At 34.5% G+C, this 126,208-nt stretch overlaps 5 protein-coding genes, 1 long non-coding RNA gene and 4 pseudogenes across 8 annotated transcripts; 3 read left to right on the top strand and 7 right to left on the bottom strand.

The window, feature by feature from the left end:
* Positions 1-6,299, top strand: part of LOC148584510 (uncharacterized) — an 8,747-nt pseudogene extending 2,448 nt beyond the window's left edge.
* A 10,833-nt stretch (positions 6,300-17,132) lies between these two features.
* Positions 17,133-18,476, top strand: LOC148584511 (uncharacterized). The gene is made up of 4 exons (XM_088518488.1): positions 17,133-17,609; positions 17,658-17,843; positions 18,140-18,226; positions 18,387-18,476. The coding sequence occupies exons 1-4, from the start codon at positions 17,133-17,135 to the stop codon at positions 18,474-18,476; spliced, it is 840 nt and encodes a 279-aa protein (XP_088374614.1).
* Positions 18,477-18,884: 408 nt separating this feature from the next.
* Positions 18,885-20,768, bottom strand: LOC132185899 (uncharacterized). Its single transcript, XR_015912835.1, has 4 exons — positions 20,411-20,768; positions 19,548-19,633; positions 19,313-19,474; positions 18,885-19,224 (listed from the first exon to the last, which is right to left on the bottom strand). It is a non-coding gene; the product is annotated as an uncharacterized LOC132185899 (long non-coding RNA).
* A 1,582-nt stretch (positions 20,769-22,350) lies between these two features.
* Positions 22,351-25,184, bottom strand: LOC132185900 (tropinone reductase homolog At2g29150-like; annotated as a pseudogene). The gene is made up of 4 exons (XR_015912834.1): positions 24,994-25,184; positions 24,207-24,414; positions 22,991-23,211; positions 22,351-22,899 (listed from the first exon to the last, which is right to left on the bottom strand). The product of XR_015912834.1 is annotated as a tropinone reductase homolog At2g29150-like (transcript).
* Positions 25,185-26,675: 1,491 nt separating this feature from the next.
* Positions 26,676-30,531, bottom strand: LOC148584512 (senescence-associated protein 13-like; annotated as a pseudogene).
* Positions 30,532-33,448: 2,917 nt separating this feature from the next.
* On the bottom strand, positions 33,449-36,355 carry LOC132185896 (tropinone reductase homolog At2g29150-like). Its single transcript, XM_059599706.2, has 5 exons — positions 36,005-36,355; positions 35,337-35,544; positions 34,091-34,310; positions 33,893-33,999; positions 33,449-33,811 (listed from the first exon to the last, which is right to left on the bottom strand). The coding sequence occupies exons 1-5, from the start codon at positions 36,085-36,087 to the stop codon at positions 33,629-33,631; spliced, it is 801 nt and encodes a 266-aa protein (XP_059455689.1). The 5' UTR covers positions 36,088-36,355; the 3' UTR covers positions 33,449-33,628.
* A 10,558-nt stretch (positions 36,356-46,913) lies between these two features.
* Positions 46,914-49,236, bottom strand: LOC132185895 (tropinone reductase homolog At2g29330-like). The gene is made up of 5 exons (XM_059599705.2): positions 49,145-49,236; positions 47,866-48,073; positions 47,562-47,778; positions 47,351-47,457; positions 46,914-47,242 (listed from the first exon to the last, which is right to left on the bottom strand). The coding sequence occupies exons 1-5, from the start codon at positions 49,234-49,236 to the stop codon at positions 47,060-47,062; spliced, it is 807 nt and encodes a 268-aa protein (XP_059455688.1). The 3' UTR covers positions 46,914-47,059.
* An 8,572-nt stretch (positions 49,237-57,808) lies between these two features.
* LOC132185898 (tropinone reductase homolog At5g06060) lies at positions 57,809-61,156 on the bottom strand. Of its 2 annotated transcripts, none has more exons than XM_059599707.2 (5): positions 61,008-61,156; positions 60,057-60,264; positions 58,765-58,981; positions 58,524-58,630; positions 57,809-58,177 (listed from the first exon to the last, which is right to left on the bottom strand). In XM_059599707.2, exons 1-5 carry the CDS (start codon positions 61,088-61,090, stop codon positions 57,992-57,994), a joined length of 801 nt encoding a protein of 266 aa, XP_059455690.1. In that variant the 5' UTR covers positions 61,091-61,156; the 3' UTR covers positions 57,809-57,991. The 2 variants fall into 2 exon arrangements, with proteins under 2 accessions (XP_059455690.1, XP_059455691.2); XM_059599708.2 differs by having other exon boundaries at positions 60,057-60,431; positions 61,008-61,096.
* Positions 61,157-88,375: 27,219 nt separating this feature from the next.
* NAC020 (NAC domain containing protein 20) lies at positions 88,376-91,402 on the bottom strand. Its single transcript, XM_059599465.1, has 4 exons — positions 91,230-91,402; positions 90,860-91,143; positions 89,781-90,155; positions 88,376-88,769 (listed from the first exon to the last, which is right to left on the bottom strand). The coding sequence occupies exons 1-4, from the start codon at positions 91,384-91,386 to the stop codon at positions 88,524-88,526; spliced, it is 1,062 nt and encodes a 353-aa protein (XP_059455448.1). The 5' UTR covers positions 91,387-91,402; the 3' UTR covers positions 88,376-88,523.
* A 31,389-nt stretch (positions 91,403-122,791) lies between these two features.
* On the top strand, positions 122,792-123,645 carry LOC148584513 (uncharacterized; annotated as a pseudogene).
* Positions 123,646-126,208: the final 2,563 nt, after the last annotated feature.

Genomic DNA, 126,208 nt, shown 5'->3' on the forward strand with positions numbered 1-126,208 from the left:
TCTTGAACATCTTCTCGAACACCTTCTGGTACTGCGATCGATCGCACACGATTGTGCCATCGATCGCATATTATTTTTTTTAAAAAAATTTTAGGACCATTAGCGTCGACTATGGCTTCCTTTTACATCACTTTTAGGGTCCATAAAGTGGACGCTAAAAGTAATCATTAGGGTCGACCCTAAGTGGACGCTGATAGATAATTTTTTATTTTTTATTTTTAGGACCATTAGGGTCCACTTTGTGGACGCTAATGGTTAACTATTAGCGTCCACTTTAAGTCGACGCTAATAGTTAACCATTAGCGTCGACTATGGCTTCCTTTTACATCACCTTTAGGGTCAAAAAATTGTGACTTTTAGGGTCCATAAAGTGGACGCTAAAAGTAATCATTAGGGTTGACCCTAAGTGGACGCTGATAGATAATTTTTTATTTTTATTTTTTAGGACCATTAGGGTCCACTTTATGGACGCTAATGGTTAACTATTAGCGTCCACTTTTATTTGGACGCTGATAGTTAATTTTTTTTTAAAATTTTTTTAGGACCATTAGGGTCCACTTTGTGGACGCTAATAGTTAACTATTAGCGTCCACCGTAAGTCGACGCTAATGGTTAACCATTAGCGTCGACTATGACTTTCTTTTACATCACTTTTAGGGTCAAAAAATGTGACTTTTAGGGTCGATAAAGTGGACGCTAAAAGTTATTATTAGGGTCGACTTAAAGTGGACGCTGATGATCACACGTATGAGCATTAGGGTCGGACTATTAGCGTCGACACTTTTAGGGTCCAAAAGTCGACGCTGTTGGTAACAACGTCCACTTTAGGACTTTTAGGGTCGACTTAGAGTCGCCCCTAAAGACCTAAATTCTTGTAGTGCATGTACGTTTTACATTTTTTTTTAAAATATGAATGAAGCTGAATGTGAAATAGAAAAATAACATTTCTCCATTTTGAAACTTGAAAACCATTTATTTGCAAGGGCGCCACAAGTTTTAGCTTACAATTATGAAATAAAATACAAAATAAAAAAAAAAAAAACATGCATGGGAGCAAACAAAGGAACTAAAGAAGCGCTGCGATCATCTTTTGTAAGCTGCGATCAGCTTAGAAAAAACAAAGAAGGCAAAAAAAAAAAAATTAGAATCTCCCATTCTCTTTTCCATCTAGATCAAGAATCTTTCATTATAGTATGTTTTCGCATTGAATTAAAAAAAAAAAAAAAAAAAGGCAAAAATCATCTTTGCTTAATATCGATCCTTTTCTCCCACGTGATTGCTGGTTTGTGTTTGATTACTTTTGTCATTTTGTGAAAATATTGACTAGTTTATAGTCTTTAGTGATAGTGTTTCATTGCTTTTTATTATTTTGTGAATCTTTTTCTCTTCTTGATGTTTTATCTCTTTTAATTATATGTTTAAAGTTAACAGTAAATTCTATTGTGTAAAATTTAATATCATGAGAATATATTAGCATTGATTTAATTGATAAAATCAAATTAGATACCTCCAAGTTTAATTTGATTTTATCAACCATATCATTTTATATTATCTCCACATCTTTATAAGTAGGGACCATTTGTATTGAAAAATCATCAAGTGAAATAAGAGCAAACGTAGTCTTATGGCTTTTTTTCTTTTTTTTTTTTTTTTGAGTAAATGATCAACTTTATTCATTCCAAACAAAATCTAGAGTATAAAACTCTAAACAACAAGAGCAGATTGCTCTAAAAAAAGAATGTCATGAATACTACCTATAATGACAAACAATTCTCTTTGCGATAATCTTCTCACTTTGTTGATTTAAAACCAATGTATGTGGTACATTATATACAAGCCACGAGAGTGACTTTTACAAGGAAATTTCTACTGATTGACAATCTAATTTATTACAGAAGTGTCATGTTAATTGCTGGAGCGTTTTGTCTTTTAATGTTTTCCTTATGAAGGTGTATTTGACTCTTGGCATGAATCTCCAGCTGCGTGTTTCCTTGTATAATGTTTAGAAGCTTCTGGCGCAATAACTTGAGCTGGATATTTCCTTCCAGCTGTATGTTTTCTTGTTGAGTCCTCCTTGATAGATGTGATCGTGAGTGTAGGAGCGGATTGTAGCACAATATCTTCTAATGTCTTAATATGCTCCCTCAATTGAAGCGGAATTTCAGTGATGTTGAGATTGCTACGGAGAACATCGAAGCGTGTAGAGACCAAAGGTTTAGTAAAGATATCAGCTTTTTGATCTTTTGTAGAAATAAATCGGACCATCAAGGATTTTGCAGCAACCTTATCACAAACAAAATGAAAATCTATTTCGATATGTTTGGTATGGGCGTGAAACATGGGATTGGTTGTTAGGTAGGTTGCGCCAAGATTGTCACACCATAGGATGGGAGGTGCAGATAGGAATATACCAAGTTCTTTGAAAAGGGACTGGAGCCACTGAATTTCAGCCGTTGTATTGGCAAGTGAGCAGTATTCGGCTTCGGTGCTTGAACGTGAGACAGTGGCTTGTTTACGAGAGCTCCAAGATATAAGATTACTCCCAATAAAAATGCAATAGCCACCAATAGAACGGCGATCATCGGGGCAGCCAGCCCAATTGGCATCAGAGTAAGCATGTAATTGCGAGACTGAGTTTTTGCGAATAAGTAACCCATAGAACAAAGTATGTTTCAAATACCTCAATATTCGCTTTACAGCAGTCCAGTGTGGGATTGTTGGCCGTTGGAGAAATTGTCAAACTTTATTGACTGCAAAAGAGATGTCTGGGCAAGTGAGTGAGAGATATTGTAAGGAACCAACCAGAGACGGAGGAGGGGCGGGACCGGCTGGGGCCATGGTCCCCCCCCCCCCCCCCATTTCCTGAAAAAACAAAAAAAATAAAAAAGGCTGAAGAAAAAAAAAATCTATACGGTTCCCCCCCTCCCCCCCCCCCCCCCCCCCAAAAAAAAACAAAAAAATAGGTGCCCGATCCCCAAAAAAATAGCCAAAAAAAAAGGCAAAAAAATAACCCCCCAAAAAATAGGCGCCCCATCCCTCAACAAAATAGGCACTCGATACCCCCTTCTCTTCCTCAGTTCCTCACTTCGTCCCCTAGTCAAGATACAGAGATTGAGAATTTGAGAGAGAGAGAGAGAGAGTTTCAAATTGAGAAAGAGAGCACTGCTGCGGGAGGTAAAATTCTTATAATTTTCTTTTAAATTTCGTTATATAATCGTGGGATTATAATTACAATCGTGGGATTATAATCGTGGGGAAAACCTTGTGCTTTGCTCTTTATGGAATATACCAGCAGACTTGCTTTTGCTTTCTTAATATTGGTTCTATAGTTACTGGTTGGTCTCCTCTGGTTTAGTTGGTTTTCTGTTCACGATTTCGTTGTTTTGTTCTACTGCTAGTATGTTTTGCAGCTTTGTGATTTGTTTTGTTGGTGTTCAGCCTCTGTGAGGCTTTGTTTTAGACCTTTTGAAGGGCTTGTATTCGGTGATACTTTGTATTTGGTTTGTCTTGCTTTTAATGAAGGTGCTTATTTATCAAAAAAAAAAAAAAAGAGCAAGAAATTGTGAAGAGTTGTGAATTGTGAGACTTTGGGTTGGTTTACTTAAGTCCGAATTTTGGGAATTTCTTTGATTTTTTTTTTTTTTTTGTTATTTTCTTTATGTATGTACGGAAATGTAATAATGTAACACATGCGTATATTATTTGTTTGATAGGGTTAATTATTCCTCGAATGATTTACTTCCCCATCCAATGATTCATTTGTATTTCCTGGTTAGCCAATTTGCGCACATGCTCGGCCAACTAGAGCCATCAATTTCTGATATTATTTATTTATGCTTTCTCCCAATTTTGTTTATAGATGATGGAAAAGTCAAATACAATACTTGACTTTTTCAAACGAAAAAAATGCACAAACTTCAAATGTCAACATTGGTGATACATCATCGCCAACTTCTGATATCCCAATTTCTGAAAATTCTTCTAAAAGACTTCGGAGAGTTGATGGCAATGAATTTGATATTAGTTCATTGGAGTTTGATCCTGGATTGCGTCGTCAGATATGGGAATATGATGTTAATCACTGAGCTGAAATTCGAAGAGCTTACATTAATGCTGGTCCGTATCGACCTCCGATCTTAAATTACCCGAAATCTGGAAAAGAAAGTCATCTTCGTAGCTTTCAACCTTCGTGGTACAATCTATTTCATTCAAGGCTTGAATATTCACATTAGAAAGATGCAGCCTTTTGTCTACCTTGTTTTCTCTTTAATAAGCCATCTGGGCATTTTACACAACGTGTATTCACTATAGATGGATTCAGGAATTGGAAGAAAGTTAGAAATGGAAAAGATTGTGCTTTTCTCAATCATATAGGAAAAGATCCTACTTCATTTCACAGAGTTGCTGAGAAGTCATATGAAGATTTGAAGAACCAATCTCAACATATACAGAATGTGTTTGAAAAGCTCACTTCTGAACAAATTGCAAACAATCGATTGTAGTTGAAAGCCTTAATTGATGTTGTTCGAGTGCTTGCATTTCAAGGTGTTGCTTTTAGAGGTCGGGATGAAAGTGTGAGTTCTACAAATCGTGGAAATTTCCTTGAGATATTGGGTTTAACGATTTCATATAATGAACAGCTTGCTGAAGTGATCGCTAAAGCTCCCAAAAATGCCACTTACACGTCACCAACGGTACAAAAACAAATTTTACATGTTTTTTCAACGAAAGTAAAGGAAATAATTCGTAATGAAATTGGTGATGCAAAGTTTTACGTAATTGTTGATGAAGCTCGTGATGAGTCAATGAAGGAGCAAATGGCTATAGTTTTAAGATTTGTTGGTAAGAATGGCTTTGTCCGAGAATGCTTTTTTGGGCTTGTTCATGTCTCTGATACTGCGGCATTAACCTTAAAAAAAAGGTATATATTCTGTATTGTCTAAACATCAACTAGACATTCAAAATATTCGAGGGCAGGGATATGATGGCGCAAGTAATATGCGAGGGGGGTGGAATGGGTTGCAAGCTTTGGTTTCAAATGATTGTCCATATGCCTACTACATTCATTGTTTCACACATCGTTTGCAATTGGCATTAGTGGCAGCATCAAAAGAAGTCATTTCTGTTAATCAATTTTTTACCAAATTGAATGTTGTTGTCAATTTTGTTTGTGCCTCATGCAATCGGTATGAAGAATTGCAGGTTGCCCAAGCAGCTGAAAATGCTTACATGATTGCAATTGATGAGATTGAGAGTGGAAGGGTACTTAATCAAATTAGTACGCTACAACAACCTGGAGATACACGTTGGAGTTCTCACTTGAGATCAGTTTCTAACTTGATCAAAATTTATAGTCCAGCTTGTGAAGTTATTGTTAAAATCATTGATGTGGGAACTTCTTCTTTCCAATGAGCAGAAGCTGATTCAGTTCATCAGGTAATGACTTCACTTGAATATGTATTCATCTTACATCTCATGAAAGAAACTATGCAGATCACCGATCATCTATGTCAAGCATTGCAATCCAAATCTCAAGACATTTAAGTGCCATGCATCTTGTTTCATCCACTAAAAGGTGTATCCAACAATATAGAGATGATAAATGGGAAGTTTTACTTACCAAAGTGAAGTTGTTTTGCAATAAACGCAACATAGATGTTTCAGATATGAATGCCGGTTATGTTGAGAGAAGAGGTCGAGCTCGCAATCAACAAGCTAACTTTACAATTGAGCATCATTATCGTGTAGATATTTTTTGTGCTGCAATAGATTCTCAATTGCAAGAATGAAATCACCGGTTTAGTGAGCATGCAGTGGAGTTGCTTATTCTAGGCACGGCACTTGATCCTCGAGCTGCGTGTGAGTCTTTTAGAATTGATGATATTTGTCAGTTGGTAAATAAGTTTTATCTGCAAGACTTTACCGATCTTGAAAAAGAACAGTTGGAAATAGAACTTCACCATTATGAGCATAATATAGTTCAAGATTCAAGTTTCCAAGGATTGTTAAATATTTCCGAATTGTGCCAATGGTTGGTTAGAACCGGAAAATCAACTATCTACCAACTTGTTTTTCGAGTTGTTGTGCTTCTGCTTACTCTTCCCGTTTCTACCGCAACTACAAAACGAGCATTTTCAGCCATGAATATTATCAAAACTAGGCTTCGCAACAAAATTGAATATGAGTTTCTGACGGATTCTCTAATGTTGTACATCGAAAAAGAAATTGCTGCGACACTTAGTGCAGATTCAATCATAGATGATTTTCGAGATATGCAAACACAAAGGGTTCCATTTTGATAGGTGTTTGAGCTAAAATTTGAAATGTTTTATGACACAACTATTTATGTATCTTTTTCTTCATATGTTTATTTTTTGTTAAAACTGAATTGAAGCTAATTTTTTTTTTTTTTTTTTTATATGTTACTTTATGTATTTTGAATTTATACCTCGGTCCCCACCTATCAAACTTTCTGAATCCGTCCCTGGAACCAACAATACTCTGATATAACGAGGGATCTTCAAATGCTTCGCCATCAAAGCGGGACAAGGTCTTGGAAGAAGACATAGGGGATGTCACTATCTTAGCAGATAGCATATTAGAATTCTTGAGGAGGTCCAAAATGTACCTTCATTGGGAGAGAAAAAGTCCACGTGCATCAGGGGTTACTTCCACACCTCAGAAGTAATTAAGAGTGCCCAAATCCTTGATTGGGAAATCACCTTGGAGCTTACCAATAAGACGGGCTATGAGTTTTGTATTTGGACCAGTAATGATTATATCATTCACGTAGATGAGGATGAAAATAGTGGTAGCACCGATACCAAAAAGAAATAACGAAGTATCTGCCCCTGAACCCACAAAACCAAGTTCCTGTAGGCAAGAGCTAAGGCGTGAGAACCATGCTCGCGGAGCCTGTTTAAGACCATAGAGGGATTTTTTGAGGTGACAAATGTGATTTGGAAGAGTTGTATGAACAAAGCCTTGTGGTTGAACCATGTATACATCTTTCTGCAAAAATCCATGGAGAAAAGCATTTGTTACATCCAATTGTTTAATATACCAATTGGATGAGACAGCAATAGAAAGGACAGTCTGGATGGTTGTGGGTTTAACCACTGGACTGAAAGTATCATCATAATCAATCCCAGGTTGTTGGTGAAAGCCTTTGGCGACTAGTCGAGCTTTGTAGCGATCGATGGTGCCATCAGATTTTCGCTTGATTTTATAGATCCATTTACACCCAACAAGGTTCATGTGGGGCTCTCGGGGAACAAGTGTCCATGTCCCATTTTGAAGGAAAGCATTAAATTCAGATTTCATGGCTTCCCTCCAGTGTAGGGATTTGTGTGCAACTGTGAATGAGGTAGGTTCCTCATAGGAAGCATCAATCTTGGTGAGAAGTGCCTTTGGTGGGGGATAGGGAATGGTCCCATCTGTGAATGTACATGGCTTATGGATTTGATTCTTGGACCTTGTTTGCATGGAGTGAGTAGCACCTGGCATAGTAGTGAAACTAGGTTCAGTAGTAGGTACATGGGGAACCGGCAGCACATGGGCAGTAGGTAAGGAAGCTTCCATCCAGGAGAGTCTGCTATTCTCCCTTATCTGTTATTTTAATTTGAGTGGGGCTTTCCTTGTATACTACCAGTGTATAATAAACTGCATAATATGTAGTATGTAATAATAAACTGCATAATTACTAGGCCATGTGAAGAGGAGAATCCAAGAGGTACATAAGCAAGGCCAAAACCCTCATGAGATACAATTAGTCAAATGTATTCATCTCAACACAAAATGAGATCCCTATAATCCAAAATAATAAATCTATCCCAAATGGACGACTTGGGTTGATACTTGTGTAATGTCTATACGAAGATCCATACAATGTTTTGACTATAAACATACTCTTTTTTGGTAATGTAATTTTTGTGTAATAGTTCCATTGGACATATTTATGAGTGTATTGTATGCATTTGTTGATCTTTCCACATATAACAATGGGCGAAAAGTGCACTTTGCACATATAACATGCATGTGTAAAAGTATATGTTTATTATTACTATTATGTTTTGTCCTTTTTTCCCAAATGAATGGTTGTCAACTATGTCAACCTAACATCCAAAATCAGCTTAACTTGGGCATCTTGAGTCCAAAACATGCACGTATAATTCTTAGTCTGAATATATATATATATATATATATATATATATATATAACCAAGGGTATGTGTGGATAGTTTTGGTTTCAACTGTGTGTAGACCAAGGGTATGTATGGATAGTTTTGCGTCAAGGAAGGACATGCTTAGGAAGTTTACCTTGTAAGTAAGTACCTAGGATGAGATTCTGTAAGACTTTGCCTAGTGAGTGATTTTGAGTTTAGTTTGTGTGTCAATATGTGGAGATCTAATTCTTCTATTAGCTCTGATTCCAGTTTACCACCTGACGTGGTTAATTTTGAACAATTTTCTGTTGAAAGTGATAATGATTTCAGATTTGATAAAAGGAACATCCCTAAGCTTGATGCTAAGGATGTTTACACTACTTCTTGGTTTAAATCTTCTTTTAAATCTGAATATTCTGTCAAAACTGTTGAACAAACTTTTGCTATATTAGGTAATAATCAAACTATTACCTTGTTTAACAAAAAATTTGTTAATGATTCTCTTGCCAAAGGTTACAAGTTTTTACATATTGGTTCTGTTCAAGTTGCAGTCAAGCCATTGACTCGACTTGGTATTAATGCTTCTGTTTTGTTATGCTTGCGTGATGCAAGATTTGTTGATTTTCGTACTAGTATTCTTGGTATGATTCAGTTTTCTCTGTTTAATGGTCCTGTCCATTTTGATGTTTTCCCTAATATTTCTCTTGCTTTAAATGATATTCATATTCTTAAAGCTTTGACGCTGAATATCCTTACTTCTGGTTATCATATGGAAGAAGGTAGCAGACCCCTTGCTATCATCTATCGTATTTTTTATAAATTGATGAAGACAAATCTAGATCCATAAGCTGTGATCAAGAATCCAGGTGAATCTACTTTGTTAATTCAAAGTTCTACTCAAAATGCTCATATTAAAACTCCAAAAATGATTCGCAGGATGAGATTGACCTCCCCAACGAGTGGCTTTTGGAAGGTGTTGCAAAACCTTCTCAAGTAGTGAATGATGCCTCTAATCTTGATTACATCTAGCAATATATGGATGGATCTGTCAAAATCAATTTTTCTGATTTAGGACTTTCAAGAAGAATTGAAAGGCCTCTGTTGGTTAACAAACAAAGGAATTCTTTTGCTGGTTCCACAACCTCCGAAGGACTCCGACGTCGTGATAAAGATGTGGATGAATCTCTTAACGCTCCTCCTCTTTATCCTGCTGTTAGCCCTAATTTGAAACTCAAAGGAATTTCTACCGATTCCCAAGTTTCTTCTGCTTTTTACTCTACTAGAAATCATCCTCTAACGGATGACGAAGGTGGATCTGTTTCTCCTTCTGCTTCTGATTTTAATGCTCCTCTTCCCACTACTCCTCATCATCAATGTAATGTTCTTACTGCTCCAATTAAAGATTTATTTTCTATCATTGATTGGCCAGCTTTGCACAAAGATTTTAATTCTGTTGAAAATCGTGATTTACGGCATGCTTACCGTGCCAAATATTCTGAAAATGAACGAAATCTCATTAAGGTCAAATGGACCCAGATGATGATTAAGTCCCAAAAACATATTTTATTCTTTGATTATCTTCAAAAAAAATTCCCTGTCGATAATGTTTTGAATGTTGTCAAAAAGAATTTTACCAAAGAAGATAAATCTGTTGTCAAATCTTCTCAGCTTCCTCTTGAAAATACTCTTCTTGATGTTAATAAAATTGTTGTGAAATGTTCTCCTTTTAAAACTCATGGTGATAAGGATCCTATTAATAACGATAGGAAAATTATCGAACAAAACGATTTTTGTGCCCAATCTCTTCATATTTTAGGACAACAATTGGACCTAATCGAAGAGAAAATTTCCTCTCTCTCTTCAGATCCAAAAGTTTCCTCCACTCCTTCTAAAATTGAAAAACCTTTGATTTCTCTCCCTGATTTAACGAAATCTTCTGGTTTGAAAACGACTTCTCAAATGAACCTTGAGAAAGTCAACAAATTGCTTGCTGATTTAACTACTACTTGTGCCAGTTCTTCTGGTCAGAATTTTGGTAGTAAGAAAGTTTCCCCATCTGACTCCGAAACTTCTTCCCATGATTCTACTGATTCTGATATTCGAATCCTTGAAGAAAAATTTTGTAAGATTAATTTGGAGCCAAAACTCCAAAGGAGCTTTGACGGATCCAAACCAACAGTTTCTTCTTCACGCCCTAACACGGCAACCTAGGCTTTTAAACGGGACTTACAGATACCTTGCAAACTGAACTGACGAGGTGGTGGACTACCGTTTCTTACAAGCTGTACTTGCGGGGTGGTGAACTACCGTTCAATAACTAGGAGCTCGACACAAAGAAAGGTTAACAGGGAGTAAATAAAAAGGATAAAAACAAGACGATACTCAGGGGGGTCAAGAGAGAGCAGGGTGAACATCAAGCAGCGAAGAGATCGGAACTATTAGGGCTCTGATACCAAGTCTAGGGGGAAGGGGAAGCGCAGTATGCATATAGACGCAAGGAGTAGGGGAGAGTGATGTACAATGCATAAGATAATTTAAATCAAAGGAGTAAAACCAGCCATGAGGCGGTAATGATAGTTGTATAGTGAAAATAAAGAACTGAAATTAAAGACAGCTGAGAAGTTGGATAAACAAAGCTTGATATAAGCTTGACAATATCTTACAAAAGTAAGTGACAGACCTTACAGAAGTAAGTGATAGAGGAGAGGAGAGGATAAAAGCAGGGGAATGGCTAGAGAGCAAAAGAGATGAAAGTCTCTGGTAAATTGCTTCTTCCTTACAATGAGGGAGGGGAGCCCGTTATATAGGCTAGTTACAATAAATAAAACAAAATACAATCATGATACAAATAGTAAAAGTAGATGCGGCGTTAATGTGGTCAAAAGTAAATAGTAGAAGCACGTTCGGTGCCAATCTGGGATAGTGAAAGTAATCAATCTGGAACAGTAGCTGTCGGCACTATAGTGTCGGCAGACAAAGCATGAACAGTAAGTGTGAACAGTAATCCTACATAGTGTCGTCCGTGACAATGAACAGTAAAAGTGAACAGTAGTTTTGAACAGTATTCTTCAGATAATGGTGGATAGTAAACTGAGATCCAGCCGTTATAAGCTAGTCTGAAATCTGCAAATCAAGAGCCGTTATGAGGCTTATTCTAAATTCTTGGGAAGGTCGTTATGAGCCTTTCTAGAAGCTGAGAAAATTAGCCATTAAGAGACTATTTCTGAATTTTTTAGGAGCAAAGGCCGTTAAAAGCCATCTGAACAGAGCTCGTCAAGAGTCTATCTTTAGTTTTCATCATCAGACATGGAATCAAGAAAAGTTTGAATCCATTGTTTCTTTTTAGAAACAGTTGAGGAAGAGAATTTTGGCACTAGAGGTGGAGGAGGTGCTAAGGTTGGCATAGTAGCTGCAACTCTTTGAACAAATATTTCAACCTTTTTGACAATGGGGTCAATCTTGGAGGATTTTTCCCAAGTTTTGGCTTAAAGCCAATGTCTTTCAATTTTTTCATTATTCCTAGCATAGCTCCATCTAAGAAACCATGGAACTCTGAATTTTTTGGTAAAATGAAGCATTGAGGGGAACATAGGTTATAATCATCACAACAACCGTCACAGGTGATGCGGGATGAAAACAGATGATAAGCATAAACAAGCTGAGCAGGGAGAACATCCAAGGTAAGACCAAATTGGTTCCACCATTGGTTAAACCAAGTGGGGAGAAAACCATTAAAGTCTTTATCAAAGCTGATAAACCAAAAATGTTTAAATTCATGGTTTTGAAAGAGCATAAAATGAAACCAGGCATTCGCATAGTCATAATAAGAGTAGGGAATGAGAGAGTTTGAGGAAGGTTTGAGGGCAGAAGGGTGAGAGCCCCACTCATCAACGGAGATGAAATTGACAAAATAAGCAATGGTACCAACAATCGTTTGAGGATCGTTATGTTTGAATATAGGCCTGAATCGGACAGAATTGGTTTGAATCAAAATATCAGTATAAAATGACAGATCTTTCAAAGGATGTTCAGGGATCCAATGAAATTTAGGGGGAAAGTAAGATTGAGCCAGTTGCTCTGGGGTCTGAGAATGATCTTCGGCAGAGAACAAATACTGAGAAAAGGGGAGAGCAATCCAAGGAATAGAAATATTGTATAAGGGAGGACTAGGTTCCTTAGGAGGAACCATAGATCCAGGCTTAGTAAAATGACTGAAAGCAAAAGTATTTGACGGAGAAACTTGCGAGTGAGTTTGGGGAGGTTCAAAGGGATTATCAGAAGAAAGAGGAATAGTAGGTTTGGGTTTCAAAACAATATTAACCTTTTCCTTCCCCTTTTTGCTGGCCATTGTGGCACTGCAAAAATTCACGAGTAAGAAAATCAGGAATTGAATTGTTAACACCTTTAATATATTCAATATCAAAATCAAAAACACTTAAAATGGCTTGCCATCTGGCAAAAATCTGTTTTGATACAATGTTTTCGACATCTTTTTTCAAAATATATTTAGCAAATTTACAATCAATACGCAAAAGAAATTTTTGATTAAGTAAATCAGACTGAAATTTAGTAGTACACAAAACAACAGAAAGAATTTCTTTCTTAATAGTACTGTAATTAATCTGCGCACTATTCCAGGATCCAGAGTGAAATCGAACAATTTGTTCGGGAGATTCTGAGGAAGATCCTGGGGAAACAACTTGTTTCAGAATACCTCCAAATCCAATTTCAGAGGCGTCAGTATTAACAATCTTGAAAGAATTATCAAAAGGAATGCCTAAGCAAGGGAGGGTTTAACATGAAGCTTAATTTCTTGAACAAGAGAAGTATGAATATCAGACCAAGGGGGAGGGTTGCCTTGTGACCTTTCAAACAAAGGTTTACAATGTTTTCGCAAATCTTTGTAGAAATCAGCAATATAATTCACAGAACCAAGAAATCTTTGAAGTTGGGATTTCTTAGGGATAACATCAGGAAATTTGTCAGCAAATTGGATAGCCCTATCAATAGGGCAAATTTGATCTTTGGAAATGTCAAATCCAAGAAATCTGATTTTATCTTGGAAGAGTTTGATCTTTTTAGCAGAAACAACAAGCCCGTTATGTTTGATGGTTTCAATTTCAAATGTTTCCAGTGTTCATCAATGGACTTTGAGAAAACAAGGACATCATCAATATACACAATGGTGAAATGACTGAAGGGATTGAAAATATCGTTCATGATATTTTGAAATTCACTAGGGGAAATTTTTAAACCAAAAGGCATGACATTCCATTCATAGTGTCCAAAGGGGGTAGCAAAGGCCGTCTTGTACCTATCACTATCCTTAATCTGAACTTGCCAAAATCCTGACTTCATGTCAAACTTAGAAAAAACAACAGCATCGTTAAGACGACTGACCAAATCTTTTCTATTGGGAATAGGGTACCTAATCCATTCTAAGACATCATTGAGGGGGTCGATGTCTGCCAAGATAATGTTTGTTTCCATATTCCTGCTGTCCTTGTCAAAAATATGACTGATAAAGTAATTCTTGATCTTCCTTTTATTGCCATGCTTTATCCTTTAACTATTGATGATACTGGTGTCTCAACTGTTAAAATGGGATTTGAAGTTAAATTTCATTTTGCTTCCAAATTTGATATTAATGATAGTTGTTTAAATCTGCTCTCTGCCAAGCATAAACAACTCAATTTTCTCAAACAAGAGTTAAGATACAAAAAAATTGTTGAACAACTTTCTGACAAGCTTTTGCAATCAAAAATTTCTGCTTTTAATACCTTGATTATTGATTCTGTCTGCTCTGAACTTCCTAATGCTTTTTGGCATAGGAAAAAGCATATTGTTTCTTTGCCTTATGTTAAAGATTTTTCTGAAAATAAAATACCAACCAAAGCTAGGCCTATTCAAATGAATGCCGAAACTTTGGAATTTTGCCAAAAAGAAATTGCTGATTTGCTTACTAAGGGAATTATTCGTAAGAGTAAGTCTCCTTGGTCTTGTGCTACCTTTTATGTTATGAAGAATGCTGAGTTAGAACGAGGTGCTCCTAGGTTGGTTATCAACTACAAGAGAAGGATCCAAACCCTTTAATCTTACAAAGAATTGTCATTCTAAACCTGGCCATGATAGTATTAGTACTTGTTCTATTCTGACTAAATCTGAAGAACAAGATAATACTATAATCTCTCCTAAAAATACTTTGGAAAAAGTTTCAAAACAAAAATCCAAGGCAGTTACAATCTCAGATTTGCAACATGAGGTTAGTAGCATCAGGAAAGATATGGTTGATTTAAAAAAGAATAAACACGTACATATTTCTGATAATGTCAATTTTGTCAATTTGATCAACAAATTTGTTCCTCCCAAATGGTATTCTAAAGTGCATATAATTGTTTCCCCAGATTTTACCCTTGATATTGTTGCATTGATTGATTCTGGTGCTGATTTAAATTGTATCCAAGAAAGACTTGTTCCCAGCAAATATTTTGAAAAATCCACAGAACGGTTGCATTCAGCCAGTGGAAATGAATTGCATATATATATATATTCATTTCATGCAATAGATAAATTTTATTGTTTTTCGTGTTTTCTTGTATGGACAAATATTCTTCTCTTACACTATTTTATATGTTTATAGATATGGCTATCAATATAATCATGCACCACGGTGGGACAATGACCCATACCCCATTAAAATACGTTGGTGGCGACGTCCATGAAGTGAAAGCCTATAATGTTGACTATTTCTGTATGTGGGAAGTCCAAGAGTTGGTTCGTGACTTAGGATACATGAGCGACGTTAGATGTTGGTATAACGTCGGTGACAGTCGACATAATAAAGTGATATCTTTAAATAGTGATGCAAACGTTGTAGATTTTGTAAACATTATGGTTGATTACAAATCAGAAGATGTTCATTTATATGTTGAACATATGGTGGACAATGCTATGATGGTAGAGGAGCATTTATTTCTTGAAGCTGTTGAAGGACAACATGGAGAAGGTGGTGGCGGGGTGGGTGAGATACCTAGGGCTGCCCGTCATGATGAAGATGGAGAAGGTGGTGGCTGGGTGGATGAAATACCTAAGGATGAAGGTAGTATACTTATTTCTTATTTGTTTATTTTTTTTCAAATAATATACCATGAGGGCACTTAGCCTTCCCTCCCCGAATGACTATCAACAAATTTGATTGTTTCTTTTAGGGATGGAGGACATACCTAATGCTGCACGTGAAGATGGAGATGTATAAGGACAAGCTGGAGAATGTGAAAATTCTCAATCAAGACATTTCAAAAGCCCACGAGTTAAAACTAAGGCTGCTCATTCTGTTACGCCATCCAAGAAAGCAAGCAAGCAACCGACCACCAGCCGAGGAGGTACATAGAAATAGAAATTGAGTTGGACTCTTATTAGATTTTTTTTTTTTTTAGAAATAATATTCACCAACAACTAACTTTATGTTGTCACATTTATTATATTGTGTTGTAATATAATCAATCATTTGTGAATTGTTGTGGTTGTTGATCCTTTTGTTTTTGGTTTTTTATTTTATTTTTTGTATATATTTTTTCAGTACGCAGAAGAAGAAGAACACGGGTTGCTCAACTTGTTTTGCAGGATGAGGAAGACAATCTTAATGTTGGTGCGGACACCGTGCCCAAAACTGGAAGAAGAAAGTGGAAGAGGATATTGATGAAGTCATCAAGGAGCTGTTGACTGACTTCAAAGCAACTGATGGAGAGGATGAGGACCGTTTCTATGATGCTGTTGAGGTCAATAAAGAGAAGGATGGGACGTCCAAATAGTGGAAAAAAGTTGACATTAACATAGGTGATAAAGGAGCCGATTTTGGGGATGAGGAATCTGATGATGAAAGTGATGGTCTTGCAAGTTTGCAAGACAGTGATGCTGGCGAGGTTGGAAAAAAAAAGGAAGCGGTATAGACAATTCAATCTGAAACATGACTTAAAGATTCCAGTGACGTTTGAGCTTGGGGATCAATTTGCAGAATCACATTCCTTCAAGATGGCACTGAAGACGCATGCAGAATGGGTTTGATTACAACTACAAGCACAATGACATGAGTAGGGTCAGTGTAGTCTGTAAAATAGAGCATTGCTCATGGAGGATTCATGCCTCTACTGATGCTACCAGGACTTGTTTTCAACTTAAGACTTACTATCCGGTTCATATTTGTGGTAATCAGTACGAAAACTCCATATGCGATGTTGAGTATCTTGTTCGTACTTATAAGAAGGACTTCAAGGATGATCCCACGTGGACACCATATGCATTGAAACAGAGGGTGAAGAGAGACCTTAACATATATGTTCCTATTGATCGTTGCTATAGAGCGAAGAGGGAGGTATTCATCAACTTTTTGGTAGCCACTCTAAGCAATATCGCCTCACACGGAGATACGCACTAGCAATACTCAGCACCAACCTTGGTAGTAGTGCTTTTGTACATTGAGATGGAGCATTCTTTCAAAGGATGTAAATTTGTCTTGATGCGTGCAAGAAGGGATTCAGACATGGTTGTTGGCCCATAATTTGTTTAGATGCTTGTCATCTAAAGGGGGAATATAGGGGGCAATTGTTGTGTGCCATAGGCAAGGATGACAACGACAACATGTTCCCCATTGCAATTGCTGTGGCCGAGGCAGAGACAAGAGATTCATGGCAGTGGTTTATTGCCATTTTATTGGAGGACTGATGCGGGCCAGAAGGCGAACTTGGTTGGACTATAATGTTTGACATATAGAAGGTATTTGGTGTAATATACTATTTTTGTTCTTATTGTGTTATTTTATTTCTTTATGTTATTACATATAATTTAACATAAATTTATGTGTGTAGGGGCTTGGAATTGCAGTTGAGGTTGTGTTGCCACATGTTGAGCATCGCTTTTGTGTTCGGCACCTACATGCGAACCTCAAAGCGATGGCTACATAGGGAAAGCTATGAAGGATGAGTTGTGGGGGGCTGCACGTGCAGCCAATGTTTATGCATTTGACCATCACATGCGGAATATACTGTCAATGGAGAAAGGTGCACACAATTACCTTAGTGGTGTACCTAAGGCATCATGGTCCAGACATGCTTTCAGCTGCCAAACCAAAAGTGATATGTTATTACACAACTTTGCTGAGAGCTTTAACGCGTGGATTAAGGAAGCTAGGATTAAGCCTATACTGACTATGCTTGAAGAAATTCGTCTGCAAATAATGGCACGCTTCCATCAGAAAAGGAATGGAATCCAGACGACACACTACACAGTATGCCCAATGATCCAGAAAAAATTGGAGAGGTCAAAAAGTGATGCAAGGAATTGTATTAGTCGGTGGCAGAATGAGTTGGAGTTTGAGATCGAGCACAAATACGAGCCATGGCGTTCAGTCCGGTTAGATCATCACACATGCACATGTGGAAGATGGCAGGTGAGTGGGATCCCTTGCTCACATGTTTGTGCTGCACTTTACATGCAGAAACAAAAACTGGAGGATTATTTAGATGATTATTACAAGATGGACAAGTACATGCAAGGATATGCAACTCGAGTTTATGGCATGGAAGGTCAACAGACATGGCCAGCTGATGATCCATGCGATGAAATCTTACCACCTATCATTAGAAAGGCTCCTGGTCGACCAAAGATTAGTAGGCGAAAAGCTGTAGATGAGCCGACTAACCCCTATAAGCTAACCCATAGTAGATATATCGTTAAATGTGAAAATTGTGGGGGTTAAGGGCATAATTACAAAGATTGTCATTTACCTTTGAATCCAGACCGGAAAAGGTGGAAACCGAAGAAATATAAGCCAAAAAAAGATGCTGCTCAAGCACAGGTAAAACAAAGACATTTTACAACATAAGGTTCATATTCCAAAATTTGTTAGCTTAATTATTATTTAAGTAATATAATAATTAATGTTGGTATTTGTCTTAATGTTTGGTTAAATTATTGTAGGGATCACAAGCTCAACTGCACTCAGAAGCAGAAGCTCAAGGGTCATCACAGCCAAGTTTATGTACACGTAGGGCTACTCAATCACAGGTAAAATACAAGTTTTTTTTTGTGCTTAAAAAAACTCATGTACTTGTGCTTAAGAAAGTAATATTCACAATGATTTCCGGGGTTTTTTTTTTTTTTTTTTTTAATGCATTTAATTATTATTTTTGTTAACGCATTCTTTGGATCCCAACATGAACCACAGGCGGAAGCAGCAGCAGAATCATCACATCATGGTAGTACACGTAGGGCTACATGTGTACTAAGAAGCCGAGGAAGTGGAGCCACGCAATGATCACATTTCTCACTTACCAGATCTCTTCCTTTTGCCTTTTTCCCGCATACCCATTTTATAATCAAGTTATATGTCGGTTTTTTTTTGTTTTTTGTTTGTAATATAAAAAACAATTGGGGGATTCATTTTGGGACTTTATGTGCTTGTTAACTTGAATGTTGTTCATGAAGCATTAAACGTGCACTGTTAGTTATTGAATTACATTTTGGAATTTGGTCATGGCAATTACCAATTCCGGATCGTATTAGTGGACGAAAAAAATTAATTCTGCCTGCAAATTCTACTGTAGGGATCAATATTTCATACTTAAAAGCAACGTACAAATAATCATAAATTGTCGCATACGAATAAAACTAATGCATGGAAATAGTTGTTCTATAAAAGTAATCAGCCAACCTTCAATGCATGAAAATAGTTGTTACATAGAAGCCATAACCATATATTGTTGTGGACAACATAGCTCAGTAAACAATATCCTTGACAACAACAAAATAGATAGTCTATTCCACTCATAATAATCTATTTGCCTCCTTCCCATGCCTCAATGCCCCATCAACCTTAGACAAATCAACAGTACACAAATCACCAACAAAAAAACCAACATATATGTTTGGATCTTTAGTTTGCCCCTAAGTCACACTTCACCTTTCAGGGAATGAACTTGTTTATACAGCCCAGGTAGGACCTCCCTTCCGCAAGCACAGGTTTCTTCGTCATACCATTGGAAAAAACGACATTGGCCAACTTTCTGTAATTACACAAAAAAAATCTGATAATTACGAACAAGCACGAAGTAATAACTATTTCTTAAAACCAGACTATCCAAATTCAAATACCTTTTTACGGTCATACATAGCACACCCATAGAATCGCCTCCCATAATTTTTTATAGTAGTGGATGTTATAATTGGGCTTGTAAGTCCGCACCTACACTGCACAGGTTCCATATCCTCTTTGACCGATGATATTATAGATACCGACGACATTGACTGTTCATTCTACAGTGAAACCCACAATTGTTAGAAGTAATCACAGTTCCCTGATGGGTTTCACAAAATAAAATTCACAAACCTTTTTCATCTTCCTATCGTAGAATTCGCTTTCATTGTCTCCTTCCCCGAAATCTTTCTTTCTCATGTTCATCTTATAATATGAACCTAACAATATATAACTGACATGTGAGAGAATAATCAAGCTCATAAAATAAAAATAAAATCAAGCTTGCCAAAAAATTATTCTCACTTCTATTTGTAATCTAAACAATACTAGGAAAAAAATGTACCCTAAACCCTAAACAAATGATAATCACATTGCTTAAAATGTGATTCCCCTATAGAAACAGTACTGCTCAATTTGTAATCTAAACAATACTAAGTTGTTAGTGTACTAGCTAGAGATGGTATATGAGCATAGGCGGCTCCCTACAAACATGCAAATATGCAGTGTAATCAAACATGCAATAAGAAGAAATTAGCCGTAACATCCAACCACGTATATAATACTGCTCAATTGTAGAATGATGAAACTGGCGTAAACTATGCACAAACAATTCCTATTTTCATGTCTTCGGCAATCCACCATTTGAGTAGAGAAGCAAAAAAATAAAATAAATAATTATACAGACAAAAATAATTGACCAACTTGCCAGTGCACACAAAAAAACAACTGTCTCATTCCAGGACCACAACCAAGGTGGACCACACCCACTACCAATCAACAATAATATTGGCTCAAAAGTGCAATAAATTGTACACAATATTCCAACACAAGCTCTCAAAGGTGTATATAAAAATCCGACAGATGTTTGACAAAAAAGCTTGGGGATGTGGTTTCGACCAAAAGCTTCCAACACAACAAAAAAATTCAAAAAACAACTATAAAAGGCTTCCATTTCAGTCAATCAACAAAACCCACAAAGAAATTCCCAAAAATACCTTCGTCGAAACAAGATTTTTCGATTCAAAATCTTGTAATTTGACGGAACCCTAGCCGAAAAAGTGACGCCGGAATGAGTGATTTAACCGGTGGGTATTGTCGCCGGTGGCCTCTGTCTCCAGTGGGTTCTGTCGCCGATTGTTCTGTCGCCGACGGGTTCTGCGTCGGTGGGTTCTGCATCAGTGGGTTCAGCTCTTGAGGTGTATCTAGGTTCTTTTTTTTTTTGTGACCATATGCAAGTGATGGGTTTCAAAAAAGATGCCCTCAAGTTTAAGCCAAACTCACCGTGTTGGATGGTCCAAAACGGTGAGTTTTATATCCTACCTGTCCAATGTGAACACGTAGGATACAAAAATTCGACTGAGGTGGACTTAAGTGAAACGGTTCGTTTAACTTAAATAACGGCAGTTAACAAAAATTGACGGTAGGGAGTTTCTAGTAGTTTCGAGTGACCTAGGGACTAAATTTCTGAAGAAAAAAAAAATACCCAGGGAGTTTTTAATAAAACCGCATTGACCTAAGGAGTTTATATATAATTTTCCTATATAAATTACTTAAATTATAATAATAATACATTAATACTTAAATTGTGTTTATAAGTAACACATTGGTCATTGTTTAATCCAATATCAATTACTTAATTTGATATTATACGAATCATATCATCATTGTACATTAATAATATGATTCACTTGAAGTCTTGAATAAAGTATTTGAATTGTCATTGAATCATATGATTAAGTATTGATAGTATACATTTATATTATTCATTTGCATATGTAGACTTATATAGACTTATACGTTTATAACATACATTGGAAATAAGTCTCTAGATATTTAATTGTTGTATTAATATGAATTGGTATACTTATGAGTTATGTCATATTATATATGTATAATTTGTTATTATATAATCAAATGATTTAATGATCAATTGATAATGTGATATAATCATATAAATTATAGTGATAATATATTAATACTCAAATTGTGATTTAATTATTTTTTTAAAAAAAAATGTGATTTAATGATCAAGTGATTATGTTATATGTATAAATATTTTTATAATTATAATTATAAAAATATATTATATAAAAATGCGGTTAAAGGTTAGCGGTTACGGTTAGTAAACCCTGCTAACTGCTAGGCAGTTATAGTGGTTAGGCGGTTAGCGGTTAATATGGTTAAACGGTTAAGTGGTGATAGCGGTTAGCGGGGGGTTTTTAACTACCCGCATTGACACCCCTAATTGAAGCGACTCTATATATAGAAAATAGAACTCTAAAGAAAATAGAAGGATAAATCTCGGAGTAAAACCAAGAGAATGAATGTCAATTCTGTCCTCCAACCTCCTAATATATAATAGACCATTATGCAACTCTTCATCAAAAGTTGAACTGTTTCTCTTCCAACCTCTATAAAAGTGATGCAGATATAGTTTAAAACGGCTTATTTTATCTTATCCTATTTTACATTTCAGTCTTTTGTTTAAACTAGGTTTATTCTATCTTATCTTTCATTCTTTCATTTTGAATTAGGTTCTTAATCTTCTATTTGGTTTAGTCTTCTTTGATAGACTTTTAAACCAACTTTATTTCATTGTTATTTTAGGGATAGGAGTCTTGGGCTATAAATATATGCTTATAGCCTTTAGCAATTCAGTTTCTAATTATTTGATTTGGATTATTATTGAGTTTGTTTAATAAGAATTACTCAGATCCACTAAGTCACGCTGCATCAAAAAGTTATCACCTTTTAGGGAGATGATTGAGTGTGGGAATAACCACACTTGTTATGGTGAGATCATCCATTAAAATACATCATCAATATCGGATTCCCTTGGCCTTCTGCAGTGTAGTACAGGGACCCCAAATGGCTTAGCATGGATTAGGAGTTAATAATATGCTATTTATTTACAGGAAAAAGAAGAAAAGGAGATAAAAAAGATGTGCATATATGAAATTTTATTGTCTAATTAGGTTTTACACGACTTATTGCTTTTCATGTTGAAAATAAAGTGCATGGTTTCTAGACATCCCTCGATACAAATGTTGTACCAATAAGAGCACATTCTAGTTGAGTGGTTGAACATCATTTTTAGCTGTTTCAAAGCACACTTAGGGCACCACGAAGCCATTTACTGTAACTCCACCATCAACACAAATATTCTGACCAGTTATGTAGGAAGCTGCAGGTAGGCATAGGAATGCCACCAAGGAAGAAACTTCCTTTGGCTCTCCAGCACATCCAAGAGGGGTTTGAGAGTCAACAGCCACATAAATTTTTTCATCCCTCAGATAATGCAAAAAGAAGAGAAAATAGATTCTTGTCATGTCTTAATCTCCCTCTATGAAAATCACAGACAAGGAAAAGAATTTTACAATTTCAGCCAAGGGGGTTCTGATAAACCAAGGTGCAACAGAGTTACTCCTTATGTTGTCTTTTGCCCACTCACATGCCAAACTTCTTGCTAGCTGATTCACGGCTCCTAAAGATTAATAATTTTAGACAACAATTGATCGAATCTTATAATGCTTCTCTTAAACTTATATGAGAATCAAATAGTAGAATGAAATTACCTTTAGTTGCACTGTATATACTCGTTCCAACTATTTACTGCTACTACACTGGCAACAGAAGAAATGAAAACAATGCTTCCTGCTCCCGAGGCTCTCAAAAGAGGATAATCAAGTTGGGACATGTGATAAGTAGATTCAAGATTGGTAGACATGAGGAATGAGAAATCTTCAGCTGTGTACTCTACGGTCTTTTTTGGTATGCTAGTTCCAACATTGTTTATCTAGAACCAGACATCAGAGTACAAACAGCACCATTAAGGCTTAGTTATTAATAAATAAAAGCTTTTTGTGTGTGTGTGTGTATAATATATGGAAGTGTTAAATGCAAAAGCACAAAGGAAGTCGCTGCAGTATTGTTGATTATTGCATTGATCAATTTGGTTATTTTATGATGGATCTTGAAAAAATGAGTATTCTTTTTTCGATCAAATGAGGGTCAATGATTTTAAAATAGAAAAGAAAACATTAAAGATTTAAATTCGTAACTAGGATTCCTAGTTAAGGTGTGTTAGGAAATTAATCATATTTCCCATAATCGGTGAGATGTGAAAAAATAAGACGCAAAAAACAAGCAATTACACAACATAAAGATTTACATGGTTCACCACTAAGAGTTGCGTCCAAAGAGTTTCAATGAGGTTTCACTAAATTTTCGATAAAACAATACAGGAAGCATAAATATTCAGGGATATATAAAGTGGCATAATACCCGAAATACTGCAGTGATTAAGAATAAGACCCCCAACTTGCTCAAAACACGAAAAAAAGGCCAAAAATTCTCCCCTCCATGAACTAAGCCTCAAAAAAAAAAAAAAAAAAAAAAAAAATTATATTTAAATAGTAAGGCTTCCAATGTGGAATCGATCGGGTGCGAACCGGGATGGATGCAAAACAAATCTCCACATAGCCTAACAAGGTGGGCACCACCCGCCCATGTTATGAATGGATGGCCCGGTTCGTAACACAAGATGGCAAGCGGCAAGCCCTTCTTGTTATCTACGCATAATGGGTGGATGGCAGTCTTAAAGTAGGCGGAGGCGGAGGCGGAGGCAGTTACTCTCTGCTATGGCCTACCCTCAATTACGACCCATGTACACCCCTACAATTGGGTGCCGGAAGATAGGATGATCCTTTGTGGTTGAGCACATTTTGGGTATGCTGCAAAATGCCATGCAAAATGCGACAATGATAACGAAATAGAGGTCTTACAACTTACAAGGATGTTGAGTTTGCCATTAAATAGTGAGGAGACGGTGCTAATTAGTTCCTCTCGTTGGGCTCGTGACACTGCATCACACACGGAACTAGTGACTCGAAATCCCTTTGCCTTCCATTCATGTAAGCATTCATTGAGTTGGACCTCATTTCGACTGCATGTATGGACGGTCGCCCCTAGGCCTGCCAATTCCTCTACAATAGCATACCTGAAAACAACATATAGTAATTAAATTTTCACAAAACAAAAGTAAAAGCACAAGTTATATTTCCTTACAAAACAACAATTTCCTAGCTGTAGAATGATGATGACAACAAGCAACAGAGTTCCAAAGTGTTTTCCTACACTACACAAAACAATTACCAAGAAAGTATTTTCCTTTTGCTTTCTGATGAGAAAATAAATTAGATTTTTTGGGGTAAAGGTCAAGACAAGCCATGGATTCTTAATTCTCTGCCCCAAATTTTTTTAAAAAGAAAATGAATAAATAAAGGGTTGAATCCCCTAAAATATTTTTTAGCCATATATAAAAACCAAATCCCAAAGAGCAAAAGAGTTCAATGAAACAAACCAACTGATGCTCTAACTAAATATGGCTATACATGTACAATAAACTTCTAAACAGAGTTGCAATAAAAATAAAATGTCGCTTTAGATGGGCATTTTTTTATTTGTTTATTTACTTATCTTTTAGAAATCTGCAGTAATTAGAATGATTTTTGAAGCAGAAAACAGAAACCAGAAAAAGAGTAGTAGGCAGAAGAGAGAAAAAGAGAGAGAAGAGAACCCGATTCCTTTAGTTCCACCAGTAACAAGAGCTGTCATTCCCTGAAGAGACCACCTGCTTTTTCTGCTACCAATTTCAGCCATTTGATCCCTCTTTGACTCTTTTGTTATTTGAACTTGTGCTTCTCCCAATGGATTATATAACGTTGTTGGTTGGCAGAACATAAGATGCTTATGTAAAACTAAAGTGTCATTGTCTGTTTCCCCCAGGCAATATAACTTGGCAAATGCTAACACTTCCTGTCCACACATGGTTTCCTCTATCCATTGGATAAGAATCTGAATATCCGTATTTCAACGTTAAGGCCAAAAGAATCAAACATTCACACCGGGCTTTCTCTAGTTAAGATTTTAGCTAAAAAAGAAATGGTATTTTTATTTTTATTTTTGTTGATACAGTGCCTACACACGTCAAATGTTTGATGTCTTTGTGTTTTGGTTATTTTTTGACTTTTTGGATCCTTAATAGTACTTTCGATTTTTTTTTTATCAAATGAGTACTTTTTTTATTAAACGAATTTTTTTAATATTAAACGCCTTTTTAAACCCGTCAAACACACACCCAAACATCCCTTAAATTTTAGATAAACAAGTCAATAAATAGGCTGATATTATTCTTTATAAAATTGTTACCGTTATGGGCATATGCAAGATGGAGGTTCAAGTGTATCATGTGCATATATATATGCTGCTTGGGGAGAATTGGGCCGAGGCTGGGGCTAAGGCTGCTTTTGGGCAGAAGAGCCCTCAGTTGGGTCCCCTAGGCCTTTTCAACATTTGCGTACTCTCTGTTCTCTTTCTCCTTGGCTTTTAGTTCTCTCTTGTTTAGTTGGCCATGCTTGCGGTGACACTCAGAATGGTGGAGACGAGGGGGATAATAAGCTAGTAGAAGCGGGGATAAAAATTTGTTACAAAATAGTTTGTAGTTAATTCGTACAAATCAATCTAATCAAGTGACGTGTCTCTTATCATGTGAAAAATACTTTTTTTTTTTTAATAACATGTGTTTTTTACATATTTTTTTAATAGATATAGGACACATGTCATTTTATTAGATTAGTTTCTATAAAGATGAAGTATTTGGAGGGTCGGAAAGCGGGTAGAGATTAGAGAGCGAGTTCAGGATTGTACTTTTAGAAATTGATAACTAAAAATTCAAGTTACTTGACTACCTCTCTTCAAGAGAGTTGAGGTATTCAAATCAAATCAGTTCTCTTCCAAGTCAATTTTCAAGAATTATATATTGCTTAATATTGCAATATACAATCAAGTTAAGCAATATATGGCTTAATATTATCACCATGCATAAAACTTTGTTATTGTTTATTATTTATTTTTGTTAGACAGATAATTGGTAAAAATATAGATAAAAATATAATTGTATATGTATGTACGTACGTACACAAAATATATATATCATACGTGTTTGGGAAACTAAAAAAAATATGAACAGAAATTTCCCCCAAACACTTGGTAGATTAGGTTGAAAGAAAATTTTTTTCAAACCAAATTAAAAGAAATTTGTGTCCAAAAGATATATAGTACGTGTAAGTTACCAACTTCGTTTACACATAAAAACCTCATCCGTGCATTGAACGAGTCGATAAAGCTAGTAACATTTATAAGAAATTCATTCAAGGGTACTGGGGAAAATGGCATTTAGAGTAAACAAATTTGTTTACTCTAATTTTGAACCATATATATATATATATATGGGAACAATAAGCCATTCGTCGTCATCCCTCCGTCGACACAGATAGTCTGCCCGGTTATGTAAGCGGCCGCCGGAAGGCATAGGAATGCCACCAAGGACGACACTTCTTTTTGCTCTCCAACACGTTCCCTTGGCGTTGGAGAGATAACAGCCTTCAAGAAGTTTTCATCAGCAAGATACTGCAATATTATTTAAATAAAATAATCAGAAATGATAATTAATTTTTAAGGATGTCATTAATCATTATCAATTAATTTAAAGCAAAATGATGCAAAATGGTTCGGTACGGGTTTAGTAAGGGGGGTCCAAATAAACCATGGTGCAACAGAATTAGTCCTTATATTATCTTTTGCCCACTCGCATGCCAAACTCATTGTTAGCTGATTCATTGCCCCTGCATATATATACATGAAAAATGCACACTTACACAACCTTCATATTAGCAATAATAATAACAATAACAATTAATGATAACAATAATAATACATCCACTACAAAAAAAAGGCAATTTCCTGACGTGTCAAACAGTTCCATTTTTTTGCCACGTCAGTAAATATTGACGTGCCAAAACTGGCACGTCAACAAATTTTTTTTGACGTGCCAAAAGTGGCACGTCAACATTTACTGACGTGTTGAATATAACACGTCAGGATTTACTGACGTGTCACTATCTGACACGTCAGTAAATTTGAATTCAATTTTATTTTAAAAGTTTTTATTTAAATAACATAATAATTTAATATTTACTGACGTGTCAAAATTAGACACGTCAGTAAATATTGACGTGTTACTTTGACACGTCAATAATTTATTGACGTGTTAAAATGACACGTCAATAATTTATTGACGTGTCAAAATGACACGTCAGTAAATATAATGTTTATACATATATAATATAAAATAAACATGATTTATAAAAAAATAAAAATTAAAAATATATATTTATATATATATATATATATATATATGATAAAAGGAATTCCTGACGTGCCATATGTGGCACGTCAGGAATTCCTGACGTGCCAAATCTAGCACGTCAAGAATTCCTGACGTGCCAAATTTGGCACGTCAGGAATTCTTTTATGTTTTTTTTTTTTTTTTTTTTTCTTTTTCTTTATATATATATTCCTGACGTGCCACATATCAGGATGTGCCTTGGAAGGCCAGCAGGCACCCATCGCATTTGCATTCAATTTTTTTTTTTTTTTTTTTATCTGGTTTATATATATATATATATATATATATATATATATATATAATATTATAAATTACTGACATGCTAATTTAGCACGTCAATATTTTTATTTTTACTTTTTTAAAAAAATATCAGGTATATATATATTGTAAATTTCTGACGTGTTGATTTGGCACGTCAGCATTTACTGACGTGTCAAAACTAGCACGTCAGAAATTTCTGACATGCTAAAATTAACACGTCAAAAAATAAAAAAGCGGGACATTCAAATTAATTTTCCCTCTTCTTTCTCTCTTTTATTATTTATTATTTCTCCAGCTACTTTTCTTATTTAATTCCAAATTTTTTTTCTCTCTCTTAATCTCCCTCTTCTCTCTCAGTCTCTCTGAATCTCCCTCTTCTCTCTCACTCTCTCTGCACGGCTGCTAGAAGAAAAGCAGATCAAGAAGAAAAAAAAACAAAGGAGAAGAGAAGATCGAAGAAGAGAAGGAGAAGAAAAAAAAAAAAAGAAGAGAAGATCAGAAGATCGAAGAAGAAAAAAAAAAGAGAGAAGTCAGAAGATCGAAGAAGCAGAAGAAAAAAAAAAAAAAAAAAAAAAAAGGAGAAGAGAAGATTGCAGAAGAGAAGCAAAAAAAAAAAAAAAAAAAAAAAGGAGAAGAGAAGATCGCAGAAGAGAAGCAGCAGAAAGAAGAAAAAAGCAGCAAAAAAAAAAAAAAGGAGAAGAGAAGAGGATCGAAGAAGAGAGATTTTTGATTTGAAGAAGCTTTGATTTGGTTTATTTTGATTTGATTTGAGAGATTTTTTATTTTTTATTTGAAGAGAAGAAGATAGAAGAAGGAAGAAGGATAAAGTTTATATTTTGATTTGGGTTTTTGATTTTTTGAAGATTTTTTGGGTTTGAGTTTTTTAAAATGGAGGAAAGAAGAGAGAGAGAGAGAGTGCAAATGGAGGAAGGAAGAAGGCAGCAGGGAGAGAGCTGGGGGAAGAAGAAACGTACTTCTTCAGACTAAAAAAAATATTTTTAATTGAAAAAAAAAAATCCAGAAAAATTTTAAAAAAAGAAAAATAATTTTAAATTTCCTGACGTGTCAATTTTGGCACGTCAGGAAATTTAAAATTATTAAAAAAATTAATTTTTCTTTTTTTAATTTTTTTTGGATTTTTTTTAATTAAAAAGATTTACTGACGTGTCAAAATTTGACACGTCAAAAAATTTGTTGACATGTCAAAATTTGACACGTCAAAAAATTTTCCTGACGTGTTAAATCCAACACGTCAGTATTTTCTGACGTGTTGGATCTAGCACGTCAGTAATTCCTGACGTGCCAAAAATGACACATCAGGAATTCCCATTTCCTGACACCCACATTCTTCACGACCGAAACACATCAGGAAAGCCCCATCAGGAGGATTTACTGACGTGTCAGACGACCTGACACGTCAGTAAACCTATGTCAATAAAAATTGTGTTTTTTGTAGTGATCTAGAATTACCTTTAGTTGCTGCATATATGGATCCGTAGGTCACTGATACAACACCACAGACTGAAGACACAAATACAATGCTTCCTGCTGATGAAGCTTTCAGAAGAAGATGTGAAAGTTGGCTCCAATGGCAAGTAGATTCAAAATTCGTGGCCATGATAAATGAGAAATCTTCAGCTCTGTACTCGGTGGTCGGTTTCAATATGTTTGTCCCGACATTGTTAATCTAGAGGCAGATATTCAGAACAATAAGAAATAAGAAAAACTCTTCAAAATGTTACCTTGTACATAACGGAAGAGGTGGGGGACTTACAAGGATCTTGAGTTTTCCATTAAAGATGGAGGAGACAGTGGTTATTGGCTTCTCTCATTCAGTTGGAGAAGATGCATTGCACACTGAACCAGTGACTTGGAAGCCCTTCTTTTTCCACTCACTTAAACATTCATTCAGGTCCGCCTCGTTTCAAGAGCATGTATGTACAGTTGCCCCTATGCCTGCAAGTTCCTCCACAATAGCATGCCTGATGATCACAAATTAAGGTTGATCAGTTTTATTAGGAAGATAAGGCAGTTATGATAGGGTTGCATGAACAAACATTCTGAAAGCTAATGTAAATGCTATATGGTTCACTTAGATGATAGGTAACACCGTTTGTTTTTACTATTTGTGTATTTATTGGTATTTATCATGAATTTTTACATGAAACGTGTATTGGCAGTCTTATATATATTATCTATGATCCTTAATAATTCTCAAACATTTTCAGTCAAATAATTTAAAAAAATAAGTTCTAAAATCACATGTACCAAAAACAACAACACATTTATAGAGCCCAATTATTGTATTAATTTTTTTTTTTCTTTTTTCTTTTTTTAAAAAAGAAGTAAATGAAAATCATGGAAATGATGCTATGAATGATTATAAGAGTAATGTTAGAAATTATATTTTTATCTCATAATTATTCTATAATGTTGATGTGATAATTTCAAAGTGACACATCAACATTGTTGAATAATTGTGACACAAAACTATGAATTTTAACATTACTCTCTCTCTCTCTTTATATATATATATATATATATATAATGAAGACAAAATGAAACCAAGCCAAAGAGGTTCCATTATTACGGTCTGAGAATATCCATCACTAGAATTTGGCATGAAAAATTTTGCTTTGATAGAGTATTTCGTTTAAAATCACAGGCCTGTTTTTTCTTTTCTTTTTTTTTTTAAAAAAAAAACTGTCATTTCTACATTTTTTATGCACATTTCTCTTCTATGTCATTGATTTTGCATTAAAATTAAGATCCGTGATTCAGAGCACGCTAGGCAGCAAATTTTTTTTCTTAATATTTTAATAAAAAAATAAAAAAAAAAAAAAAATTTGCCAGCGTGCTAAGATCTTCACCCTAAAACTAATAATGAATAACACCCATGAGAGCTATGCATGCATAGCTCTACTTTAATTAAAATTTTGATCATTATAGCCATAAACAAACCAGAGAACAAAGACTTTATTTACATGCAGACTTTCATTAATCTTTCGCAATAATCATTTTCCTTGTTCTTTTTTGGACTTTTCAATCGTGGAAAAAAAGTTTTGCACGCAATTAACTAGGAACACCTTCCTTTCTCTTTACTTTAGAGCTTTTTATTTGGTCCACGTACTTACGGCATGAAAGGACCATGTCGCAGTAAAATGGAGGCGCCAGACATATGTCCATGCGCCTCACGTTGATCATGATTCAAGAAATAGGTGCTGAATTGCTTGACTCAAGTGTTAAACCACGGCACGTGAATCTTCAATATATATACATATATATATATATAAACAAGTAACACATGTAAAGTTGCAGATTGAGATCTTCTCTTTTAAGATTGGCTTTGTGCCCCTGTGATTGCTAATATTCGCTTGCATCTGCTGCAGTTTGCTAGTTGGACCGCGTCGAAAGTTTCAAGATGTGCTAATTCGAGAGCACACTCGGTTAGTAAATGGTCCGCTTCCCATCATGTGTTTGGAAGCATTCCCGCTTGTTCCCCTTTTCTCTCCTCCTTCTGGATTAAGAGTGGGAGAGACCCGCCTTTGTAGTCATTTCCCCCTACCCTTCTTTGCTTAGAAAAAATTAAAAAAAAAAAAAACAAAAAAAAAAAAAAAAAAAAACATGTAAAGTTGCAATTGAAAAAGAGACAGAAAAGAAAGAAAGAAAAATCAAAATAATGATTAACAAAGTTATCAACTTTAAAGCTAAAAACCACATATATTAATACCAAAATCAAAGCAAACATAAAACAAATCCATACAAAGATTTTGGATACAAACTCTTCAAAAGTAAAACAACTTATGTGGGCAAGTCAACCCTTAAGGCACCCACCATGTAAAATGTGTGTTCATATTCATCTTACTTACGAAATCTTTATAACTTCCAAGACTCAATATGAAATCTTGACAAACGACTCTTTTACCTCCTATCGCAGTGGTTCTAGAACCTCAGATCTTCTTCTATAGGAATCACATTCTTGACCAACTGCAACACAAAACTCTAGCTATAGGCTTTTCTGTGGTTTGAACAATGAAAATCAAGTTGATGGAATAAACTTTTTAAGGTTCAAAGGTGTTGTAGGAACTTCTGCAAGAACAATGAGAAATAGCCTCCAAGTTCCTTGAAAATCATGGCTAATGAGGCATAAACAAGGGGAGAAAACTATATTTTTTAGGGTAAGTCATTAACGTTAAAATAATTTGCCGCAGTCTCATTCGAACGAGATCTAGGGTTTCATAATTTTTGCATATCAGTGATTAAACATGCTCAAACAACACGTCAATCAAAGCATTTTGAGATCCTGTCATTTGAACAAGACTACTATTGACACTTACTGGACGTGCCTTTAATACTCTGATCGAACTTGATTTGATCATGACTGCAATCGAGGTATTATGACACTAAATACACACTCTCGTTTGAACTACAATATATCATCTCAAACGTACTAGACCTTCAATCTCTCAATTCCAACACTAATTTTCACCAACTCAACCCCAAACTTAAAACTTTACAACACAACATGTCCTGACATTGAATTTACCAACTCTAAAACCTAACAACTAGTAATATTTAATTTATTATATTCATTATTCACCTTGCCAGCTTTGGTTAATACGAGGTGATGACGCACTATTATGTTGCACAGATAATGAGAGTATGGCTCGGATGGTTAAGTCTCACAAGCGCCGGTCACTTGAGATCTCATATCGCAAGAAAATAGGAATTGTGAATGCCAACTCCTTGTGATGCTTTGGCAACAGCCAAAAAGGAGGAATATACCTTTGGTTATGGTTAATTCTTTGTAGATCTTCTTGTGATTTTACTCTAAAAGCTCGAAAAAGAAGAAATTTCCTCTGTTTTGGTGAGAGTTTTCTCTAAAGAAAAAATCTCTAATTTTGTCAATGGAGAATAGAGGAAATCTTTCCTATATTTTGTTTGAGTAGATTCCTTCTCCTTAAGTTCTCTACATTCCTAGTATATTTTAGAACACCCATAGTACTAATTGTTAAAGGCTTTTTCTGCAGTTTGCTTATCGATTGATGAAGACTGTAAAAAGCCACTGTTGAAGCCAAATTGAAAACTTGTCAATGATGGTCTTGTTTATCTGTTGTACAACAATCTTAGACTTTGTTCTATTATCTTTGTCTTATTCCAAAGCTTGGCTTTGATACCATTGAAGGAACTCTATAGAGAATAGATTGCAAGTGTTTAGAAGGATAAATCCAGGAGTAAAACAAAGAGAATGAATGTCAATTTCGTCCTCCAACCCCCATAACTCTTCATCCAAAGTTGCACCGTTTCTCTTCCGACCTCTATAAAAGTTATTACCTTCTAAGGAAATGATTGAGTGTGGGGATAACCACACTTGTTATGGTGTGATCATCCATTAAAATATATCATCAATATGGATTCCCTTGACCTTCTGCAGTGTAGTACAGGGACCCCAAATGGCTTGGCATGGATTAGGAGTTAATAATATGCTATTTATTTACGGGAAAAAATAAAAAAGAAAAGGAGATAAAAAAAGATGTGCATGTATGAAATTTTATTGTCTAATTAGGTTTTACACGATTTACTGCTTTTGATCTTGAAAATGAAGTGCATGGATTATACACATCCCTCGATACAAATGTTGTATCAATAAGAGCACATTCTAGTGGAGCAGTTGAACATCATTTTTAGCTGTTTCAAAGCATGCTTAGGGCACTACGAAGCCATTTACTGTAATTCCACCATCAACACAAATATTCTGACCAGTTATGTAAGAAGCCGCAGGTAGGCATAGGAATGCCACTAAGGAAGAAACTTCCTTTGGCTCTCCAGCACGTCCAAGAGGGGTTTGAGAGTCAATAGCCACAGAAAATTTCTCATCCCTCAGATCCTGCAAAAAGAAGAGAAAATAGATTCTTGTCATGTCTTAATCTCCCTCTACAACAATCACAGACAATTAAAAGAATCTTACAGTTTCAGTTAGGGGGGTTCTAATAAACCAAGGTGCAACAGAGTTACTCCTTATGTTGTCTTTTGCCCACTCACATGCCAAACTTCTTGCTAGCTGATTCATGGCTCCTAAAGATTAATAATATTAGACAACAATTGATCGGATCTTATAATGCTTCTCTTAAACTTATATGATAATCAAACAGTAGAATGAAATTACCTTTAGTTGCACTGTATATACTCATTCTACTAGTTACTGCTACTACACTGGCAACAGAAGAAATGAAAACAATGCTTCCTGCTCCCGAGGCTCTCAGAAGAGGATAAGCAAGTTGGGACATGTGATAAGCAGATTCAAGATTGGTAGACATGAGGAATGAGAAATCTTCAGCTGTGTACCCTACGGTCGTTTTTGGTATGTTGGTTCCCACATTGTTTATCTAGAACCAGACATCAAAGTAAAAACAACACTATTAACGCTTGCGGCTTAGTAATTAATAAATAAAAGCTTTTTGTGTGTGTGTATAATTTATGGAAGTGTTAAATGCAAAAGCACAAAGGAAGTCGCTGCACTATTGCTGATTATTGCATTGATCAATTTGGTTGTTTTATGATGGATCTTGAAAAAATGAGTATTCTTTTTTTTCAAATGAGGGTTAAATGCACTATTGCTGCTTATTGAATTGATCAAAATGAGGGTCAATGATTTTAACATAGAATAGAAAACATTAAAGATTTAAATTTGTAACTAGGATAGTAAATGTGTATTAGGAAATTAATCATATTTCCCATAATCGGTGAGATGCGAAAAATAAGACGCAAAAAAAAGCAATCACACAACATAAAGATTTATGTGGTTCACCACTAAGTGTTGCGTTTAAAGAGTTTTAATGAAGTTTCACTATATTTTCGATAAAACAATACAGGAAGCATAAATATTCAGGGATATATAAAGTGGCACAAAACCCGAAATACCATAGCGATTAAAAATAAGACCCCCAACCCAACATGGTCAAAACACAAAAAAGGCCAAAAATTCTACCCTCCATGAACTAAGCCTCAGAAAAAATTATATTTAAACCGTAACACTTCCAATGTCGAATCGATCGGGTGCAAACCGGGTTGGATGCAAAACAAAGCTCCACATCGCCTAACAGAGTGGGCACCACCCACCCGTGTTACGGATGGATGGCCCAGTTCGTAACACAGGCTGGCGAGCGGCAAGCCCTTCTTGTTATCTACCCATAATGGGTGGATGCCAGTCTTAAAGTAGGCAGAGGCGGAGGCAGTTGCTCTCTGCTACGGCCTATCCTCAATAACCGCCCATCTAGAGCAGTGTACACCCCTACAATTGGGTGCCAGAAGATAGGATGATAGTTTACAATTGAGCAAATCAATCTTGAGTATGCTGTAAAATGCCATGCATAATGCGACGATGATAACCAAATAGAGGCCTTACAACTTACAAGGATGTTGAGTTTGCCATTAAATAGTGACGAGACGGTGCTAATTAGTTCCTCTCGTTGGGCTCGAGACACTGCATCGCACACGGAACCAGTGACTCGAAATCCCTTTGCCTTCCATTCATGTAAGCATTCATTGAGTTGGGCCTCGTTTCGACTGCATGTATGGACGGTCGCCCCTAGGCCTGCCAATTCCTCTACAATAGCATACCTGAAAACAACATATAGTAACTAAATTTTCACAAAACAAAAGTAAAAGCACAAGTTATATTTCCTTACAAAACAACAATTTCCTAGCTATAGAATGATGATGGCAACAAGCAAGAGAGTTCCAAAGTGTTTTCCTACATACACAAAACAATTACCAAGAGAGTATTTTCCTTTTGTTTTCTGATGAGAAAATAAATTAGATTTTTTGGGGTAAAGGTCAAGCCAAGCCATGGATTCTTATTTCTCTGCCCCAAATTTTTTAAAAAGAAAATGAATAAATAAAGGGTTGAATCCCAAAACAGATTTTTTAGCCACAAAATCCAAATCCCAAAAGCAAAAGAGTTCAATGAAACAAACCAACCGATGCCCTTTTAGAAATATGCAGTAATTAGAATGATTTTTGAAGCAGAAAACAGAAACCAGAAAAAGATCGTAGTAGAGAGAGAGAGAGAGAAGAGAACCCGATTCCTTTAGTTCCACCAGTAACAAGAGCTGTCATTCCCTGAAGAGACCACCTGCTTTCTCTGCTACCAATTTCAGCCATTTGACCACTCTTTTATGCTTTTGTTACTTTAACAACTCTTCTCCCAATGGATTATATACTACAAAAAACAGATTCTCCCGGCGTTTCCAATTCCAGCATTTTTATAAAACGCCGTCTAAAACATCATATGCCGGCGTTTTGTGCGGCCGCCAGTCTGGTTTGCTAAAAGAGAAAGGAAGGAAGGAAGTCTGGTTTGAAGGAAGGAAGGAAGTCTGGTTTGCTAAAAGAGAGAGGAATTAAGGAAGAGGAAGTCTGGTTTCGAAGGAAGGAAGAGTGAAAATAGGTCTGCAGTTATTCAATCAAGTTGGACACGTGGAGCTAATTGCATAGTGGGTGAAATCAGCTGGCAAGCATTATTGGTCTAATGCTTAACAGCTGCCAAGCATTGTTATTATTTTATTTTTATTTTTGTAATTAAGTAGCTGCAGACTATGAAAGGGCAAGGCTTAAACTACCGCACACTTTGTTTTATAAAAAAAATAACTTTTTACATTAATTATTAAAATAATCAATAATGCTTAAATGAAAATATTAAAAAACTGTGTCTATCTCTCCCATTTCTCTGTCTTTCTCGCCCTCCCTCAATTTCTATCTCGATCATTGAACTCTGACTCTCCCATCTCTCTCTCTTTCTCGCCCTCTCCCTCAACTTCTATCTCAGATCAACCCTCTCCCTGTACTCTCTCTGTGTTTATGAAATCTGCTAATTAAGGAGAGGGGATTAAATAAAGAAAAGAGAAGGAGAAGAAAGTCAAGAAATGAAATAGAAGAGATGAAGAAAATTGGGGAAAGGAGAGAAGGAATTAGACGGTGGGCGGAGGCCCTTGGGGGTGGTTCGGCTACACCAAAACCAAACCTTTTTGTGTTTTTTTTTTTTTTTTTCTTTTAGCCCTTGGGGTGGCTGGACCACCCCCAGGCTTGGCCAAAATGGGGTGGTCCGGCCACCCTATTTTGGCCCAAGGCCACCCTTGATTTTGCTTTTAATTTTTTTTTTTTTTTAATTTTTTTAATAGTTTTAGCTTCTTAATATTTTTATTTTTTAATTATTAATTATTTCAATATTTAATATAAAAAATTATATTTTTATTGACCAAAACGCGATCGTTTTCAAGGGCACCTAAGCCTTGCCCACCATGAAAAGGCTTAAACATGGTCTTTTTATTTATTTATTATATATATATATATATATATATATATATATATACCAATGTTTTGGGAAAATGATGTGAGAAGAATATATTGTACAGTTGCGTTTCAATTTCGTAAATTAATTAAAGGTCGTGATTTTCTCCTTAAATTTCGATCAATTATCATACATGATTTAAATAATTATATGACTATTCTATTATATTTGTAAGTTCCTACAATCCTACAGTTGCATGTGATTAACAATTTAATATAATATTAATTCTCAATTAAGAAAAAAAAAAAGAAGAATTCAAAAAAATAAAAATAAAAGATAATGGGTTCAACTAATATCTATCTATGCAAATCATTGTCCTGAAAATTAAGTTCAACTAAATGATCTAAATATTTGAAAATCTCTACAAATCAACGGTACTCCTAAATCAAATCAATATCTTGCTTTGATCTTCTTTAGTAATATCATATACGATTTAATTAATTATATGACTAACATATTATATTTGTAAATTCCTACTGTTGTCATTAACAATTTAACATAATATTAATTCTCACTAAGAGAAAAGAAAAAAGAATTCAAAAAATAAAATAAAAGAGAGTGGGTTCAACTAATATTTATCTATGAAATTATTATTTATTTTAGATAATGTAATTTTCAAGATAATGTGTTTAATGCAATTCAAGAATATAATTTTATGTTTAGGTTATTTAAATGTTGAGCAATTATTATACACATTTAAGGATAGTTAAGAAATATTTGGTAACAAATCTTCAATTAAAAATTCAAATTTTAATTAGTTGATGATTAAATGAAATCGTTGGATCTTTGTGCTTTGATGGACATGCAGGACATAAGATTATTGCCTTTTGAGTTTGTGCATATCCCATCACGCATCGGCATCAACGACTCACTTTTTAATCAAAACAAAATTGAACGGTTCAGTGTGATTTAAATACAAATCCTTAAATAGCCAATACCAAAACACACCATTTTTAATTTTTAGCATTAATTACTATTGACTTAGTGTTTAATGAAATTCAAATAATATAACTTTATGTTTAGGTTATTTAAACGTTGAGCAATTATTATGCACATTTAAGGATAGTTAAGGAAAATTTGGTATCAATCCTGAATTAAAAATTCAAATTTTATTTGAAAGAAAGAAATTTTTGTTTATTAACTTCTCATATTTACATTAATTTGTCAAGATTCCTTATAATTCTTATAAAATAATATTTAAAATATAAAAAAAAAATACATTAAATTTGAATTTATTTTGGTTAATTCAATATGCATTAATTTTTTTTTTAAGGAAAATCATTCTTATCTCATTAATAGAGGAATCAAGAGCATTAAAACTCTTACAATCACAAAACATAGCGTTTTGAAAGATCTTAACTGAAGCTAAAAGATCACTAAAAGATTACACATCAAAGTCGTAACTATTCAATATGCATGAATAGTTTTATGTCTAGGTCATTAATTAATGCGATATTTTGATATAAATTAACATAAATTTCAAAATTTTAATGCCTCATATTATCATACTATTATTTTTTTTATCAATAAATGAGTATGGTATATTCCTTTTCAAAAAAAAAAAAAATTAACCCCTTACAATCTGAAGTTTTACCTTTAAGGAAATAAATTTTGTTGGTGGTTGTGTTATATGATTTATATAATCATTATATGAGAGTCTAAGATTGTATGAAACTTGACCTTATGATCTTTTAAAATAAATAATTTAGATGATTAGATTAAAATTTAAGTGTACGATCATTTAAACAAAAAAAAGATGATCATATGAAAATCTTATCTTCCAATCTTTAAAAAGAATAGATCAGATATCGAAATCTGATTGTCTCATTAAAAAAATAAAAAAATAAATAAGTCAATCATATATATCAAAATATGATTGTCTCATCTTTTATATATATATATATATATATATGCACAATAATTTTTTTGACATGTCTGCACAAAAAAGAGAAAAATTACTAATATAATTATATTAAAAATTCATCAAACAATATTATGTGACACTCTTAACTAACTTTCTATTTAGCTTTTAGCCAAAGTAATTAATATATACAAATTTGTAGTCTGTTCTTTTTTTTTCGTCTTTTAATTAAGTTTTCTTAGCGTGCTTTTAATTAGTATTATCAGCAAGATATTTTTTTAATAAAATATATATATCCCAGCGTTGTGAGAAAGCACTACGAGAAGAATTGAACAGCTTCATCATTTCAATATATTTTTTTTCTCCTTCAAATTTTTAATGCCTCTTAATATCATATATATATATATATATCATATGACTTATAAGATTATCTATGATAAGTATATATATGATCATTATGACTCATAGTTATCCAAATTCTTAAGTATGATCATATGAATCTCATAAGACCATTGTTATATTATTTATATAATTACTATATGATACGAATATAATCATTACATTTTAGTATTATTATTAGTTACATATGAATCATTAGATCATGTTGTCCAAGATCTAAGATCATATGATCAATATTAGTCATAATGATCATAATTCCTAAATATGATAATATGATCTAATTAACAATTATCATATATATAATAATATGATTAATTCCTAAGTATGATAATATGATCTAACGATTATCATATAATAATATGATAATTTTGAGTCATAATGATCATAATTCCTAAGTGTGGGATGACATGATCTAAGTATTATCATATGATCTCTAACAATTCGTATAGTTTTTCGATTTTATATAACATGATCTAATGATTATATGATTAAACATTAATATTATTCACTTTTATTATTTAATATTCATATTTAATGATTATTGTGATGTTATTAAATTGCACATATTTATTCAATTACCCTTGAAATATAAGGATTTTATTATTTAATTTTTATATTTAATGATTATTGTGATGTTATTAAATTGCACATATTATTCAATTACCCTTGAAATATAAGGATAATTTTATAGTAACAAAGGTTAAAATAGACATTTACCTAAATTTTTGGCGGTAGCTGCCGAAATGGGTGAAAATTGAATTCACTCGCCCTTCTCAAAATTTCCCCAATTTTCGCAAATCCACCCTCACATCTCCTTCATTCACAGCACCGGTTCTCTCCAGACTCCCCACCTGGATCTCTCGCATGGATCACTCCAGACTCCCCAATTTTTGTAAGCAACTCCCCACATGGATCTCTCTTCTTATCTCTCCCTCACTCGAGAAGGAAAATATTGCTAAAGACTTTGTTATTTTCAAGTAGTTTCCTTTTATTTCCCCGATATCTTCTCGGATATTTCCTTAAATTCATATATAGATTCGCCTCCCTTTAAATACCCACTAAGTTGTATTATATACAGATCCAAACCATTTAATTTATTTATTTATCTTTGACCATAAAAGGTATTTTGCCCTTTTTTAAAAAAAAACTCTTTTAATTTTCCCTCTTATATGTTCGGAAATGACTTAACTACTCTTGCAAATATGAGCAGTCAACTGGAAGAGAAACTGTCCTTGAAATGCTTCATGTAATCATTGTCAACTTTCCAAGTAAAAATGTGGATGAGCAATTAGAGACATTATTTGTGCAGTTGGTGGTTTGCTTAGCCAATGATGAAGATAGTAGGGTTTGTTCCATGACTGGTGCAACTATAAAGAAGCTCTTTGGGTGTGTAAGCTCACGTTCACTTGATTACATTCTTGAGGACACATTATCTTGGTATTCGGAAGAGACACAGCCACTGTTGAGTGCTGCTGCAGAGGTAATAATCTCTTAATTGCAATATTGCACCATGAGGTGGATAATTCTGATTTGGGAGGACCTTTCACTTCTTTAGTTGTAATTCCTGTCAAACATATGCTTCTTGCTTTTTCTTTCTCTCGTCAATATGGTAGAATGTAATTCATTTATAGTAGTAGATAAAATAAGACAGATGAAAATATGTAAGTTGACTAATACAATAAATTAAATGCTAGTGAAGATTTATGAAACAAAAGTGTGTTTCTCTTCTATGAAGGAATCAACTGGAAATTTATTTTTGTATCAGGATACTCAATAAATTACTAAATATCTAGAATTGTAGAAATGGACTTACTCGCCATAGACATGTTGGGGAAATGAAAGTGATAGTGTTCTTGTCCTTTCTGTTTTCTGCTATTGATTTTCAAGCTAGCATGTGGATTTTATTTTTTGTTTATTAGTGTGAGACTGTTTCGTCAGTCCAGAATCATTGCGGTGGGCTGTTGTTAATTGTGTGATTTTCTTTTTAATTACGTTCCGCTTTTGCTTTGTTGGGTTTATGAAAATGGATAAGAAAACAAAAAAAAAAAAACATTTGCATTTGTTGCATTTCAGGATGCATTGCTTCAGAAACTTCTTAATGAGAACTACTTATCAGAGGAAGAAAGGTACTAGAGGATTTTATGGTCTCCATAAATTTTTATAATTTTGTCTCTGTGAAACCTTCATCTTGTAAAGATATGAAATGCAATTTTCTTTTGTATGCCTTTGTTCTCTGTGTAGAGGTCTGGAAGCATATAACAATAATCTAACATGGATCTCTACCTCAAGTAATGAGCCTGCCATTCTCAATTTAAATAATCAAACATCTCGGGGTGTTCAAGGCCATTCCATTTGAATGAGAATAGCTGATTGAGGTTGAAAATATGCTTTGGGGATGCAGGGTTAAATAGGTGAGGTAAAGTTTGGTGGATCATTTCACTTGGACATTGCCAATATCAGTTCACCCCAAAGTTTTTGGGAATGTTCAAGGACAAGAATAGGTGAAACATAGAATCTTTGGTAGGTGGGTGGTAGGAAGAAGGGTATTTTTGTTGAGGTCAAGGAATTGATCAAAGGAGGACTTGGGCTCGCCTATGGAAGATGAAAATGAGTGGACAACCTGGGAACTTGGTTTACTAGATAGAATTAGGATGATCATGTTATGTTGAAGTATCTTGTGGCTTATAGGGACATGGATAGTAAATATATCATCAACCGGAAGCTACTACAAGAGTCATTCCCAGTGAGAAGTAGATGGAGTTCTTCTAAAAGGAGGATGATCTTGTGCACATGCATATACCAACACTATAATTTGCTTACATAACCAAGTAGATATTCCTTAACCATTGAGATATTCTAGCTGTAGGAATATATCTTCCTAGTGATACGATCTGTTGAAGTGTACTTTCTGAGAGTATGAAATTTACATAGTCCAGCATGGCCTAGGTGCTAATAAGTGACAAGGCTTTTTAAGCTCAATGGGTTTGCTACAAAGGTTGAGTTCTTGAAAAGCAATTGATACGGATTTTATAGCTTACTCGGAAGTTATAATGGATTTAATACTAGCTTCAAGTGAGTCGTGTGTAATATTCAGATTGCGAATCAAGTCATGATACCTATTTAAAATTCAATGGAAAATATGTTACTAAATACAAAGACTTCATAATTTGTCTATTGGTCATTACTTATCAAAAAAAAAAAATTTATTTGTCTATTGGTGTCTTTTGGGATAATAAAAGTACAAAGTTTGACAGATTAGTTGGAAGAATGTCTTTGAGGGGCTATATATTGGACATGAATGGTGTGTCCAACTCAGATCTCATATCAATAAAACAAAAATAGCAGCACAAGCAGCATATGGTGTGAAAAAAGTTGGGGAGGCTTGCATGAATAGTGAATCCCATCACCAGCAAAATCATATTTGTTCTGCCATAAGAACATTTCTATATGTTCTGCACTATATATAAGTTTTTAAAAGAAGAGATTTGTTTTTAAAATTTGTATGAATTCATTCCTAAAACTATGTAGGCATATTCTTTGTGTCTATAAATTGCTATTGTAACGTTCCACCTTTATGCATCTAACTGCAGAAATGTTCTTCGTTGGGGAAAGAATATCGGTTCAGCTAAAACACGGACAAAAAGACGTGCTGGTGCAGCAGTTTATAATAGAGCATCTTCACTGGAGACATTAGTCTGTTCCTTGTTCCTTTGTGGTCTTCTTTAAATGATATTGATCTCCATTAAAATGCTCATTATTTAAAAACTTGTTGGTTCAGAAAGGAAGTTGACAATTAACCATGTTTTAAGCATTACGACTTATGTCAAATATATCTAAGCATGTTAGATTTGTATGCTTACTCAGAACAACTTTACAAGTGCATCTGATTACATCACTTATTCTCCGTGTAGTGAGAAAAATTCAAATAGGATCATACTTATAAACAAAAATGGCAAGTATGATCATTGTGAGTATGTTTTGAGTTTTTATTATAAACCAATACTAGATGTATAAAGTTTTGTGAGCTAGGCGTAACATTATCTCATTGCTTTGACTTTAGGCTCCCCAGCGTGGTGTTAAATGAGTGAAATTAAGTACGGCTTGTATAAACTTATTTTACTTTATTTTTGTTATTTTTTATAATCTTATTTTAATTTTGTAATGAAAAGGTCTGGAGTTTTTGAAAAGATAGAGGGGAATCATTTTTCTAACGTTATAGATCTAGCTTGAGTCATTATGGTTGTAAGTCTTGATATGTTAAATTTTTTTTATAATTCTAATAGGCCATGACCTAGATCAATATTATTCTCAATAGGTCCATAAGATTGCATGATGAGTGTGTGGGGACATGATAATTGAAGGGTTTTCTCCCATTACTTTAGATTGCATTGGTTTTGATTTCCTCTGTTATGTTTTTTAATTTTGTTTTCTGTTGCATTATTTCAAGGAAATCTGGGAGGCAATCTGTACATTGCTTTTGCATCCACATATGTGGCTACGCCACATATCAACTCACCTCATAGCCTTGCACTTTGCCAGTGTAATAGAAGCTCGGAAAGAAAATGAAGAAAAATTAGAGGTTTTGTTTGTTTAGATGCAGAATAGCTAATTCTCTTATAATATGGGAGGAGGTTTTGCAAATGGGATGTAGTGAATGGGGTAATAAAACCTGTAAAGCAAACAGATGTGCTTTGTCGTTTGGCTTTGGGGTCTGCTGTCTACAACATCTGCTGCAATAGAAATGAACTCAAGCATGCAAGACATCCCAAAACAGAGGAGCAATTGTTGAAGAAAATTCTGTGGAAAAACTTGACTTTGTATGTAATACGTTTCCACTTCCATGGTTTGTGGTTGGGCCGTAGAATCTTAAATATATTTTTATATTTTACTTTTATCAAGTTGGTTGACTTATTTATTTAACTTCTAATGCAGATTCTGCGTATATTTTAATTGTGTGCAAGTTTCTGTGCATTTGGGGAATGTTTGTTATGAGATGCTTATTAGTAAATAATTGCATTCAAATTTCAACGTGATTGTGTTGTGAATTTGCTGCCGAAACTGTTTTAGGAACATTTACGAGGAAGCCTAGTAGTGTCTGCCGAAACTACTTATAATCGCATTTTGAATGGAGAAAGCTGTTAAGATTTTTTTTTTTCTTTTATTAAATTGATTTGGAACAGCTCAGAATGGATGTTATTGGCACGATCTTTGAGTTTCCTGCCTCGGTGCTTATATTGCACATTGCAGGGAATCACAGACAACGCAGGCAGAGGAGGTTTTTGATCCTTCTCCGACGTTTACAGAAGATGCCGGCAGAGGAGGATGTGCCAGCGTCTTCTGCAAACGTTGGAGAAGGATCAAAAGCCGGAGTTTGCGGAAGACGCCGGTGCATCCTCCTCCGCCGGCGTCTTCTGTAAACGCTGGAGAAGGAAGTTGTGCCGGCGTTTGCAAAAGACGCCGGCACAACTTCCTTCTCCGGCGTGTACAGAAAACGCCGGTAGAGGAGGATGAGCCGGCGTCGACAGATCACGCCGGCACATAATCCTTCTCCGGCGTTTTCTGTAAACGCCGGCCTTTATATTCTCTTCATCGGCGGTCGTCCAAAACGCCGGAAAACAACTTTGCCGACGTTGTTTAAGCCGGCGTTAAGACCAAACACCGGGAATACAATTCCCGGTGTTTTTTTCCTCTTTCACGGCGTTTTTTGGGCGCCAGCAGAACCTGGTTTTTTTGTAGTATATAACGTTGTTGGCCGGCAGAACATAAGTGGCTACGTAATGCTTACGTAAAACTAAAGGGGCTGTTTGGCATTAGACTTTGTTTGTTTAGTAGCTTGAAATTATAGTAAGATTTAATTGATGTGAAAACAAAAAAGTAAAAATATTTGATATAAAAAAGTAAAAGATATTTATTTTATAGTAAATTTATATTTAAATAGTAATAAAAAATAATTAATGTCCTGTAAAAAATAAAAATATTGAAATTTGAATTTGAAATGAAAGCAACCCAACAATGTAAAACTTGGCAAATGGCAACCACTTCCTGTCCACGCATATATGTTTTCCTCTATCCATTTGGTAAGAATCTGAATATCCATAATTCAACGTTAATACCAAAAGAATCAAACATTCACACCGGTTTTTCTCTAGTTAGATTTTAGATTAAAAAAAAAAAAATTGGTATTTTTATCTCTGTTGATACAGTGCCAACACACGTCAAATATTTGATGTCGGTGTGTTTTGGTCATTTTTGACCTTTTTGGATCTTTAAAAGCGCTTTCAATTTCTTTTACCAAACGGGTACTTTTTTCATTAAATGAATTTTTTGAATATTAAACGCACTTTTAAACCCTTGAAATGAACACCCAACCATCTCTTAAGTGTTAGATAAACAAGTCAATAAATAGGCTGATATTATTCTTTATCAAATTGTTACCGTTATGGGCATATGCAAGATGGAGGTTCAAGTGTATCATGTGCATATTTATGCTGCTTGGGAAGAATTGGGCCGAGGCTGGGGCTAAGGCTTCTTTCGGGTAGAAGAGCCCTTAGTTGGGTCCCCTAGGCCTTTTCAACATTCGGGTTTTCTCTGTTCTCTTTCTCCTTGGCTCTCAGTTCTCTCTTGTTTGGTTGGCCATGCTTGCGGTGACACTTAGAAGTCAGAATGGTGGAGACGAGGGGGATAATAAGCTGGCAGAAGTGGGGATAAAAATTTGTTACAGTTAATTTGTACAAATTAATCTAATAAAGTGACATGTATCTCTTACCATGTAAAAAATACATATTTTTTTTAATAACATGTGTTTCTCACATATTTTTTTAATAGATATAAGACACATGCCACTTTATTAGATTAATTTCTATAAAGATAAAGTATTTGGCGGGTTGGGAAGAGATGAGAGAACGAGTTCAGGATTGTATTTTTACAAACTGAGAACTAAAAATTCAAGTTACTTGACTACCTCTCTTCAAGAGAGTTGAGGTATTCAAATCAAATCACTTCGTCCAAGTCAATTTCCAAGAATTATATATTGCTTACTATTGCAATATACAAACAATTTAAGCAATATATGGCTTAATATTAATTATCACCGTGCATAAAACTTTGTTATTGTTTATTAATTTGTTTTTCTTAGACAGATAATTGGTAAAAGTATAAATAAAAATATGTAGGTTGTATTGACGTATGTACACAAAATATATATATAGTACGTGCTTGGGAAATAAAAAAAAATAAGAACTGAAATTTTCTCCAAACACTTGATAGATTAGGTTGAAAGAAAATTTTCTTCAAACCAATTTAAAAGAAATTTGTGTCCAAAAGATATATAGTACGTGTAAGTTACTAACTTTGTTTACACATAAAAACCTCGTCCGTGCATTGAACGAGTCTACAAAGCTACTAACATTTATAAGAAATTCATTCAAGGGTACACACAAAGAGATCAAGCAAATGATGCCTTACGCAATACTCAAACTAGAGAAAATGGCATTTGTTTACTCTAATTTTGAACCATATACATGGTATGGTTATGGGAACAATAAGCCATTCACTGTCATCCCTCCGTCGACGCAGATAGTCTGCCCGGTTATGTAAGAGGCCGCCGGAAGGCATAGGAATGCCACCAAGGATGACACTTCTTTTGGCTCTCCAACGCGTCCCATTGGTGTTGGAGAGATAATAGCCTCCAAGAAGTTTTCATCAGCAAGATACTGCAATATTATTTAAATAAAACAATCAGAAATGATAATTAATTTTTATGGATGTCATTAATCATTATCAATTAATTTAAAGCAAAAGGATGCGAAATGGTTCGTTACGGGTTTAGTAAGGGGGGTCCAGATAAACCATGGTGCAACAGAATTAGTCCTTATATTATCTTTTGCCCACTCGCATGCTAAACTTCTTGTTAGCTGATTCATTGCCCCTGTGTATATATACATGAAAAATTCATACTTATACAACCTTCATATTAGCAATAATAATAACAATAACAATTAATGATAACAATAATAATGCATCTAGAATTACCTTTAGTTGCTGCATATATGGATCCGCAAGTCACTGACACAACACCACAGACTGAAGACACAAATACAATGCTTCCTGCTGATGAAGCTTTTAGAAGAGGATATGAAAGTTGGCTCCAATGGTAAGGAGATTCAAAATTTGTGGTCATGATAAACGAGAAATCTTCAGCTGTGTACTCTATGGTCGGTTTCAATATGTTTGTCCCAACATTGTTAATCTAGAGCCAAATATTTAGAACAATAAGAAATAAGAAAAACTCTTCAAAATGTTACCTTATACATAATGGAAGAGGTGGGGGACTTACAAGGATGTTGAGTTTTCCATTAAAGATGGAGGAGACAGTGGTTATTAGCTTCTCTCGTTTAGCTGGAGAAAATGCATCGCACACTGAACCCATGACTTGGAAGCCCTTCTTTCTCCACTCACTTAAACATTTATTCAGGTCCGCCTCGTTTTGAGAGCATGTATGTACAGTCGCCCCTAAGCCTGCAAGTTCCTCCACAATAGCATGCCTGATGATCACAAATTAAGGTGGATAAGTTTTATTAGGAAGATGAAGCAGCTATGATAGGGTTGCATGAACAAACATTCTGAAAGCTAATGTATATGCTATATGGTTCACTTAGATGATAATAAGGTGACGCCAATTGTTTTTACTATTTGTGTATTTATTGGTATTTTTCATGAATTTTTACATGAAACGTGTACATTGGCAGTCTTATATATATTATATGTGATCCTTAATAATTCTCAAACATTTTCAGTCAAATAATTTAAAAAATAAGTTCTAAAATCACATGTACCAAAAACAACAACACATTTATAGAGCCCAATTATTGTATTAATTTTATTTTATTTTTTAAAAAAGAAGTAAATGAAAATCATGGAAATGAAGCTATGAAGGATTATAAGAGTAATGTTAGAAATTATATTTTTATTTCATAATTATTCTATAATGTTGATGTAATAATTTCATAGTGACACATCAACATTGTCCAATAATTGCGACACAAAACTATGAATTTTAACATTTCTCTCTCTCTCTCTCTCTCTCTCTCTCTATATATATATATATATATATATATATATATCATTAATGAAGACAAAATGAAACCAAGCCAAAGGGGTTCCGTTATTACGGTCTGAGAATATCCGTTGCTAGAATTTGGCATGAAAAGTTATACTTTGATAGAGTATTTCGTTGAAAATCACAGGCCTGTTAAAAAAAAAAAAAAAAACTGTCATTTCTACATTTTTTTTTTATACAAATTTCTCTTCTATATCATTGATTTTGCATTAAAATTAATAATGAATAACACCCATGAGAGCTATGCATGCATAGCTCTACTTTAATGAAAAGTTTGATCATTATAGCCATAAACAAACCATAGAACAAAGACTTTAATTACATGCGAGCAGGCACTCATGAAGCTTAGGAACAAAGCCAGCAATCCTAGCTAATACTATACCAATAGATCAGAAACTTTATCGTTCTTATTGCCCATCATGGATATATTGATGATTTTTTAAAGATGTATGACAGATTACTTTGAAGATAGCAAGACAAGGCAAAGAGAGCGAACCCTATTCCTTTTGTTCCGCCGATGACAAGAGCTGTCATTCCTTGAAGACTCCATCTACTTTCTCTGCTACCCATATCTGCTGCCTCAGCCATCTCTCTCTCTTGAAAACTCCTGCAATATTCGTGGTGTGCCAGTTATATATATGTCAAGAGTTATCATGGGTCTCCTAGATGCCGTAATCAAAGAAAATGTCAAAGACCTAAACTGAAACCATTTATTTTTTAATAATGCTACATTTATTCTCACTTTTCTACACTTAAGGTGGCTTTTAAATCATAATTGGATATGAGATGCATTTTTATTGGATTTTAATCCAATTGTGATTTTAAAAGCCACTTACAGAATTATAGAAATAGGTGTAGAGAAGTGAGAGTAAATGTAACATTATTTCTAGCGGTGACATTGCAAAGTGTTTTTTAAAGATGACGACTTGATATTGAGACCTAAACCGAAACCATTTATTTTTGAATAATGCTACATTTATTCTCACTATTCTACACTTAAGGTGGCTTTTAAATCATAATTGGATATGAGATGCATCTTTATTAGATTTTAATCAAATTGTGATTTTAAAAGCCACTTACAAATATATAGAAATGAGTGTAGAGAAGTGAGAGTAAATGTAGCATTATTTCTAGCGGTGACATTGCAAAGTTTTTTTAAAGATGACGACTTGACATTGAGAGTTTTATAGTTTATAGGATAATTGCAAATGCAATGAAAAATCGGAAGATGCCATTTGGTTTGCATAATAGACTACTGGAATGGAATGACTTAAGAATAGCAAGTCATTTGTTTGGTACGTAAAGGCCTATTCGTAAAAGTAGTTATTCCAGTTAGAATATATGATCCCTTACTTAGAGGAATAGTTTGTTGGAAGTGCAAATAAAAATGCAAAGTCAAAGAAAGCATGCAAAAAGGTTGTTCACGTTTCCTTCTAATTAATTCTAACATTTCGGCGCAACTTACTTTTACTTTAATTAGCTTAGTAAATTATGCATGCCTTAGAAGTCAAAAGAATATTTGTTAGGCGACAACCTTATTAGACTTTATGATTTTTAGTTTTAGCTCTTGAGTGCTAGCCCCCTTTGTGGATTTTGTAACCATAGTATTAAGTGCTATAATTGTTAGAGCAAGTTTTATTAACTTTTATTAAGTAAGTTAGACGCATCTATTTTAGGCTTTAATATGTAGCAACTTAATGAGTTGCTTTTATTGACTTTTGTAAGTTAGTAATGTATGTGTTCACATGTAAGAAATCCTTATATAAGGATATTATGTTCTTTAGATTAAGTAAGCAATTATCAAGCAAGAAGCAAGTGGGAGCTTGATATTTCTCTTCAATATTAAAGTATTATTTTCATCTTGTCTTTTGTTCTTTCTATTTTTGTGAGTGTCATTTGGGTATTGGTTTGTAAACTTATTCCCAGCATAGTTATTCCTTCATGAATGAAATATATTTTCTAAAAACACCCATATTATTTTTTATTTTATTTTAAACTTGAAAAAAATAAATAAATAAATAAAGTGGGTGGCCAACCACCCCCACCCACAGAAGAGGCCGGGGGTGGGCGCACCTTGTTTTCTAGGTTTTTTTTTTTTTTTTTTTTTTTTTTTTTAAATATGAGTTGAAAAAAAAATATATATGGGGTTAATTTTTAGTAATTTTGATTTTATTCTAGTTAGAGCATGTGTGATGCTACCAAACTAAGGAATATGAATAATTATTTCATTCTACTCTCCTTTATTCACAATAATAACTATTTATTTTTCTAACGAAATACACATTTCGCGAACCAAACGAGAGCCCTCTCTTATTTTTAGGAAAAGTACACTTCACTAAACTACCACTACAAATTTTTTTTGTTCTCCTTAGATCTCATAACAATTTATTAATTATTATGAAAAAAATTAATAACTCATGTCCGGAGATATTGTTCCACGTTCCAACAACGCTTTGAATAACTCCTACTACTACAGCGCTTTCGAAATTATTTTTTGCATATATAGTCAACTCATATGATCATATCTAAGCAGATAAGAAAGAAACTTAATAATTGATGATTGCTAGCACTAGGGCTTTGAATTATTTGGATGCTTCATGCTAATCTTAATAAAAAAGTCTGTGCTTTGTCAATTAAGTTGGTCTAATATTCTAACTTTAAATGATGAGAGGATGTTACTCGGTAAGGAAAAATGATTCAAATCTCATTTGATTTTTTAAAATATAAGATTTTCAGATTTTAAAATTTGAATCCTGATTTGTTACATTTAACTGTCTAAAAAAAGGTAAAATTTTGTGTGTTACAGAGCCAAGTTGATGTAGATTGGCAAGCCTCGTCTGCAACCCGTCCGGACAGGCCTAAACCCGAGACCCTCATATGAAGTACTCATCCGGATACCATCCGAACACCTATGTTATTTTCGTGTTTTTATGTTTTATATCTATGGCTGTCCGAATGGGCTTAAGTTTCGTCCGGACGGGCGCCGTAGGGTTTCAATTCGATTTAATTTCTTACTTTTATTAGGTTTAGGGTTTGAGAGCTTATAAATACATACTTTATAGACCCTAACTAGAAGACAGTTGTTGATGATTGAGTTTTGTTCAATAAGATTACTCAGAGTTGAGTTTCTTCATGATTTTCCTTCAAAACCTAGAGAGTATCTAACGTTTTAGAGAAGATTTCTCAAATTTTTGATAGAATCAAGATCTAGAAATACCTATCCGTTCTTTATTGTCATTATTTGATGCAGCCCACTAAGTCACGCTGAATCAGTTGGGATCAGAGCCCAAGTTACTTTCCATGAATGGAAGAAGGGCAACCGTTGTGCAAATATGAACGAAGTGCCCGTGCGCATGGAAGTGGCATGTAAGGAGCAACCGGCGATTCGTTTGCGGCACATGGAGGAGAGGTTTGGTGGTATAGTCGTTCAGAAGAGGGAGCGGGTGCGCACCCAACATAGAGTCTCTACCGATCACTTGGCCGACATGCATGGATGGTCCGAACGCTTGTCGTTGTCAACTAAGACCGCGGTATGCGGGGGCGAAAGACAAATTTATCGTTGAGAGTAAACGTGTTAATCATTTTGCAGGGTGTGGAGTGCGGAAGGAATTTCCTATGGCACAAGCTTATGCTATTACATGGGACGCATGTGTCAAGTTCAACACCCCGGACTTCCATGGTTGCTTGCAACCCAAAAAGTTCTATATTAAAGAAAATATAGAAAAATACGACAAAAAGAAGGTGCCTAGAGGTGCGGTAGAGAGGAGGAGTTAATCGGCAATTCTTTGGCATCAGAGACCAAGTTACTTTCCATGAATGGGAGAGGGGCAACCGTTGTGCAGATATGAACGAAGTGCCCGTGCGCATGGAGGTGGCATGTAAGGAGCAACTGGTGATTCGTTTGTGGCACATGGAGGAGTGGTTTGGTGGTATAGTCGGTCAGAAGAGGGAGCGGGTGCAAACCCAACAAAGAGTCCCTACCAATCACTTGGCCGAGATGCATGGATGGTCCGAACGCTCGTCGTCGTCAACCAAGACCGTGGTACACGGGGGCGAAAGACAAATTTATCGTTGAGAGTGAACCTGTTGATCATTTTGTAGGGCGCGAAGTGTGGAAGAAATTTCCTATGGTACAAGCTTATGCTATTACATGGGACGCATGTGTCAAGTTCAACACCCCAAACTTCTAAGGTTGTTTGCAACCCAAAAAATCCCATATTAAAGAAAATGTAGAAAAATACGACAAAAAGAAGGTTCCTAGAAAGGCGGTAGAGAGGAGGAGTTAATCGGCAATTTGTTGGCATCAACGCCTGGAGGAGATGATGGAGATCCTTAGGGGACAAATAGAGATCCTCACTAACCAAGTGAATAATATGGGTGGTCCTAACGTTTGTCGCCGACAACCAACTCCACATTTTGTGGATAGGGACAACGTGGTTATCCTTAATAGGGCACGATCTCAATGGCAAAAGGCATGGATTGAGACAGAGATTCTGCGACATGCCCACTTGACCGTTATACGCGATTCCCAATTCCATCTACCAAATCCATATGATGTGAAAGAGAAAGGTGAATCTGTTGATGATAAGTTCCAGGAATTCGAGTTCATTATTGAGAAGTCCAATCATGATGACGAAGATCCTTCACAAGGATTCAGGGATTGGGATTCTCCACAAACCTATGATGACTATCTCAGATGAAGATCCTAAGGAAAAGCCCTTGCCATTCGACTGGTTTCCTCCAACGTTTGGCGCCTCTACCTAGAAGAAGATGACCCCTTGGAAGAGGAAGGACCTACAGATGGCATCGTAGATTATAATGAGGTTGATGAAGACCTTTCAGGTGGAGTGCCTAATTTTAATGATGAAAAAGTAGGTTATATTGATATCCTTGTTGTAGATGATATTTTTTCGGATTCTCTTAAGAATTTGTGATGGGTTTTATGCGGTTAAAGAGAATTACATGTTCACAAGGGAGACAACAACTAACCCATTCTTGAGTATTTTCGTGGCATGTGGAAGGGAAAAGATGCGAGGAAAGTGCGGCAAGCTTGATGTATTGCAAGGCGGCGTGTGGAGCCTTCAAAATAATCATTATAGTCTGCTGTTGATTAAGAGCATCATGTTTCTTGTGGGGTGTTGCCTTGTCTTGACCTTGAGAATGGGAGAATGAAACAAATTGACAGGGCACCCAAAGGACTGTGGAAAGATCCGTCCGAATTCGAGGACGAATTCTCTTCAACCTGGGGAGAATGATGTAGATCAGCAAGCCTCGTCTACAAGCTCGTCTGTAGCCCGTCCTGTAACATCCCCAGCCCGTTAAGGTTGAGTTTGCCACTTTTCTTCTTTTACAACAAAAGTTCTTGCAAAGATCTATAAGGTCTATCAGAGTACTTGATTTTAAAGGATACGATAAATGTATAAAACATTATTCAAGAGATTTTATTACAAGCGAAATTAGAAAACATTAAATTTTAGTTGCGGAATATCATATTATTACAATCACTGATATGAAAAGACTTTGAAAATTAATACTTATTCCCATCCACATTCCGGCCTCCTATTCCAGCGTCCTTTCTACCTGAAAACAAGAAATAAAACTGAATGAGCCCAAAAGGGGCGGAGCAAGTAAAATCCACAACCATAAATAGTTTTACTCATTGTTCTCAGTTTTTGAAAATCGTTTTCACAAATAAATATACATCCAGCCATAATAATACATGCATGTACGGTTGCATCTTCCGTAACATATACATACTATTACATTTAGTAATAGATCATCGTCATAAATCATCGTTATAAATCATCATAGTATATCATCATTGTAAATCATATTATCATTTTCTCATATTAGGGCCCATGTACACTATTACCCCTGTGTACGAGGGTTGCGGGTCCTTGTGACCATGGCACTGAACTGTGGCCTCAGCCATGCCCGACCGTCAATTAACTCTTTTCTTGGTGCACTCAACGGTCATGTTGATGGAATACCACCTTCTGGCATAGCCTTCTTCAGTGGTTTCGCCTCCATCCGAGTATCGGTACCGAACTCCTCTCATCTTTACTTATCTTGGGGCCAAAAATATTCTCCTCCATACATGTGCCCTTATTTCATAACATTTAACTCATTTCTTGTACTTTTCTTTGTACTTCTTTTGATGTATCTTAGGGCAACATGTAGGAGGGTTTATCATTATTCTTCTTTCTTATAATCATCATCATTTCTCAACTTTCTTTTCTTATAATGGAAACTTTTCCAAATATAAACTTGTTGTGCTTAGAAATCATTTAAAGAAATAGAAACTTTCTAAATAATTCTTTTAGAAATCTTTCATGCATGCAACATATCTCCATGACAGATAAATAAAATAATCATTTACAGTTTGATACAAGAATGAATAAATAGCATGACATGAAGTACTTTTAGAAGGAGTAGTGAATTTACTTACCTCTAGACTGAAGCTATGAGCAGTCTTTAAACTGCTAATTAATCATCTTGAAAAAAAAATATCTTGTTGTTCCACTCTGTTTATTCACAACTAAATTAATAACAATTCACGAAAATCAATTAACTCCAGTCTACTCCTTTAGGGAAGTTAACCCATTAAAATAGAGAATCAACTCCCAATACTAATTCAAAATTCTCAAGAGTGAAACCACCCAATATCATCATGATTAAATCAAAAATGTTCTCATCTAAGGCCTATTACTCAACTTAAAATCAAATACCCATAGCTAAAGGAAGAAGAATTTTACCTTTGAAGAACCTATCTTTGTTATTCTGCGAATTTCTCTTTTGGTCATCCTTTAAATCTCTATTTCTCCCCCTCAGCATCTCACCCGCTTTGTTTTTCTCATGCTACTCTGTCCATCTCTCACTCTATTGCAACATTCTTTCTCCCCCTGTCTTCTCCTTTTTACATCCGTAAAACTCCCTCTCTCTATCTTCTTGTTTCTTCTTCTCCGTTAAGTAATAAGAAATGAGAGTAGGTGAAGTCAAGAAAATGAAAAGGAAAGTCCAAACCGTGTGGTAGGAGAAGGAAGGAAGAAGAATGTTAGGAGCAATGAGTGGTAATAAGTGGCATTGGGGAAAGTGGGGGAGGAGAAGGGTTAGTGTGCTGGTAGTAAAATAAGAAAGGAAGAAAGAAGGAAGAAAAGAAAGTGGGTAGGGCCTCATGAAAAGAGAGAGAAAGTATAGTACAAAGCATTAGTCAATAATTCAAAGTAGGAGAATAAGTGGGTGTGGGGCTGCTGTGAAGAAAAATGGGGAATGAGAAGAAAAAAAATAAGAATTAGGTGGGTTGGTCGGCAAAGATGTGGGGAAAAATAGTAAAAAAAATAATAATAAAAGAAAAGAGAAAGATAAGGTGATTATGAGCAAGTATTGTAGGTTAACTCGCATTTTAAAAATAATTTGTCTATTGTCCTCATTTAATCAATCACCAACTATTAAAATCATACTCCAAATTCTATAAATCGATCATCAATTATCATTTCTCTTAAATCACCCAATAAAATAATCAGATATAATCTCGAATCAATATCATATAATTTAATAAATTCCTCAAGAATAAATGCCATTACCTAATCATCATCAAATAAATATATCTAAAATAAGACTTTTAAAATCTGGGGCACTACACGTCCGGACGGGCCTAAACTAGAGAGCCTTGTCTGAAGTCCTCATCCAGAGACCATCTGGACGCCTATGTTATTTTCGTGTTTTTACGTTTTATATCCGTGGCCGTCCAAGTGGGCTTAAGTTCCGTCCGGACGGGCACCATAGGGTTTCAATTCGATTTAGTTATATACTTTTATTAGGTTTAGGGTTTGTGGGCCTATAAATACATACTTTATAGACCCTAGAATAGAGGCAGACATACATCCAGCCTTGTGTCCCCACAAAAGTTTTTAAGCCCTTGCTATCAAGGGCTTTCAATGAGAAATAATGAGAAAAGTCCTCCCAAATTTAAGTGTCCGTCCCCCTGAAATGTTTGCTCCCCTTTTGGTGTGTTAATTTGTTCTCTCATCCTCTCTCTCTCAGCACTTGCAGCCTTGCAGGCCTACATAACCAGTAAATTTGCAGGCCTACACTACAAATTTAATAAGTTACTTCATGCAAATCCTGGAGGACAACCTTGGATTCATAAACTTGAATGTAACATTTACATTTACCTAGCTTTGGGGACAACTTTGGTTATTTTGTGGTCATTTGGGTTCATAATATTTGTTTTGGCATCGCAAGTTAAATGAATTTATTATTTATGATTACAAATACACATATAAAGAGTTGATATATATATATATTTATGTGCTTACGTAAGTTCGTCCCCCCACACTACAAATCTTAGGTCCACTCCTGTAATTTCTAACATTATTCTATTGAATAGGATGTATTTTCTCTTGAATAATGCTATATATACTACACTCCCATATATTCCACCTTTATCGCAGTGGCTGATGTGGCACCAGTGAGATAGGGTTGTACTAGTGTAGTATGTAATATTATTTTTTTCTATTAGGAAGAAAAAGAAAAAAAAAAAAAAAGAGTTTTGTGTAGGGGGAAAAATTCGTTGGATTTAGATTTTTCTGAGAAAATTGTATTGTAATTTCTAGAGAGGTAATTGATTATATTATGTTCATTGTTAGTGTAGATTTCAACTTTTGGGTATAAACAATTGATAAGATATTGTAACATATTTTATCATAGTGGATTTCTTCGAAGTAATTGCCTCAGAATTTTTCCCTTCAAGCACTTCAAATGGTTTTCCAAATAAATTTCGATTCTTTTCTTCATGATTGATTTGCTTTATGAATTATGATTGCAATGTGTTCTCTGCTTGAGAATTTTGTTCAGAATAATTTTTTGGGAATGGTTGAAATTGTTTAATTTGTTTGTATTTCCTTTTTTTTTTTTTTTTTTTCTTTTATATGCACAGAAGACACTTGCGGTGTGATGAACAATATATATGATAAATAGGATGATTACAGGAGGAAACAAATTTATTTCAGTCTGTCAACACAAAAGGAATCACATAAATTAAGTTTAGCAGCATAAATATATATATATCTTCAAGCACCAAAGTACAAATATTTTCTACGGTGTGTCAAATCAAAATTTTCATTTTATATAGAAAACCAGCGACCCCATAAGTCAGATAAAATCAAACAGGCTCTGCTGAAGCTTATTATAAATTATGAGATCGATACAAGTGACAAGCATTAATTAGATCTTAAAACAAACAAACATAAAAAAGACGACATAAAAGGAACAATTGGAGTTGGGAAATTTATTGAAAACAGCTTCAACTAAGGAGATTGATTTTATCATATCTGATCATCTGTCATTGTTCTAGGGCATTGAATCCGCTCACAGTCATCCCTCCATCAACATGGATTATCTGTCCAGTAATGTAAGAGGCTGCAGGTAGGCAGAGATACGCTACCAAAGATGATATCTCCTCTGACTCCGCAGGTCGTCCAATAGGTGTCCGTGAATTTATAGTTTCCAAGACTTTGCCTTTGAGTAGCTGTAATAATATATAATAGTATTAGGAATTAAGCGCAAGGATTTAAAAGGAGAAGAAAATTTACACAAACACAACCAAAACAAAAATATATACCATCACCAGAAAAAAAAAATATATATATATATATATATATGCTCATACAGAATTTTTTTTTTCCCCCTCCCTCTATGCAAATAGGGAAAATGTTATAAGGGATTTTCAAAAAACCCAAAAAGAGTATGCTTTTTATCAACAACAAATCCAAAACGAAAAATATAGTGCAGAAAATAAAACAAAAAAGAAAGAAATGGGGAAAACATATTCAATGATGATTATGCCAACAATTAAGACAAATTAATGCACTTACATTCTCTGTTAAAGGAGTTCTTGTCGCCCCAGGTGCGACGCAGTTGGTCCTGATATTGTCTCGTGCCCACTCACACGCCAAGCTTCTAGTAAGTTGGTTTAGTGCTCCTATATATATATATATATATATATATATATATAACATGCAATTCAATTATTCAGGCCATTATGTAAATTTTTACAATATCCATAACCTGTTAATTATGAAAATAAAATTGCATAAATATACATATATTACGTACCTTTACTTGCTCCATAAATCGATAAGCCATCTATTCCCAACATTCCACTAACAGAAGAAATGAGAACAATACTTCCTCCTTTTGATTCTTTCATAAGAGGATAAGTGAGTTGGCTCATATGGTAAGTGGATTCAATATTAGTAGTCATGATGAATGTAAAATCTTGAGCCGTCACCTCTGTGGTTGGTTTAGCAAGGGAGGTCCCCACATTATTTATCTAAAACCAGTCATTGGTCGATTCTTTTTAAATATATGTACGCCTAGCTCTATTAAAACCACTCTTATTGGTTATATTTTTAGTGAATATGCATTATTATAAACAATAATCATAATGATAGTAGATGTATTACATGCATGAGCTAATTTTTAGTCAATATCCTTAAAGACGTTTATATATTTTGCAATTCCAAACAAAAACAAATTTTTGGTAATATATATATTACCATTGGATTATCAAATTCAATGGTAATAATTTTAAGGGTTAACTACCTAAAACTCCCCTAGGATTCCATTACTTTATTTTTTTCCCTTTGAATTTTAATTTGTATCATAGGAAGTATCTGTGGTTTTGATAAAGACCAAATTAGTCATTCCATTAGTTGACCGTTAGTTGATTTAACAGAAATGACACGTGGACCAATTAAATCTTGTCACATGTCATGTAATTTATTTTTTATAGATTTTTAAAATAAAAAATAAAAAAATATATTTTTTCCAAAAAAAAAAAAAAAAGAAAAGAAAAGAAAAATTGGGGGTGGCCAGTTGGCTCCAAGGGGGTGGCCGAGCCACCCCTAGTAGGTCTTGAGGGTGGTTTCAGCCACCCCCTTGGATCCAAGGGGGTGGCCAAGCCACCCCTAAGAGGCCAAGGGGGTGGCCGAAACCACCCCTAGTGGATCTTGGCCATCCCCAATTTTTTTTTTTTTTTTTGAAAAATATATGTATATATATTTTTTAATTTTATATATATATATATATATATATATATATATAAAATAAATTACATGACACGTGGCAAGATTTAATTGGTCCACATGTCATTTCCATTAAGTCAACTAACAGTTAACTCACGGAATGACCAATTTGGTCTTTATCAAAACCACAAGTACCTTCTGTGATACAAATTAAAACCCAGGAGAAAAAAAATAAAGTAGTGAAACCCTATGGGGTTTTAGGTAGTTAACCATAATTTTAAAAGATACATTACACTATTTGAGGGATAAAAGAAAGATAGAACTCTTAGGTATAGCATGACTTTTTTTCTTAATGAATACTACAGAAAACCAAGGACTTACAAGGATATTGAGTTTGCCATCAAATTGATGAGAAATTGTGTTCATAAGTTCTTCTCGTTGGGGACGAGACACAAGGTCACAGACTGAACCAGTGACTCGGAACCCCTTCGCCTCCCACTCGTGCAAGCACTTATTCAAATCACCTTGATTGCGAGAGCATGTGTGCACGGTCGCCCCAAGCCCTGCCAATTCCTCCACAATCGCATACCTATATATACATGCAAACATTCATCCGTTTGTCTCAAAACTCATGAAGCCAAAGCCATAAAAACAGAAAATTTCTTTTTGTGAAGCTCAAAATAAAAGCCAGTAAAAGAGAGAGCTGATAATAATTCGGTTGCCCCTAGGCCTGCCAATTCCTCTACAATAGCATACCTGAAAACAACATATAGTAACCGAATTTTCACAAAACAAAAATAAAAGCACAAGTTATATTTCCTAATTACAAAACAACAATTTCGTAGCTGTAGAATGATGATGACAACAAGCAAGAGAGTTCCAAAATGTTTTCAACACTACACATAAAACAATTACCAAGAGAGTATTTTCCTTTTTGTTTTCTGATGAGAAAATAAATTAGATTTTTTGGGGTAAAGGTCAAGCCAAGCCATGGATTCTTAATTCTTTGCCCCAAATTTTTTTAAAAAGAAAATGAATAAATAAAGGGTTGAATCCCAAAACAGTTTTAGCCATAAAATCCAAATCCCAAAGAGCAAAAGAGTTCAATGAAACAAACCAACTGATGCTCTAACTAAATATGGCTATACATTTACAATAAACTTCTAAACAGAGTTGCAATAAAAATAAAATGTCGCTTTAGATGGGTATTTATTTATTTGTTTATTTAATTATCTTTTAGAAATCTGCAGTAATTAGAATGATTTTTGAAGCAGAAAACAGAAACCAGAAAAAGAGTAGTAAGCAGAGAGAGCAAGAGAGAGAGAAGAGAACCCGATTCCTTTAGTTCCACCAGTAACAAGAGCTGTCATTCCCTGAAGAGACCACCTGCTTTCTTTGCTACCAATTTCAGCCATTTGATCCCTCTTTGACTCTTTTGTTATTTTAACTTGTGCTTCTCCCAATGGATTATATAACGTTGTTGGTTGGCAGAAGATAAGATGCTTATGTAAAACTAAAGTGTCTTTGTCTGTTTCCCCCAGGCAATATAACTTGGCAAATGCTAACACTTCCTGTCCACACATGCATGGTTTCCTCTATCCATTGGATAAGAATCTGAATATCCGTATTTCAACGTTAAGGCCAAAAGAATCAAACATTCACACCGGGCTTTCTCTAGTTAAGATTTTAGCTTAAAAGTAATTTTTTTTTTTTTGTTTTGTTTATACAGTGCTCACACATGTCAAATGTCTGTTGTAGGAGGCTTACAGAAAAGACCAAAGGTCAAAGTAGCTCATCGTGAGATGACGGTGGAAACTAGCAAGAGTGAATTTGATAAGGTGTATGAACATAATGAAAGCAAGAAAGATGAGAGAGTTTGTGTACTTGTATCTTTATCTCTTATCGGGATTTTTCATCTTTGATTGGCAAGCGAGTTCAACGGACTGGTTTGCTAATGTTTTCTAGGATTGCTTTTTGCTCATTTTTTTTGTTTTTGTTTTGTTGAAAAGTAAAAAGACTTAACATATAATTCATTTCATAAAACAGTACTAAAATACTTAAAATTATTTTCACTATTATGTCATATTACAAAAAATAAAAAATAAAAAAAAAAGTAAAAATCATCTTCGAAAGAGTACGAGCAAACGATTATGTAACATGTGCGTGTGATTATGTAACATTCTTATAAATTAGGTCACTGTTTTCTGCATAAGTAAAGAATAGTTTTATCAGGAAAGAAGAGAGATCGAAGTGGTGTCACGTGTGCAGATGTATAGAAGAGGTCCTTTTGAAGAGTATAAAGTTTAACAAATGAAGAAAATCTAGAAAAGAGAAAGATGGAGGACGTTCCCAAACAGTCCTCCAAGGCAAGTGCCAGAGGTCAAGGAGACTCATATGGAAAGTGGCGCATCTCGTGATTTTGTATTTTCTACCTTTCAAGGATGTTTTGAATGATCGAGGACATTAGGAAACACGTTAAGCTTAAGCAGAGACAAGCAACACGATCGAGGTAGTCAAGAAGGGTGGAAGCCGGGAGGTGTAACACTCTAAGAAATAATTAACTGGTAATTATCTCTTAGTACATCTTACTCTCAAATTTCCCTCCAGCATAAGGCAAAGGAATCAACATGAATCTTCATGAGAGAGCTTACATGCAACAACAAAAAAAAAGTGGGATTAGTGACGTGTCTACAGTGCAAGGCTTTTTCACACGTTACCAATTGGTGATGTGGCAATTGGTGACACGTTACTATCTTCCATTTAGTGACATGTCAACTTTGACGTGTCACCAAATGGTGATGTGTCGTTTTTAACACATCATCCATGGGTGACATGTCACAATGAAACGTTACCAAGGAGTGATGTGCCAAAGTGACACGTCACCAAATGATGATGTGTCACATTGACACGTTATCAAAGGATAATGTGCCAAAGTGATACGTCACCCCTTTGGTGTCGTGTTACTTTGGAACGTTACCCTTTGGTAACGTGTCAATGTGACACGTCATCATTTGGTAACGTGTCACTTTGGCACGTCAACAAAAGTAACACGTTCCAAAGTGACACTTTGGCACGTCATCATTTTCACTATTATGTCATATTTCAAGATGGGTAAACATGTCCATTCCTATGCTATTGGAGCTTACGTCATTGAGCCAACTAGGGTTGGCCTCACACAGGCATTTTGATCGGCAAGTACCGTTCGACTCGAATGCATCCATTTCTATGGAATCTCCGCCACCAACACTGAGCGAAGTCAGGTTGGTCTCACATGGCCATTTTGATGGGCAACCACATAGCAGCGCGGATATGGATGACATTGATGATAGTGAGACACAAACCCCAGAGGACATGGATGATGGGACTGGTGCCATGCAGCCCGATGACCGTACTCGGCAAGTGTTGGGTCTCAACCAGATTTGAACGATAGGTATGTATATATGCTAGTCATACCAATATATACGTATATACTTATGCATGTTCTATAGTTAGTATTCACTTTCAAATAATATCAATACTCATTTATGCGTTAAACATCAATGCAGATGGAAGTAATAATTTGGATGTGTTGACCATTAATGACATGCACAGGTTGTGAAATATCCCCGACGGGCAAAGGGTCGCGTGCGAGTATAATAATGTGTGGCAGCCCGTAGGACTAAGCGGCTCAAAATTTAGACCGATGACGGTAAAGATTGTCAGGAGTGAGGCTTTTGTCAGGATATGCGACTACTGAACGAAGGTACCACAGAATACGAAGGAGGATTTATGGAACTCCTTGATGGTATGTGTAAATTATATGTTATTAATTTATGATAGCATTTGTATTTTATTTTGTAAACGACACTGATGGTGAAAATATAATTTAGGGTCAATAATTTCTCAATTTTTAACTTATGCAGACGCACTTCTACATTTGTCCTGACTCGAATATTGACTCAATCAAACATGACGCATTCAGAGACAAGGGCGCTAAGCTGAAGAGTTGGAGACACAAATTAAAAAAGAAACTTAACATTCGCCGGGGCGATACTCTTGCGACCGTGAGGGCGAGACTGGGGCAAAACTGTGATGACGCCTAAGCCAAGGCACACGACAATAAGCCTGAATATGCTGATCGGGTTCAAGGGGTTGGTTCAAATATTCTACCTGTGCGCGGCAACATCCATTCGTATTATACACCATCCTAAGCATGGTCACAGAACCCTAGAAACTCGACGGTCTCACAAATGATTGAAAGATCAATTGAAGCTGAAATGGAACAGCACATGGCACAACTAGCTACACAGAAAGAACAGATGGATGTGATGTTGGCCCACCAAAAGGAGCAGAATAATCACCTTACATAAGACTACATCAATCTAATTATCAATTAGATTTTCACTGACCCACTATTTATTTTAAAAAGCCTGTTAAATCATTATTTTTTAAAAAGTTTAATTAAACTAATAAAATTAATTAATTCTTTAATTAATTATTTAATAAAGTAATTAGGTATCTAGGTATGGTTCCCAATAATTTCCATAAATTATTTTATTCCTTAGGATTCATATATATATATATATATATATATATATATATATATATATAATATCTTAATGTACTTTGAATTATTTGCTTTAAAAATTTTCTCTCATTTATTCTATTTTATCTATATAGATAGATAAGTATACTGCCAACTATCCTACATATATATATAATTATGTGTAAACCCTGTCATACCCATATATACACGTCAAAGTACTCCCTATATACACATGAACACTCTGTATCTTTATATGTATTTTTATAATTTAAGGTACTCCATATGTGTATATGTTTATAACTACTTTAATCATCACTTGTTCCCACAAGGGACAAAGTAGATGTGAGCTATGGCATCACGTGAAGGGTTAACAAATCCTTTATTCTCCACTACAATACAACAAGGCAACCAAGGCAAGAAAATACTAAAATCTTGACAAAACACTTGTGCTCTTAAATAAGAGTGTATATATATATTCTTCTTTATTATTATTATTATTATTATTAATTCGTCCATTCTCATTGTTAACCTAAGCTAACCCCTTTTTAAAAATTTATGAGTCAACTAAAAATACCCTAAAGGGACTTAGGATTGTCACACAATTGGTGTGAGAAAATGAGCGTAGAAAAGTAAGAGTGTGTGTAGGATTACTTGTGTAAGAGGTATGAAATCATAAGAATTAACCAAGTGCTGAATTAGTGACTGACTCAGCAACAATTTGTTTTTAGAAAAAGAAAAGGGAGGTAAACAAATTGAAAACGTAGAAGAAAAAAATCATTTATATTTTTGGTTTTAAGAACATAAAATTGATTTGGTACTGATGTTTGTTTCTTGCTTTGTCTTGTAAAATATGTCATAAATTGTCAGTAAATTAAATTATATCTGAAAACCTATAGGAAGTGACAACTTATTTAATTGCATACATACGCACATTATACAAAGTCAACAATGTCAACAAGTTTCGAGCAAAAGCGCCACCATTATCATACATTGTGGCATATTACATACATCTACGACAAGCAAAATAAAACGTCGTAAACCAAAGGTAACGAGGAATGTGATAAGTGTTTAATACATATACATATAACATCGTCGTAAACCACCATTGTAACTAACATAAAAATAACATCACTAACGTCATTGTGCAGCACTACATCTTCGGCTCCTTAGTACCCGGGTAGCACTGCGTGCACCACCATGATGTGATGACCTTGTCTCACTAGCTTTTGCCTGTGGTTCATATTAAGGTCCATACAATGCGTTAGCAAAAATAAAATAAATAGAATAAAATGTGAAATATTTTATTTTGTTTTACCAGTGACTGAGTAGCTCTACGTGTACGAATCGTTGGAGGTGACGACCTTGCTTGTCCTTCTTTTTGGGGCTGAGATTGTGATCTCTATAATGCATTCAGAAAAGAAAAATAAATAAATAAATAACTAAAACAAAAAAAAAAAACAAAACAAAACAAAAAAAGCCAAAACATAAGTGCCAAAAATTACACATAAAGTCGCTCGATATTTTGGCATAGCTCATCGCATACTAACAAAACTAATAATACAACATGTTGTATGACTATTAAACCATTTAGTTATTTCTAGTTTTACCTGTGACTCATTAGCCATACTGGTACGAACAGTTGCTTGTGATGACCCTCCTGCTGCTTCTGTGTGTGGTCCATATTGTGATCCCTAGAATGCATGCATTAACCAAACATAGTCAGAATGGAACATTTTCAGGCTAAGACAATGTAGTATCATTTTCAATAAGGTAACTAAGTTAGCAACAATAATACTAATATTCCTCTATTCAATAAGTAATAAGTTAAAAAATTTTGGCTTTACCTATACTCGAGTAGTATCATTTTTTGGCTTATATTTCTTTGGTTTCCACCTCTTCCGGTCTTCCCTCAAAGGTAAGGCACAATCTTTGTAATTATGCCCTAAACCCCCACAATTTCCACATCTTACAACATAGCCACTACGAGTTAGCATGTAGGGGTTAGTTGGCTCATCTGGCGCTTTTTTCCTAGCAATCTTTGGTCTACCAGGAGCCCTTCTAATGATAGGTGGCAGAATCTCATCACATGCATCATCAGCCGGCCATGTATCCGAACCTTCAATGCCATATACTCAAGATGCATATCCTTGCATGTACTTGTCCATCTTGTAATACACATTCAAATACTTCTCCGGCTTTTGCTTATGCATGTAAATTGCAGCACAAGCAAAGGATCCCATTCAATTGCCTTCTCGCATATGTGCACGTGTGGTGATCTAACCTAACTAAATGCCATGCATCGTACACGTGGTCGATCTCGAACTCCAGTTCATTTTGCCATCGACTTATACAATTTCTTGCATCACTTTTTGATCTCTCCAATTTTTTTTGAATCTTTGGGCATATTGTGTATTGCGCTGCCCGGACTCCATTTCTTTTTTGCTGGAAGCGTGCCATTATCATCTAACGGATTTCTTCAACCATTGTCAGGATCGGCTTACCCCTAGCTTCTTTAATCCAAGCGTTAAAGCTCTCAGCCAAGTTGTTCAATAGCATAACACTTTTGAATTGGCAGCTAAAAGCATGTCTGGACCATGACGTTTTAGGTACATCGGTCAGGTAAGCGTGTGCTTCTTTATCCATTGACAAAATCTTCGCCATGTAGTGCTCAAATGCATAAATATTGGCTGCTCGTGCAGCCCCCTACAGCTCATCTTTGAACGCTTTTCCCGTACACCCTCTAGCTTTGAAGTTTGCATGTAGGTGCCGAACACAAACACGATGCTCAGCATGTGGCAACACTACATCAACTGTAGTTCTAAGGCCCTACATACATGAATATAACATTGAATAATATGTAAGAACATAATAAAATTTTAATTGATCAAAAAGAATCTAAGCATTTTATGACACCAAATACCTTCTGTCTATCAGACATTATAGTCCAACCAAGTCCACCTTCTGAGCCGCATAAATCTTCCAGCAAAATGGTAATAAACCATTGCCATGACTCTTTGGTCTCGGCCTCAGCCACTGCAAATGCTATTGGGAACATGTGGTCGTTTCCATCCTTGCCTATAGCACACAACAATTGCCCCACATATTCCCCCTTCAGATGACAAGCATCTAAACAAATAATTGGCCAACAGCCATGCTTAAAACCCTTCTTGCACGCATCAAGGCAAATATACATTCTTTGGAAGAATGCTCTTTCTCTCTGAATAAAAGCACTACTACCAAGGTTAGTGCTTCGTACTGCCGACGCGTACCTCCTTATGAGGCGATATTGCTTGGAATGACTACTAAAGAGTTGATGCAATGCCTCATTCTTTGCCCTATAGCAACAAGCAATGGGAACGTCTATGTTAAGGTCTCTCTTCACCCTCTATCACAATGCATATGGGGTCCATGTAGGATCATCCTCGAAGTCCTTCTTATATGTACAAATCATGTAATCGACATCGTATCTGGTGTTTTCGTACTGATTACCACAAGTATGAGTCGGGTAGAAAGTTTTAATCTGTATACAGTTTCTTGTAGCATCAATAGAGGCGTGCATCCTCCATGCACAATGTGTTTCTCTACATATTGCACTAACTCTACCAAAGTCATTGTGTTTGTAGTTGTAGTCGAACCCATTCTGCACAATATACAGTTTAAGTGCCCTCTTGAAAGAATATATATCTATAAACTGATCTTCTAAGCCAAACTTCACTGGAATTTTTAAGTCATGTTTCTCATTGAACTGCCTATACCGCTTCTTATTTTTTCCACTGTCAAAATCACTGCCCTTCAAACTCACAAGACCATCTCTTTCATCCTCAGATTCGTCATCCCCAAACTCAGCTTTTTTATCATTTATATTATAGTCAACCTTCTTCCACCAATTGGACGTTCCATCTTTTTCTTTATTGGCCTCATCAGCATCGTAGTATAGTTCTTCATCCTCACCATTAGTTACTTCAAAGTCACTCAACAGCTCTTTTATGACTTGATCAATATTCTGAATAACTTTGGTCTTCCGTGGCCTACCATGTCTTTTGTTGTTTTTAGCTGTTTCTGGCATGGTGTGAACACGGTCATGAGCATTGTCCTCCACACCGACATTACAGTTGTGCACCACACCAACATTAACGTTGTCCTCTTCATCTTGCAATACATGTTGAGCATACATTTTTTTTCTTCTTATTCTTCTTACTGAGAAAAAAAAGAAAGGATCAACAACCATTACAATTTACCTAAACCCTAAACACAAATAAGCTTAATGCTTAATCAATAAACTTTTTTTAAAAGAATATAAACATGTGTACCAACCTCGACTGGTGGTCGGTTACTTGCCTGCTTGCTTTCTTGGAGGTGCACAGTCGCTAGAAGTCATTTTCTTTGATGGTGTAAAAGTACAGGTAGCCTAGTTTTGACCCGTGGGCTTTTAGAAATTATTGGTTGAGCATTTTCAAAAGGGATTCCATCTTGTCCTTCTCCATCTCCATCTCCATCTCCACCTTCACTGGCAGCCCTAGTTGTCTCATCCACCCCACCACCCCCTTCTCCATCTTCTCTTACAGCAGCTTCAAGAAATAAATGCTCCTCTATAATAACAGCATCGTCCACCAAATGTTCAACATATAAGTGAACTTCTTCAAATGTGTAACTCTCAACAACCTTTATAAAATCTACAATTTCTGTATCTCCATTGAAAGATATCAATTGGTCATCGACGTTATACCAGAGTCTAATGTCGTTCAAGTAACCTAAATCACGAACCAACTCTTTCACCTCCCACAAACTCAAATAGTCAACGTCGTACTCTCTTATTTTATGGACGCCACCACCAAAGTACGAAAATGGGTTATGGCGCATTATCCCACCATGATGGACGCTTATATTGATCTGCATATCTATAAACATATGAAAGAGACCTAAAATATCAAATGATCATCTGATTCATGTGAACATACAAAGAAAGTCATAAGTTCATGCAATAAGCAAACAATATTTTGCTAAGTGTTTTGTATACATATGCATGTAAAGTGGGTTACATAAGATTGAGAACATGCAACATTTTTATGTTTCATTGTTTCATTCCATGCAATATGTGCTCTTTAAGGTGGTCCATGCTCTCTTTAAGGTGGTCCATGCCCTCATACATGTTTGTTCTTTTATCCAAGGGCAAGACTATGTCTTTCTTTAACCACAAAAAACCAAACTACCACCCCAGCCAATAATTACTCCCAACCCTCTCTATAACCCACAATCAATTGTCAAAGGACGAAACACGACAAACATAGGCTACTATGGACAAAGCAATTACAGCCCAAAAGTTGACAACAATAATGGAATAAAGTCAGATTCCATTCCAACCACAACCAATATGGACCACACCCGCTGCCAACAATGCAATAAAGTGCGTTTTGTAAGATTCCAACACATATTATATTGTATATATCAATCCAACACAAATTCGACAAAAATTTTGGGGACGGTGGATTCTGTTGCGCTGGTGGGTCTCTGTTCAGTCGTCGGTGGGTCTTCGTTCAGCCGCTGCGTGGGTCGGTGGGTATGCTTGGGATTGAAAGTGTTGGTGGGTATGTGTCAGTCATTCGTTTCGTTGGGGAAGAAATATGACTTGGGTGTTTTATTTGAAACCCCCAAGTTTCCAAAACTTACCGTTTTGGGAACATCCAAAACGATGAGTTTTGAGCCTACGTGTACAATTGAACACGTGGGATCAACATTTTCGCCTCATCTGGCATTCGTAAAACGCACTGTTTAGAAGGGACTAACGGCAGTTACAAAATTCTGACGGCAGAGAATTTTCAGGCATTTTAATTGGCCCAAGGAATAAATTTTTTAAAAAAAAACTTAAGGACTATTTAATTTTGGCGTGTTGACTCAGGGTTTTATGATATATTTACCCCGAAATAATATTTAACTAAATTAGAGAAAGTTATATGGAGTTTAATGTTTGATTCCTTTTAAAAGTGGCTATTTCTATTTGATAAAGTGAACTTTTCAGTTTTCTCCATAAATTCAACTTTTATTTGAGGAGCCGATTATGAATGCTCTATGAGCATCCATATTGAGGTGTTCAAATAAAAGTTAAATTTGAAGAGAAAAACTCTTTTTTTTTTTTTTTTTTTTTTAATTTGAAGAGTCACTTTTAAAATGAACCAAATATCGAACTCTTTATATCTTTCTCTACTTTAGTTAAATATTATTATTTTTCTTTTTTTGTTCTTCGTAGATGAGAGAGAAGGAAAATGAATATATAAGATTAAAAAACTAAATAACTTTCACTTTTTGGCACTTGGTATTTGGAGAGCCTTGTTTATCAAAGTTAAATTTGAAATGGAGTAAAAAGCTTGTTAAATGATTCTTTTTGTGAATCTTTTCAAATTTTTAAAGAAAAGCCAAATTTAAAGAGCTCAATGTGAATGCGCTAAGTAAATTAATATGGAAGATATGACATGAAATCTAGTGTATTGCTATGGCAATTTTGATATCAAGAATTTGGGTTCAAATCATGACAACAGAAAACGTAGCTTTTTTCTAAATATTTCTTTTGCCCCAACAACTCCCTCGTCAAGTGAGTCCATTACTGAGTAATGTTATATATAGTAGGGGTGAAAAGGCTGGCAGTTATTAATCACACTAATCGCTAACTACTTTTGAAGGTGATTAGGAAAAACAGCTAACCACAGTTAGTGATCTTTTTTTAAAAAACATAAAACTACTAATCGTTAACTGCCTATATATATACATAAAATAATAGAATATTATCTTATTACCCTATTCATTTTGACATATGTTACAACACTATAAAGCCAGATTACACCGGCCCAACCCCAACCACATCCTTTTATCCGTGCAAAACCCCAATTTGCAAAGACTGTTATGAAAGTTGCTACCTGTGTGCCGTTTTGAAGAGAGTGTTAACCATTTAGACTTACAAATCAATATAACAACTCTTCACATCTAACACATTAGTGTATGATGGAACACGAAAAGCATATATGTCGAACAGTAACCTGCTAAAAAATTAGGGTTGGCAATTTTGACACGATCCGTAAACCCGACACGAAGTTACGGGGTTTGGGTTTGGGTCATAATTGGGTCAACCCATTTATGACCCGTTTATTTTTCGTTTCTAGTGGGTCAACCCGCTTCGCCCGCAGGTGACCCTAGGGGGTGTCAAAAAAATCGGGTATCAACTGGTAACCGGGAAACCGGTTTTAAAACCAGTTGAAAAAAACTGGTAACCAGGTACCCGGTTCCAGTTCTCGTTTTTGGCACCCGGTTATAACCGGATAACCGGGTAACCAGGTGTATATATATAAAATAATATATTTTTTTATTTTTAATTTTTAATTTTTTTATGGCATTTTTAAACATTGAATTTTTATGGCATTTGTAAACATTGGATTTGAAGGGCATTTTTAAACAATGAAGTTTTAAGACATTTTTAAACATTGGATTTATATTTTTTTTTTTGATGCCCGAAAAGTCAAAAACAATGATTTTTTAGGATTTTTTTTTTTGGGATTTTTAGTTTTTTTTTTTTGAACAATCACAACAAAGCCCAACTTATTGGGACAAAAATGCTAATTGTGTTTTTTTTAAAAAAAAATGGGCAAAAAATTGTTAAATTAAGCACAAAAATTAGACAAAATACCTCAAATAAGCTAAAAAATTAGGCCCAATACCTAAAATAAGCCCAAAATGATTTTTTTTTTTAAAAAAAAAAGAACGAGGTAGAAACTAGAACCGGCCAGTTATTGTATAACCGAATAACCGGTATCCGGTTCCGGTTCCGGTTCCTGGTTTTGGCCAATAACCAGGAATCGGGACCGAGTTGACACCCCTAGGTGACCCACCTAACCCATTTAAAAAAATTAAAAAAGAAAACAAAAAAAAACAAAAAAACAAAAATTGGTGTAATTTTAAGAAATTGGCCTAACCGTTCTGTTGATTATCTTTTTCTTAGTATGATTTTCATCTTACTTGGTAAGTAATTTTGTGTTATGGGTTTAATTCCAAAAGATTGAGTTGTTATTTGAATAGACAATTAAACCTATTAGAGACAATTCCCAAATCATTTACCATGTAAACTTTATACTTTGAAATTTGCTAGTTGCTATGATGGAGTTGAAAATTGCTAATCTTTGTGAATGTTTTTATTAAATGCCAATTTGTTAACAATCAAACCTATTATGTTTTTATCATATTGTAATTTGTGAATTCTATTGAATCCCAATGGTATTATTATTACATTATTTTTCCTATTTTACCTTCAAACGGGTCGAGTCGGGTCGTGTCGCTGTGCCTTATAAGTAAACTGGATGTGTCGGGTTACCTAGATATTTGGCGTGTCGTGTCCATGTTTTAGATTTCAATCCATTTATTTAAACAAGTTGTGCCCGGGTTTAGCCTAATCGGGTGGTGGGTCACCCAAGTCGTATTTGGGTTGACCCGCTAACCCATTTTGCCACCCTTGGCTAAAACCAATGGACACCCTATTGTGACACGCTAAACTGTAACATATATGATATTGTGCCACCCTATTCATGAGACTGCAATGCTATGCCTTCATATATATAATTGAAAAAAAAAATCTTTTGAAAAGCAGTTAGCAATTATTAAGGTTATTAACCACTAACCGCCTAGTGGAGGCGGTTAGTGAATTTTAACCGTTTTTTCACCCCTAATATAGAACACTTCCATGTAAAGCATTTAACTAAATGATAACTCTTCCACTTAAACATTGATGTACATATCATAGCTCCTTGTTTTATTTTTTATATTTTGAGGAAACTTTCCAAAAGATTCATCAACTACCATTCGACTTGAAAAGACCCTCAAATTTTAAAACCTCTCAATTTTACCCTCGAACTTTCAATTTGTTGCAATCTACCCCCTCTGTCAATTTTTGGACTTTAAAAGTGATGAAATGACCTTTATACTTTGAAAATTTTATAAAATTTCAAATCCACCCTTAATTTCATATTGAAAAATAAAAAATAAAATTGAAAATTGAAAGGTAATTTGGTCTTTTTAGTGGTTTTCGTTAGGGTTTAACAACAAAAATTGATAGAGTGGGGTCAATTATATCAAATTGAAAGTTTAGGGGATAAAATTGTGAGTTTTTAAAATTTGAGGGGTTTTCTCAAAATGTGTGGTAGTTTAGGAGTCCTAAGTGAAATTATCATTTTTTTTTTTTTTGAAATTTAAGGGCGTAAAAATGCGGTTATGGTTAACCGCTAACCGTAACCACCTATGTTGTTACTAAATTTCACTAACTACATCCACTAGGGGTTAGTAAACATATAATCCCCCGCTATAACCGCTTTTTTCAAAGTTGGGCCTTTGGGCCAATTTTCAATTTTGGGCTTTTTTTTAATTTTTTTTTATATATATATATATATATATATACCACATTGGACCAAATTGCTCCAAAAAAAAGCAATATTGCAAAAATCTAAAATATTTTACTTCAAGTTTATATTAATTTACATCTACTTGTACTTTTTTTTTAAAAAAAATGTCCTTAAATGAAAAATCATAACTTGTTAAGAATACAAGTTATACTAATAGAAAAAAAAAAAAAAAAATGCAAGTTATACAACATTTAGTCCTTAAATATATTATACAACATCGTTTTTTCAAAATTGATTAAAAAAATGGTTTAAAAAAGAAAAAAAAATTGTTCAAAAAATGATATAGAATAATGGTTCAAAAAATTGTTATTATTGTTCAAAAAATGATTAAAATATATTATTATAAAAATTTCGTATTATATATGTGTAATTATAATTTATAGCATATATGGACTTATAACATACATTGGAACTAAGTCTCTAGGTACTTAATTAATAATTATTGTATTAGTATAAATTTGTATAATTATGTCATGTTATATATGTATAATTTGTTATTATATAATCATAAATTGATCATGTGATATAATCATATATCTTATAATGATAATACTTTAATTGTGGCTATACGTATTGTTAGTTTATGATTTTGCCTCATTCGGTTTGCATGTAATTTGTTGAAAATGAACACCCTGTTTGGACAGCCAGAAGTAGTGTCCGAACAGCATTTACAGAGAGCTCATTGTGCTATTCTTTGAAGACTTGTCTGGACAGCCAGAAACCGTGTCCGGATAGCAATTATAGAGACTTCCAAATTGTGTTTTTCGACGACCTGTTCGGACAACCAGAAGCCGTGTCCGGACAGCATTTATAGAGACTTCAAAATTGTGTTTTTCGAAAGACCTGTCCGGACAGCCAGAAGCCGTGTCCGGATAGCATTTACCAAGACTTCGATCTTTTGTTCTTCGAAGACCTGTCCGAACACATGGCTTGGTTGTCTAGACACCAAGGGTTCACACATATGTAACCCTAGCCGTGTCCGGACACATACTTATACCTGCCCGGACACGACCGCTAAATTGTTGTTTATTTTCTATTTAAACAATCTGTTTTGCCCATTATTATGTATGTATAATGAGAGCGAATATAGTTAGCTAAGAGAGAGAGATTGAGAAATCGAACTTGAGCGTTTGGATCTCTCTTAGAGTAAAGGTGAGAAATATCATTCTTGTTTCTATGATTAAAGATTAAATACGTGAAGCCAATCAGAATTCCGGTAAAAGGAAATCATATAGAAGAATTGTGTCAGATGTTCTGGAAAGGGCTACTGCGGTAGAAGTCAAGTGGGTCGCTTGTCGTGTGCAAGGAAGTGTCAATTGCAAAGGTTTTGTAATCCTTCTTGTATTCCTTATTCTTCTTATAATGTATTGATTTCTTGGGTTTGGCTACCCTGGAGAGGCTTTACATTTAGATAGTTCTCTAAATGGTTTCCTCTTCGTAATCAAATATTTGTGTTCTTGAATGTTCATTACATATCTGTATTTGCTTGATTATTAACTATTAGGTCAGATCTTATCCCCATACTCTTTGTGAAACACCTAGACATTTAGAATAGGTGTCGTTTGGAGTCATATTTAGGTCTTTCAATTGGTATCAAAGTGGGTTCATTCTGTGAAGGAATTATTTCGTGAGTATGACTCGAGACTCCATATCAAAATGTCTCATACTATTGCTCCTAATTCCCTTCCCGTCTTTGATGGAACTAATTATATGCTTTGCAAAATTCGTATGAGAGCATACTTTAAATCCATTACTGTTTGGCATATTGTTGAATCTGGATGGACTCATCCAAACAAAGCAATAGCTGAATGGACAACGGAGGAAAAGAATAATGCTATTGCTAATGACAAAGCTATAAATGCTATTTACATATTTGTTTTAAATGAGGAATTTTCAAGAATTTCTAGATGTGAGATAGCTAAGGAAGCTTGGGAAACTTTAGAAATCACACATGAAGGAACTAAGGTTGTTAGAACTTTAAAAATTCAAATGTTAGTTTCTCAGTTTGAGGAGATTAGAATGCAGGAAGATGAAACGTTTGATGAATTCTACTCAAAGCTTAGTGTCATTAGAAACTCTACTATTGATTTAGGAAAGAAAATGGATGATGTTAAAGTTGTGAAAAAAATCTTAAGGTTGTTACCTAAGAGGTTTATGCATCAAATTGCTGCTATACAACAGAGCAAAGACTTAGATACAATGAGAGTAGAAGAACTTGTAGGTTCACTTCAGACTTTTGAGCTAATTGTACCTAAATACAAGAAAACCAAAAATATTTCTCTTTAGGCAAAAAATGATAAGGCCAATTCTTGTTGTTTGTCTGATGAGGATACTGGGGATGATAAACAATTTTCCATGTTTGCTAAAAAATTTAGAAAATTCTTTAGACCCATGAATGGAAATTTTAAAAATCAAGACTCAAAAGTATCTGTGAAACCTAGAGCTGAGGTTAGAGGTAATCCATGAGAAAACTTAGAGATCGATCAGGGGAATAAGTTTACTAGTGGACGCAAGTGTCATGAATGTGGGGGTCGGGGTCACATTCGAATTGAATGTGCAAACTTGAAAAGGTTCAAAGGTAAAGCTTTTAGTGTCACTCAAAGTGATGAGTCGGATGACGAGAAATTTGAAGAGGAAGTTGAAGGAGAAGTGAATTATCTAGCTTTTACTGCATCCTATGATAATGATTATAAGACAATTAACTCACCTCATATGCTAAACAATCCTGAAAATGAATCTGATGATGAGGTGGATTTACAAATTGCTTATGATGACTTGTTTGTGGAATGTGATAAATTGAACAAGCAGAACATGAGAAATTTAAAAAATCTGAAAGAAGTTGAACTTAAGAAAGAAGGGTTAATGAAATCTATGGATGAATGTCTAGCTATTCGAAACACATTGACATCTGAAAACCACGTGCTAATTGTTAAAGTTAAATCACTAGAAAAGGATCTGAATGATTCCAATGATCATTTAAAGAAATTTTCAAGTGATAAATTGAATCAAATGTTAGGAAATCAAAAAGATTCATATGACAGGACTGGATTGGGTTTTAATAAACTTGCTGCTTCATCTTCTTCAAATGTTGCTTCCACTTCTAAGATTATGTTTGTGAAACCTAAAATGAAATAGGGTGATTAAGAACTCTTGTTTACCAAAAGAAACCTTAGAAGATGTGACCAAGAATAGTAAGTTAAAATTCAAGGTCCCGGTAAGGACAAACTTCAATTCTAAGTTTATCCCTACGTGTTATCATTGTGGTGTCAAAGGTCATACTCGTCCAAACTGTTTTCAAATTAGGGCTAAACAACCATGGTCTCAGCAGAATATCCCTAGAAAAGATGAACCTGGAATTGGGAATCAACTAAAGGTATTAACTGCTCATGTGAAACTCATTAGTGAGAAGTTAGCTACTTTGTCAAATTCTGTTGATATAAAAGATATGTCTAATTTGACTGATAATCATGTGAAAACAACTCCTCAAAAGGAACAGGTCTGGGTTAAAAAGAAAGATCATCTGTGCTTAGTTGCTCATATTGCCTTAAGTGTGTGTAACTCGTGTTTGTGGTTTCTGGATAGTGGTTGTTCCAAGCATATGACAAGTGATAAGTCTCTATTCAAAGAACTTAAAGAAGGCAAAGGAGGTGGAAGCATCACTTATGGAGATGGCAGCAAATCAAAGGTGATCAGTCAAGGAATAGTGGAAATTTTCGGTGCTCCTACTCCTTAAGAAGTGTTGTATGTTGAAGGACTCAAGGCAAATCTATTGAGCATTAGCCAGTTTTGTGATTATGATCTAGTGGTTTAGTTCTCTAAGAAAGAATGCAGTATATTCGACTCTCAAGGAAAAGGGTTGATGGGAGGAGAACGCACTGCTGACAATTGCTATTGTCTCTCCTCAAACTCTTAGATCAATTGTAACAAGGCAACCCTAGACACTGGAGAATTGTGGCATCAACGATTGGGGCATCTAAATTTTCATGATCTGGTCAAAGTCTCAAAGACGGAAGCCATAGTTGATTTACCCAAGATTCATCAGGCTGATAAAGGAAAGTGTGGACCATGTCAATTGGGAAAACAAACTAGAACTCTACACAAAAAAGACTACATGCATTTTTACCTTTAGAAACTTAGAGCTTCTTCACATGGACCTCATGAGGCCTACACAAACAGCTAGTTTGGGAGGCAAGAAATATATTCTGGTGGTTGTGGATGATTTCTTTCGGTATACATGGGTAATATTGTTGAGAGAGAAATCAGAGGCATTTGAACAAGCTCAGATCTTATTCAAGAAGATCCAAAATGAACAAGACTGTCTAATCAAATGAATCCATAGTGATCATGGCAGAGAATTCAAGAATTTCATTTTTGAAGATTTTTGTGCTCAACATGGTATCCAACAAGAATTCTCATCTCCCATAACTCCTCAACAAAATGGGGTGGTCAAACGGAAAAATCGAGTCATTCAGGAAATGGTTAAAGTCATGATACATGCTAAGAATATGGCACAACATTCTTGGGGAGAAGTAGTCCATACGACATGTCATATTATCATGAGTATTTCTCAGACTGGCAACTAACAAGACACTGTATGAGCTACGGTAAGGCAAGAAGCCCATTGTTTCTGATAAGACTCATGAACCCCCTAGTCCGAATGTTTCAGCAGTCAGTATGCCAATATCTTCAGTTGCAGAAGATGAAAACATGACTCTGTCACCAGTTTCAAACATGGTATCTCACGTACCATCCTTCAGAGTTAAACTTAATCACCCTAGAGAAAAGTTGCTGGAAAATGTCAATGAAGGTCTACGACTGCGAAACAGGGTGGTTAATCAAGTCTTTTATTCCTGTTATCCTTCTCAACTTGAGCCAAAGAAAGTTAATGAGGCATTAGAGGATGAGAGTTGGGTTGCTGCTATGCAAGATGAACTCAATCAGTTTGTTCGGAATGAAGTGTGGACTTTGGTTCCAAGACCAAAATATCAAAATATCATCGGCACTAAATGGATATTCAAGAATAAATCCAATGAGCATGGTACAGTGGTACGAAACAAGGCTAGATTGGTAGCTCAGGGATACACTCAAGTTGAAGGAGTGGACTTTGATGAGACATTTGCACTAGAAGCCAGATTGGAATCCATCAGAATTTTGTTGAGCATATCATGTCATCTCCAGCTAAAATTGTATCAAATGGACGTCAAGAGTGCTTTCCTCAATGGCATTCTTCAAGAAGAAGTGTACGTAGCATAGCCAAAGGGATTTCATGATTCTCAATATCCAGAACATGTTTACAAGCTGAAAAAGGCACTCTCTGGATTGAAACAAGCTCTGAGAGCATGGTATGAGCGTCTGATGACATATCTTCTTGCACGTGGGTTTATCTGACGACAAGTTGACTGTACTTTGTTCATCCGTGGGAAAGGTAGCCAAAAACTCATTGGCTAGATATATGTTGATAACATTATTTTTGGCTCTACGGTCGACTTACATGCTCATCAATTTTTTAAGGAAATGGAACAAGAGTTCGAAATGAGTATGATTGGTGAGCTGACATACTTTCTAGGCTTTCAGGTCCAGCAATCCACCAAAGGTATTTTTGTGTCTCAACCAAAGTATGCCAAAGATCTTGTGAAAAGATTCGGTTTGGATGGAAAAAGTCATGCTCGCACACCCATGAGTACGAGTGTTAAGCTGAGTGTAGATGTGGCTGGGAAATCTGTTGATCAATCTTTGTACAGAAGCATGATAGGCTGTCTACTCTACCTTACAACTAACTAACCAGATATATCTTTTAGTGTGGGTGTATGTGCTTGATTTTAAGCTAATCCAAAGGAATCCCATCTAACAGCTGTTAAACGGATCCTCAGGTATGTATAAATGACACTATCAATTTTGGGATTTATTTTTCTAGAAACACAAATCTTGAGCTTGCAGGCTATTCTGATGCTGACTGGGTCAGTAATACGGATGATCGAAAGAGTACATCAGGCGGTTGCTTTTATGTGGGTTCAAACTTGGTCGCCTGGATGAGTAAGAAACAAAACTCCATCTCTCTTTCTACTGTTGAGGCCGAATATATAGCTACTGAGAGTTGTTGCACACAGCCAATCTAGATGAAGCAACTTCTTGCTGATTATGGATTTGCTCAAGGGATGATGATTGTCTACTGTGACAATACTAGTGCCATAAATATCTCGAAGAATCCGGTCCAACATTCACGCACGAAGCATATCGACTTTCGTCATCATTTCATCCGTGACTTGGTGGAGACCCAGGTGGTATCTCTTGAATTTATGCCTACTGAACATCAATTAACCGACTTGTTTACAAAACCCCTAGATGGATCCAGGTTTGAGTATCTTAGGAACGCTATTGGTGTATGCGATCTTTCATAATCGCCTACATATGACATGCCTAGAATCTAAGCATATTGCTGTTTTTCCTTTGCTTTTCTAGGGCTTTTTTTTTTTTTTTTTTTTTTGCTATTTTCTGTGTGTCGCTTGTGTGATATTTTTTTTCTTGTTCGGTGTTCATTGTCTCATGTATTGTTTCTCATTGTATATCTTTCATGTGAGTGGGGTCAACACTTTTGCAATTTACATCTAATGATTCATATGTTTATGATCTGCCTTGTTCTTCTGAATACTATTGAGGGAGTAAAAGTTGGTTTTTCTCATGTTCGAATTTGTGCATTCTTTGCCCCCATTAAGTTTGTATTTTTGATATGTTTTTGGGAGTTCGGATCAGGCATTTTTTTGTCAAGATAGGTAGTGTCAGTTCAATAAACTTGACCAACTCGTTAGTTGAACCTAGCTCCTAAACATTCTGGCATTTTCTCCTATGTGCTACAAGCATAAATATCAAAATTCAATAAAAATTAAAAAAAAAAAAAAAAAAAAAAATCCAATATGCTAAAAGTATAAAATGTGATCAATGATTTATGTTTGCCTCAATATGTCCTTATAGAAAAAATCGGTGATCAAATCATTGCAGAAATAGATGGTCACTAAAGGACATGGTGAAAAGCGAATGATTTGTCTCAGGGGGAGTGTATCGGATGAGAGAGTCTAGGTCCTAGCATTATAAGGTTTGACTGTAGATTAATTCAAACTGTTTGTCTTTCCTATACAAAGTGTCTATCTATATTTTTCTTCAACTGATGAAATCTTATTTAATGGGAGTTCTCACACGCTACACCTTTCACATGAGTTTTTCTGAGTTATTGCTTACTTTGCTGCATTCGTGGAACAAGGGTGCTTCATACATGTGTGGACATGCATGAGATGTTGGGTATCTATACAAGTTATGTTTTGTATTTAATAAATTTTTTTAAAAAAAAAAAACAAATGTTGTTTTTTTTTTTTTTTTTTTTTTTTACGTGTGTGTGTTTCAGATTTTTGTTTTTTTGTTTTTGGTTAAGTTTGAGGGGGAGAATGTCCGGACATGTCACTTACCTGTCCGGAAACGTGTATTTCAGCCCCTTCGCGTTTTTCTTTTAAAAGGAAAAGGAAAAACACCCATTTTTTTTTCTTCTAACTCTCTCTCGGCCGAAGTCCTCTCTACTTCAAATATTCGTGGGTCTTCCATTTCTGTGGCTCTATCTATCACTTTCAAGTGTAGTTTCTTTCCTTTCACACAAGGTGTGATCTCTAAACTTGAATTTTGTTTTTTTTTTTTTTTTTTTCCAGAATTGTTTTAGAATCAAATCCTAGGGTTTGAAAGTTGTGTTAAAGGGTGATACTCCGAATTTGCTTGATTGTTCTTTGTTGGTTTGCTTGATTATCATATGGTTGTGGAATAATACATGGTCTGTGATGTATTTAGGCATGATTTTTTTTGTCTCTTGAACTCATTTTACAAGTCCAAAAATTCTCTGCATAACATGTGTTTGATAAAATGCCTAAAAGATCTTTTTGAGCCATTTGCTAAAATTCTTCACTCTGATTGCTCTTGTTTAATGTCTTTGGTATTTAGATATTGGTTGCGTTGTAATTAGGCAAGGTATTTTCATTATTCATGAAAATCTTTTCTAATTCTATAGTCAATGCATATCACATGTTCGATAAAATGTCTAAATGAAGTCTTTTTGCAGTTGTTGAAATTTTCCTCTTGAAATGTTTCATTTGTGTTATGTTAATACTTTAGGCTTTTGTTTATGGTGCATGTATGCATGTTTGTTCCTTAGCCTCATTTGTTTGATCACATGCTTCGTATTCATATCCTTCATGTTTTTAACAAAATGTCTAATTCAAGTAACTCTTGTTCTTGTTTGGCATTTACTTCTTTCTTTGGGGTGTGAAGACCATATGAGAGTGGATATGTATTATTTTTCTTCATAGGTGCAGAACATGGTGTATCCACTTTCGGAATCCACACCTAGGAGGACGCGCACTTGCGAAGAAAAAGCTATTTTACAAGACAAAATTCTGACTCGCAACATTGTAATCGAGTGTGGAGTGGAGCAAAATGATCTTCTTGTTGAACCTTTTTGGTTCATCTATGAAATATTCCACGACAACCAATGGAAATCATTGTTCATACTTGTGAGTGCATACACTATGTTAGTTCGGAAATTTTATTACAACATCGAAGATATTGATTTGGTTGGTGAACCGTCATTCAAGACCAAGGTTTTAGGGAAAACTCTCACTATCAAATCAAAGATGTGAAGCAAATCAAGGACCGCATTTGACAAGACTGCTCTTCGTTTTTGCTTGAAAGACAAATGGGATTTTGTTATGGTACTATTTATGTTTGCTTTGTCTACTTATTTAGGGTTTAATGGGTTGGTTATTTTTTTCTCAACTCTAGTATTCAAGTGAATTTTTTTGTGTGCTTCCTTTTGTCATTCTGTGACAAAAAGGGGGAGTTTATGTGTCTCATTTTCATGTATGTTTTTGTCCCCGAATGGCCAAAGGGGGAGTTTGTTAGTTTATGATTTTGGCATATTCGGTTTGCATGTAATTTGTTGAAAATGAACACCCTGTCCTGACAGCCAGAAGAAGTGTCCGGACAGCATTTACAGAGAGCTCGTTGTCCTGTTCTTCGAAGACCTGTCCGGACAGCCAGAAGCCGTATCCGGACAGCAATTACAGAGACTTCCAAATTGTGTTTTTCGAAGACCTGTCTGGACAGCTAGAAGCCGTGTCCGGACAGCATTTACTGAGACTTCAATCTTGTGTTCTTCGAAGACCTGTCCGGACACATGGCTTGGCTGTTCGGACACCAAGGGTTTACGCATATGTAACCCTCTATCCGGACACGGCCGCTAAATTGTTGTTTATTTTCTATTTAAACAATTTGTTTTGCCCATTATATGTATGTATTCTGAGAGCGAATATAGTTAGCTAAGAAAGAAAGATTGAGATATCGAACTTGAGCGTTTGGATCTCTCTTAGAGTAAGGGTGAGAAATATCATTCTCGTTTCTATGATTAAAGATTAAATACGTGAAGCCAATAAAAGTTCCGATAAAAGGAAATTATATAGAAGAATTGTGCTAGATGTTTTGGAAAGGGTTACTGCGGTAGAAGTCAAGTGGGTCACTTGTCGTGTGCAAGGAAGTGTCATTTACAAAGGTTTTGTAATCCTTCTTGTATTCCTTATTCTTCTTATATTGGATTGATTCCCTGAGTTTGGATGCCCGGAGAGGTTTTACATTTAGAGAGTTCTTTAAATGGTTCTCTCTTCGTAACCAAATATCTGTGTTCTTGAATGTTCATTACATATCTGTATTTGGTTGATTATTAACTGTTAGGTCAGATCTTATCCGCATACTCTTTGTGAAACACCTAGACATTTAGAATAGGTGTCATTTGGAGTCGTATTTAGGTTTTTCAAGTACCACATTGTTTAATCCAATATCAATTATTTAATTTGATATTATATACGAATCACATTATCATTTTATATAAATAATATGATTAACTTGATTAAGTATTTGAATTGTCATTGAATCATATGATTAAATATTGATCTTATACATTTATCTTATTCAATATTCATATATGTATAATTATAATTTATAACATAAATGGACTTATAAGTTTATAACATGCATTGGAACCAAGTCTTTAGATACTTAATTATTGTTTTAGTATGAATTTGTATACTTATAACTTATGTTATATTATATATGTATAATTTGTTATTATATAATCATATGATTTAATCATCAATTGATCATATGATATAATCATATAATTATAATAATAATACATTAATACTTCAATTGTGGTTATAAGTAACACATTGTTTAATCCAATGCCAATTACTTAATTTGATATTATACGAATTACATTATCATTGTACATGAATAATATGATTAACTTGATTAAGTATTTGAATTGTCATTGAATCATATGATTAAGTATTGATCTTATACATTTATATTATTCAATATGCATATATGTATAATTATAAGTTTATAATATACATTGAAACTAAATCTCTAGGTACTTAATTATTGTATTAGTATGAACTTGTATACTTATGACTTATGTCATATTTATATATGTATAATTTGTTATTATATAATTATATGATTTAATGATCAATTGATCATGTGATATAATCATATAAATTATAGTGATAATACATTAATACTTAAATTGTGATTTAATTTTCTAAAAAAAAAAAAAAAATTGCAATTTAATGGTCAATTGATCATGTTATAAGTGTATATTATTATTATTATTATTATATAATAAAGGCGGTTAGTGGTTAGTGCGATTAGCGGTTTGCCGACGGTTAATAACTACCTGCCTTTTCACCCCTAAAAAACTTCACAAATCCTCCTTGAACTTTTAGGTGTTTTGACATGATCCCCTAAAGTTCAAAAACTCTCAATTTCACCTCCTCGAATTTCTAATTTTATGTAATTTACCCCATCCGGGATTTGGCATTAATGAAAAGGGTTAAATACTCCAAACCCCCCTAGGGTTTCTCAACTTTATTTTTTTCTCCCTAGGGTTTCAATTTTGTCACAGGAGGTCCCTGTGATTTTGATAATAGACCAAGTTAGTCCTCCGTTAATTGACTGTTAGTTGACTTAACGGAATTCCACGTGGACCAATCACATGTTGACACGTGGCATATACTTTTTTTTTCTTTTTAAATTAAAAAAAAAATGTATTTTCTAAAAAAAAAAAAGAAAAAAGATTGGGGTTGGCTGAGCCACCCCCTGGGCACCAAGGGGGTGGCCGAAACCACCCCTAGTATCCTCTGGGGGTGGCTCGGCCACCCCCATGGAGCCTTGGGGATGGCCGAAACCACCCCCTGGTGGTTGGGGGTGGTTTCGGCCACCCCCAATCTTTTTTCTTTTTTATTTTTAGAAAATGCATTTTTTTTTTTAATTAAAAAAAAAATTAAGTAGATGCCACGTGTCAACATGTGATTGGTCCACGTGGAATTCCGTTAAGTCAACTGACGGAGGACTAACTTGGTCTATTATCAAAACCACAGGGACCTCCTGTGATAAAAATGAAACCCCAGGGGAGATTGGAGTATTTAACCCTAATGAAAAATAACAAAATATCCTCAACTTTTTCTTTTCTTTTTTTTTTTTAATTTTTAATTTGAAATTAAGGGTAAATTTAAAATTTTATAAAAGTTTCAATGGTATAAAGTTCATTTCATCTATTTTGCTGTATGTTTTAACGCCAAACCTTAACATGGGGGATTGCATCAAATTAGAAGTTTGAGGGTTACAATTGAGAGTATTTTTAACTTTGGGAGGGTCATGTCAAAATGCATTAAAGTTTAGGAGGTTTTGTGAAGTTGTATTTTTTTTTTTTTTTTTTAATGTTTATTTTTTTATATATGGGTTTAACTTACTTTTTGTTAATGTGTGTGAACAATATATTCAGGAATGGCTCCTCTGCAACACATGGGATATAGTGAGGGAAATAATCTAATAATACAGATTGAGCCTGTTAATGAAGTTGTCAAGCATAGTGGCCGGTGGTCTAGGGCTCTACAAAATAAAGAATGAGTCAGTGGTAGACTGCTGCTCAAAACGGGGAGAGCGGTGACACGACCTCCAGTGTCAAAGTCAGTGATGAGACAAAAGGGTAGTTGATCTCTTTATAGCGATATCTTGGGCGGTCTCTTTTGTTTTCTCCAATTTTCGACCGCGATTGGAGGAAATTCATACCGTTGGCAAGTCCCCTCCTTGTCTGGGTCGTGATCCCTTGACTTATGATGCTGATGTTTTCCGATACTGATTTTCTTGCTAATTTTGGCTTTTTCTTCCTGAAATGGCACATTGTTTTCCATTTATCTTCCTTGTTTTGGACGACATTAATTGCTACACGTGATCTTCTTTTGCTTTCGACGTCCTTGCGATTTTCTTGGGCTTTTCTATGCTGAGTGTTTGTGGGCGGGCCCAAGCCCTTGTATTCCTTGTCTGGTGCTTGCGGGGTTGGCGTGGGCCTTAGCTCTTGGGCCAGGCCATGGATCACATCCCCATTCCAGAACCTAAATCTTAAGCGTATGGTTGAAATAGATGAATTCCACCCCAATAGCCTTGTAAATTAATTGTTTTTGTTATTCCTTTAAAAGAGGAAGTATGGTGTATTGGTGTTCAACTCATAATAGGTTTAAGGTATGTAAAAGTCAATTAGGAGAAACTAAGATCGAATAAACCCTTTATACCATTTGTGAGTCATTTAATTGAGACATTTTATAACTTTTTTATTTTTATTATATTTTTAATCAAAAAGATGCAAATTAGTTTATTTGATTACACTGACTTGCAATAAACTTTACGTGGCATTAAAATGTTTTAAAAGTTCAATGTGGTATGCAAAAATAACAAATAAGTCTCTACTATCAAGTTCGGTCAAAAATCTTGATGGATTCTGTTACTATGCAATGTTATATCTAATTAGGTAGCTACACATGTCACCCTTAATAAAAAAACATATAATTGATCCAATAATCTTTTAAATCATCTACATATATATCCCTTATTTACGGTGAATCCAACTACAAACTTTAAGACTATAGGGCAATTGGTAATGGAATCCAATAAATAAAAATAAAAATTTAGGGTGACTTTATTTTAGATCCCTGAAATTACCACACGATTTGGCAAGCCCATCCAAACTTCAAAACCTCTCAATTTCAACATCTAAACTTTCAATTGCAGTCAATTTACCACATTCCGTCAATTTTTGCTGTTAAAACTCCTAAAAAGACAAAATTACCCTTCAATTTTCTTTTTATTAAAAAAAAATTGAATAAAAAGGGTCACAAGGTGACCCAACCGTGGGTCACCTTGTGATTTTTTTTTTTAATAATTTTTAATTTGAAATTAAGGGTAAATTTGTAATTTAAAAAAAATTAGGGGTATAAATGTTATTGTCTCACTTTTAACGTTTAAAATCTGACGGAGAGGTTCAAATTGATTACAATTGAAAGTTTATGGGTTCAAATTGAGAAGTTTTGAAGTTCGGAGACTTATCAAATCGCGTGGTAATTTAGGAGTATAAAGTGAAGTTACCCCTAAAAATTTTTTGTTTATGTGCAATGAGTAGGTTGTTTCATGGCTTATTGTTGGATTGTCCAACCTGTTTTGTCATTTATATGTTTGTTTCTGAAATTTTCATCGGCTCCCCATTCCCGGTTGTTATCTCAGAAAAAAATAAAATAAAATAAAAATCTATTCCAATTGAAATGAGTAACTAATTATACAATTAAAAAGCTTCTAGCAAATTAAATATTAGAATGCTTGCTGCTTCTTTTCGTTTTTGTGTTTTGTGTTTGGCCTGATACTAGATAGCTTTTAGGCTGGCGAAATTTGGGTTCTGCATCTCCCATGTGAAAAGCTGATGCACTCTCCATTCTTCCACCGAAAAATCCGCATTTGAAGTATTTTACGGTGTTCCCCTACACGACTGAATATCGCATGACCCAACTTTACTCAATTATTTTGTTTTGTTTTTTTTTTCTTTATTGGATTATTTTTATCTTATTTTGAAAAAAACAATTAAGTTTTTTTGTATTTTGTTTTGTTGGTATTGTGGGGAGTAAGGACATTAACGTTTTTTTTTGTTTTGTTGGTATTGTGTCCCAATTTTGAAAGTCTGGAGGAGACATTATCAATTTAGTAGTAGTTTCAAGGGGTATGTGAACTTTTTCATTATTTTTAATAGGACAGAAATTTTCTCCAAATTAGTCTAACGGAAATATTTTTCAACCCATTTAAAATAGTGCAAAGTTTCTATAAATATTTAAGAGGCACATTAAATTCTATCATTAATATCAATTTATTAGCTTAGACTAAATTTAATGTGTTAAATGTTTATAAATATTTGACACTATTTTAAACAAGGTGGAGTATATTTTCTTCAGATTGGTTTACAGGAAATTTCTGTCGTCTGTTATTTTTTTTTTTTTTTTAGTTTATGGGTTGAAAATGAAGCTCCTATCCCATCCCAAACGACCCAAACCATGCCAGCGCCGACGAGACTTAAATGGAGAAAATGAGACTCCATATGATTGGGCCTTCTGAGCCTACCATTCTTCTGGGCTACCAATAATTTCCAATATCGTGGGATAATTTGCCAAGAAAGAAAATATTTATGCAAAGAAGTGATACATAAATTCAAATAAAACAACACCATTACAAGTTAGCTTTTCCATTTCCTTCCCCAAAATCACAACATTTTTCAACAAAAAGAAGAAGAAAAAAAAAAACAAAAACCAAAAAAATAAATAAAATTGTTCGTATGCATGCCTTGATCAAATATAGGCTCATCGTACATCTTGCTAAACAATCCCCAATTTTAGGTTATTTTAGCCGAACACAATGTTGTAGCTTTGTGTCAATGAATTGAAGTTGTACGTAGTACATATCATAATGTTTCTGAAGGTGGTGTTAATGTTAGTGTACTTTGTCTTGCATGGAAAGGGCAGTGGAATTTTCTTGAGAGGAACATAAAGAGAAAAATTCTTCTAATGTTCCATTCATATAATCCCGGATCTTGTTGTATGACATGTATTCTTCGACGATTTCAGGCTTCATTAATGGCTCTGTTTCTGTTAAATTTATCTGCGGAAAATCTTCAAGTTCTAAGGGTGGGTAGGGAATTTGATAATCCAGTCTTGTGTAATTCGGTATCTGTGTGTCCTGCATTCACAAACAGTACATTTAATCATCATCATTAATAGAGAGAGAGAGAGAGAGAGATTGATTGATTTGAAATAGAGATTAATTATTTTATGGTCAAGATTACGATGCCTCGTGGTAAATATGTTTAAAATTTTAAATGAAATGATAATGTCCATTTCACTCTAACCAAGTAATCCTTAATTATCCCTTGTAACGTGAATATTGACCTAGCTTTTGTAAGTATAGTGGTCTTTGCTTTGCTTTTTGTCTTTTTTCCCAAAAACAAGGTAACCCAATATATAGGAAATAAGAACGTACTTGGAATTTTTTTGTGTTGGATGATAAATGACTCAAATTATAATGATAGATAAGAATCAATGGAGCTTCTTTTGCACATTCTTTGATGAATGGAATAGTAAACTAATGAAGTCTTAAAAATGGGCAATGGGTCAATCATTACGGAGAGATGTGAAAAAGAATGTGGTTCCCAGATAAAGATTGCTGACATAAATGTTTTGGGTTAGAGATGATGAGGAAAATGGGTAAGAGAAAGATGTTTCAACTTTGAATGAATGAATTATGATATAAAGAGTGAGTCAAAAGAAGTTGTGGAAGACGGTGAAGAAAGCCATTTGAGAAGGGAAAGACAGTGAGTTCTTGCTTACAACTTTTGTTGCTTTAAGATCAAAAGACAACTCAAAGGACTTGTTTTGTGGGCCACTCATCAAGTCTAGCTAGCTCGTCTGTGCATGCATGGATGCAGCTACCCATTATCATTTCTTCATTTTTCTTAAATTTTTATGTGGTGTGAACATCAAACCTTGGTGATAAAGCAGGAATAAAGCAGAATATTGCTGGAAATATAGTTTTAGCAAAGTATATAATCATGTCTTTCACAAAGGATACAAAAGCAAATTAATTACAAAAAATGTATCATTTGAGAGTTTGTTTTTAAAAAGTCCCACGGTTTAAAATTGTAGGTTGTAAAATTGCAAACTCAAACCGACGTTAATAATGTAAATGTTTTACCTGAATTAGAAGATTTGTGGGGAAGTCCACACCAAGAGAACAAAAATCAGCAGCACTATTTGCTTCATCGGAGGCAAATGGAGCATGAAAATCATCTGCCATGCCAGCTTCAGCAGGAGTCCCTTGAGTGAGATCTGAGGAAGAAGTATCTGATGGGAGCTTATTATTAGAGTAGTCATGAATGAAATTCTCATCATCAGCTTCTTTCCCTCTGGAAGTTTCAAGTGATCCACTCGTATCATCCTCAAACAATTGTTGATCATCCAAGACCCAGACAGAATCTTTGTCTTGATTATTCCCAATCATTTCCTCTTCCTTCGTTTTTGGCACCTGGATTATTGTTTTCTTGAAAACACGACACAATGCATAGGAATCCTATGGTGCAAAATCATCAAACACAACTAATTAACTTTTAACGTTAATTCCTTAACCAAATCAAATGAGCAAAGAAATAAAGAGTAAATCATATATACAAAGATATATCTAGAAAAGTAAGATTAGAAAGAGAGGCCAAAAAAAGAAGCAGAAACAGATGGAAAGATGATAGTAAGTACAAACTAAAGTTGTGTAACCAATTAAAGACTCTTTCATCATGATGTTGATAGGCTATTCCTTCAAACGGAAAAAAGAAAACTAAAGAACAAAAAAAAAAAACAAACACATGGGATTTGCTTTATTTTTATGCCTTATTATTACATAAAGATAACTTAACCTACGATCATAAACTCATTGACCATGGATCGATGAAACCTAAAAAGTACTCCTCCCTCAGTTTAATGCATTGGGAGAGTTAATCTAAATCATTTTCATGTAATTAATAAACAATTCATGCATCTAAGATTTATCTTCCTTTTTCTTTTTTTTTCTTTTTTTGGCTTGTTAGAGTTTTTAGGGTTTACTTCTTTAACATTGTTTACGACCACCAAGGACTATCCATAAAAGTATTTGTTTCCTTTTTTTTTTTTTTTTTTGGTGGGTATTCTGATAACATGGAATTACCTAAGAATTTCTTTTATTTTTTGGATAATGAATTATTTAAAAAACTTTTAAATTATATATTCCTTGAGAAATATGATTACCTTCAAACTTGATGATGCAGCAGTGTGACAGGCTGAGTCGGTGAGGCGATATTCATGCATGACCCAGTTGGTTCTAATGCCATGGGGAGCTCTCCCTCTATAATACACCAACGTCTTCTTCATCCCGACCGGACGTTTATGAGAGTGAACCGGCCGGTCTTTTCCGGTAGCTTTCCAGTAACCGGCTCGGGTGGCCCGATTGGTTCTTGATCCATTCGGGTACTTTCTATCCCTTGGACTGTAGAAGTACCACTCCATATCTTTGCTCGGTAAAAATGATTTCTCTGTTTGTGTTTCATCAAAATTAATGTAAATAATATTTATATAATTTGGAAAAGAAGAAAAAAAAATATTGAGAAAATATATGCACCTGGTAAATCCCACGGCTCACATTTGTAGAGGTCAACTTCTGGGATAATTTCAAGCTCAATCGTACGGCCGCTGATTTTCCGATCTAGATAGTAAGCAACGAGTTCCTCGTCCGTTGGATGGAACCTGAAACCAGGAGGGAGACTCATGGGTGCCATTGCACACAGATTTGGGAGAGAGAGAAAGAGTGTGGACAAATTTGGAAAGAACCTGAACTTATAAGCTGGCTTGTACTACATTGGACTATATAGGACACTGTTTAGGATGGAGGACATGAAATGAATTGATTTTACATTTTTGCCATTGAATTGTCAGCTTCTGAAAATAAGCCTTGTCTCTCTTTTTTTTTTTTTTCTTTTTTTTTTTCTAATTAAAATAAGCCTTGTCTTTAGTTGTCCATATATATGGTCGTTCGGGTTTGCAATTTTAAAAAGTGTGATTGAAAACGTAATTTTTAAAAACGCAATTTAGTGTTTAGCAAAATTACAATTTGATCTTTAAAATCACAGTTAAGTGTTTAGAAAAATTACAATTTGGCATTTAAAGTAGCATTTTAATATTTAAAATTATGAATTTTCAAAAAAAACATCTCATTGCCCGTGATTTGAAAATACAAAAAATCGCATTTAAAAAAAAATAATTTCAAACGATTCATTTTAGGATTTGGTTTAAAATTGCATTTTTTTATTTTTTTTTTGGTCTACAAAATTGCAATATTAAATGCAGTCTAAAACAAAATTGAAGTGATTAGGGTGTGTGGTAGAGTGGGTAATTATGGAGATAAATGGGGATTAAAAGAGGGGGAATATGATATGAAATAAGAATAAGATATAGGGAGTACTACTTTGGCTTTAGAAGAGATTCTATGTGTAAGGTTGTGTGTGAAAACCCAGAGAGTGAGGATAAGAAGCTTCTCTGCTTTTGTCTGCTCACAAACTAACAAAAAACACAAGCCCCCTCAAAAGGCTGTGTGGGACACTCAACCGCCCATACCCTACGACACGCAATACTATGCCCCCTCCCCTCTACTTATTTTAATCACCCCTACAAAAATAATATAACATATCCTAATAAATATCATCTTATCTTTATTCTATGTATTATATCTTTATTAATAATATATGTATATTATATAGTTTAATGCCAGTGATGTCATTGATTTCTTGCCATTAATTAAATCCTTATAAGAACATGGCGCAGAATCTTTTGTATTGGTACGTCATGTGCCATGTATATATACAAACAACTCATGTTATCTTCCTTAATTAAGCATGTTTAACAAATTGACACAAGTAGATTAGGGAGTGAGACAAGTACAACTTCCCTTTGAGTCCAAATTTCTTGAAAAGTTTGAAAGAATTGAGGCATGAAAACAAGTGCACAAACCACCGGCGTATGTTTTTTATTGTTCATCTCATGCAATCCAGTTGGTTATTAATAAAATTTAAAAAAACAAAAAAACAAAAAAACCAAAACCAGCAAAAACAAAAATGTTTGTCGTATGATCACGTGCCAAGTCAATGAGGATGTCACGACCATTTTTCGTTAAGGAAGGCGAAAACCGGGTTTAGACCCAACTAACACGCTTAGAGGAGGGTAAACAAGTAAATTTATACCAATTTAAATAACTTGAGAGACAAATACGATGGTAGAAATATTAATCAACAAAAATCCACAAAATATACCCCCAAAAAAAAGGTGCACATTTATTTGTTTACGAAGAAAAAAACTTTTGAAGAAGTTTTTAAAAGAAAAATTACTCTGTTAGACGCATATCCACCCGTAATTCGTAAATTCTACTATAGAAGAAACTTATTACTACTAGTTTAAGCAGTTGTAAATTCAAACTTCAACTCGTTATCCCATGAGTGACACTCAATCTTCACTCCAAAGCAGTTCCACAACTTTGGCCTTTCTTCTACAAGAACTTGCCACAAATTAACAAACTCGTCCACAATCTAAAACTCCAATTGCTTTGATGAACTCTTTAGTTGTAACAGCTCGACCTTTATTTCGGGTCAAGGACAGAGTCAAAAACTATTATGTGCAAGGGTTACGGGTCAAAATATTTTGCTACTATGGGCCAGTAGGCTGAAGAAAAAAAAATTACCTTATAATTTTTTTGTTCTTAGGAATTGGGTGGGGAAGGGCCGGGGCATGGCCAATAGATTCATGTTTTTCGCCCTTCGCCTCATGTTGCTTTCAGGACTTCACTGACACTTTATGAGAAATCAAAGTTTTTGGGTTTAGTGAGGAGTATGATCGCAAGACTAAAACTTAAAGAAATTGACGGAAGGGGACCACTAGGAGTGAAACTAACCAAGTCCAAACATTAGCCACCATTCACCTCCAGTACTCCTAGTGTTTCTTGAGGAAGAAAGATAAAAGGCATAATATATATTATGAAAACAATTATTTTATTATAATAACTATGATTAACATCCAAGCACAAAGAATATATCCCCAACTTCTTTTTATTTGGAAAGAGAAATATTATATATATATATATATATATATATATATATATTCTTTTTTCGAGGTAATAAACAATGGTCTATAAATTGTAATATACACCACTTGCTTTTCCATGACGGTGGCATGCATACCAATTCACAGCATATACACAATGGATGTTTGTAGGTATGAATATCGTAAAAGTCAATTCTACATTGAAATGATTGGACAAGCTAGGGACCAATCATCATGCCCAAAAGTAATGCTTCTCTAATACAAATGGTCCCAGACTTCCATCAACTTTACATTATTTTGGTCATTGAATGCTCATATGATTGATTATATAAAATTTGATACAAGAGGACCAAGACCGCATTCCACCATAAACAAGAAAAAGAGAAAGAACACTGAATTTCCTGTGACTAAATCTGTCTTCCATGTGACTTACTAAAAAGTAATGTTATATACCACTTCAATGCTACACTATTTTGATATGGTATTTTATCAATTTATCTTTAGATCAGACATTGTTAAAAGACAAAACACTCTAACAACATATTGATAATGTTACGTTAACATGGTGAAATAATAATGTGGTATATAGCATTACTCCTTTGGAGCTTGGAGCACCCGAAAATTTCCTCCCATAATAGTTTTAGAAAGGAAAGTTTTCACTTTTTTGTTTTACACATCCGCACAAGGATGGGGGAGATTAATGGAACTAATGACGACCTAAGCTTAATAAGGCATGATCTTCAGCCGATTGACTAGCTCTTGAGGACAAAAATTTCACTTGCTTTCCTGAAGTTTTTTTCGCATTTTTGTAATCATACTCTCAAAGTTTAAAAGGTTACAATATATATCAGGTTGTCATGTTTTAAAATTTTGGAATGTTACTAACCAATGATCATACCATTAAGGTTTATGGTTAAATCAGATGGTAAATAGTTGAAATACTTCTTATACTCATGTAAAAACTAGTAAAAATACAAAGTTACCCTTAATTAATTTTTTTAAGTTAAAAAAAAAAAAAAAAAAGTCAAAAAAACACACACACACACAACACCCACGACATAGTGACGCACGGCCTGGGTCACAAACCACAGCTCTTGAGATGAAGAGAGATCCTTCAACGTTCTTGTTGCTTTGCAAGCAATTCCATCGAAAAAGAGAGAGAAACAAATTAAACAGAGATGAATAAATAAATGAAGTTTCTTCTTTTTAAAATCAAACCAAAATGAAGATTTACATAAATATATATAATCATATGCCTTTCCAAGATGATTTTGTGAATTCAAGATGACGTGTAGTGTCTGATGGGCCTTGAGATACTTGTGTCCGATCTTTTATTCCATCTTCCAATCCTGAAGAAAAAAGAATACTTTTATCATTCAACAGTTGATGGCTTGAAGAGGGGCCCATCTTCTTCTGAACCAACCTACTTGGCACACCGTCACACATTCTACTTTTTCTTTTCATTTTTTTCCTTTTCTTTTTCCTGCCATCCAAACTACTTTTTCTTTTCTGTTTTTTGTTTTTTTTTTTTTTTGTTTCTACCTAATGCCCTTTCCTTAAAATATCATTTTCATTAGGGCAAAGACATGCTAACCACTTTAATGATTACAACACCAAAATCTTTGACTGCTCTCTCTCTCTCTCTACCACTAGCTATCTCTACAACATTAATTTGTCAGTTTAAAAAAATAAAACACACTGACAAATGTTGTAGACACAAGTAGTGTTTTAAGGGCAACATATACATACATATATATATATATATATATATATATATATATATATAATGATTGATTGGCCGCCCTTGATAGATTTCTCTATAGGTTAACATTAATATCCTCAAAAGCAAAATTGAAGTAATTGTGATGATCTTTACACCTCAAATATGGCATGAGTTACAGCAAGAGAGGGAGGTTAATTTAGGAGTGATGAAAGAGGGTCTTTTCCGAAAGACTCTTTTATGCCTTTTTATCATTTTCGTCCCCAGAGGAACCCCCTCAACCTTATGTGAAGGAGCTTTTGATTTGCACAAAGAGATTCCAAACTCATCCCATTTCTCCAATCAAATGATAGAGCTTTGCAATCCAGCCCTTTGGTTCACATGGGATTTACACATTTTTTTAATTGACAGAGGGAGAGAGAGGAAGAGAGAGAGAAGTGTGCATGTTAAAGCCATGCAACCTTTCACACGATCGATCTTAGAGAGAGAGAGAGAGAGAGAGAGAGAGGTGAAAAATAAAGCAAATGAAGTCCAAAGGGTAAAGGGGTAGTTGGCTATCAAGGCATTAGATTCCCATATTTCGGTTCTGTCTCTTATTTTAGTTTGTGCACAAAAGACAAATCTTCTGATTCTTCTTTCATTCTCAGGTTATGAGACGTAGCTTTCATGTGGGTGTTCTGGGAGAGCCTTGATTGCTTTCCGAGGGCACATCTGTCATTTGGCTTCCGCATTCAAGTGTATCTTTCTATTTTCTTGTTTGCACTTTGGCAACTTGGACCAGCCCACAACTGAGATTTGGAGTTAAGTCACGGGATGATACGATAGGAAACGGATCTATTTGGGCATGGACCGGAGAGTTAAAGTGCTAGAATTTCTTTTTCTGAAATCTTCGGGTTACAAAAGAGACATCTATAACACTAATAAAATAATAATAATAAAATATCATTTAAAGTTTAAAAAAAATTAAAAGATAAAATAATAAAAAAATAATGAGGTGGCTTGAGCCGATCACCCCAAGGACCATGGGATGGCTTCGGCCACCCCTAGGGCAAACCTTATCAATATTTATTATTTTTATTATTTCTTTTTGTAGCCAAACAATCCTCAATGGCCTTATGGTGGCCAGCCACCGCTAGGGCAATTTTTTTTTTTTTTTTTTTTTTTTTTCATTTGGACCCTTGGGTGACCGAACCACCCCTTAGGGGAAAAATGGGGTGGATTATTTTTTATTATTTTGTTTTTTAATTTTTTTTAAAAACTATAAATAATAGTTTATTATTATTTTATTAGTGGGACATGTGTCCCCTTTTGTGGCCTTATAATTTATGAAAAGAAATCCTTATCCTTAACTGGATATATACTTTTCAGTCCATTTTGGATTGGAGAGGATCCGTTTCCGCATGAGAGGCCACCTTTTTCCCTCCACAACTAAGAAGAACGCTAATTGAAGCAGGCAAAATTCACTAAAATAATCGTATCTTGTATTTCCAATATCTGATGGCATCTTTTCCCTCCTAAATGTATAAGGTAGAAGACTAATTTGATGCGGACCAGGTCTACTAAAAACGATCATATCTTGTCATTTTACTATTATGATTGGTGTGACAATGGGTTTCGCCTTACAAGTTAGAAGTTAATGGGTTTCGCCTTACAAACGATCATATCTTTTCCCTACTAGTGTGACAATGGGTTTCGCTTAACAGGCCTAAAGAAAGCCCACCACCTGTACAGGCATTAGAAGGCCACAAAAAAAAAAAAAAGGGTACTTTAGTAGTGTTTTTTAAATGTCACTAATCACATAATAAACGTCAGGAAATATGATCATGATGTTTATTTCCTAGTCTATTTTTTGTGTTAGCAACCCAGTGTCAAGGAATTTTTGCTGGCATATTTTTTTGTTGCCATGAAGTTCTTCTTGGCGTATGCTCATACGCCAAAAAAAATTGAAATTTTAATGACACATGCTTATGCATTAGGAAAATTGAAACTTTAATAACATATGCTCATGCGCCAAAATTTCAAACTTTAATGGCACATGCCCATGTGCCAGAAAAATTATGGCACATGCCCATGCCCTGCGAACATTAAAACTTTAATGGCACATGTTCATGTGCCTGAAAAATTGAAACTTTAATAGCACATACTCATGCGCTATGAAAATTGAAACTTTAATGGCACTTGCTCATGCGTTGTTTTAGTGACCCAAATAATTAACTAAGCTTAGGTAACTTAGTTAGAGGGTTAATTTAGATTTTGGGTCACTAGGAACAGCTAGAAGGACATTTTGAGAATTTTAAACTTTCTGACAGGACCTACGCATGGGGACCACCTATAAATAATATTTCAATAGTACATGGACATACGCATAAGGACCACCTGTACGTACTTTGCAAATAGTACACGGACATACGCATGGGGACCACCACACGTAAGCTGACTTTTGGATAACCTATGGATAATGCCCGAATGTACGATGCAACCTTTTAACCACTAGGCAAACAATATTGGACATACGCTCTTATAGTACCGTACGTACGCTACTTCTCAGAACAGCCCTACAGCGTTCACAGCTTTTCCTCACCTATAAATACCCTCGCCCCTTGCACTCCATTTTTCGTCCCCCAGGCTCTCTGAAACCCTCTGTGTAAGTGTTTTTGTGAGTTTTGTAGAGAATGAGAGGTGATTTCTTGAAGGCATTGTTTTAAGGAGATAACCTTCTACGCTTAAGTTTTCTCTTTAGTTGTTATACTGCTTTTCTAGATTAGATTAGTTGTTGGTTTGAGTTTCTAGCTATATTGTGCCTTTAATCTATGTTTAAGCTTGGGTTAGCATTTCATTTTGATCGAACATATTTTCTTATGCATGGAGGCTATGTTTTGAAATAGAAGGTCATAAGAATCCTTTTGGCAGCCTTAGAACCAGTTTGAGAGGATATGAGGACGTTTGGAACAAAAGACTGAGTGGACGTACGGCCTCGAACCCGAACGTACGGTCAGAAGCATTATGGGGAACGCCATTTTGACCAGTCATCCGATAGCCTTTGCTTTCATGTTCTAGGTTCGTTTTAGTTGGACTTAGGACTAGTGTTAAGTGTTAACATATTCATATTTTTAGCCCTTAACTTACATGTTTTAATCCTTTAGTTTTAATTAATTATGTCATTTTAGCTCTTTTATTTGTTTTCCTTGATTTTGTAGGTCATTGAAAGAAAAAGAAGAAATTTCAGAACTTTTGGACTTAAAAAGAGCTATTTTGGAAATTGGAAGGCTCTAGTAGTGCGATCAATCGCAGGAGAGCTGCGATCGAGCGCACTACAGGCAAGGATTGCGACATGCAAGGCAACCGTGATCGAGTGCAAGCACTAAGATGATCGATCGCAGACCTACGATCGATCGCACGCGGGCTGCGATCGAGCGCACCCATGCATGATGGCCAAGTCAGCTGCTAGCCTTAATAAGGACAGAGCAACTGTTAGGGTTTTGTAGCTTAGTGCAAACTAGGGCTCAAACCCTACAATTTTTAGGATTTCTAGAGTATTCCTAAAGGCCTATAAATAAACCCTTAAGCCTCTAAAATAAATATATTTTCCAAGGAGAAGAATTTGAGCTGTTCAAGTTCAAGTTTTGGGTTTATTCTTTTCCTTTATTTTATTTTATTTTATGAAGATGTTTAACATCAAACTTATGTGTAACTAATTTGAAAAACGCTATGCCGACACCAAAAACTTGTTTATCACAATTTATGCGGAATTAATATTATGAATCAATAAATAATTTAATCACCCAAAATATATAAAGCAATAAAGAGGCATACACAAATATTTTGGTTACGAAGAGGAAACCTTTTAGAAACCGATCTAAAAGTAAAACCTCTCCGGGGCAGCCAAACCTAGGAAATCACTATCAAAAGATTATCCAGAGATTATAGACACTAGGAACACTTACAACTCTTTGCAAGACCTTGGCTCTGTAAGATCGACAAGCCTACAACTCGTCTCCTTGCTCACAATCTTCTTCAACGTGATTCTCCTTTACCGGGCCCTTCCGATAGACTTCTCAACTGTAGATTTATCAAAGGAATAACTAAAACTCTAAGAGATTCAATTTAACGCTCACCACATATGATCTCTCTTAGCACAGCCTCCGACGAACTCTCTGGGGGTGAAAATTCGTACTTCTCTCTTCTATAATGATGTATATATACCCCCGACAAAACCCTAGACCTAACCCACTTAAAATCACGTTTTTGGGCCTAAAACTTACGGGGTGTCCGGACATGTTAATGGGCTGTCCGGACACGGCTTTGTGGGGCAAAATTTGAGTTTCTGGAAATGAGGTCCGGACTCGGGGAATTGCGGTCCGGACCCGGCCTGTCCAGTCTTGATCAACAGCTCTGATCGATGGGCGTTTGTGGTCCGATTGAGCTGAAATTTTGCAGGGACGTTCATAACACATGAATCTACATTATGAACGGTGGAGATTGGATTCTGAGCATTCTATATCAGTGTTTGAGCCCGTGAACAGTAACATCTGCATTTTGGAACTGAATTAAGCCAACACAAGAACTAACAAACTCTCCCTTTGGCAATTCAATGACAAAACCAAAATGTCGAGCCAATCCCATCATCTCTCCATATTTACTCCCCCTTTTTGTCACAGAATGACAAAAGGTCTTCATGTTTCCTGAAACACTTCACAAAATACATCAAGGCATATGTGGAACAAGAAGACATAAATAAAACTCATGATAAAAAAAATGACGTAGAATGCGTGATCATAAAGAAACATCAACAAAACTCCCCCTCAATGTATGACTCAATTAACAACAAGAAATTGGAAATGCAAAGCATGTTTCTCCCCCTCAAAAGTTAAATGAACACACATGATAACACATCAATGACTCATGTATTGCACAATGAATATCCAAACATGCTCCAAATATGCAAAATATACATGAGACTAAAAATGACAAGAAACTCATATTGCTTAACCCAAGCAAAGAAAATGTTCCATTCAACCCATGCTTGTGTGGTGTGTGGATAAGCCATCCAAAGAGAAAAATTTTCAACTTACAAAATGAGGAGAAAGTTTCACCACCATGAGGTTTTGACAAGTATATCAAATCAAAAGTCAAACATTATCATACTAGGGCCTAGCCACTCTCATCCTATACATTTCTCTTTGTAAAACATTTTGCATAAGTTTGACACAGTGAAATAAATTCCTTTTAGAATATGATCTTTTGATTTTATTTGTTTCACTATTTTGTTTATTTTTCTCTTTGAGAAAGTGTCCTTAAACTTTTGGTGTTTATCACAAAAGAGAAAGCATGAGTTTTTAAGCCCTAGGTTCAACTAGCATATGGTCAATTTGAAAAATATGACTAGTCAAAAACCTCATATGGTTACCTAACAGACCTCAGAAATAAAGTGAAACAAAACCTCAATTTATGCTTAAATGTGCACAAAAGATAAAGCATAGGCAAAATGTACCACATAAGCTCAGGCTTTAGGTAACCACAAAAATAAGTCCATTGACACAAATTTTCATCTCATGCATATTAAGAACATTCCAAGACGTAAGGAATTAAATCCATAAAAAGCAACATGAGAAATTAATGGACTATCTAGGTGCATAAGACAAAAGAAAGAAAAGGAAACAATCAAAGTAACATATTTTTGTCTTTTTGAAATTTTTCACAAAAGAAATGCACACAAAAGAAAAACAAATGCAAAACAAAGAAAAATGCAATGCAAAACAAAACAACATGTAACGTCCCGATATTTCTCTTCTTTTATCTTGTAGATAAACACGAATGTTACGCTGAAATAATCTCATATAGCGGAAAAACTGTAATTATCAATACAAAAAAAATACTGTTAAAATACTTTTCTTTATACAAAAATACCCAAAGCTATGTCGTACAAGGCATTTATACAAATCTATCCGACAGTCTAAACTCTAGACAAAACTTAACCAACTTGAAATCTCTGTACATCTCAATATGAATCTCTAATCACAACTGCATAATTACCTTGATTTTCCATTCCTGCAAGCACTACAAAAAACTGTGAAGTAGTGAGTCAATTGATTTCCGACAATATAAATCATTGTTGAATCATATATAGCAAAATGCTAGACAAGTTATAAAACCACAAAAATCCGTATTATTGGATATCAATATCATACTCAGTAAGTAAGAATACTTACAGTGGATTACATGAATGGATCATCAAAGGTAATTACTTGAAACTCGTTCTGCTGCAGTTGGTCCATACCCATAACAATCCCTTCACTGACTTTCTCTCTCTCTCTCTCTCTCTCTCTCGCCTAAACTCTCTTTCTTCCTCTTCAGCTCTCTGTCTTAAATTTCCCATCTCACTCTCGGTTTCTCTTGTGTTCTTTCTTTCTTGTAGCGCTTGGTCTCGCCCTTTCTCTCTCTGTTCTGAGTAAACACTCTTAGAAAGAAGAAAGACCGAGTAAAAAGCGGAAGAAGGAAGAATATATGCAAGAGATGGGAGAGGAGATGAGTGGTGAAAATTGTGAAGGAGAAGAGCTCTATTAATAGGAGAAAATCAAATACTATTCTACCTTCAATTTACAATTATACCCTCATTTTACTATTTCACCAACCCTATACTATTTCACCAACCCTATACTATTCTACCTATACTATTCTACCTTCTTATTCTACCATCCTTATACCTACCATTTACTATCCTATTATTTCACCAATTACCATTCTCTAATTACCACTCTCATAAATTTCCCAAGAATTAATATCATTGCCTAATATGAATATTAATATAATCATAGCATAAATTTAATATCTCTAAAATAAGACTTTAAAAATCTGGGGTGCTACACAACATGTTTGAAATGAGATTACAACAGGCAAGACATGAATGTCCTTTAGCATTAAACTTTCATCACATCTTATAGGTCCCATTACAAAATAATGATTTGGTTTAATAACTACTTCTAGGTCTTCACAAGACATTACACATTCCTGAACATTTGATTAGCAAGTAGACAAAAATCTTGGTGGTCCGCACACAACATCTCATCTATAAGCTTTTCAAAGATCATGATATATGAATTTCCTGAAAAATCCTTTATGAATATGCCTCCAAACATGAATCTCAAAACAATCATGTATATACTCTTCATACAGAAAGTGTAACAACAAAAACAATGCAGTGCATAAACAATAAAGCAAAAACAAAAAAAATGCAAAGCAAAGAAAAATAACACGCTCTAGGATATTCAAAAATAAGCAAAACAATCAATTCTAGGCATGTTATTGACTCACCTAACTTTAGGTGAGATCACTACCACTCCCCCTCAATGGGTGAATGGTATAATCCTTCCTAACCCAAACCTTCTTGAATAAAGGTGTAGAGACGTGAACATTTTCAAACTTGTCTACTCTAGACACACCTCCCATCATCATTACCAAACCCTCATAATCTTTCCTAGAAACAGAATTTTTATTTTTATGCACATGAGGTTTCAATTTAAAACAGTTGGGTCGAATGTGACCAACTTTTCCACAATGATGGCAAGTAGGGATAAACCTTTTAGGAGGTAGATTCCTAGGAGGATGGATGACTCTATATTTGGGGTAAGATACATAAGGTTCAATATGAATTTTCTTAACTTTCTTACCTTGTGAGGTCGAGGCAGCTGCTGTTTTTATTTTAACCACAGAGTCTTCTACTTTTTCTGATTTAACAAATATTATCTCGGAAGTAGAATCATTGTTAGAAGACAAAGCAACATGACAATCAAAACTTAACTCAGATTTATCACAATCAGAATTCTAAGTATGTAATATATTCTCAAGGGAATTGCTAGAGAATTTTTCCAATTGAGTTTCTGACTCTTTTAATTTATTCTCTAACAAATCAACTTTAGAACCTAAAACAGAATTTTCAGATTTTAAATAATCAATTAAAGCATGTGATTCAGACAATTTAGTAACAATAGATTCATTCACATGTTTAAGATCTTGAAACTCCCCCAAACAATTTGTGTATTGATGTCTCAAAAGAGTGAATTTTTCCAACAAATTGTTGAAGGAGTTTATAAGATCATATTCCCCTTGAGAAGTATTCATAGCAAACAGGAGTCAACAGATCTCACTCAAGAATTTAATCCAAACAGAGTGAACCCGCTCTGATACCAATTGAAAAACGCTATGCCGACTCCAAAAACTTGTTTATCATAATTTATGCGGAATTAATATTATGAAGCAATAAACAATTCAATCACCCAAAATATATAAAGAAATAAAGAGGCATACACAAATATTTTGGTTACGAAGAGGAAACCTTTTAGAAACCGATCTAAAAGTAAAACCTCTCCGGGGCAGCCAAACCCAGGAAATCACTATCAAAAGATTATCCAGAGATTACAGACACTAGGAACACTTACAACCCTTTGCAAGACTTTGGCTTTGTAAGATCGACAAGCCTACAACTCGTCTCCTTACTCACAATCTTCTTCAACGTGATTCTCCTTTACCAGACCCTTCCGATAGACTTCTCAACCGTAGATTTATCAAAGGAATAACTAAAACTCTAAGAGATTCAATTTAACGCTCACCACATATGATCTCTCTTAGCATAGCCTCCGACAAACTCTCTGGGGATGAAAATTCGTACTTCTCTCTTCTATAATGATGTATATATACCCCCAACAAAACCCTAGACCTAACCCACTTAAAATCACGTTTTTTAGCCTAAAACTTACGGGGTGTCCGGACATGTTAATGGGCTGTCCGGACACGGCTTTGCGGAGCAAAATTTGAGTTTCTGGAAATGAGGTCCGAACCTGGGGAATTGCGGTCCAGACCCGGCCTGTCCAGTCTTGATCAACAGCTCCGATCGATGGGCATTTGTGGTCCGATTAAGCTGAAATTTTGCAGAGACGTTCATAACACATGAATCTACATTATGAACAGTGGAGATTGGATTCTGAGCATTCTATATCAATGTTTGAGCCCGTGAACAGTAGCATCTGTATTTTCGAACTGAATTAAGCCAACATAAGAACTAACATAATTTATTTAGTAGGGCTAGATTGAAGCCCTAGTTATGTTTAGTTGATATTCAATATTGGCGCCCTTGTGATGATCTTGTTATGATATCTAAATTGATTCATTCCTGTTTTCATGAATTCCTCATATGTGTGTGCCTGATCAACATATGCTTGTGGTATGAACTAGTTAGTTAAATCAATTTGGATGACTGAGTCTTGGGTTTAATAAAGGTAACAAAAGAAATCCACACTAGGTTCTTAGGTTAATCAACATGGGGAACCAGGAGTAGACACCTATGCCCTAGGCCTCATGTGTTCTTCGATTTCCATAGTTTTATACTTTCTTAAAGAATAACTTAGTAGACACCCATGCTAAATTCTTTAAGAAAGAAAAGAATTAGAGTAGACACCTATACCTAATTCGTTGCTTAGGAAAATCAATAGCTTAAGGAGTAGACACCAATACCCTTAGGTTGACAAACATTAGATATTCATAACATGATCAAAACATTGGCATATTGATATATTAGCTAAATATAATTAGTGGTGGATATCAAAGCCTTATCTTTTTATCATTATCAACTCAAATCCAATCTTTGTTTTATTTTATTTTTAAAATTTATTTTAAACAAAATTTAGCAATCCTCGTGGGAATGACCCGTACTTGCACCCTTTACTACTGTGTTGACCTCGTGCACTTGCGGGTAAAACATTCAATTATTTGCCTATTAATTTAGGTAGATATTTGTGACAACAACTAATAGAAGGATTTCCACAGATTTGGAGAACCTGGACTATGTGGAGGAATACTCGGAGAACTTGTTCGACTCAGGTGAGTTTTAACTCACATAATGCTTGCCATTTATTTTTCCATACTGCACGACTATTTTGTGTATCAAAACATGCATATTCACAACTCTCACGATATACACTTTATTGAACATTGTTAGGTTTATTTTGGCCTTATTTATTGATCAAAATATTTGTTTGTTATTTCCCATTCTTTCTTAAGCGTCGAAGTAAAGATTGGATGTTTGGTAGTGCTCCTTGCCTTCTCGTCAGATGGGGTGTCAGGACGGGCTTGTGATGGGACTTCAAGAAATGCTCTCGGCCTATGCGTTAGATGGCACGTCAAGATGGGCTCATGACGGGACACAATGAAGTGCTCTCGGCTTTCTCGTCAGATACACATCAGGACGAGGATGTGACAAAACGGAAGAAGGAGCTCCCCGGTTCCTTGTTGGATGCCTCATTTGGATGGACTCATAGCAAAGTTGAGTTGGTTTTTCTCTCCACGTCATGACGCGATTCATTTGCCATTAAGACGTGAAGAAGGATTTTGTCTCTGTTGGATGCACGTTATGACGTGAGGTACAGTGTCTATGGTATCTTGGTTTTCTTCCTTGATTTTTTTCCCCATTGCTCTTGGAAAAGCATTGGATGTAATTACGGAAGTATTCTACAATGCTCCGGTACCCGAACATCCATTGGGCATCACTTGGAAGTGATTAGGTCATTTGGGAATGAAATTCCCGTCAATTGGGCATCATAACGGGATACATAACGAGAAAACAGGGAGCTACTGCCCAATTCCCGTCATAATGGAGATGAATCCCATTAGGATGCAGCTGGTTATTGCAGAATGTTCAAAGCCCTTTTTGACCTAGCAAACATCTGAATTTGAATCTGCTCATTAGGCAATGTGTAGATCTAGGAATGTGCTTTCCAGAGCCTTTGAGTTTGCATCATTTGGAGCTCGGATGAAGAAGTTATGACAAAAATACCCAGACTGGTTTTGGCTCTCCAAATGACATTTCAGCTTTATGACAACTTTGTCCTATCTCTTTGTATATAGAGAACATGATGCTCATTTGAGAAGGTTAGACCTCCAAGTACGAAAATAATAAGGGAAAGTCTCGAGAGAAGGTGGATTACCTTTCTATGTTGATACAAGAGGGATTGGGTTGGAAGCCATCGTTGTTTTCCCCCTTTGATGGTTGTGAAGCCTTCTTCCATGCTGTACAATTATTGCACCAAGTAGAGTTCCTAAAAGGCTTGAAGCCTTCCACCACTTAAGGTTGTTGATTGACGTGTTTCCTTGTTCGTTCATCTACATAAAGATCATTGCTATGGATGCTTGAAGAAAGAAGTCTACCGAATGGTTGGTGAGGAGATGCACTGGTTGAAGATGGTCACGATGGAGGAACCACACGGGCAGACATGATTGAGATTCTTATCTCCCTGGCATTACTCAAAATTAGGCGTTAATCTTAGTATCTTATTTTCAGACATTGTTATTTTGGGAATGTAATTTTTTGGTGATCGGTCTATGACCTGTACATTTCATGACCTATTTATATCATGATGCTTTATTGTTATTCTGGTGTTTGCATTTGGAGAATTTAGCTGTTGCTTTCCATTCCTGTAGTTTAAAGTCTTCCGCTGTATTCTCTCGTCTAAGAGAGGTTCAAATCCCTGAGTCTTATTCCGCGAGGGACATGGCTGGGAGACGAACCATAGAGTCAATTACTAGTTAATTGATTTTTACGGGGCATTACAACGGTGAAGCTGCACTCTTTCTGGTACATGCCAGGAACATTTCATTTTCTTGGTACAAGTGACATGTGCCAGGACATTATATTTCCTGGTGCTTTGCCCATACGCCAGTAATTTATTTGGGTATTTTTTAAAAAATTGGTTATGTGGGATTACAAATCGTGTATAACCAAATTTTTGAACTTCTTTAAAAACTTATAAAATAGGTTCCAAAATTACCAAAATTCTGATAAATAAATTAAACATCATTCACAAATTTTCATAAACAAATTAAGATCCTCATGAACTAATTAAATATCATTCATATAACATATCTTCCTAATAAACAAATTAAACATCGTTCACAATAACCATTAGCAATAAATAAATTAAACATCATTTTGAAAAACTAACATAACCATCATTAATACATTACAAAATAAAAAATGCTGGAGAGATTGCCACCCTTGATCTAAAGGCACCACGACCATAGCCCCTCTTTCTGTTTCCACACCATCTTAATCCTTCATTCCTGTAAAGGATTAGTCATTGAATATGAAAATTGACCCTTACTTGTTATCTGGAGATTGAAAAAGAGCCATTATCAAAGGTCAAGAAATCAAAGAAATAATGAGTTAAACAAATCAAAGAAATAAGTTCATTTCCTCATTCAAAGAAATAACTAATAGAACGTAAGATCAAAGTCCCTGTCAATACAAATTGGGCCATTCGGCCAAAGAAGAGGGGGAAGTCATCTTCTTCACTGCTCTCTCTTTGTCTTGTTCTCTCTTGCTCTCTGTTATGGACAAAGAGAATTAGGAGAGGAGGTGAAAAAAGAAGAGGGGAAGCAAGAGAGGTGTGAGGAAAAGGGAGAAGAAAGAAGAGAAAGAAGAAAGAAGCAAAGGAATTTCTCTACTTCTCTCACGGGAATAAGAGAAAGAATTAGGAATAAAAAGGGATAAAAAAAATTTTAATTCAAAAATTTGAAATTTGAATTAGGAATTAATATATATATATATAAATGGATCCGGCTTACATGCTGTTATTAAAATAACAACATGTATGCTGTAGTTTAATCAACGGTCAAGATTGAATCTTAAAGTTGACTTATTTTTAGAAACTTTTAATAGGAGCGAGAAAATGAAAAGAGATTTTGAGAAAATAGTGAAACATCATTAATTAATGATGTTTCACTATTCAAGTGTCGTTTGAACAGTGAAACGTCATTAAATAATGACGTTTTATTTTTGGAACTCACTATTGATACGTCACAAAGTAGGGGATTTTTTTTTTGTAGTGGTGCCATATATGTTGAAAATATTATGAAAAATGTACTCATTATATATGCTAAAGGACGTGTTTCGAATTTATACCTATACTCCATGAGCTATTTCAAACTTTGAAATAAAAAATTTCAACCTATGAAAGTCATTGACTATGTTTGATACTTCAAAATGTTGTGGATCGTTACAGATGACTGGTGGCGTTGATGAAGACGAGGCCACCAACCAAGATTTATGCATAGCGCCCACTCCACGTATATGTCCAGGCCGTTTTTTTATCCTAGTTGCATTAGCGTATGCGTCATTTGGATCCCAATAAATACAACCCTGTGTTCTCTCTCATGTAGGCGGAGGTGTCTGTGCCATATGTTCCTTCATTTGCGCTTGTAACAATACAAAATGATTATCAAAACACCATATTGTCTTATTACAAGATAAAAATACTCATTGCAAATAAACCAAATAAAACACACTTACAATTATTTCCCCAACCTCTAAGCTCACAGGGGTGACATTATTGTGTGTGTGAGTTATTTTGAATAAGATGCTTCTATCGGGGCCTTTCTCTGTTCTCGACTCCTACATATCATCGACTTAAAAATACATTTAGTCAGTAATTGATCTGAGAGGGAGAGAGCAAGTAAACAAATGAGAGCTTGAGAGTTGTGATTACAAATAGTGAATATGAGCTTCCCTTTTATAGACATCAGTTAGCAGTTGTCGCCTCGGAGTTCTCGACCCCACGTTCCCGAGGATCTACTGTGCACAATGTATGGTGAAGTGGATCATGGGTTGTGGGTTACCCACGATCCTGAGATCGTGGGTTTGAAGTGTGGCTTGGCCACGCTTATGTTGGATGTGAGCTCCCGAGTTGTCCTCGGGTACACGTGTCTCGGTTTGGCGCTGGCAGCTGGACCACGTTTTGGTGAACGTGGGAGCTTTGCTTGGGTGCTGGGCACATCCCACGTTCATTAGTGAACGTGGGTGTCCTTTACTTGCTGAAGGACTATTATACCCTTGTTGACAAGACTGTTGTGCCCTCAATGGGTTGGCCATGCTTTGGTCTAGGCCGACTATATCTCAGCTTGGGCCTGTCTTTATTGGTCTTACCTAGAGTCTATATGGCTTTACGGTGGCCGATCCATTACCCAACAAAATTTATTTTGACTCATTATGATTTTTGTTTATATCAAATGCTTACTTTGTTTGATTTGTTATGATTCAAAAACATTTTGAGTGCTTAATTTATTGTCACATTGTTATTAAAAATCAAATTCTCAACAAATCTTTAGTCTATTTTATATTTGATTAGTGCTTAATTCTCTTATCTTTTGACTAGGAGAATTGATTTTCTACCTAGTTGAGTTAAAATACGTCTCAAGAATACATAATATAATGCTTGGTAGAACCCCAAAGCCTTAGTGTTTTTCCCATTAATTTTATCATATCTCACTTTTATTAATTTAGTTTAGTTAATTTAATTTTTAGTTTACTTTGGCTATTTTTATCTTAATAGTTTATTCTGTTTAGATTAATGCATTGTTTACTTTTTATTTCTCAACAATTACATATTTATTGAACTAGATTAGGATTTACTTAGTTAAGGTTTAGTTTGTTTTCCTACAATTATACAAGTTTCTGTGGGTTTGACATCGCACTTGCAAGCCTATATTTCAAAACGATTTGTGCACTTACAAGTACATTTAAAATTTCACCATAGTTATTGCTTATTATGGGCAATTAGGGTCTTTCTCTTCCCTATTTGTTATTTTCTCTCTTCCTGAATTTCCTTTTCAATCTTCAATTCTTAATTTCTGCTCCAATCATACGCTGTCAGAACAATCTTCGTTCTGCCCGGCGTCAACTGATAGTGGCCTAAAGAGACATCATTAGGGCTTTAAACTAGCCCTAATTAAAATACTAAACTACATAATGAAAATAAAAGGGGAAGAGAAGACAAACCCAAACTTTTTCATTCTTTTCCAGAGCTTGTGTCTTCTTCTCCACATTTTTTCCTAGAGGCTTAGAGGTCTATTTATAGGCTTTGGAAAACCCTAGAAGCCCTAGAAAACCTAGTAAAATTGCAGGTTTATTTCCTAGTACAAGTAGGATAAAGTAAACCTCAACTGAAGTGGAAAAGGACTCTTTCCGCATCTGGGTCGTGCGAGTGAACTCAATTGCAGGTTTGTGCGCTCATGTACATTCCATGCGATCGATCCTTGTGTTGGACGCTCGTGCGCATCCTACGCTTGCGCCTGGCTTGATATGTGATTGGCGCTGGTGCGCTCGATCCTTGCTATCTTGCGCTCGAGCGCACTTAGATTGGGCTGTGATCAATCCTATGGCTTCCACCTTTTTCCCAATTTGTCTTTTAAGTCTGAAATTTGCTGGAAACACTTGCTTTTCTTCAAAAACCCTAAAAACATTAAAAACAAAAAAAAAAACAAAAACAAAAACAAAAACAAAACAAAACAAAACAAAACAAAGCAAAACATCAAATAATAACAAAACTAAGAACCTAACATATGTAAATTAAGGGGCTAAAATATACATATTTTAGCCCTTATCACGCCCCCAAACTTACATATTTCTAGTTCCTTAACAATACAAAATTGAAAATAAATGAAAAATTGAAAAAACAACAAGATAAATCCATCTTTCGTGGGATGTACAATTGCATTTAGCATATGCAACAAGCCTTTTAAACCCTTAGGCATCCATAGTAGGACGAGTGAAGTCTCGTAAGGGTTTAACAAAAATGTTACCCACAAACATTATGCAAAAATGTTATTCCTAAAATTAAAGTATCACTCAAAACACTAATTTTTATTCATTACCAAGTTTAAAAAGATAAACTCCATCTTCACAATGAATTGGAATTCCAAAGTCTAATCACTTACAAAAGACAAGTTAAGGCATCACAAGTTCAATTTTAGTGTAAAGTGAACTAACACATAACTATGAGACTTCCAAATTATTTCCAATGTGCAATAACTCAATACCTCAAAGTTCATTGGGATTTCCATGGGAAACCAAGGCATAACTTTCTTTCCTTTCTTTTTGGTTAGGCTCTGCAGTGCTTAGTTCCCTTAACTTTTCTAATTGACCCATGTAACGAGTATTTAGCCAATAACTTCCAAACCAGATGGTTTTAGGGCATTAGGTGTAAATGCACACCCCTAAGGACTTACTAACTCGAGTCAAAAAGGCTACGAAACTAAACTAGCTATGATAGTAACCATATTAAAATTTTCACCTTTTGACATGAACACTCATTACTTAATGAGGCAAGAGGTTCAATTACTTGCAAAAATCTCACAATGATCAATTTTTTTTTTCTTTACACTTTTTTCTCTTTATATATATATATATATGCTAAAGTATCCATCCAATAAGTCACCTAGCTTCACCCAAGACATTGAAACATACACAATCATATTAACATGTCATACCCCAAAAATTATGTGTTAATGTGCTTGTGGCAATTTAAAATTAATAGGGGTGTCAATGTGGTTACGAACCACTAACCACTAACCGCTAACCACTAGGCGGTTACGGTTGGCGGTTATTGACAAAAACTGCTAACCGTAACCGCCTTAGTGGTTATTAAATTTTACTAACCACAATCGTAACCGCCTAGAGGTTAGCGGTTAGTAAAACAAATAACTACCCGCTATAAGTGCTTTTTCAAAATAGGTTTTTTATTTTTTTTTTATTTTTTTATTTTTTTTTATTCATCATTGTAGCATTTTTTACCCTCATTTGTTTTTTGCATTGTCTTCTTGGGCCAAATTGCTATAAAGAGAGCCTATATTGAAAAATCAAAAATATTTTACCCCAAATTTACATTTACTTGTACTTTAAAAAAAAAATTCTTAAATATCAAATCATAACATGTTAACATAACTTTAAAAAATAAAAATAAATAAATAAAATTAAAAAAAAAAAACATATAAAACAAACGTTCAACACAACATATAAAAAATATATATAAAAAAAGTTCAACACAACATATAAAAAAAAAAAATTCAAATAAAATATTAAGTGATACAAATAAAACATTAACTTCATCAATCCTTGTACATAACATACTCTCATTTGGTCCTTTAGCAAATCCTGTGGACAAACTCCTAAGTCTTAAATTTATAATGATCTAATGGTCATACACTTATACTTGAATTATATGATCATATTAACTCACAAATCATAATTCATATTAATATAATTAAATTATCTTAGATATAAGAATCTAAGATAATGTGATATATGTTTTCTAAGTATAAAGTATCGAATAATGCTTTTATTCAATTGTGGCTATAAGTAACACATTGTTTAATTCAATTGTGATTTTCATTGTACATGAATAATATGAATCATATGATTAACTTGTAGACTTATGGCTTATGAGTTATGTCATATTATATATGTATTATTTGTTATTATATAATCATATCAATTATAGTGATAATATATAAATTACTAAAATCAGAATGATAATACATTAATACTTCAATTGTGGTTATAAGTAACACATTATTTAATCCAATGTCAATTACTTAATTTGATATTATTCTAATCACATTATCATTATACATTAATAATACGATTAACTTGAATAAAGTATTTGAATTGTCAATGAATCATATGATTAAGTATTGATCTTATACATTTATATTATTCAATATGCATAATCGCATATATGTATAATATATAATTATAATTTGGGAAAAGTATATTTTACCCCTGAACAATCCACCCATTTGCACTTTTACCTCTAATGTTTAAAACGTGACACTTGACCCCCTCCCCCCAAACATTCAACTTGTTGCAATTCGACCATTTTGACTTTTTTTTTTTGTTTTATCCAAAATACACCAATCCCAAGTTAAATAATAATAATAATAATAATAATAATCATTTAAAAAAAAAACATATTTTATTTTCAAAAAACAAATCCAAAAAAAAAAACAAAAAACAAAAAACCAAAAAACAAAAAAACAAAAAAAAAAAAGAAAAAATATGCTAGGGTGGCAGGTCTGGGGGTGGCTCAGCCACCCCAATACGGCCAGCCTGGGGGTGGCCGAACTACCCCCAGGCCAAACAGGGTGGCCGGGCACCCCCTATGGGGTGGTTCAACCACCCCAACATATTTCTTCTTTTCTTTTCTTTTCTTTTCTTTTCTTTTTTTCTTTTTTTTTGGATTTTTTTTTTAAAAAAATAAAATAAAATATGTGATGGGGGCATTTTGGAAAAAAAAAAAAAAAAAAGTCAGAATGGTTGAATTGCAACAATTTGAAAGTTTAGGGGGGGTCAAGTGTCATGTTTTAAACATTGGAGGTAAAAGTGCAAATGTGTGGATAGTTCAGGGGGTAAAATGTATTTTTCTCTTATAATTTATAACATATATGGACTTATAAGTTGATAACATACATTAGAACTAAGTCACTAGATACTTAATTGTTCATTGTTGTATTAGTCTGAACTTGCATACTTATGACTTATGAGTATATATGTATAATTTGTTATTATATAATCAAATGATTTAATAATCAATTGATCATGTGATATAATCATATAAATTATAGTGATAATATATTAATACTAAAATTGTGATTTAATTATCTAAAACAAAAATGTGATTTAATCATTAATGATCAATTGTTATATGTATAAATATAATTATAAAAATATATTATATAAAAGCGGTTTGTGGTTAGCGGTTACTGTTACTAAACCCAATAACTGCTAACAGCTAACCGCTAGGCAGTTATAGTGGTTAAGCGGTTAACAGTTATAGCAGTTAGCGGTTAGCGGGTGGTTAAATAACCGCCCGACCCCCTAAAAATTAAAACAAGTGAATTCTCAAATGTCAAAAGTAAGTAACTAGACTTTGAATTCTTGCCATCAAATCATGTGTTTAACATTTTAAGCTCAACAATGAAATTTAAATCACAGTTTCTAGATCAACCAAAATCTCAAAAATAACATGAACATGCATTTTTTTTTTTCAAAATTTTTAAAAAACAAAATCAAAAAATTTCAAAAATTTTTAGACAAAGTGTGTGTGTTCCCCATATCCCCAAACTTGAATTACACATTGTCCTCAATGTGTAAAAAAAATGGAAAGATCATACCCGGGAGATGAGAAAACTGGTTGGAATAGGTATGGCTCATAGCATACCCCAAAACTTGAATGTAGGAACACTTGTCATGGAATGGGGTGCCTCCCAAGAGCACTAAGCTTACTGCCTTCTGCCATACTGTTGATAGTAGCTTCAATGCTACCATTCAGGCATACCCCCAAACTTGTAAGAACAAAACAAATAAATACTCCAAACAAATATCAGTTAAGTGCAACACATTGTTGTAAAAATATAATCAAAGAATAAAAATTGAACAACAATGGAGATTATAAAACCTGGAAAGAGATAATGTACCCTGGCCTGATGCAGGGCTCAAGTGCATAGGGCCGATATCGTATGGATAAATTATGGGATTGACAACCCTACATGAAAAAGAAACCAATTAGATTTGGAATTTTTAGTAGCTTCAGTACTGCGGCCTGGAGGTGTGCTCGATCACTGAGGACTTGCGGTCGATCGCAGTGGTACGCTCGCTTCCTTTGATTGGGTGCTTGGTCTCACTGCCGCAAAATAGAAATACAGCAACTTGGTGTGCTCGATCGCTAAGGACATGCACTCGATCGCACTATTGCGGATGAAAATAGAACAACGGCTTCAGCAGCATCAGTGCTGCTGCCTGGTAGTGGTGCACTCGCACAGAGGACATGTGGTCGTTCGCACAATTGCAGATCAAAAAGAGACTCGCAAAAACAGTAAACAGAAAAGGTTAGAAAAAAAAATTAAATAAAACAAAAACAAAAAAAAATAAAAAATAAAATAAAACCAGAAACAGAAAATAAAATAAAACAGAAACATAGAAAGAAAAAAAAAATTTTAAAAAGGTAAAAACAGACTCGACATAACAGCAGCTTCAATACTGATGTCTGGCTGTGCGCTCGATCGTAATGCACTTGCGCTCGATCTTCCTCGAATGGGTGCTTGAGCAGACTGTCGCAGCACCGACTCATGAAGGACTCACAACAACATTAGTACTGTTGTGTGGCAGTGATGCGCTCGATAGCAATGCACGTGCGATTGATCGCACTGTCGCATAAAATATCAGAGTTGCGGACAGTAAAGCAGAAAAGACTCAGAAACAAAGAAAATAAAATTAAAAATAGAAACAAAAACAAACAAAAACAAAGGAAATAAAATAAACTAAATTAAACTCCAAGAAAAAAAAATTTTAACATAATTTAATGCAATCCCCAGCAATGGCGCCAAAAACTTGTTGGGACAAATACCCACCTAAATTAATAAGCAAATATCTGCTATGTTTTACTTGCAAGTGCACAAGATTAAAACGATAGTATAATAGGTGATGTTCCCAAATATTAAATATTTGAACCCCTTAATTTACACTTGTTAATCCTTTAGTGGTATTATAATCTGATGTTCTGGGTTAGTTTTGTGTTTTTAGTGTTTTGTAGGTTGTTAAGGTAAAACTACAAGTTTTATATGGAAATTGCTAACGTTGAAGAAAAGCTGCCAATGGACCTACGATCAAGTGCACTACTATACACTAGAACGCACCCGCGCTTGAGCCTAGCACAACCACGATCGAGCGTAGACATGCCCAATTCAAAGCACAACGCACGTGCATGCCTGCACGACAAGGGGAACTTATGTGCTCGAGTGCGCTCGAGTGCAGCAAGTGTGCAGTCGAGCACACTTACCTGACCTGGCTGCGATTCTAATTCTAATACAACTTGTAAACCCTAGTTTTAGCCTATAAGTAGAACAGATCTCCGATTAGTTTAGGAAGGCTACGAATTACAAAATTTCATAGGAGAAAGAAGAGAGTTTTAGGGTTTCCTAACTTTTGGATCTCAAGTTTGTGATTTCATACTTGTCAGTACTCAATTTTCATTATGAATTCCATTAATTTTGTTTCGTCTTTCAATACCATGAGAGGCTAAACCTTCAACTACGGTTGAGGATGAAGCCTCACTTATGATTAGCAACTTCGTTTCATGTATGTAGTGTTTCCCAATTTAATGATTTAAATACTCTATTGTTTTACTTCAAAGCAATTGGATTGAATGATTCTTGGATGTCTTTTGTGATTCAAGGATACACTTGATGATTTGAGATAATTAAATACAATTGATTGCTTGGTTTTCTTTGTTAAAAATTGGATTTCCCTTATGATTTATTCTCTGGATACAATTGATGTTTTGATAATTATTGGATATCTTCTTGTGATTTACGGATACAGTTGATGATTTAATTAATATTGAATTTCTTTTGTGATTTTGGTAATGAATGGATACATGAGATGTTTTGATTATTTCTTTAAAGCAATAGTAAAACAGACCTAAGATTTATATGTGAGAATTTCAGGAAATATTATAGATCATGGAACTATGTTGCTATGAATTTGTGAGTGCGGATTCCAAAACCCTAGTGCTTCGTCATTAGATTACTTTCACTTTAATTTGCTTAGGCTTTTGATTTTTCATTCACTCAATAATCTTTCAAAATTTGGAACTAGGTTAGGGTTCAATTCATTTAGATTTAAATTTTCTTTCAAGAACACAATTTCCTATGGGATCAACCTCGCACTTGCAAACCCCTTTTCTACAAAAGATTCGTGCACTTGCGAGTACAATAAAATTTCACAACAGCAGGCAAATATGAGACCATTCCCACAAGGATTGGTAAATTATGCTTAGAAGTAATTTCATATTTAATTAACGGGTTTAAAACAATTGTCACAAATTGAATTAAACGAAAGAAATAAAATAAAAGAAATACTAAAACTAAACAGGATTAGTGTTTTGAAATCCACTGCTAACCATACTCAAATAAGACTAACAATATGCCATTATCCAATTATCTTTAGATATCCAATGTTTGTCAACTTAAGGGCATAATATCTACTCCTTAAACTATTGATTTCCCTAAACAACGAATATTGATTTCCCTAAGCAACGAACTAGGCATGGTATCTACTCTAGTTCTTTTCTTCCCTAAAGGATTTACAATGGTATCTACTAAGTTGTTCTTTAAGGAAGCATAAATCCTTGGAAATCGACAACCACACAAGGCCTAGGGTATGGTATCTACTCCCAGTTCCCCTTATTGATTAGCCCAAGAACCTGTGATAGGGTTTTTTTGTCACTTTATTAAGCCCCAGAACTTGGCTATCCAAATCAACTTAAATGACATAAATCCAAACACATGCATATGATCAAAATTCAAACACATTCATATGAAGAATTCAAGTAAATAGGAAGTAATCAAATTATACACCTAAAAGATAATTGTAGCAAAGGCGTCAATATTGCAACCCTAAAGAGACATGATTAGAGCTTCAAACTAGCCCTAATTAAAATACTAAACTACATAAAATAAAAAATAAAATAAAAAAATAAAAGGGGAAGTGAAGAAAAACCCAAACTCTTCTTGATCTAGCCTTCAGTTCTTTTCCAGAGCTTGTGTTTGCTTCTCCACACTTTTTCTTAGAGGCTTAGATGTCTATTTATAGGCTTTGGAAAACCTAATAAAATCGTAGGTTTATTTCCTAGTACAAGAAGGATAAAGTAAACCTAAACTGAAGTGGAAAAGGACTCTTTCCGCATCTGGCCTCGCTCGTGCGCATTCCTGCGATCGATCCTTGTGTTGAGCGCTCATGCGCATCCAAAACCCTAAAAACATAAGAAAACACAAAAACGAAGCAAAACATCAAATAATAACAAAACTAAGAGCCTAACATATGTAAATTAAGGAGTTAAAATATGTATATTTTAGCACTTATCAATTACATTGAATATGATCTATGATATGAGTTATGGGGTTATCACACAAGGTTTTAATGCATAAACCTTGTAGTCTTAAACTTTGGGTAGTTCGCACTCGATAATGCATTGGGCATTCCATTTGCGAAGACTGTTACACATCAAATCTTGATCAAGCGAAGCTAGAGGCTTCGGATTGATGTATATGTGTTATGCACTGAATGAACCAGAGAGTTGTCTTTATACAAAATACTGTTGATAGGAAAGACTACTTATGATATTGATTCTAAATCTTGAGAAGAATGTGTACTCAGATGTGAAGTGGAGATTGCTTTGATACATTTATGGGTAAAACCTTTATCATGGCCAACATTCTCAATGTATTGGGCAATCACATGTAGCATTGTAAGAAAGCTTTTTTCAAGAAAGAATCCAAGTATTTTTCTTAAAAATGATAAGAATTTTTTTTCTTGAAATAGATTTTATGTATTGGATTATTTTTAGTCTCTGGCTATAGCATTTTGGTAAAGAATATTGAAATAATGTACATGTGATAAAACTATCACAAGTAAATGAATAGTAATAAAATTAATGACTCAAGGATAAAGAAGTAGAGAATTAAGTGACAATATCTTAGCCTTAATCTTACTACGAAATATTTCATGCAAGAATCAAAAGTCGATATTAAGTACGTCTAAGAGATTAGTTGATTTAGTCAAAAATATAGATTAGAGTGTAATTATAATTGTTCAGTGGAACTAATTGTAATTAAATAGTAACTCGAGATAGTCGAGACTATTTGAAGTTAGTATTTTTTTTTTTTTCTTCTTTAGATCACTCACTAAGTTGATGTAAGTTAACAAACTTAAGTTTTCTTATTTATTGGGCTGCTTGTTTTAATTTATTAAAACATGGGTTAGTTAAATAAGTCTAAGAGATTAATTGATTTAGTCAAAAACATAAACCATAGTGCAATTATAATTGTTCAATAGAATTAATTGTAATTAAGCAGTGACTTGGGATAGTTGAGACTATTTGAAGTTAGTTTTTATTTTATTTTTCCTTTATGTCACTCATCAAGGTGATGTAATTTAACAAAGGGTTAAATACCTAATACCCCATTGGGTTTCGTTTCTTTATTTTTTTTCCCTCTTAGGATTTGATTTATATTACAAGAGGTCCTTATGGTTTTGATGAAAGACCAAATTAGTCCTTCCGCCAGTTGACCGTTAGTTGACTTAATGGAAGTCCACGTGAACTAATTAAAATTTGACACTTGGCATAAATGGCCACATCATCAGTGATGACGTGACACCTAATTAAATTTTTTTTAAAAAAAAAACAATTATTAAAAAAGTTCAATATCATATAAAATATTTTGTATTATCATATATATATATATATATATATATATATATATATATATATATATATATATATATATATATATTGAAGTGTTCCTTACCAATTTAGCAATGATAAAAAAATCATATAAAATGTTCCAATGCAAGAACCATTAAAAAAAAATTAAATGTCACTTGAATTTATCAAAAAAAGAAAAGAAAAAAAAAAGTCCCAATAATTTCCAATCTTGTGAGATTCAAATCATATATGCACTATTTAATCCTAATTATCTTATTATCATATGTTTTTGTTACTAGATGTAGAGTATCATGGTAAGACATCAGTACACTAAATTAACATACCAATGAGTCATATGCATTTAAAAGCTCGTGAAGAAATGATGGTATCTAAATCCTTAGACCATCAATTTGGCTACATAAAATGTATGCATGTTGGTACAACTAAATCATAAAAGTCAATTTAGCCAAATTATGCATATATTTATACAGTTAGATGGAGTTTCGTTATTCAAATATTCTAAACTTAATTTAATTCATCAATTGCAAGGAGTAAATATAGGGCTAGCCCAATATATTTTTATATAATTTAATATGTCAATTGGAGCACTTTTTTCTAGTTGCAAAATTTCTTTTAAATTTTTAATTCTAAAAATAAATCTAAACCATTAATATCATAATAGATATCATGTTTTAGGAAACCTTCTATATTAAGACATTTGTTTTACAAACTATCATCATCTAGTGATTTTAATTTCTTAAAATTAAATAAAAAACCAAAAATGTTTTCGTTGTTCTTAATTGTAAAAATATTTTCAAAATCAAATAAATAATAATAATGTAAGTTATTGATTGAGTTTTTGGTAACTAACCTTTTTTATCGCTGATCAACTATAGAAGGATTTTAATAACTTAAAGATTAAGTAGGTGGCAAATACTGAAATTATGGAGAAGAAGAAAATAATTCAAATTTGAATAAGGCTTGAAAATGGAGAAAATGAAAAATTATAAAGAAAGGAGTTTGTAATTGAATAAAATATTTTAGAAACTTTCCATCTTCTAGCATTTATTTATTTGTTTTTCCCATTTGATTTTAAACATTAAACACAATCTTCTAGATTTTTTTTCTTTTTTTTTTTTTCGGTTAGACATGTGCAACATAATTATAATTAGGGTTGCATATTTGATTCCCTTATTTATTGTTATCGATTTTTTAAGCCTTATTTACTTGGGAATGTTGGAAATATTAATGCATTTTTTTAAATTAAGTTAGGCCTTCATTAAAGCGTATATATTGAGGGCAAATATGTATTTAATTTTTTTTTTTTATGGAAATTGTTTTATTAGGATTCATTAATTGGGCCTTATTAAATTGAGAGCCTTTTTAAAAATTATTTATTTATCATGATTAGGGGCCTTAATTAAAGATTATGAACGATAATAATGGCTTAAAATTTTTTTATTGGTTTATTTTATTTTATTTTTTAATTAGAGGCCCTAGGCGGGGCCTAACCCGCCTATGGCTTGGGCCGACCTTGAGTAAATATGAACTTCAAACTTATTACTATCTTTTGTTATACATGGGCGTGATATAATTATATTAAATTCTAAATATATTCTAAATAAAAATTTAAAAAATTCAAAATTTATGATATATTTGTAATTTTAAGTAATTGAGTCATGTGGTACATCTAGTTGAACTTTACTAACAAATCCAATCATATTTTCGGACTCTAAAACTATTTTGTGTTGTGTGTTGTTAAATCTCTCAACGGTTGGGATTAAATAGAAAACAAACAAAGGTTAAAATTTAACCAAGAACATTTCCAACCAAACACAACCATCAAATTTCACCTAGGAAAAATTGAAAATTTATCTATAAATGTCATAGAAAGGATCCTAAATCAATTTCCCACAAAAAAAACTCAGCAATACCCAATCGCTAACCTATGCTGGACAAAGAGAGGAAGAAACAATTAAAGAAAACCCATCAAATTTCACCCAGGAAAAATCATACCCAAACTTGTTAAAAATCATAGAAAGAAACCAATCATCCAAATGTCAATATTTTACCACTAAATCAACTTCCCACACGCATACACAATAAAAAAAAAATTAAAAAAAAATAAACAAAATAAAACAAAATAAAATTCCAACAATAGCAATACCCAATCACTAACCCGAGGAAGCAATATCTAGCAATAGCTATCTTTAGTTTGTTTCTCAGCTTCTCGCTCTATCTCAACATCTCACTTTCCGCTTGTCTTTCTCGATCTTTCTCTCTATTCTGGACAAAGAGATGAAGAAATTAACAAAGAAATAGGAGGGGAAGTGGGAGTAATTTGATGGATTTCTTGGCAGATTTTTTTCTACTCTTGTACTCTTTCTTTGTAGCAACAAAGAGGTTTACAAGAAATAAAAATAAATAAAAAAATCCACCTTTTCTCCTCCATTTTTTTCTCTGAATCCAAATCGTTCCAGGTAGTTTTTTTTTTTTTTTACTCCTTTCTCCTCCATTCCTTCTCTGAATACAAAATTGGTTTAGGTAGATTTTGTTTTTGACTTCTGCACACTTCTGCAATTGGAAAAAAAAATAATAATAATAAAAATAATAATTGCTTTTCTTTCTTTCCCATTCCTTCTAAATCTCGCCCATTCCTGAAGCTTCCTTCATAAAAGACCAAAAAATCTCTTTCAAAAAGTTTGACTTTTTACCTACTCAGAGGCAAAATGGTAATTTAAATATAAAAGACAAAAATATCTAGACAACTTTTTAAATTCATTAGATTCAAGAAGGCCAAATTAGTAGTTTCGCAATCTAAAGAAATGTCAAAAAACAAAAATAACCTTATCTAACTAAATCACGATGAATAAAGAGTAAGGATAAAATAGTAAATTTAAATAAAAGAAAAAAAATATCCAGACAATTTTTTAAATTCATTAGATTCAGGAAGGGCAAATTAGTAGTTTCGCAATCTAAAGAAATATCAAAAGACAAAAATAACCTTATCTAACTAAATCATGATGAACAAAGAGTAAGGATAAAATAGTAAATTTAAAGTGCAAAAGAAAAAACACTATTTAGTTTGCATTCCCACTTTTTATATATCTTTAAGTAAAGATATATATGATATTGTTTTACTTTGTAGCTTTTATATATATATATATATATATATTGTGTATGAGCGTTTGGCAAAGTGATCATACGAAAAGGCTTTGTAAAGTAGTGTAAGATATTGTTCCTATAGAGTTGCCTAATTCTTTGTTAGAAATTTTTAACGACTCTATAAGTATGATTGATGATGAAGATAGTAACCATGGGGATGACGTTGGAAACCAAGTTGATCAACTTGTCAAAAGCCTTAGAGACTATTTGCGGCCCACCAAGACAAGTACGCTTTCTTGTGTGGCTATTCCCACCAATGCAGGAAATTTTTTGACATTAAACCTGGGGTAATTCAATTGCTGCCTAAGTTTCATGGGTTTGATTTTGAAAGCCCTTACATGCACCTCAAGTAATTTGATATGGTTTGTGATATGCACCTTAACAACGTTACTGATGATGTTGTTAAGCTAATACTGTTCCCATTTTCTTTGATTGAGAAAGAGAGATCTTGGCTACACTCCTTAAAGCCTAGAACGATAGGACATGGCAAGAGATGACGAGGGAATTTCTTAAAAAGTTTTTCCCAACTCATACGACCAATATGCTGAGAATGAACATCCTGAACTTTGCCATAAAAGAAAATGAAACTTTTTTTCAATGTTGGGAAAGGTTTAAAGAACTTTTACTTTCATGCCCACATCATGGATGAAACATGGCTGGTGATAAGTTTTTTTTAAGATAAACTGTCTTCCAATATGAGACAATTTGTTGAAATGATGTGTAATGGTGAATTTCTGATTAAAGCACCTGATGAAGCCTGAGATTATTTTGATCTCTTAGCTGAAAATGCCCAAGTGTGGGACACCTCAGAGAGGACTGATAAGGCAAAACCTGGACCTAGTTCTAGGGGAGGCTTAGATGACCTTAAAGAAGATGAGGATTTAAGTGCTCGTATTGCTATATTGACTAGGAAGGTAGAGGCTATAGAACTGAGCAAATTGGGTGTGGCAAAGATGTCCACACCAACTGAGAGTAGTTGAGAGATTTGTGAGACTAGTGTGCATTTGACTAAGGATTGTCCCACAATCCCTGCTTTTAAAGAGGTATTGCATGAACAAGTAAATGCAGCCAATGCATATCAAAGACCATTTAGTTCGCCTTACTCTGAGACGTATAATCCTAATTGGCGAAATCACTTCAACTTTAATTGGAGAAATGGTCAATTTGCAAATGAACCCCAAGGATCTTCTTCTCATGCTCCTTATGTGCCACCACATAAGAAGATCATGGAGGACACATTGCAAAGCTTCTTACAAAGCCAAACTCAAATCAACCAAAAATACCATGCAAAATATTCAAGAGTTGAGAAACTCGATTGATAGAATTGACCCATTTGAATGTGAGGGAGAAAGGAAAGTTCCGAGCTCAACCTCAACCCAACCCAAGGACTTAAGGTGGGGTCAATAAGGTCAGAAATACTCAAGTGGAACATGCTAAGTCTGTCATTATCCTTAGGAATGGAAAGTTTGTTAATAAAGAAATCCCAACAAAGGTTTCAGACCTAAGGGAAATTTAGAGACTAAGGCTGATGAACAACTTAGTGATGTTGAGGAAAAAGTGTATAAGCATGTCGCCCATTTCCCTAAAGGTTGCTTACACCTAAAAAGAGGACAACTGTGACAATCCGCTTGATAAAAACATGACTAAAAATCACATTCAAAGTGGACTTATAGATTGGTTAATTTGTTCCTAAATCAACTTTCTTTGGCCTATCCACCATTCTTGCATACATTGATTCATTTTGTTATAAATAGAAGGCTTAGATTAAGGAATCTCACCATATTTTCAGCCTAAGAAACCATGCAATCCATGTTCTTTCTATTCTTTAGTTTGCCTCAAAGTTTTCTTAAGATTTCTTTTGGTTTTCTCACTTCACACCATTAGGCCATTTTGGGTTTATTGTGTGCTTTGATCTAACACCCTCTTACATAACCTTAAGTGTCCTAGAGCTCATCCATTTCTAGTTAACACCATTCAGCCAACTAGAGAAATTTGGTGGAGTCCTACTTCTAAGGATTTTCGGGTAAGTGTTTCTTGTATTACATTACAAGCTATTGATTGTATCTTTGTTCTCGTGTAATTGTTTAAGACCCAATAAGCTTATGATGTTAAATGAGTTAGTGGACAAAATTGATTATTGGACAAATGGACTTATGGACACTATATTAAGGACTTATTATATTATATATTTTATATTATGTTTACTTTATAGTATTTACATTTTTTTTTTTTTTAATTCTAGCTTATATTTGGTGGTACTAACCATTAGCCTTGTCACCAAATATGAATCCAGACTTAAAAATTTTTATAAGTGATCGTCTCAAATTAATAAAATAAGATGAGTAAATAATGAATAAGGGTAGCAATTGGAGTAGGGTCTTAGTAGTTAATTAAATGAGTAAGCAAAGATGAATTGACGGATAATAATAAATGTAAAAGGATGAGGGTCTTTAAACAAAGATATTATTTGAGGATGAACTAATATGTATATATTGCTTGTATGGATGTAATTATATGCAAAAGAAGAGCGGAGTTCTACACTAAGGAGTGTAAGTATGGAATAATGGAAGTACTTACTGGGACATGACACTGTATTTTATTATTTATGTTTATTGCTTTACTTGATTTCTTCTTGAAAATTTCTCCTAAACTGCATATTGCGTCTAAATAAAATAATACGGTTGAGATGATAGCCATCAAAACAACTGTGATTGCAGCCCGAGGGGGGGAGGGGTGATGGCAACCCAATGAACTGGCAAGTTATTGCTAACATGTCCAAAGACCCTAATAAGTAACTAAGCTAGGACCATAGGGATTCCAAGAAAATAGGTAAACTTTATATGGGGGAGGTGTAACAGACGCTAAACGGGGTTGGGAGCCTTAACACGGGAGGAGTGCTAAAGAAGATAAATTCTAAAGACTCAAACTAAAAGGTCATTATGTTGCATATTCATACAAACATACGTCTTTATTATTGATTTGTTTTATTCTTTTTATGAAAACAAAAGACTCACTTGTTTGTTTATGTAAACATGATAATGTCGTATTAACATAGAATCTGATCCAGAGTTTGATGTAGAGGGCGAAGGTCCTTTTGCCAATTTTGATGGTTATTAAATCATCTGTTGAATGTCGTGTGCTAGTTTCTGGGGAGCTAGCTTGTATTACTTATGTGTTGTTGGTTATATGCTTTGTATTATATTTAAACTCTAGTTTGTTAGTTATGGTATTTGCGTGACACCTTTGACACTTACTTGGTACACTTAGTGTACTTTTTGTTATGTATTATATATGAAAGATTAATAGGATCGAGTTCTACATCTAATCGCCAAATAAAAAAATATGGAACTATGCCATACAACAAACATAAAATATGCACAAAGGAATTAAAGCAATATCACAAGCACAATAAAAAGTTTGTTTACGAAGTAGAAAACCCTTTGAACACATCAAAAGTAAAAATCACTCTAGGGCAGCCAAACCCAGAAAATCACTATATAAAGATTTAGAGTCACAGATTAGACGATGCTCACTCCTTGGAGG

This window comes from Corylus avellana, chromosome 7 (genome assembly GCF_965113065.1).
Source record: "Corylus avellana chromosome 7, dhCorAvel1.hap1.2, whole genome shotgun sequence".
Lineage (NCBI taxonomy): Eukaryota > Viridiplantae > Streptophyta > Magnoliopsida > Fagales > Betulaceae > Corylus > Corylus avellana.

Coding starts and splice junctions, on each gene's coding strand:
- NAC020 (XM_059599465.1), bottom strand. CDS start 91,386: ATGGCACCCATGAGTCTCCCTCCTGGTTTCAGGTTCCATCCAACGGAC. Junction 90,156..90,859: donor CTGCATCATCAAGTTTGAAG/GTAATCATATTT, acceptor TTTGCACCATAG/GATTCCTATGCATTGTGTCG. Junction 88,770..89,780: donor CCACAAATCTTCTAATTCAG/GTAAAACATTTA, acceptor TTGTGAATGCAG/GACACACAGATACCGAATTA.
- LOC132185898 (XM_059599707.2), bottom strand. CDS start 61,090: ATGGCTGAAATTGGTAGCAAAGAAAGCAGGTGGTCTCTTCAGGGAATG. Junction 58,982..60,056: donor ATGGCAAACTCAATATCCTT/GTAAGTCCTTGG, acceptor GACTGGTTTTAG/ATAAATAATGTGGGGACCTC. Junction 58,178..58,523: donor GAACTCCTTTAACAGAGAAT/GTAAGTGCATTA, acceptor ATATTATTACAG/CTACTCAAAGGCAAAGTCTT.
- LOC148584511 (XM_088518488.1), top strand. CDS start 17,133: ATGAAGGATGAGTTGTGGGGGGCTGCACGTGCAGCCAATGTTTATGCA. Junction 17,610..17,657: donor GCACATGTGGAAGATGGCAG/GTGAGTGGGATC, acceptor CTTTACATGCAG/AAACAAAAACTGGAGGATTA. Junction 18,227..18,386: donor GTAGGGCTACTCAATCACAG/GTAAAATACAAG, acceptor CATGAACCACAG/GCGGAAGCAGCAGCAGAATC.
- LOC132185896 (XM_059599706.2), bottom strand. CDS start 36,087: ATGGCTGAAATTGGTAGCAGAGAAAGCAGGTGGTCTCTTCAGGGAATG. Junction 35,545..36,004: donor GGTGGAACTAAAGGAATCGG/GTTCTCTTCTCT, acceptor TGTTGTTTTCAG/GTATGCTATTGTAGAGGAAT. Junction 34,000..34,090: donor TATATACAGTGCAACTAAAG/GTAATTTCATTC, acceptor ATTAATCTTTAG/GAGCCATGAATCAGCTAGCA.
- LOC132185895 (XM_059599705.2), bottom strand. CDS start 49,236: ATGGCTGAGGCAGCAGATATGGGTAGCAGAGAAAGTAGATGGAGTCTT. Junction 48,074..49,144: donor GGCGGAACAAAAGGAATAGG/GTTCGCTCTCTT, acceptor TGTGATCATCAG/GCATGCTATTGTGGAGGAAC. Junction 47,243..47,350: donor GGACCCCCCTTACTAAACCC/GTAACGAACCAT, acceptor ATAATATTGCAG/TATCTTGCTGATGAAAACTT.